A 144,179-nucleotide genomic window follows, 5' to 3' on the forward strand; every position below is an offset into this window, starting at 1 on the left:
ACAGCCTGGTAGTGTAGACTGGTTTTTAATCTGGAATGATAGCAATAAAAATCTGCACTGAGTCTCTAATTGTCTACTATCCGCTGATGTAAACCGACCCATGAGAGCAAGGTTGTTTTGTTTCACAGATGGTCTCAAAGTATGGCATCCTACCTACTAATCTGACTTGCTATTCTTCAATATGGGCAATTCCTGATTTTAAACTTACGTGCTATGCAACAATTCAAGGCAAGTTCCCTAGGCAAGACCCCATCCCCAGGTTATTTCCCTGGGTAAATTTCGTAAAAGTGTAATTATTGGATAGGGGTAGAAACTCTCAAGACTTCTGACAACTCTTAAATTCCAACCAAAAAAGCTGTATAGCTTATACTCACCTCAGCTTTAAATTAGCAATCAAACCCCATGCACTCCTGCCTGTGCTGTTACATAAATGCTTTTTGATAGGCAAAATGGCATCCTCCTACACCAGCATACAGCTAAGTGGTTATGAGCAGACCTATAGCCAGACCACAGAGGCTCAGGATTGCAGCTCACTTAGTTGATAAAGATCACACAGTGAGGTACTCTAGGCTTTAGTTTCCTCATCTATAAAATAGATATAACAAAGGTACCTTCTCCATAGACTCGATTAAATGAACAAATACATACAAAAGCACTGAGAATGTCCTTACACTTGGAAAGCTCTATTGTTCCCATTTGAATTTTCTAGTTACTATTAGATTCATTTTTTCATTGATCATCAGTTCTTCTTTGATGAACTGTTTTTATCATATCCTTTCCCTTCTGCTATAAGACAGTCACCTATATTCTCTTCATCTTTCTAATTCTTTACATTTACACTCTTTAACCCATTTGGAATTTATATTGGTATATGTTGGAGGGAATTCTGTCACCCTTCCCCAGATATATGGTGTCAGTTAAAACTGCTTATTAAATAGTCCATCTTATCTTTACTCTTCTGAAATGCGGTCTCTACCACATGGACACCTCAGTTACTAAGTTTACTAAATGCATGAGAAAAACACTTGTATTTCTCCTTTACTCTCATAAAATACTTCTGACACCAGACATGTGGATTTCCCACACCAAATAATTATAGGACACCAGCTGGGTACCCTAGAATTCAACTCTCACGCTAACTAGAGTTGGTGCAGACCCCAGAGGTGAAGGGCTCAGTCCTACAAGAAGGCCCACATTTCCCCAATGCCCCAGATCCCGACTTCAAGTCCAGGTTGTCACCTGTACCTCTCACTTACTAGCTATAAATGAGGGTTCCTGTGGGTTTGGCAATTTACTTGAATGGCTCACAGAATTCAGGGAAACACCAAATGTTTGCCAGTATTATAAAGGACATAATAAAGGATAAAGATAATAGCCAGATGTAGATACCTAGTCTGAGAGTAAGTTTCTGTCCCTGTGAAGGTGGGATGCACCACCCTCCTGGCAAGTGGATTTTTTTCACCAACCTGGAAGCTCTCCAGATCCCTTAGTATTGGAATTTTTATGGAGGCTTCATCAACATAGGCATGTTAAATCATTAACTCAGTCTCTAGTCCCTCTATTCTGAAGGATGTGGTTGGGTTGAAGTGCAAGCTTCTCATGACAGCTTGGTCTTTCTGGCGACCAGCCCTCATCCTGAAGCTATCCAGGAGCCCACCAAGAGCTGCTTCATTAAAAGACACCCCTGTCACCCAGGAAATTCCAAGAAATTCAGTAATTTTATATCAGGAACCAGGGTCAAAGACCAATTAAAACAAAAGATGTTCCTAGTGCGGTCTTAGGAGCTCCATGCCAAGAACAGGGGACAGAGACTTTTATATGTTTTCTATCATTTCTTTATCCTATTGTATTCTTGTTTTTTAGGCCAGTATGACACCAGTTTAACCTCTGTAAGATAAACTGTCGTATCTTTCCACTTTGGACCCACATGTGATATAAATTCTGTCCATCATAAATTAAGTTCTGCGTATCAGAGCAGTTATCAAAGATTAGCTCCTAGCAATAGGTGTTCTGAACACCAAGCACTGGGCACAGCCATCCTTGCTGGACTTATCTGGCATCTTTCCCCTCCTATTGCAGTGCCTCGACCTGCCTCTTCCTGGCCCTTTGAGCCTCCTTTAATATGTAATCACATGGAAGCAAAAAGCTTTTCAGTTCTTACCCTACTTCAGGACATAAATGACCAACGAAGTGCAGATTTCATTTTGTGCCTTTTAAGATGGCCACTAAGTTAGCTGGCAGCGCCAATGTGGTGTGCCAGATGCTTCCATGTAGTGTTCCTGAGAGGCCAAGGAAATCAAATCATTAAGTTCTGCACATTAGTGCAGTCTGGAGTCCAGGTGCATGGTGGGGAGTGGGGATTGTCTATTTCTCTATTGATACTTTCTTCCCTACAGTCCCAGCCAAGGGTCAAGGGCATGATAACCCGGAGCTTGTTTAATTGGGAATACAGGGCAGCTGCCAAGTGCCCAGGCTCAAGGGAGACAGGGAGGGTGCCTGACTGGAATGGTCAGACTGGGTTAGGGTTAGCATCCCGGGTGATTCTCACACAGCAATTTTTATTTCAAAACCAACCTTAAAATTATTTTTGGTAGCAGATAAAGGAAGAGCTATTTTAAATAAGAACTTACTAGAAAATGAAGCTTCTATAAAACTTTCCCTTTTCTCTCATAGCTGTCTACTATCCGTGTAACCTACTACTCTGCCTGAAGACAGTCATACCTGCTCCGTCCCCCAATACCACAGAAAGAATTTTACACTTTTGACAATGTGGGTAGTTTCATCCTGAATAAATACTACACCTGTATGCCACACATCAATAACAAACGGGACATTTACTAAGTGCTTACACCAAAATTAGAAATACTAGCTAGAGACTTAGAAAACATTCTTTTAAAGATTTTATTTATTTGACAGAGAAAGAGAGAGAGAGAGCACAAGCAGGAGGAGCGGCGAGGGAGAGGGAGAAGTAGGCTCCCCGCTGAGCAGGGAACCTGATGTGGAACTCGATCCCAGCACCCTGGGATCGTGATCTGAGCCGAAGCCGCCTAACCGACTGAGCCACCCTGGCGCCCCTAGAAAACATTTCTGATTGGTGACACACCAAAATGGAAGATGATACTGCAGCCTTTCCATTCAGAGCCTATTCAGACACCTGAATTCCAGGCCAGTCAGATTCATGGAAGGTAGCAAGTATGGCTGAACAAAGAACTAAGCTATTTGCAGTGGCCATTGATGGAAGCTGTGAAGCTATCTTTTCTGTAAGGTAAGAATAAGTTCATCTGGCTGAGTGCTGTCGCCTCTCCATTCACTCTGTGACCCAGCCACTGCCGAACACATGGCACCACACTCATTCTGAATGTAGAGATGTTTTTCTCTCCACTGAGTGTTAAATAAGCATTTGTATCAGTACTCTGAATTCTCAGAATTTGGAAACATGTTTGTTGATGACAATGAAGAAGGGAAGAGACTTAAAATTGTTTTAGTTCAAGGAGAAACTTACCCCATAAAGGCCTCTTTTCCAGGGGTCATGTTTTGTTTGTGGAGAAAAAATTCCTAATCTAACATAAGGCCTCTTCCTAAATATGGACTCTCATAGTCACTGGTTAAGAAAAGGATATCTTTAAGAAAATTTTGAATGATAATGTTAAGTAAACAGCAAAAAACTAATTTTGAAAATGATTTGCAATGAGTACAGCTGCCCTCTGCAGCTAATAATCTTACCTCCCTCTGTAGCCACTGCCAACTTGGTAGTTGGGTACTAAGATGGTGTGGGCATGTGCAGGTTTAGAACCTAATACAGTTAAACATACAACAGCTAATTTACCTCACTTGTTATACTGTGATTAAACCTAATATGATCATGTGTTTTGTATTTTTCCTTGCCCATCATGTCTGGGCATCAGAGCAGGAAGCAGGAAATGTGCTTCATGGAAGAAGACCATGCGGGAATGAAGTGTGGTTATCAGTCTCAATGCAGAGGGACGCAAGTCCCTTTTTGGTTCATACATCAGAATAAACAGCAGGTCATAAAAAGGACAATGGACCATGAAACCAAAGACCTGACTCCTTTATATATTAACTTATCGACCTGAGCAAGTTCCTTTCCCAGTTCCTGATTCCAATCTATAAAATGGGTAAAATGTGGATAACACCTATCCAACAAGCCCCAAAGTTGTTTCAACAATAGGATGAAAATCTAAAGCACCTTCACAAACATACAAAATAGTAATAATAATAATAATAATAGGGGCGCCTGGGTGGCTCAGTTGGTTAAGCGACTGCCTTCAGCTCAGGTCATGATCCTGGAGTCCCGGGATCGAGTCCCGCATGGGGCTTCCTGCTCAGCAGGGAGTCTGCTTCTCCCTCTGACCCTCCTCCCTCTCATATGCTCTCTCTCTCTCTCATTCTCACTCTCTCAAATAAATAAATAAAATCTTTAAAAAAAAAAAAAAAAAAAAAGAACTGTTTAAAAAAAAAATAATAATAATAATAATAAAGTAATTATAAAAGGAACAAGCCATAGACCTGAAACAGAAGATCCACTCAAACACAAGAGACCAATCAAAATCTGTGATAATGTTAAGGAAGTTAACTACGAAAGTACAGTTTCCCAGTTTATATGAAAATGGTTTAATAATAGTGAAACTCAGAAACTAGTAAAATTAACAAAGTATATTGGCTAAAGATATTTTTTTCCAACCATGGCAAATATAATGCAGACACTTATCAATGCAAAGTCTTTAATCCCTCCATCATGTACTCTGAATCCTACTTACTATTTAATATGAAACATGATATAGTCAGAGGTGTCTTTGGCAGAATAATCACATGCATCAATGTGCCAGACCAAGCATTTTCTCCCTTTATACTTACCTGACCGAAGACATCTGATCAAAGACAAAAATCAACAATTTTAATAAGTAGTTTATCAATAAGAATCTAGAAGGTAACAAAAGGTACAAAGATAAATCTTTTAGGAAATTAAGTTAAAACATAAAATTTACATTTTATTAAATCAGCAAATATAATCACGTGTGTATATTTTTACTAGCAAAAAATAATGATACTGATGATAAAGAAAAAAAAAAAAGGCACCTCAGACCAGAACACCATAACAAAAAGTTTTGTGGAAGCTGCATTTTATTTGAAAATCCACCCATTTTTGCTAACATACATTTTAATATTGTAAACAAAAATAGAATCTGCAGAGACAATGCAACAAGTATGCTTAAACTCATGTACAGAATTGCTTTCCTACAACGAACTGTCCTTCTTAAGGCCCCTCTCAACCAAAACGTTAAGATGTATTTACACAAAGCACCGATCAACAGTGCAGTTTAATTCTTCGTTAACTAAACTGTTGGCTAGACATTAACTTTAAAGATACTATTTCCCCTTATTTAAAAGGTACATGATCATAACAAGGCATGAGCCAAATAAAAGGTTTCAAGGATTTTGTCCCCTTCCCTCCCCCCATAACACCTCCTAGAGTTTTACTGAAAAGAAGGAAAGTCTTGAAGTGAAAGCAATTCCTCACATTCATTTTGGAAAGGCCCTAATGTCAAATGGAAAATAATGACATGCCAAGCACAAGCAGTAAAGTTCCTTCCCAATGCACTAATGCTGAATTTAAAATGTAGTGCTTTTCCTAGTCAGTGAACTGTTCCCTTGCAAAATCCTAGGCACAGAATTGACTATAAGGATTAATGCATTTATAATGCTTCCCTAAATCCCATAGAGACTGAGAATTCTTAAGCGATTCAGACCTATGGACTTGTCTTAAAATATTTAGTGCTCTGTATGTCAGCTGAAAAGCATTCTGAATCAGATTCACTTTTATGGATAAAAATCAAACATACTGTGTACATCCATACTCATTTTCATAAGGAGGTCTGATACAATATTAATGTTACGTAAATTGATAATCATAAATAAATACAAATACTTAAGGAATGTCTACTGCAAACTGAATATATAATTTTTTTTAAAAGAAAAGTTAATTTTAGTTACTATTTCTGTATCTGTGAGGACCGGAGAAAAGAAAGATACTGCATAATTAAGAATTATGATTTTGATCCCCCCAAAAGAGTCCTATTGCATTACAGTAAAGGACACAGCTCTTCTCTCCAGGCAGCTTTTCCAAATACAAATTTCACACTTTCCAAATAAGGGCTTTTCTTGGTAGGTTACTGATTATGGGTATTAATAAGAGTTGAAAGAACTGAAGGGTTAGTCACCAAAAAGACAGATCTTAGTCTGAAATCATGGCAATTCTTGGCTTTATAAACTGTATTGATACGTTCTCCTATAGACTAGTCCCAATTTCCTTCATGGGCCTTCACTGGGTTACTGTAGCATTCTAATGGAAGAAGAGAGTTTTAAGAGACAGCAGTTTGGATTTTGCTGGAAGTAAAAGTATTTGCTGCTTGAGCACTTGTCTTTTTGAAATAATTCCATTCTCTTCCATTTAGTTACATAAACTGTATCTGAAAAAAAAAAAAAAAAAGAGTGTAAGTTCATTCACTGCATTTTAAGATGTCTTCTCACAAATAAAAATGCTCCGTGGCTTTTACCATTCAATTGGCCCAGAAATGTTTACTGAATATTTATCACAACCCTGATTATAAAACCAAGTCAGTATCAGCTCATCATGTGCCAGAACTCAATATCTGAAGCCTAATTAGAGGGACTTCCAAATGTATCTTTCTAATTACTAAAAACCAAGAGACAGGGGAAGAAAGAAAATAAATGAACAATTTTTCAATCACAAGTTCAGAACATCTGTCCATGAACACAAATATTCCATGTGAAAATCTCATTCAGAGAAGCACAATCTGACTTATTATTTCCAAATGATATCATAAAATTAGATAATTAAGGGAAGAGTAATATTATGCTTACTAAATCATTTCTTTACTAATATAGATAAAAATCCGAAAGATCTACAAAGGAATAGTTTTCAATAGGGCCTCACTGTTTGCTCAAATATTTCACTCAGGATATCCCTTAAACTGTTCATCCAAAGACATTACTGAAGTAGATGTGCTAATAAACTTGTCAAATCAGAAGATTTTTCAACTTTCAAAGATCTAGAAGCTCTATCTACACTGGGGGCTAGAGCACCAAGAAGAACAAATTTCACCACCTTCCAGCAAAAAGAGGCAGTGTGGATCAAACACAGAATTCTATCAAAAAGGGCATAAAGTATTCGCTTGCCCTTAACTTTAAAAAAAAAAAGTCTGTTTTGGGGAAAATGCTACTATTTTTAAATGAAAAGGCACACATAAATATAACACTTTAAAGAAAGTGTTAAAATGAATTCTTCATAAATCATGTTCAGGGACATTATATTCAAACTAGAGATGCTCCTAGTCAAGCTCTAATCCAACATGTAGAATTGCATTGTTCTCCATACAACTTTTAAGACTGACGAAAACACCCAGTTTTTAAGGGTGGTATATTTGATCCCATCCATCTGCTGTGAGCAGTGGATGCTTGTATGTAAACATGAGAGATGGTTCTTTGATTTCACACCTTCTAATTATGTTAAAGGTATTTTCCAAAAGTTGTTTGTCCTTAGGTCCTATTTTGATCTATTTTTATTCTTCACCTAAAGAATAGAGGAGGAGGAGGAAGAGCAAGAACCTAGAGTTCTTTAAAGAAACAAAGGAGAAGAGTGAAATGTGTTTAATATTTGATAAACTTTTAAAGTATTTAAGTCCCCATCTCACCCAACAATCAGCAATACCTAAAGTGATTTATAAGAAATCCTCCAAAGAGAGCTCTGCAAAAGGGTCCTTTCCTGAAGCTCTGTGAGGACTGTGACTGGAGGGGCTGGATGCTGCCGACAGCTGGGGGAAAAGAAGACAGAGAGAGGGAAAGAAAAAAAGATCTCTGAATGACAGAACATGAAAGCAGAAAATGTAATGAAAGAAGAAGTGGTTTTTGTTTTGTCATCTTTAATATATATAAAGGCAGCCTTTGTAGAAAATGGAATTATTATAAAACAAAAGTTTCAATCACATGTCAAGTTAAAGGTATCCAATGGCATGTGTTTTTCAGAAAACAAATTCTTGTTTCTGAAATTCCAAAGGAATAAAGTCTTTTTACTCAAAAAGGTTGATAAAAGCTGACCCACAGTTAAGACTTCTATTGTGGGTGGGGTAAGAGGGGAAGAAAGTACATAATTGTGATTTTTTCTTTTTGAGGAAAGATGGCTTCCTGTGTCCAGGCTATTTGTCAAAAGCTATGCAAACTCTGACCTCAGGCCAGACCCAATACATCCATCTATAATATTCTTTCCTTCCTTCCTAAGAGGTGGAAAGTCTTGTCCTCAGTGCTCATACTGTTTTCACATGGAGTTGTCTCCTGCTCTTTCTCTGGATGTGCTATAGCTGATGCATATACTCTGGGAGGTAAAAGTGACTTTAGAGGTCACCTAGTCTAACTGCCCACATATGCCCCGAAAATAGGGAATACTTCAGATCACTGATTCTGTTTTCTACTTGATTACATTTGCTTGATTCTTGGAATTAGCTATCGTTTAATTTGAATATACGGTGAGGCAAATAGTTTGTTAAACTCAATAACGTATCATTAGTATTCCCTCAAAGCCAGCCAGCTCCTGAAGAATAACAATGTTCATTTTCATATGTGTAGCTCCTTCACCAAACCTAATTTGAATATTTCAAACCAAACACAAATCCTTTTAGTTTGGAACTTTTAATTTTTTTTTTCCTCCCCCCTGCATAAGACTGCAGAGGCATGCAAGCGTTATGAAATGAGCTGTCCTTTTAGGGATGTTCAAGTGAGTATTAAATCGAAGTTGACTAAGTGGGAATATTTTCAATTCATATTTCCAACATTCGAATCCTGTAACGGATTTCAATCCTCACCATCTGCTTTTGCTGGTTCAAAGTGATCTCATTTCTACCTTTTGATTTGTTTAAGAAAAGCACTACAGAGAATGAATAGCCAATGACTTTCAGCAAATATTACATCACAAGTATATGCAATTTGTTGTTGTGATGCCAAAAGCAATTTAAAGGTTTGTAAATCATCTTCAGTTATTTTAGTGGTTGAGCTATTGTCCTAATCCGTACCTTGTTCTCAAAAATAAATGTTCAAAGGCAATGGGAAGAGACAATGGAAAGGATGATGAACTTACACAGGCAGCTACAAATGGGAGGACGGAGCAGCAGTCTGGATTTGGGGATTCAAGTAACAGCCAGTAGAGACAAAGTAAGGTGCAACACAATTGGAAGGATGTCTCCTCCTCCCCACTTCAGACCAACCATGGATGACCATTCAGAAGCAGAATGATTTTAAGTAAAGTAATCACCAGTCACTGAGCTGGACAGAGTCTTAAGACTAACTGGGTTTCTCTACAAAACAGATTTTCTCTTTCACTTGAAGTTCAAACAAAAACACCAAAAATCCCTTATTGTGGATAGAGTGCATCCAAAATCTCAAGTCTCTTACGAGAGCCCCACAGTAAAATGTCTTAGTCATGTTTTCATGAGGATGGCAATCTAAAGACCCGACAGTCCCAGAGGAAAATGCACGAAGAATATGCTAAAAGGGAACACTTTTCTATTCTTCTCAATGTGTGAGCGCATACTGCTAGAGAGAAGTCCTACAGGCTTACAAATGTTAGAGGATCAATTTCCCTGGGGAGAAAAAAGTGCCAGTTTCTAACTAACGCTTCTATTCTCACTTAAATTGGAAAAATCCACACACCTATAACTTTCATTTATAAATATGTAGCCAAATTAAAACATGAAAAAAAAAGACCTAATACCCCTGTAATAAGCTCCATATCATCAAACTCATCTCAAGCACATGAAACAATGGCCCAGACTGGTTTGGCTGACCGCGGAGTGCTAAAGGCAGGGCCATGAAGCAGCCCTTGACCACCTGTGCCCACCTCTTCCTGGCACCTGCATCAAAGCACGGGCACACCATGCACTGGTGAGAAAGTAGCCAGCTCTGAGAGTAAATAAGGAAAAAGAAAAGGAAATATGCTGCAATAGCCCAATTACTGCTCAAGGAAAGCAGGAAGAACAGAAGAGCATGAAGGGGCCAACAGAATCCTGGTGGGTGAGAAGCAGCGGGACTGGAAAAGTCTGAAAAGTCACCTGTAAGTAAAAGAGCTGACCTTCCTTTACTTATCATTCTATGAGTAAATTAGAGACTATGTAGGGCTGCTAGTACTAGGCGTGTGTGCTCTCTTAAAAAAAAAAAAAATCCTACTACAAATATGCCATCACAAAAAACCCAAAACATGGGGTGGGGAGGGAACGCAGTCAGTTAAGTGTCCAACTCTTGATCTCCACTCAGGTCTTGGTCTCAGGGTGGTGAGTTCAAGCCCCATGTAAGGCTCCATGCTGGGCAAGGAGCCTATTTAAAAAAAAAAAAAATCCAGGGGCACCTGCGTGGCTCAGTTGGTTGAGTGTCAGACTCTTGATTTCGGCCCAGGTCATGATCTCAGGGTCATGGGATTGAGACCCATGCTCAGGGCAGAATCTGCTGAGGATTCTCTTGCTCTCCCTCCCCCCACTTGAGCTCTTCCCTGCCCATAAATATATAAATGAAATCTTTAAAAACTAAATAAAACATGGCCTTTTATTCATTTATTTCAAATATCCTCCACACCAATTCCCACAGAGCTAAAAAATTAGCACAGCTATTATTCAAATTAAACTGACCTATACCACAACTCAATATGCTTTTAAAGAGCAGTCACTCTTACTGTTAAGTCTAATACAGACATACTTAGTCTTCCTTTCTCATTTTATAGGAAAATAAAATATTGAGAAACAGTGAAAGAGGAGCAGCATATAAACAAGCTCTGTATAAAAATAAAAATGATCTCCAAAGTAGGACATTAGAAGAAAATACTAGAACTTCTCTCTTAATTTTTACCTGTTTAACACTTCTATTTTTGTTTTTAAGCGTACCTAATATATTGTTGTAGGAATATATAATTTATAATATATACATTAGCTATATGTACAAGGGTACATGCTTAAAAAATATTTTCCTGATAATGCTGTGCAAGCAAAACATTTAAGAGACAGAAATATTTGTTATAAACTGAACACAGAGTTAGAGAACATCAGAACAGGAAGTTGTTTTTGGATAATGTTTAGAACATGGCCAGGACACTAGTGGCACAATTGGATCCAGTTGCATAGAGATATAAATATACAGTGTAGCATTATTAAAGACAATGCTCTGGGGCGCCTGGGTAGCTCAGTGGGTTGGGCGTCTGTCTGCCTTTGGTTCAGGTCATGATCCCTGAGCCCCAGGATCAAGCCCCACATTGGGCTCCCTCCTTAGCAGGGCATCTGCTTATTCCTCGGACCCTCCCCCCTCTAGTGCACTCTCTCTTCCTCTCTCTTGCTCTCTAATAAACAAAATCTTTAAAAGATGATGCTATTCCTCAGCTGTCTCTGGGAAGTGTGGCTAAAAGAGAGGATTTCTCTACTGTATATAGAGGGCCTGCCCTGTATGTAGGTTTAAGTCTACTGCCTCTAACAGCTGCTTCTTGGGTTTGTGTTTAACGTAACCCCATGTTGGGCCTCTGTCCATCAGTAACATCACAAAGTTATGCCAACATTACTCCTGTCACCCTCAAAGCATTACTCATCTTAGGGGCATCAGACTACCGCTAGAGTCTATAATAATTTAAAAACTGTTAACACAGAAGCTGTAAGTTATTCTAAAATGACATCTAAAGTCATCTCATTAGAATTATGGCAACCTAAACTGACAGTTAAAGAAAACCAAACTGGGGAGAGGGAAATAGATCACAAGATTTCGTAAACTGATGGGAGAAAATATTAACTGACATAGCTAAAAATAAACATCTTCTGTATATAAGAAGTGCTTCCAAGGATAAGAGAAGTCCTTTTAGGGACGCCAGGGTAGCTCAGTTGTTAAGCATCTGCCTTCGGCTCAGGTCATGATCCCAGGGTCCTGGGATCAAGTCCCACATCCGCATCGGGCTCCCTGCTCTGTGGGAAGCCTGCTTCTCCCTCTCCCACTCCCCCTGCTTGTGTTCCCTCTCTCGCTGTGTCTCTGTCAAATAAATAAATAAAATCTTAATAAAAAAGAGAGATGTCCTTTTAAAGTCCCACTTAAACTGCTGATTCCTACTATATCAACTTCTTACTATAAGACAAAGTACTAATTAAATGTGCCTATAATACACCCCTTATTTGCCATTTATTGGAAATATGGCACTCCAGCTTGGTTAAAAAAAAAAATTTCCAAACTGTGTTCCATATGAACTTTATTTAGGCTACCCGCTTTTACCTGATTTATATATTGAATTTCCACTAAAAATGTCTAAGGAGAGAATTTTAGACTTAGACATTTCAAAAAAGGTTTACCCCTCCCCACAAAACAGATGAACTTATTTATTTGGTCCAAATAAATATTTTAATTATTATAAACTAAAGTTTTGTATTTCTCGGTAACACTACATTCCACAAAGGTTGAACCAATTAAAGTGCTGCTGATACATTCCTGAAGAATGATGTGGCTTGGTTCCTGTGAACAGTGTCCACAGTCTACTGTGCATATGGATGATTCACGCCCTAAAGCAGACCATGCTCAGCAGGGCCACCCTGTCACCACTGTGGCCTGTGTCCATGTATTTATCTGACATTGTCAGATAAGAGTTATAATTAAGGTTTCAAAATAATGAAGCATGAATTATTTACAATCAAGATTATCTGTAATGCATGGAAAGAAATATAAACTGTATTAGATTAGAACAAATTAAATTAGAATTTGGGAACAGAGATAAGCACTGAAAATAAGGCAACCTTATATAATTTTCTTCTAAAAACAAAAAAGTTCCTTATAATAATCAATAAAGAAAAACAAACCTCCACATTCCTAAGTCAATTTCAAATATTTCTTTTTGATCCTTATAGCAAACTTATAAAGTACACAAAGTAAAATTACCATTTTAAAGATTAGGGAACTGAGGTTTGGGCGCCTGGGTGGCTCAGTTGGTTAAGCGACTGCCTTCGGCTCAGGTCATGATCCCGGAGTCCTGGGATCGAGTCCCACATCGGGCTCCCGGCTCAGCGGGGAGCCTGCTTCTCCCTCTGACCCTCTCCCCTCTCATGCTGTTTCTCTCTCTCTCAAATAAATAAATAAAATCTTAAAAAAAAAAAAAGAGAGAAACTGAGGCTCATCCAAGTTACACAGTGAACTTGCCCTGAAACACTTGGTTAGTGAGGAGTTGACACTCTGTTGAATTGTGTCCTCTCACAAAAATCCCCAGGACCTATGAATGTGACCTTATTTGGAAACAGTGTCTATGAAGATGTAATCAAGTTAAGATGAAGTCATTAAAAGGGCTCTAATACAATGACTGGTGTCTTTATAAGAGAGAAATGCCACATGAAGACAGACACAGGAAGACGCTAGAAGTGCTAGAGCTGCAAACCAAAACATGACTGGGGCTACCTCCTTCCCTCTGTGGAAGAAGAAAGGTAGGATCTTCCTCCAGAGGATTTGGCAGGAGCATGGCCCTGGGGCCCTGTTTTCAGCCATCAAGTTTGTGGTATACATTGTTATGGGCAGCCCCATGACACGAACAGTAGACTCTAATGCAGATCTGCTGACTCCAAGGCAGGTGCTTTTGTTTCCTCTCTAAAATCTGCTATCCCAATTAATTTCAACTCAGCTAAAATTTATGGCTATATTTAACATACGGTAAAAGTTAAAGTGATAAGAGAGAAATAATTTTTTTAAAGGGACTTCAGTAAATATTAGACAGTCAATACACCCCTATATTTTCTATCCACACAGTGCTGTATATGGTCACTGATGTTCATCACGGAGGTAGAACTTTACAGTCATTCAAGATTTTAGGAATATGTTCTGGTTTTGTTTAAGACAAGAAATTAGATCTCTACCTTCTAGAAAGAATGTCCTTAGCAAAAACCCAGTAAAAAGGCCTTATTCTATAGGTTGTCTTATTAACATTAATTGTCAGCAGATGGGACTCCTCAAATTTTTGTTTTGACTGATTCAGGTATGCCCCAGGGACTACAAAACCACTCTCACCTATGGTATTAAATCCCCAATTCCCAAAGTAAACTCCCTCACGATCTCTTCTAGGAGGCAAGGATAAATGAGCATAATGCACTGCTGACAAGGCAAAGACCTTCCTCACAGAAATCCAGTGGGCAGATCAGCTGACAGCAGAGGCACCGCCAACACCCACAATTAACACACCAGGGAAGTTAAAAAAAAAAGAAAAGAAAGAAAAAGAGAAAAGACTAAGAAACTAAGCCTAATAGCAAAAAGAGCCACTAGTTCTGACACACAAGAAAGTCATTAAAAAGGCAATTTTTTGTAAGACTTGAATTATTCTTATATCTAACAGTGTCCCTATTTAGAAGGGTAAAAGGCACTCACAACAAGCCATTGTTTCCTTTCAGACACTTAACTGATGTCAGACTTACTTAAAATTAGCTGTTACAAACAAAACACAGCAGCCATTTTGCGTCTTTAGCCATATCCTCCATAAATAAAACTGGCAACCCTCCACTAAAACAAAACGAAACAAAAACCAATACCAATCAAAAAACCAACAAAACTTTTAATAGCTTATTTTAAAAATTAAATACCCTTACGTAACACTCTGGTTTTTATATTGCTTTTGGGAAAACAGATTGGTATGGGATCAGAGTAAGTTTCTCATATAAGGAAATGATAAGAATATAACTAACAGGGGCGCCTGGGTGGCTCAGCTGGTTAAGCAACTGCCTTCGGCTCAGGTCATGATCCTGGAGTCCCAGGACTGAGTCCCGCATCGGGCTCCCTGCTCAGCAGGGACTCTGCTTCTCCCTCTGACCCCCCCCCCCCCCCCCCCCCCCCTCCCGTGCTCTCTCTCTTTCATTCTCTCTCTCTCAAATAAATAAATAAAATCTTTAAAAAAAAAAAAAAGAATATAACTAACATAACACCCACTCCCCCCAAGATCTTCAACAACATCTAAATTGCCTAATAAACATCCACTAAAAGAATATTATTGCACATCATAGTGACTTCAAAAGAAAACTGAAACTAACTAGATTAACTGTCTTCATGCTTTTAACAGAAAAGCTGCATAATGCAATGCAGAATGAGTTTAATAAACTATTGGTCAGCAATGGACATTTCAATGTATATACCATTAAGTACCAGTAAGATTTATATAAAACACTATTAAGAGAAGGAGTAAGAGTCCCCATTCTCCTCAAGTTAATAAACAAACAGACTCATAAAAAGCCATCAAACAGTGAGCAAAACTGGGAGGAAGCATGAAAGAGGGAAAAAAAAAATCACTAACCACAGGGATCTAGTATTTTCCATGTAGTCAAACATCTAGGAAGATACACTAATGCAAAACATATTTTTTTTCTTAAAAGCTAAAATACTGGGCATGAAACAGAAGAACATAATCCCCATCTTTTTAAGCAACTAACAGTTACATAAAAATACCTAAAAATCACAGAATAAGCCAGCACAAAAAATGAGGGGAGAACAGTGTGAGTGTATAGGAAGGCATAATTTCAATACTACATTGTAGTCTATTAAATTAAAGACAATATCCTAAAGAACAGAGTAGTCTAGTCTGAGCTAAGAGCCATCTGGAATGTATTAGCTAACACTAATGCAGCACTTAGAGTAACCTAGATATAATGTAGGACACAGAACACAACTGTTTGGAATGCCTCACTAAATGGCAATAAGATAAACGTATCTGGTAGGGCTGAAATACTCTCAAAAATATTAATTTCAAGTAAGCAAGCAAGAGACCAGAAGATACAAGTTATGCCCTGGGTAAGTAATAGGTCCCAAAAAGCACTTCAAGGATCAGGGAAAGATTTTTGGCAATAGGCGTAGAACTGGGATTTGATTAAAAGATTTTATTTTGATGGGATTTCATTTTACATTTAAATTACTGTTTACCATGTTTTCTCTGTCCTCAAGGAATTTTGAATCCAAATGAAAAAAGGGAGGAAAATAATGAGAGAACTAAAAGGTAATTCACTAAGAAAAATTATTCTGGTTACAACTAGCATTTATTTTTTTAAGATTTTATTTATTTATTTGACAGAGAGAGACCCAGCGAGAGAGGGAACACAAGCAGGGGGAGTGAGAGAGGGAGAAGCAGGCTTCCCTGTCGAGCATGCGGGCTGATCCCAGGACCCTGAGATCATGACCTGAGCCAAGGCAGATGCTTAACGACTGACTGAGCCACCCAGGCGCCCCTACAACTAGCATTTGAATGGGCAAAATTAATCCAAGGGACTGGCTCAGAACCATTAAACACTAAAGCATGAAAAAAATCTCACCTAATTCAAAGATAAACAGCTTAGGGGCACCTGGGTGGCTCAGTCATTAAGCATCTGCCTTCAGCTCAGGTCATGAGCCCAGGGTCCTGGGATGGAGCCTGAATCAGGCTCCCTGCTCTGCGGGAAGCCTGCCTCTCCCTCTCCCACTCCCCCTGCTTGTGTTCCCTCTCTCCCCGTGTCTCTGTCAAATAAATAAATAAAATCTTAAAAAAAAAAAAATAAACAGCATAATTTTTAATTATTAAAAATATTCAATCATGAAATTAAAGGTGTATCTTCATTTCTTAGGTGACTGAAATCTGATATTTTAGCTTACAGTAACTATTAGCTAACAAATTAAACCAATTTTAAATATGGCTATAAATTATTACACAATGGTTATAAGTGAAAAGAGAGATCAATGAAGAACAAGTAAGTTACATAATAGAAAAGGTTAGTTTTCAACCAGATTCACTTGTTTGACAATATTCTTGTTTGACAATGTTCAAAACTATTACGAGTCAGGCACTGTTCTAGGAACCAGGGACACAGAAGTAAACAAACACATAGAAGCCTGCCTCTACGAGGCTTATAATCCACTCCAGGAGTCTCTTGCAAGACTGGATGGATGGATGGATGGATGGATAGATGGATAGACAGACAGGACAAAGAGATGTCAGGTAATACAGTAACTTCTATAAAGAAAAATAATGCAGGATAAGGAAAAGAACTTCAGATCTCAGAAGTACTGGAAAGGGATGAGAGAGGACTAAAGAATAAGTAAAGAATGAGCACTGGGTAAGGTATGTAAGTGTTGAATCATTATATTGTACACCTGAAACTAATATAACACTGTATGTTAACTAACTGGAATAAAAATAAAACCTTAAAAAAACTAAAAACATTATCAAAGGAAAAAAAAAGAATGAAGAATAAATCTACTTTATGACAGATGAAGACTTTCTGGCAAAGACAAGCAGCAAAACACTGGATACTTACTGAGAATTGTAAAGGCATGGGAATTGAAGAACCTGAATGGTCTGTTTACTCACTATTACTCTTACAAATATGGAGACTTTGTGAGGTAGCTGTTAAGAAAGAAGGAAAGCTAAGGGGATGGCTTATATGTTGTTATATTTAGATTCACTTCCTTAGATTTCTAAATATGGAGATAAGATGCTAAAAATACTGCCCATAGAAGATTATTCCAGTATCTACAGAATGGATTAAATTAGAAAGGCAAGAAACACAGGGAGACTGTTGTAAAATAAGCATGAGATAAAGGGTTCCAATCTGGGTGAAGGCTGTAGAAAGCAAGAAGGATGGATCTAATGATAGCAGAGAAACAATTAATGGGGCTTTGTGATGAACAGTTGGAGAACAAAGGGGAAAAGGAACGAAAAGTAACATTAAAAGATTTGAGATCCTGGGGAGCCTGGGTGGCTCAGCTGGTTAAGCATCCAACTCTTGATTTCGGCTTAGGTCATGATCTCAGGGTCATGAGAGTCTCAGCATGGAGTCCTTTTGAAATTCTCTGCCCCTCCCCCTGCTTGTGCTTTCTCTCCCTAAAATAAATAAATACAATCTTTAAAAAAAAAAAAAATCTGAGAGTCTGATTTTCAATTGATTGAAACTGACTGAAGCTTTTCTGAGCCAGTTCACTGCCACCTGATTTTCTCTTTTCCTAGTTATCCATTTGCTTCCTTCATGTGCTTTCTTCAATCTATATTTAGAGTTAAGTACTAATATCAAATTTTATTTCTTAACTTGAAACTTATTACTCTAATGTTCTCATTCTCTTCTCTTCTGGCATAATTTCATTAGGAAAAGGTATTTCTGTCACTGTCTCTCTTCATGCCCATGGAAACTCTTGTACTTTTTTGGTGTTTCAGTGAGTTATGTGGATTTTTAGAAGGCAACAGGATATAAAACCTAGAATAAGAGCAGATGCTAGGGGGACATTACTTTTTATAAAGGCAGATTTTTTACTACGATTTTTTAAACCATGTTTTTTTCTTTTTAAAGCAAAATTCATACAAAATGTTTGAATAAGGTTAAAAGCATTCCCAAAACTACAGAAGATGTTCTTGACATCTACAGAAGTTATATTCTGAAATGTGTAAATGTAGTTTATAATCCAGCAGGAAACCCAAAGATTTGCAGAGTGGTTCACTGCTGCCAAAAGGAAGACAGTGTTAGTGTAGTAGGCGTATGGGCCCAATCCCATTAGTAGAGAGGCAAAGTGTTACAAATGAGCATTGGACCAGAAACCAGGGATTCCTGGGGATAAGTTGCACTTCAGCATTTACTTAGTTGAAGAACCTTTCCAAGTCTCAGCTTTCTCTATCTATAAAATGGGATAGTGATAGTAGGCCCATCTACCTTAAAAATTATTTTGAGAAGAAGGTGAGATGATAAGTGCTTGGAAAAGTCAGGTTGAGGTATCCAAGCTTAAGGTTATAATGTATTCTGTTTATGAGACAGGAACCTGCAAGACAAGACCCAGACTGGGGATATAAGGTCAGCCGCACATCGGGGAAAAACTTACTGTAGTCAGCAGTTCCTGGTAAATTTATAGCATTGGATTAAGGCTTTTTCTCTTAAATACATTTAAGGTGGTAGTCACTTAGTCTATACAGGAAAAAAAAAATTTTTTTTTTTAAATAAATGATAGGGGTGCCTGGGTGGCTCAGTTGGTTAAGCATCCGACTCTTGATTTCAACCCAGGTCATGATCTCAGAGTCATAAAATAAAGCCCCGCGTCAGGCTTCACACTCAATGGGAAGTCCGCTTCTCTCCCTCTGCCCCTCCCCCCCACTCGCATGTGCTCTAAAATAAATAAATAAATCTTAAAAAAAATAAATGATATATATCTGACTTAAAAGTATAAACAACAAAGAAAAAAACAAAGAAAAAATAAAGGACATGAGGAAGACATAAATCTCAAGAAAACATCTACACCAATAGTTAGGGAAATCATCAACATTTTAAAAGATTATAAAATCTAGTATATTTCTTTAGCAAAGCCAGTATTTAGAACTACTAGTGGTAAAAGACAGAAGACAAAGTAAACTATATATACATCCATAATCCACTTTATAAAACCAAACATATACAAAATAACGGACTTATAAAAAAGTTATGGCTGCATCAATTACTCTCACTCCCATCTATCTTCATTGTAAATACTTTTGACTAAGGAACAGGAAGAAAAAGTTACTTTAACATGAACAAAAGGGGAAAAAAGTGGCATCTGGGCAAATGCATGAATTACAAAGAACATGGATTTTACCTTTTAATCAGAACTAAATTCACTATCCACTTCAAGTTACTGGTACTCCCTGAGATGCCAATTTATGAAATGAGTTAAATACTCAAAAAGACTAAAAAACGAAAGGATTGACTGCCAGTGGTTCATGAGTCTATGAAATACATAGAGACTAGATTCAAACTGGACCAATACAAACTAATATTGGTAGTTTAACACTGTAGGCATTGGCAAGTGTAAATACTACATGTATTCAAGTGGGAAAGGAATAACAAGCCCATTATCAAATGCTCACACCAATGTTTTCAACTAAGTATTAAACACATGAAAGTAACCAATCAGTTGGCATCAGAAGCAGTGTAAGAAAGGAGTACTTTAGCAATTGTGCATAATTATTTCTAAGTGTCACACAACAGGAGCAGGGCCACAGACAAAGAATGAGAAGCCATTCCATCACTTCCTGAGTGTCTCATCCACTAGTATGCCACAAGTAACAAAGAAGCTGCACATATCTTCTAACCATAGTGGGGAAAAGCTTTTTTTTTTTTTTTTAAATCCAGATTCCCCTAATGCTAACAATAATGGGATGAAGAAGTATGAATATTTGGGGTGAAATTTCAGGAACTGGGAGAGGGCCTTAGAAACATTTGAAGACGAAAGTCTCTCCTTTAAAGAAATTAGGTCAGCATGGCATTTCAAGGTTTTTTTGCCTTCCCACCCCCCCAACCCCGCCCCACTAATTTGTTTTTAAATACAATACTCAGTGGCAGGAAGTTATCTAATGAAAAAATAACATTCACAACTTTTTGTAGACTTGCCACATTTCACAAATATCTCAAGGGCAACACCTTTGTTGTAGCACCATTCAAGCCAAAACACTGGAGCTCTGAGTTCAAGGTTTCTAGGGTTCACAAAGGACAGCAAGCCAGAATCATGAACAGAAAATAGGTTCCTTAACCTCAGAAAAACAATCCTCTGCACTGACCAACTACAAGTTGTCAAGAATTTTCCATTCTAAATGTTTGTAATCTGCTTGTCCGTTCCTTCCAAATAATCAATATTCTTAAAAGCTCTTTTAGATGATAAAGATAGGAGGCAAATAACATCCAACGTCAAGGGGAAAAACATAATTTGTTTCTTAAGTTGTATAAAAGGAATTTTTAGTATTCTATCCTTCTCACATCAGGTACATTAAGAGTTACATGTGGCACATTAGTACCTGTGCTCCTGATACAGGACCAAAGGGGTTTGGTGGTCTCATGACAGGCTGGCTGTATATTAAGGTTGGTTGTGTCATTACAGGTACACTTCCCATTTGAGGAGGCTAAAAAATAGAAAAATATTAATTTAGTTAATGTCGACTAACATCTTCCTTAAGTAGTAAATAAGAAGGATGATAGGAATGGAATGTACTAGTACTTTTACTTTAACTCAAAGGAAGAATTCTTTTAAATACAAATGAGACTGACAGCTATAAATTCTTAAGAGTTTAAGTCTTAAATGTGTACACTTCTAAGGTTTGTAAAAAAAAAAAAGAAAAAGCTTAAATTTAAGCAAAATTTAAACCTTTCTACAATATGGCAGACAAAATAATTTTAACCAATCCAAAATTTTCAAATTTGCAATTTTGAAATTGCAAACATAGGAAAACTTGAAACTGTAAAATGGCTAAGATATTTCAAAGTAAACTATCTTTATCAGTTCTTATGTCATTATGCAAGTGATCTGAAGTGAATACAGTTGATTCTTTGAAGAGGTTTACGCTCTATGGTTTTTTCCTTTTGTTTCATCTATTGTTAGGGAGAACCAAGAAGAGGTGTAAATAACACACGAAGAGATTAGTTCATTCTTTAGTAATTGAAAATAGAATCACAACCATTTCTCTGTTTAAATACTACTATTCCATGGTATAAAATTAACACAAATAAGTAACCAAACAGAACATACACACCGCTACATTATTTTGGTTAAAATGCCATACTCTAAAATCTCACCTTCCTACAGGTTCCACCTTTCAGTTCAACTCCAAGCTACTTCCTAAGATGTAACTAAAGCAGCAGCACAGCAGCACAGTGGCAACCCCACGGGATGTGACGGGATGTGTCCTACCAGCAACAGTTCCTCCCACACATACACCGGGCTGAAGCCATTCCCTCCATTTCTTATCTAAGTGGGTCTATATATTAAGACAGCTGGGAGAGTAAGGGCAGTGTAGACTGTGGACTGTGGGCAGCTTAAAAGTAAAACAACTATTTCTGCATGGTAGCAATCACTGTCATAGGAAAGTTTCTCTGGCCTGTACTGGACTAAATTTACCCTTACACAATTTGAGAAATGTTAATTCCTCCCTTCCCCTACAGTATTAAGGTTATAAGACTTCAATGGTATTAATGTAAGGTCACACAAATAAAGGTTTGGAGTTAACACTGATGTTTAAATGAGTTTGTAATGAAGTATAAAATACTTAGCAAAGTTATGAGGGGAAAAATAAGCCAAGTAATACTGTGAACATTCATAAATGGTATCTGCTGTATAATGACTATTCTAGAGATATTTATGAAACCAATGCTATGATACAAGGTTCTATGTTAGGCACTAAAGGTATGTGTGTCACCAAGTCATATTAAATACGTCAAAAAGTCATGTTAAATATGAATCAATCTATTTTCAAAAAGTTATGTCTGGAAAAATACTTACGATTCCATATCCTATCATGCCTGTGGGTGTAGTAGCAGGATAGGCCATTACAGGGGGTGCCTGACATGGTGGAGAAAAAATAAACAAGGATGTGTAACTCATGTCGACTGAATTCAAGGAATCAATAGCTGTAGTTCCACTAAAAAGAATTGCTAAGACAGCTGTGATTAAATGTGACACTTGTGATCATTAATAACTGTGTCAATTAATGCTCAATGAAAGAGTGTCTCGAAATTAGCAGAAAAGCAGAATCATTAGAAAAAAAATACCATTTAAACTTAGATACAACAGTGATCTAAAATTACAATGTGCTTTTTACAGCTTTAAAGATCTTCAGATTTAAAAAAAAAAAATACTGAAAATTCTAAAATTTAAAGTCTATCACTCTCATAAAAAAGTGTTTACCCAGGGGCACCTGTGTTGCTCAGGCAGTTAAGCGTCTGCCTTTGGCTCAGGTCATGATCCCAGGGTTCTGGGATGGAGCACAGGTCCAGGCTCCCTGCTCAGTGGGGAGCCTGCTTCTCCCTCTCCTCCCTGCTCATGCTCTCTCTCGCTGTCTCCCTCTCAAATAAATAAATAAAATCTTAAAAAAAAAAAAAAATGTTTACCCAGAGGAAGTATTAGTGAATGTTTTCCTAGGTGATTCAGTATTTTGAGCAAGAAAAAAAAATTAAAGATCCCAAATCAATTAATAATCTGATCTTCCAAAAAATTATTCTAAGGACCTCAATTCACTTTTTTTCAAAGAACCCCAAAGATTTCAAAACACCACTGAGTATGACTATTTTTATGACGCACACAGTTCTTATACAGAGTACATATATTAGCATTCCTTCTAATTTACTCTGTAAATTATTTAAACTATCTTCTGCAAAGCACCAATTTGGAGGGGCAAGAAATTCTTAAATCTACTTATGCTTTAATTCTTAAAAGAGCCACCTAGCCCTAAGATGTTTCAAGTTCCCCTCCGCCTTCTACCCTACCTCATGCTCCGTAAATACACAATCTGAGCACAAAATCATTTTAGATATATTTGCTGTCTTAACATTCCCTGTGTGTGTGTTATCTTATAATGAAAACTGAAACTGAATACAGGAGAAAGACCAATAACACTGCTGAAACATAAAAAATAACTGAAATTATATGGCAATTTGAACATATGCATGGAGAAGTTAAATGAAGCATAACTAAAGTGAATAGTTAAATGTTTAGTATTTGAGTGAGCATGTAGGACTTATTGGTCTCTCCCTACTTAAAAACCGAGAGCTGCAAGAGCAGTAGACAAACTGCCAAGTACAGCAGAAGCCTGTAAGATTTCATGCAATTGTTATTTTCAACATTACCACAATCAACATTTCCCTTCATTCAGAAATCATCAAGTGCATAGTGGCAGCACAGATACACACACAGACACCCAGCCATCTGGCAGCAAATGGCAGAATATTAAGCAAGAAAAAAAAATCTGTCTTTCCCATGCCACCATCAGAATCAATTCTGCAACACATCCATGAAATCAGTAGATGCTAGAAAGAATATTTGGCACATTGAAAATCTGAATGTGAAAACAAGTAATAGCTGGAAGGTTATGAGATTCTGCTACAGCAGTGGTTAATAGCATGCCAATTTATTGCAAAAAGGCTAGTTTTTGGTCACTTACGTATTGTGGAAAATGCATGCCATTCTGTTTTTCCCAGGGAGAACAATTACATAATGCAATAACACTGGATTAGAACAAGTACTTACACAACAGAAAATACACAGAGAGCATTTTAGTTCACATGTACATTCACTAACTACCTAAAATCCCTTGTATTTCCGATATCTAATGGAAGAACACCTATACTAAAACACTATCAAGGTTGACAAGGGAAATTTAGTCTCTGGCATAATCCCCTTACATATCTAATAGTTTATTACAAGTATCATAAAACATAAAATCTATCAGTAATTCAACACTGCAAAATTCAGTGCATCCCATATAAACAGGGTTGCATCATATGTCTACCATTCAGGAAAAAAGCAAGCAGTAATTAAAAGAATTTGTAGCATAACATCATCATATATATTAATAAAATACCAATGAATTTTTTAACTTAAAAAAGTTCAAAAACCTTGACAGTGTTTATGGATTAATAAAAAGGTTAGAAATGTAAAGAAACGTCATAAGCAGCAGTTTATCTAAGTAGTGAATCACATCACCAGCCCTATATGTTAGTCATTAAAAAGAAACTCTATGAAATACATACATACAAATATTTTAACAAAATTCTTAAGAGATGACACACATTGACAGAGTACCATAAATATCATCAACTTACATACAAATTCTAAATGGTTAAACGCCTGTTATATTCTGGTAGTCAATCTTAAGTCAAGTGCTATCTACAAACTTCTAATATTTCATATAGGTTAATACCAATTTAATACAAAATAAGAAAATATTCACTGTATTTTCATATTAGCATTTGGATTTATAATAGTCTTCATGTATTATCAATGTATAATTCACACCTGAGGCATAAAATCCACTAACCTAACCTCTTGTCATCCCCTGGTCAGTGAGGTATGTGACAGTGCAGAGAAACACTGGATTCAGATCAGAGGGAATGGATTTCAACTAAAATCTGCTTTCTAGATGCTTTATACTTACAAAAGAAAAACTGCATAACTTTATTCTTGTAACTGGAATGCTATCATTCAAACTTCCCCAAGAATGCACTGTTAACAGACTCAAGATAGTAAGGGTATGTATAAAAAACTTAACAAGCTAATTAAATGCAAGGATTTATTATTAGTAATGGCAGTGAACTCTATCAATGAAGAGCTGTTGCCTTAAAAAGGTGGTTAAATTTACAAAAAAAAAAAAAAGTGGATAAATCTGCTTACTTGCTAAAATTTGTGACCCCCAAAATCAATGTTTGCGGTGCTTTCGAGGTCACTGACAGACATGCATAGAGTGGTGAAAAATTTGTTGCCTAACACCTTCGTTCTCAGCTGAGGTTGAACAAAGTGAGGTTCTGCCTTGTTTCAGCTCGGATATAACGATGACCACAGGGGACTGAGAAGGCAGGGAACAGTGCAGTGCACTGCAAGCTGCTCTGGCTGTGGAGCCAGCCTGATAGAGCAAGATTCTCAAGTCTAGCACCTGTTAGTGCGGCAGCTTCAGGTAAGTCAGTCACTTAACACTTACGAACTGGATTTTCTTTTTTGTTAAAAAAAAAAAAAAGGCATCTACTAGAACGAGAATTTTTTAGGATTTAAGATAATAATGAACGTAAGGGGTGTGTGTACACACACACACACACACACGTATAGTTGATTCTCCTTATTTGCTGCACTTACGTTGTTAAAGCAACCCAACGCTAAATCAGTGAACCATGAGCCATTACTAGAGGAAATATGTATGTATATATGTATGTATGTATGTATGTATGTATGTATGAACCTAGCAATGGTTCAGTGTTCAGGGGATTTTAAGAATATAACTACAGCAAGTAAGGAAAATCAACTCTATGAACTATTCAACAATATTAACAAAACCAAGCACGTATAGTTTCTTTACCAATGGTGAGATCAGAAAAACACTAAAGGTTTTATATTCTAGGTAAATAAATAATAAATTTGAGATCAGCAGTAGAGGGTAATGATTTAAGAGTTTATGCTCTGAGGTTAGGCTTCCTGGGTTCTAAAAAGCTACCCAATCACTTAAGAACTCTGGGATCCTAGGTGTATTATGTAGTAACTCTGTGCCTCCATTTCATCTGCACAATGGGGACAGTAATAGTTACTACCACATTAAGTTTATTTGAGGATTACAGAAAACAAAGTCACACATTATTTATTAGAATGATGGCTGGCACAAAGTAATCCTTAAATAAATATTAGCTACTAAAATATACCTGGCAAATATAGTCAATCAGCTTCCTTAAAAAAAAAAAAACAAATTACTTATATATCTAAAACTCAATAAACAATCTTCCTACTTACAGCTATCACTTTAAAAACATTTTCATGTTATTCTCCCAAATTAGTCATGTTACTGTGAGCTTTTTCAACTCACCATTGTTGCAGCATTCCAAGCAGTTGTTGGTGCAACCTTTGGTTGCCAGTTAGATCCTCCAGTTAGCTTCTTTTCACCTGGCTGACTCCAATTTACATCACTTTAAATAAACATAAGTGAGAACGTTAAATGTCTGTAATTATAAAGCTTCTTTACTATAGAGTGAACAAAAAGCCTTTAAGATGCGACAGCTCTACACATATTTTTGAGATGAAAGCCAAATCAACCTCTAAATGGTACATGGGGGAAATAATACATATAAAACACTCACTTCTTAGTAGTTCCATTTCCAATGCCAAGATCTAGGACAGGAAATAAAGCATTTAAAAACTAGACTCATTTTTATAATACAATTTATTGTAAAGAAGATTAAAAGAATCCAAAGACTACTTACTGCCCACAAGGTTGGCTAAGGACGAATCCAAGTCATCAGATACTAACTTGTTAGGTGGGAGTTTGGCAACAGGAAGACTCTGGTTCTGAGAGGCCACTGTTGGTTTCAGAAGTCCACCTAGTTCATCAAAGCCTTAAAGTTACAAACAGATGAAACAGGATTTGTGAGGGACTTTATGGTGCTACAGCTTTCTATAGGAGATCTCTGCCTTTTCTACTTGTTTGCTGGAAAAGTCCTCTACGACACTGGGCATTAATTAATGACTTTAAATGGAAAGGGGAGAAATTCACCGTTTCAGAGTGAACTGATTGAAAAGGCAAATTTGCTTTGGGAGAAATCATGTCTTATTTCATGACAAAAGTATATTAAGGTTAAAGGGGATGAAGAAAGAAGCATTCGAGGAAACAATCCTTATTCCAAAGTTGTGAAAGAGAAGGGAATGGAATGTAATTCTCCCCCTCACTGGCAAAATTTTCTGAAGATTCACTTATACCTGAAGAAATAGAGATAAAAAATACATCTCTGTTCCTTTGAAAAATGTTTCTTCTAAGAAATATTTTATAGACCTCTTTACATTCTTCAGAGTGGAGAATGTAAGGTATATGTAAACCACTACATTAGAAAGAAGTGAAAATGATCCATTTGATTATTACTTTTCTTCTAAAAACAGTTAACCTAAATTATACCTAAGAAATTGCTAACTTTATGCTCCAATTACATTAAACCATCTACTAAACTAGGACACTACTTAGAAATGAAAATAATAAAATCCCTTAAGGTTCTCTACCAAAGTGAGAAGGTAACGTGAATGCAATCAAACAAACCCACTAAAGGACTCAATAGCAAGATCTAGGAATAATAGAGAATTTGAAAAAGAAAGTCACTAAAAATGGTGGTTTACAAAATATGAACAGTTGATCTCTATTTACTTTATCCTTTTTCCAAGACAAACTCAAAAGGAAAAAGTCAAATGCATCAAAAAATGTAATTATAAACCTGCACAGAAAAAAAAAAATTCTTAGTCCACACATACTCTCTATAAGCTTGCTTACTTTTTGTATAATTATATAGTATAAAATCAAAAATGCCTCAATATGTTTCTTTAAATGACTTGAACTTATTTACTAACCAAAATCAAAGGTCATCCCATGGTAAGAATAGTAAATTTTATGGAAACTCTTAATCTTCACAAACTTCAAATTAACAAGATATTAAATGAAAACAAATGGAAACCTGGCTCTACAAATTTATATAAGTTCTTTTAAAACAAATGAACAAGCATACTACAGAAAGAATCATCCTTAAAATAACAAAAAGCCCCCACAGCTCTGATATTTAATACATTCTAGCTATTTAAGTACAGATTGTCTCAACAAGTCAGGTACCAAAGGTTTTATTTTCCTACTTTTCAAAAAAGCCAATTTCATTTCAGTAAAGGTAAAAATTGCAATGACTACAAAGCACGACATTCTACACAAAGTCATTAGCAATTTACCAATCTAATCTGAGCAAGATCTCACTAAACTCTGGGAGAAACAAAATCCTCCCAGAGTCAAAACTGCCACTAAGAAAAGGGTAACAGTTAATAATCCCTTCAAGTTCTCATCTAGTGGCTGGGAGAAGAGGAACAACTTCACTGGCTACCCCAATTTATTCTATTTACATATGTTCAAAAGAGTATTATTATCTGTCCTCGCACAGAATCTAAATGAGAACATTATAGTGATATTAATAAGACAATTTTTTCTTACCCCCAGAATCTACAATAACATTGGTAGATTTATTTCCAAACACAGATTCAAAGTCAACATTAAGGCCAGCTGAAGGATGTGGCTGTGCAACTGGAGATGGAGTGAATCCTAAGAAAAACCAAAATGGAAAAAGCTCAATTCTTTCATACTTCTACATTTACAGCTCTTAATAATGATGACAATAGAATGGAAAAAGCAATAAATTCCCTCAATGAGAAACAAGACCAATCCTTTAAGCAAAATGTTTCTTAATACTACTGTATCTTTTTGTGGTGATGACATTTTCCATGACAAAATCATCCTACTGACAAAGAAAACTAACAAAAGAGCAACTGAAGTTGAACTACTAAGTTTGTTTCATTACAAAAGTAAAATCTTTGCTTATCTTTTTACCTTAATTTTGTATACTAATGATTTTTAAAAAACTAAACACATCTAAAATTCCAGGACTTTGCATGAAGCCAAATATATACACAATGTAAATGATCACTTGGTAATCAAGTTAAGTATTCTATGGTACTTTAAAAAATATGAATCTACTTAGATTCTACTTAGATCCAGGAGTCTTCCCCCCGCCCCACCTTCCATTATTTCTCTCACCTTCCTTTCTCCCTTCAATGGTTAATTAAATGCAATATGGTTTAAGTTCATTTGAGAAGTAACAGGATTCTGAAAGTTACAATCCACTAATCCTTAGGTTCCCCCTTTAAAAGTAGCATTTTAGATCTAGCATGAGTATTCCATAGGGCACAAATTTTTAAAAATGTTCTTATTCCAGGGGCACCTGGGTGGCTCAGTCGACTAAGCTGCGGACTCTTGGGTTTCGGCTCAGGTCATGATCTCAGGGTCCTAGGATCAAGCCCAGAGTCCAGGCTCTGCCCTCAGCGGGGAATCTGCTTGGGATTCTCTCTCCCTCTGCTTCTGCCCCTCCTTCTGCTCGTGCACGCACGCGAATGCACTCTCTCAAATAAATAAATAAATCTTTTTAAAAGTTTTTATTCCATAATTAATTCTTAAACCACTCTTAAAAACAATGGTCAGGAGCACCTGGATGGATCAGTCAGTTAAGCATCTGCCTTCAGATCAGGTCATGATCTCAGGGGCGGGCAGTCCGTTTCTCCCTCTCCCTCTGCCCCTCCCCACTGCTCATGCTCTCTCTCTCCCTCTCTCTCCAGCTCTCTGTCTCTTTCTCAAATAAATAAAATCTTAAAAAAAAAAAAAAACACAATGGTCATACAATGAGAACACAAACACTATCAAAGTACAAAATAATTTAGTATATAAATCTGACCATTCATCAAGAGGTTCCCAGATTTCTAGACTTACCAATTTAACAACATTTTAAAGTGTACAAGCTGTTTGAGAATTACACCACGGGCTCATTGATTCTTCTCATTACTCCTTACAAAAAGAACTGATGTATCTACTCAAGGAAGACAAAAATCTACCGTGCTTAATTATGTGCCCATGCTACCATCACAGTGTAAGAAGTACACATATTGTTCTTTAAATGATTCTGGATACAGTACCTTGGCTGGTCTCCAAAGTTTAGAAAATATACAGAACAATAATTTATAACTAGGATAGCATATCAAATTCCTGTTTTCTCCTGCTATTTTATCCTAGCTTTCTAGAATTTGGTTATTATCAGAGATAAGCCTATCTTTTATAGTAATCCATTTATTACTTTCTGTAAAGAGAGGAGCCATTTCCTGAGGTCCCTAGGGGCATCAATCTGTGCAATTACAAGACTATTACCTAAAAGTATAATAGGTTTGAGAGGATACAAAGTAATCCAGAGCTAGCACCTCAAATTTAAAACACCTCTGGGTATGCAAAAGGTAAAAAGAAATTTTTAAAAAATTGTAATAGCTGACTGACTCCCAGGGAAGCAAGCAATGTAGTTCAAAGTAACAATCCTTCAAGTAGTAACACATCTTCAAGGTAAGAATTCTGCATTTTCATTTCAATGAACATTATCAACTTAAGGGCCGTTTATCCCAAGTCATTTTTTTGGATACTGTTAGGATTTAATTTTTTAAAAGTTACTTAAAACAAAGATAAAAAGCTACTATCACCATTTCAAAAAGAAAATTTATGGACAAAAAAAAAAAAGATGAACAGGCTCTCTGAGTTAAGGTTAACTGTTTAAAATAATCATGACATTGAACTGACTACTCTTTCATTTCACCAAGGCCCAGTGAAAACTCTGCCATTGAGCATCACTAACTGATAGATTAACATTTAGAAACCACTGCCTGGCAGAGCAAATCTCAGGAGGACAATAATAAATTAACTGAAAGGCACAAGATGAACAAGCTTTGGGGACAGAAAGGCATTCCAAACACCTTCCAGAAAAATGTACTGTTTTGTTAAGGGATTTTGGTGGTAGTTCCATAATAAATTAGATCTCATACTTTTTGTGAAGGTAACTTCTACTATTAAATCCTATTAAACACAATGTAAGAGCTTTATAAACAGTGTATTATTTAAACCTCACAATAACCCTATTGTGATAGTCATTATTATCCTCATTTTACAGATGAGGAAACAAAGAGATTAAACAATGTTACTCAAGGTCAAAGATTTATTAAGTGGCAAAACCAAGACTTAAACCCCAAATTGTGTGATTCCAGAATCTTTTAGGGGTTTTCAGTTTATCTTAAGTATTTATCCTAAGTATTATATACACTAGTAGGTAGAAAAAGAAAATTCTATTATAATAATTAATTATATTTATTCAGCTATTAAAGTTACATGAAATTCTTGAGCTTCTCACAGCAAATGCTGGGCGGCCAAAAAAGTGAACCACCATGGCAATTTTAAAGTCTAAAAGCAATGAAAAAAGTGTTCAAGGCTGTATCTGATGATTATATAGTAATTTAGGTAAAAAGTTTACATTCCAAATATAAAATGATTTGCATACACAAGATGGTTTTCAATGGTAGTTTTAATGATAATTTTACGTGCCAGGCATAGTGCTAGATTTTATACAGTCATATATGTAAACTTCATGACAATCCCAGAAGTTACTATCATCCCAATTTCCATAGGCTTAGAAAGGTTCAATACTTGTTTCAAGTCACACAGGTAAGGAAGTAGAATTGGAATTCAAACAGGAATTCAAATGCAAATTCACTGGATTCTAAACACACACTTTCTATCAAATGTCCTCATAAATTCCATTTTTAAATACTTTTAATCATGCCCAAGTCTGCTAGTCAAGAACCTCAATTCTTCAGTTGTGTCAGACCTACTTTTTCATGCCAACTGAACTAAGGTAATCAATTCCTATGCACCAAAAAAGAAAAAAAACACATCAGCTGAATTTTGGGGTTTCATTACTACTGCAATGGCCTAGAACATGTTTGGAAAGATAGGAATGAGTATCAAAATGGCCATGCCTCTCTGGAAACTGTGCCCTATTTCTTCTGCCTTTGCAGTGCTGAAAAAGTACCCTTGTTTCTAGGAGAATGCCACAACTGCTCAAGTCAAAATTATTTAGTGTTCTATCACTAACATCTATACAAAGAGCTTGAAATTCCATAAGCTTGTAATGTTATAAGCTCATCTGAAAACGTGAACCTTTTGAGTATAGATTAAAGTAGGGAGATGACAAGCATCCATTCACAAAACAATCCTGTGTTTAATCAAGACAAACAAAATTAGGAAAAAAATGATCTGTTCTTCAAAGGCAAGTATTTTTTTCTTACCGAATTAAAAAAAAAAACTCATTTTAAAGAAAACAAAGAACTCCCTCCTGCATAAATAAATTGATAAACTTTAGAGATACCATTACCTACCTCCGAATAAACCAGCTACGGTAGAAGGCTCATGGCACATAAGGGTAGTATTAGGATAAGCTTGAGTGCCACAAAAAGAATCTGACAAGGCATACATTGGGGGGGGAGGGGGAGGAGGAAGGACAGAAAAAAAGGAAAAGAGAAAAATGAGGAGGAACAGTTAAGAGTGGAATGGAGTAATTAAAAAAACAAACCAACAAACAAAACAAAAACAAAAACAGGAGAGTCCAAGCTCTTAGTGTTCTTCAAATTACAACTTACTTAAAAAAGTAAGTAAGTCTCCATTATGAATACTCTATTTAAAATATATTCACAACAAAATTTTAAAAATAACCAACATGTATTTCCTTAGAGAAATAAGCAGCAGTTGGCTTTTTAGTCAATATTAACACATCTTCTGATGTCTTCTTTTACCGATGAGTAAGCAGGCCTGAACAAGGTCACAGACATGGCATAGCTGGGACCACAACCCCACTCTTCTTGACTTATAATTGCTTTAATGAGGACAAGCTATTTCGTACACTGAGGTTCACATCATCAGATCAATGTCCTCCTCTGGAAGGGTTAGAGGGTGTCTATGTAGCTGTTCTCTGATTTTTCTGGGTCGTTCTTAATCCTTTAGAGCAGAGGTTGGCAAATTACAGCCAGAGGCCTATTTTTATATGGCTAAAAATGGTTTTTACATTTTCAAAGGGTTGTTTTAAAAAAAATGAAAGAAAATAAAAGAATATACAACAGAGATCTTATGTATCCTGCAAAGTCTGAAATATTTACTATCTGGCTCTTTACACAAGAAGTTTGCTGACCACTGTTATAGAGAAGCACTATCCAAAAAACTTTCTAGTATTATAAATCTGCTCTGTGCAATATGGTAGCCACTAGTCACATTGAGCAATAGAAATGTGGCTAGTACAACTAAGGAACTAAAAATTTATTTGTAATTAATTAGAGTTTAAATGACAATAGCTAGTGGCTAATTAGACAACACAGCTCTAGGAATGACATACCTTGGGTCGTTCTTTCCTGCTCTTAATACTCTGAGTAAGAAACTATTGCAATTTTTATTATACAACCCTACTTCTCAGAACTTTTAATGTGAATTAAAAGGCTTCTTATTATAAAGCCTCTTCTTAGGATAGACAGCAAACTACAGCTGCATGTCTTCGTAAATAAAGTTTTATTGGAACACAGCCAAACGCATATTTATGTATTGCCTATGGCTATCTTCATGCTATAATCCCAAAGCTGGTAGCTGCAATGGAGACTATGTGGCTCATGAGCCAAAAATATTTACCATCTGACCCTTTAAGAAAAGGTTTACTGATCCTTGTTCCAGACTAATGCCTAGGTTGACAACAGTGATTTATATTTTCCCTTTCTGTACTCACTTTTACAAAAACGTTTAAGTACTGAACAGTAAGTTTTTGCTAATGACAAAACTTGGCAGATGTGATTTTTTAAAAAAAAGTATACTTTGTACTTTCATTTGTACTATTTACAGTCAAAGAATAACAGAGTTTAGATAAAGATTATTTAAATCTTAGTTTAAATAAATACTAAACAGAGTTTAAATAAAGTTTACACTTCCATAAGGAAAGGGCACTGTAAAGCAAAGCTGCCGGATTCCTGCTTCAAGCTTTTGCTCCTATTAGCTGGGCTGTCTCAGTACATTAACTTTTTTCGGACTCACGTGATCCATCCATAAAAATGGTAGTAATTCTGTTATCAATATGAGAGTTGAGAACTTGACCAAATATTCTCCGGAGGTCCTCACAAGCCTAAAATCACCAATTCTAGGATTTTAATCTTCAAATACACCTACTCACCTTGATGGCCATCAACTTTACTATCTTTCTTTCTTTTTTGGTCTTCCTCTTGCCCCAAACCACAGGCCTTAAACTTAAAAAACATTAGGAAAATGACACTTCTAGTATATTCCTTTTGCTACAGGCTTTCCTTGAAAAGCTTAAAGCTTTTTAAAAGCTCTCTCACAATGGTTTTTTATATTTTTACTCTGCTGCTGTTTCAATGTGAAATAGCTAAGGCCTTTAGCATTTAAGGTTACCACCCTCCATTCTGTCCCTCTGGGGTGAATAGAAGACTGACATACTGAAGCACATGCACTGCTCTGACCTAAAAGATGGGAATTATAAGCCCCCAAGTAAAGACATATCGTCTCATACCCCAAATTAAAGCAACTGACTTAAAAAGACACAAGAAGCCATACTCACTGAATATACTCTAGTTCATATTCAATAAATACAAAGAAAATATAAACTTATTAGAAAACCACATTCCAAGGATAACTCGAGTAACCCTTTATTACCAAGCAAATAAGGTACAGCATTTCACAAATTTTCTGAAGGGTAGCAAAATATGAAATTTAGTTTCAACCACTTTTTATTTAATTTGTAATGTGTTACAATGACATGAAGGAATGCCTGCAATTAATTATTACAATTTGGAGCTATGAGACGAGTTATATATAACGACAGCACCTGCCTTGGATCTTTCTCAAATCTCCAACTACTCTTTTCTAGTCACCTCTCTTCCACCCCCTCAGATGTATCAAACAGAAATGTTCAGAATGTGGCTACATGATCTATTTAGGGTACACAGATGACTTTCTGCATGCTGCTTTAAACAAAGATTTAAATTTGCATCACCTTATTCTCTGAACTGAATAAAAGCAGTTTCACCATCTTTTAAGGGGTGTTCAGCATCTTTTCAGCAGGGTTCAAAAACATTAATTTCAGGTTAGTATATACTCAAAAACTTACATTTCCTTGTATAGCTCTGGAGTAAAACTTTACCTTTTTATGGATTTTTATACCACAACCAAAGGCGATTTAGATGAGTTGTTTTTCATTTTCTACTTGTCTTTTATCTCCAGGCTAACAATGAAGTGAAATCCTTAAGAATGGGACAAAGGGTATGTATGGATTTGAGACAATCTAAAATTGTACTATTCACAGTTTAAAAAAAAAAAAAAATGAAGATAGCTACTGAGAGTGACAAACACCCTCTCTCCCAAACACAGAGGGAAAGATATAAGCACATACATATCAGTAAGTTTAAGAGATGTTACCCTATAACCAACTCTCTGAATTAATAAACAAAATGTGGGGGAAAAAAATGTGGCAAATGATGTTAGACAACTTGTGTATCACACTATAATACGATAGAGAACAAAACACTAAAAGAAAAAAACACAACTTCAAAGGAAATTTTCTTTCCTAAAAACTTGGATTAAATAAAATTAGGGATACTAATTTAAAAATGTCACTACATTATTGCTCTTATTTTAAAATTTGATATTAAAATCCAAAATACTTATTGCAGTGCCTTAAAAATAATTAATGAATACGTAAAAAATACTTAGGCAGTATAAACATTAATTGGAAAGAAAGGTTAAATGGTACTTTACCAACAAACATTTCATGAGTAGGTGTCCTAGTAGTAAAAGTGGATACATCTGAAGAAATGGGAAGGTGAACATCACCACTACTTTTTGTGAGGAAAGGATTTAAGCTTGGAATGGCATCATCAACAGCATCTACAGTAGCAGAGAAAGGATCTGTGCAGTCCAAGTGCATTACAGCAAAATGAAGAAAGGAAGTAAATTAATTAGTATTGTAATTAGTCAAAAGATGCAAAGTGAAAAGTAGCAGCTATATTATTGTTTATTAATCTTAAGTGCAAAATACCTAATCATCATCAAGATGGAAGAACTACATTTAACATCTTTTAAAATGAATCCTCAGAAGAAAACATTTATGTGTCTAATTAACATCTGTAGCATACTAAGGATAGATCTGCTCTCCAACATCAGGAAGCCAATAGTCAGGTAAAAAAGAGAATAACCAAAATGCATCTATAAAAGAGCCACCCACCCTGGACCATGTTCCCCACCCTACGTGGGAATGTATTGGCTTTCATGGCATAGCTATGTTTATTCAAGTAACAGATATAAACAACCAATATGTGTGTGGCACAAGTGAAATTTCAAAAAAACAAAGAGAATTAGTGGTAAAGGGCTATTTATAACATGTGGGGTAAGTATTATAAAGGGTTCAGAGGTAGGAAATAAAAAAAATAAAGATGAAGGAAAGGTCTAATGATTTAGAAACAGGAATTTTAGAAAAATTAAGAATAGAGACAAAAGACTGGTGGCCATTTAGCAGACTGGGAACCACTCTGAAGGTCCAGTTAAGAGTTCTAAAGCCAAATCATTAAGGCTTTAATAATGCTAAAGGAATGATAAAAGTACTGTTCCGTATTAGGATGGTACCAAATGTGTATTATTATCAAATCCTACCTCTAAAGTTATTTTAGAATCAGATATTTACTGTACCTATACCTCATTCAAGATAATCATCATTCTAATGATTGAAAACCATTCATCATTAGCAGCAAAAACACTCTTAACCTCCTCATTCTGTACTTTAAACCAGCAGCCTGTTCTTGTCTACTCTAGTCTAGTTTGTGATGCTCACTTAACAATATAGTATTAAGCATTGTATCTTACTCTAAGACTGTACGATAAAACAATAAGAACACAAAAATAGCCTAAGGACCAGCTCATTTACTACACACACTTTCCCCTAAAGTCAATAAATTCAAAGCAGGGGTTCCACAAACCCTACAACTATTTAAAAAAGGAAAATATCAAGAAAATATTGAGGTCACTGGCTTATACAGAATCTTTTTAAAAAACTTTAATTTTTCTTTTTTTTTTCTTTTTTTATTTTTTTATTTTTTTATTTTTTTAAAGATTTTATTTATTTATTTGAGAGAGAGAGAATGAGAGAGACAGCACATGAGAGGGGGGAGGGTCAGAGGGAGAAGCAGACTCCCTGCCGAGCAGGGAGCCCGATGCGGGACTCGATCCCGGGACTCCAGGATCATGACCTGAGCCGAAGGCAGTCGCTTAACCAACTGAGCCACCCAGGCGCCCAAAACTTTAATTTTTCTATCACACAGGACCTTTTCAAGGAATTAAGCATTCCTATGGAACATCAACTCACACCCAAAAATAAAGTCTTACAAATGATCAAAATTCACTGATATAGTATTCAAACTAAAATGATCATGTTTAACACCTTTCCCATCTCTCCACTCCTCAATAAATGGAACAGGGAAAAAGAATCCAAAAAAGTTAATTGAGAAATAAGAAGCAGAAAATAGATACAAGAAAAAGGTTTTCTGTCCTAAAATAAAACTGTAATGATGACCACTCTAACTCCTTTCTGCGTAAAGGAGATGCATTGTTTAGAGCTGATCAATTTGTTCAAAGTACTATTTTAAAATATTGAATAGTGGCATGACGTTTTTAAAGTATGTTATACATGGTTGGACCCAAAACATCTCTAGTTTTTCCATGCAAAAGAAGCCATGAAAGAAGTCATTCGAAAAAACACATTTTTCTATTACAGATCTATTAGTTTATGAGAAAAGACATGTTTGGGAAAAGTCATTAGTGATCTGCTGCTCTGATGAATGATTAAGTTTTACCTAAGTACTTATTATCAATCATTCTCTATTATATGAAACATCCTAGAAAAGATTATGCAGAAACATGCAAGTGCATCTGTATTTAGGTCCATTAGACAGTAAGAAAAAAGTTCGTAATCTACTTGACAAAATATTAAATAATCTAGATGATGTTAATCTATTAGTGGATACTATACTATCAATAATAAAAACAAATTCATTAAGATAAAAAAGAAATAATGTTCCAGCTATCCCAACTTAAACTTTATTCATCAGACTGGCAACTACTCTAACTTCCTTAAACTTTAAAAAAATCATTTTTTTCCATTATTTTTAACATTATTCACTTGAAAGTTTAATTTTATGTTACAATAGCGAAGAAAAATAATCCAAAAAAGGTGAGGATTAAAACAGCAGTCATATTGTAATGTTGAGGTCCTAGATACTAGATACCTACACTGACACAAGTAAGTTTTTCATAAAGCATTGTGTGTTTCATGCCAGCTGAGAGTAAAGCAAATTAAACTTCAGAATGGATAATTCTTTTTCGCCTGAATTAAATTTTGAAATCTAGCTTAAGATACACATCAGTGTACTGAGCTGATAATATTGCTCATTTTTAGATTTGTTACACAATACAAAGTTTTTAAAATTAAAGGTGATATAAACTTAAATCTTCTCACATATTAGTATTCAACACCAAGTGCTTATTCAGATTCCAGACCATTTCTTGAAAGATCAAAGGCTCATTAATAATGCAATGAGGGGAACAGAAGAGCTTGTGTTCTCTCTTTCATGTTCATTTTTAGGTGGAATCTTAAATGCCTTTTATATAAACATTCAAACCTTAGTTCCCTTTAACTCAACATCCTAACTTATCTGTATTTGGGAATACACAACATCTCTGTGGTGCTTTATAAGAACTACCAAATCTGTTTTAAAAAATACCAACTCTGCTATTAAAAAACCATTTTAGCATATGAAAGCAAGACAAACCTAGAATAAGATTTTAGGATTATCAAAAAAAAATCATACCTTTGGTTTGCCACATGCTATAAAAGCAGCATGATGTAAAACGTTACATATTTCAAATGTTTAGGTAAACTGTTAATTTCAAAAAACTTTTAACAATGTTATGATCAAAACTTTTTATTTATATGACTTATTGATTTATCTCAGTCTAACTTTAATTTCAAAAATAAAGTAAAAAATCTTAACCCAAATGTCCTGGATATAAAAAATACACTGACTGATTTAGAAAGTATTCAAAGTTCTTGACTTAAAACACTCTTCAGCTATCCAATTACACAGAAGTCAAAACTCTGAAATTATCACCAGCTCAGAAATCAAGTATCTTTTTTCGAAAGCCAAGACAAGATTTAATTCTTAAGTTGAGAGGTTCACAGTAAATATCACTGTCCTTTCCTCATATATAATGATAAGCTTTTGGAAAAATAATGGTCAATTGCTATAGCCTCTGCTCCCACTGTACTTGATTTGTATTTTTAATATTTTTAATGGTCTCACTTTTACATAGAAAGCCTAATGTTAAAATATGAAGGAAATTTTGATGGAAATAGTACCAAGAGCAAAATAACCTAAAACAGAAAAATAAAACATGATTAAGTATATTCCAACATACAGTATTCACCCATAGACTGCTCTGAAATGATTTCTTCTAACAGGACATTAAACAACTCTTACAGGCTGAAATTACTTGAAATTATTCTCCCACAATAACAGTCTATCTGCCTTCATATGAGTTCAATAATTCCAAGCCAAAACTTTAACTTGTTATTATTAGAACTAATTATACATGGCGTCCAAACAAAACAACTTCACAGTTCAGTTTCTTTGAAATGTATTCGTTCTAAGACTTGTGTAAAATTTCTCATCCATTTAGAAAAACAACTTTCAGGGGTGCCTGGGTAGCTCAGTCGTTAAGCGTCTGCCTTTGGCTCAGGTCATGATCCCAGGGTCCTGGGATTGAGCCCCACATCGGGCTCCTTGCTCCGTGGGAAGGCTGCTTCTCCCTCTCCCACTCCCCCTGCTTGTGTTCCCTCCCTCGCTGTGTGTCTCTGTCATATAAATAAATAAAATCTTTTAAAAAAAAGAAAACTTTCAGCCTTAACTTTAGAAATCTAAACAGTGTGTCTGTGTTTTTTTTTTAAAGGGGGTAAGCAAGCTAAAACTGCTTACATGGTCATGTCAATTCCACTAAACTTCTAAAACAATTCACAATAAGCAGAAAATAAGCATGTAAATTTTGCCAGATTAAAAATCCTAAAATTAGGACATATCATTAGGTTCTTTAAAAATTACTTTCTTGGGGCGCCTGGGTGGCTCAGTCGTTAAGCGTCTGCCTTCGGCTCAGGTCATGATCCCAGGGTCCTGGGATCGAGCCCCGCATCAGGCTCTCTGCTCGGCGGGAGGCCTACATCTCCCTCTCCCACTCCCCCTGCTTGTGTTCCTGCTCTCTCTCTCTGTCAAATAAATAAATAAAATCTTATAAAAAAAAAAATTACTTTCTTAACCTTAATTTGCTGTCTACATTTCATTCAGATAATTCTAAAATATTTACTGACTTTAAACTAGCTTATCAGTTTTAGAAATCAATTCTGAGATCTTAAGATTTAGCTAAATTAATCTTCTAAGTCGGTTTTTTAATCAAGTCATGGCTCACAAGGTTAGTCTAGAAATCTAGTATTTTAGTGTTTCACTATTCCTGTTCCCTGCCATATCTTGAACCAGAAATAACCTGTCCAGAAAAAAAGAAAACATCCACTCATTCAACAAACTTATTATTACTAATTTAGAACCTCAAGAAGTAACTATAAAAAATAATGAATAAAGTTCTTAAAACTCGAATCATTAAAATAGAGATGAAACAAGTCTAATTCATATTAACATAAAAATTCTCTAGAACAATTAATTTATCTTGCTATGAAAGGTAAGCTGATCAATTCAGATTTTACATGTGAGCCAATAAAACTTTTAAGGTAGCTGGCCATTCTCTATATTTCTGTAGACAATATCCTTGCTCAGAATATCTCCCCTTTTACTCCCAAATAATTGAGTGTTCGTAAAATAATATATACAAACAAACACCACAACCAACCAAATTAAGTAATTTGAAAACATATCATATGCCTAAACAAAACTGCTTAAAAACTGACATGAACTAGTAGGTTCAATCCTTCGAAGATGCCAGGTCAATGATCATGATATAGTCACCCTAAGGTCAGTAACTACTCCAGGGCAGCAAACATTCCTGTTGCTATTAGTGGAAAATTCTTTGAATACCAAAATCTTATAGGTCTGAACTAAATACAAGTTTTAAATACAAGTAGCATAAAGATTGTCATGACATTCCCAGTCAGAACATAGTTCACTGCTTGGTAACACTATATGAGTTTTATTAGAACCTTATCATATATTTACATGACATGAGTTTTTTTCTCCCTAAAGTCACTTTTTTTTCTATACCCAAAACAAAATAACCCTTAGGCATTTTCTGATTATGGAACAGATATTCAACATTGAAAGAATGATTTCATACTTCAACATACACTGGGTCCTCCCTCTTCACCTTCATTAAAACTTCATTTCATAATTTAATTGAAACAGAAATTCCAAAATTACATTTACAACTACATGAAAACGTCTTCAAGGAACAAAATGACTTCTTTGCCATTGTAATATTTTTCAAGTTCTCACGTATCAAGTGTAACTAAAAACTACACAAATAAGTGAAATACTACAGAATGGGAAGGGAGTGGCCTATACAACATATAAAGCAGAATTCCTTAATGCTTACCTCCCCATGTACTTGCTACCTGAGACGCAGTAGACATAGGAAGTACAGATGGGTGAAAAGTTGGCTGTTGCAAATCAAGCAGATCATTTGGTAGCTTTGATGTGCTAGGAAAATATTTTGAAAAGATGATTTATTTATTTATTAGGTAAATATTGCTATATCAGCCACTCCCTTTTTCCTGCCCAGTAAATAAAAACATTAAAAGTGAAAAAAGTCCCCAATAATGTAAACCCCAAAAGGAGGAACAGTTTCAGCAAGATAACAGTTGCATATCCTTTATATATGTAAGAGCATATATTTTTATTTATAACAGTGTATTTCTAAGGAGGTTTGGAAAAAATTCAAGTACCGTATTTTGTTTATATAGGATTCAAATAATTACAGCCCTTCTGGAAAGATCAGTGACTGCCCCAGGAAAATGCTGATTTCCTTACTGAAATGAACCTAAACAACATGATTCTGAAATACAAAACATTCTGGCAATTTTAATTTTTGTAAGGAAATTTGTTTTCTTACTTTTAATCTTCAAAGAACTTCAATTACATTTGTAATACTAATACCCCTAGCAAAGTAAAATACCTGTTAACCTCAATTCTATTGCTTCAATATCCAAACATACCAACAATACAGGAAAAAATTATACATGCATATATCATATAAACTTAAAACAGAGCCACCCTATTACACACTCCAGGGGGCACTACTTACAGGATATTCTAAGACTTTTATGTGATTAAGGAATAACAACTCAAAAAAAGATCCTAGAGTTTCCATGAATTAAAGCATTGTGTGTACTACAGCACAGATTATTTTTAACTTACTCAAAAACAAAATGTCTTTTAGACATAAAAAAGTTTTGACAGATAAGTAAAAATACAAATGCATTTAGTGCCTTGAGGAAAAAAAAACAGAATAGGCAATAAGCATTCTAAAATAGGCTGTAAGATTTGCCCTCAATTACAATTAAAAAGGTAAAAACTTTGAGTGTATTAAGTGAAATAGAACATAGTCAAATTACTTCTTTATCTAATAATTTAATTCTCAAACATTCAACATCTTTTCCATTTATCTCTCCTAAGACAGACTCTGTCTTTATAAAGGGAAGAGGTAACAACTAAGTAAAAGTTACACTGAGCTATGAGAGGACTCAGTAGGTGGGAGGCAAGACCTTTTAAGAATGAGTTAATAAAATAAACAGCAACAAGAACAAAATCAAAGAAAACCCTCTCTGTGGAGCATTTACCTTGAGCTAATTAAGCATTGTGCTAATAAATCCTATACTAGCCACCAGGGAGTCTGTGGCAAATGAAAAATCTTGGGCCTCACAAAATACCTACTGAATCAGAAACTCTGAGGGTCAGACTCAAAAATCTGTGGCTTCAGAAACTCTCCAGGTGATTCTGATGCTTACTAAAGATTGAGTACCACTGACTTGTACCATACCATATATCTTATTTGGAAACCAGTTTAAAAAAAAAAAAAAAAAAAAGATGGAAGAAAGAGAAGAAAAGAAATAACAGCCAAGATTCCAACCAGAATCTGACTTCCAAACTGAGACTTTAAACCACTCTGAGGTAAAAGAAAGGACAAATTTAGAAAAAGTCAATTATCCTAATTTGCCTGGAAATATTAATTTCCATTGTTAAGTAGCTTTACGCAACAAGAGTACTGAAGTTGGTCTGGTAGGCTTCAATGCCACAGAAAGCTGGCAACTAAACTCTTACTATGTTCCAGATCACTGAGTTTAACACCTGGGAACAGACATGAAAGACATTTAATTTAATATCCAATGAAAGAATACTGTGAAATAGATTACATATCCACGTACATAAATGAAACATCTGCCCAGAGATAACCCACTACATTCCAATTAGTATAAATTTGTAATTCAGCCATCTTCCATGTCCTAAAAATGCAAAATATAAACTCTTAATTATACCATTATCACCATCTATTACCACCTCCTTTGTGTGAATTTATGAATACAAAATCATAAACTAAATCTGAAAAGTTCTGTAACATCTCTATGAGAAGTCTGTCTTTAGATCTAAGTTTTCAAAGGTAATCTTTATCTCTTCCACCTACCTGTTAGAAGAACTAGGGGTAGAAAAGATGTCAATGGCTGGTGCAGTCATTATACCCCCTGCTGAGGTGGACACAGGAGAGGCTGCGGTTGTTAAAGAGGTATGAGGTTTCTTTGCAAGTTCTTTTAGGCGCTGTTCCTATGGAGAAAAGATACTAGCATAAGGAATCCATAAAGCAGAATTGTGTTAAGGCTTCAGAAAAAAAGCATTACCTAATTTTGTTCTGATGACAGAAAGGTATTCCCTGTTTCATCAGCCATTCAATGTCAGTATGAAAAATCAGACTACTGAGTCTCACCCCATTTGAAATACTGTTATTTAGAGGTCCCAATTACTTGATGAACACCTGTACTTGTTTTTCCCAATACAGAGAATGCAACACCTACCTTTAAAGCTTTTAAACGAGCCTGTTCTTCCTCTAATGCTGCCTGCTTTTCCCTTTCATCCACTTTGGTTAGAGACAGGCCGGTGCTTGCCAGGGAAGAGACTGCATTGGAAAGTGTTGTCGCCCTAGAGTAATTGGACAAAGGTAATTTGGCTTTTTGCAAACTAGTTATGAAACGGTCTGGCAACACAGCCATGGATAACCACTACAATTATGAACTTACCTTATGGACTAAAAATCAGTACTTTAGATGATATATTCTACCCACAGGATTATTAGTAATGAGCTAATTTATACAAACATTCACTGCTTTTTAAATTGTTAGGCTTTGGAAAGGGTTCACAATAACATTAAGGGACACTGCTTCTTCCAAGTCCCAAGGGAGGGAACCAATGCAATTAGGAAAGAGCTCATGTGCTCCCAGGAAAAGCTTGAGTTTCTCACAGGAAATTACTCTGCTAATTTACAGCCCAGGTTTTGGCAGTACTAATACAGGAACACTAAAATATGAGTACTAGTAATAAGTAATGTGTGTCTAGATGTTTCCCTTATAATAACACCCAAAAATGTTGCTCCCAGAGGACCACAGGCTCCTTCAAAGGAAGATCAACTTTATTTCAGTCATTAGTCCACCTGGCACCTCCTTTCTATCTGCTAGTCTTTTGCCAAGCTAGAATTTCCTTTTCAAACATGTCACACGTGCACAATGCATCATCTCTCTCTGGCAGATACACAGCAAGTCACCTCCTTTCCCTTATATCAAAACTTTATCCATACCATAAACCCAAACAACATTAAATTCCCAAATGTTAATTCTAAGCAACATAAACACATGCAGTAAAGAATTCTAACCTGAAGAACTACTCCTCAGTGACCTTTACTCATTTTCCTTTTATCACACGCCAAACATCATTAATTTCTACTCTAAGCATACAAGTGGCAAAACTATTCAAATTTTATGTAAAATCAACTTTATAAAGATACAACTTAGAAGACAAGGGAAGAGTAATATAGTTGTGATAGAAACGCAAGAAACTCAGCAAATTTTATGATAAAGTATGAGGTTAAGTCAATATACCTGAACTACTTGACTTTATTTTTCATTACTTTCTCAAATAAGTGAGCCGTATAATTTGGCTTATGCTTCTAAAAACCTACTAGAAAATTCAAAGAACAAATCTGAATTATAAAGTACTAAAATCCAGTAATAACACTTTCCTTTAAAAATTACTTAAATTTTATTGCCACAAAAAAAAGTTCTGAAACAATCAAAAAGTCTACAGAGAAGGAAGGTTCTCATTATAAATATTTTACACAAAATTTTTTTCATGCTATTAAGAGAAAATTGTCATAAAAAAAATGAGAATTACTCCAGTCACTACCCAACACAAAACTCATGTTACACAGTCAATATGAGATGATCTGTGCTATATTCAATTTGGTAGGTTAACTCGTTTTAGTCTTGGAAATCAGCTCAAAGCCCAATAGACTGATTAAAATATGTCAATAATCAACCACATGAATTGGCATTAGAGAAAAATGATGGAATTTTATGTCAGACATCATAGGTTTGAGTCCCAGAATTACTACTGCATACATTTCACTGGCCTATAGTGGGGGTTAATCAAATTTGTAAAAGGGCATCTTATAATTATAAGACACCATATGAATCAATGTATTATCACTTTTTTTAAAAAAGTTTCATTTATTTTTTAAATTTATTATCATTTTTCTTAAGTTTTATATATTTTCAGTAATCTCTACACCCCACGTGGGGCTCAAACTCATAACCCCAAGATCAAGAGTCGCATGCTCTTCTGATTGAGCCAGCCAGGTGCCCCAACGCACTATCACCTTTGAGAGAAATACTGACACTATGAATATAATTGCAAACCATGCAGTCAGTGTTATCATCTTAAGAGATGCTGACATCTACTGAAGATCAGGAACTATTCCAAGAATTTACATGTATTAACCCATTTAATCCTTGGCAGCAACATTATGAGGTAGATGCTATTAATTATAAATGATTAATCAAGATAAGGGGGAGTCAAATAACTTGGAACTTAAGCTGGATTCATCAACTCTCTCAGAAACATCACTCCTGCTCTTTGCCCTACAAAGAATAATGTACCTGCTTGCAGCCGTAGAATCTTTAATTTTCTTTCCTTCCAAGGAAGCTAAATGTTGTTCCAAAGCATCAAGAAGACTGCTCGGGGCCTAAAATTGTACAAATATTAAGATTTTCATGATAATTAGGCCACTGGTCAAAAAAAATTAAGTATCATCTAACATATGAGAGTAACAAAAATAGGTATATTCCTCATGAACTAATTAACAGCGGAGTTTTAGCTACCAAAGAATAACATTATTTTTATTACATAAGCATGACCTAATAAGGGGTATTAATAAACATAACCAAAAATATAAAAACTGAGACTATGGAAACATGAAACATTAAGAGGTTCCTGCAAGTAATTAATTTTTTTAATATTTAACTTATTTGAATTTTACATAAAAACATACTCCTAAAAGCTAGACATATTGTTGGGCAATGTTCCCTGTAATTGATAAATACTTGCTGAGTAACTGAAAGTGCACAAACATTATCAATGTGATACAATTTTTTACCCACTAGAATGGCTAAAGTTAAAGACAAGACTAGCAACATCGAACACTGGTGAAGATATGGAACAAATGGAACTCTTACACAATGTTGGCTGAAATTCATCCACCTTGAAAAAGGATCTGAATTTTTTTTTTTATGAAATTAAATATACACCTAGCTTAACTACCCAATTCCATTCCTAATTATCTACCCAAAAGACATAAAAACCTATCTCCACAAGAAAAGACTTGTTCAAGAATGTTTTAAGTGGCTTTATTTACAACAGTAAAAAACTACAAATCCCAAAGTCCATCATTTGGAAAACGGATAAACAAAATTGTGAAGTCACACAATGAAATACTATTCAGCTACATAAAGAGGAATGAATTAATGGTACACACTCACTACATGGACAGAGCTCAAAACACTGTGATGAGCAAAAGAAGTCAGATACAAGAAAAACACTTGGATGATTCCATTTATATTACATTTAAGATCTAATAAAATTATGCTATTAGAAGTCAAAACAGTGATTTATGGAGAGGACTAGGGAGTGGCCAGAAGGGGACCTGAGAGCTGGGGTGATGGAACTGATCTATATATTGGATGGTGTGCTGATAACACAAATGTCTACAGTTAATCAAATTCCAATGAAATAGATATTTAGCTCAATTTTGTTTTAAAAAACAAAGACTGGCCTTTAAAGGCTATGTATCAAATCTTAATATGAAGAGCTAATTACTTTCAAGAGGAAACAAAGTGAGCTGAAAAGGAATTGCTCACTATCTTTCAGTGAAACAAATCCATCAGTGGCATTTACTTGCCCCAAATATTCTTTAGGATTTGAGATAAAGAGTTACTGGATTACAGGTATCTAAATCTACCAATTATGACTTGAACAATCTCCTTCATTCTGCATTTTCTCTCTATATATAAGACCTTACCTTAGTACAAGAAAGATACAGTAGAAAACCAATTAAAGCCAAAAATATTAGATTATAACATTAACGTCTATGTTGAACTGAGAATACATGTGCACCACTCCCTAATCTCAACAAAATGTCTAAGACTCCCAAGAGCTCTTGTCAGAGATGATGATGAGAATGTTGTTGACAGTGATTAACATTTAAAAAGCTATTACAGCGGGCGCCTGGGTGGCTCAGTTGGTTAAGCGACTGCCTTTGGCTCAGGTCATGGTCCTGGAGTCCCAGGATCGAGTCCCGCATCGGGCTCCCTGCTCGGCGGGGAGTCTGCTTCTCCCTCTGACCCTCCTCCCTCTCATGCTCTCTGTCTCTCATTCTCTCTCTCTCAAATAAATAAATAAAATCTTTAAAAAAATAAAAATTAAAAAAAAAAAAAGCTATTACAGCACAACAGGCAACATGCTAGCTACCTTGTATGTAATTACTGAGTCTATGAGGAAGGTACTAGTAGTATACCCATTTTACAAATGAACAACCTGAGACAGTGAAATGTAAATATCTTGCCTAAGATCACATATCTGATATAGAGCAGGAGCCAACACAGAGTCTAAAGTATATCTAAGCTGAAAGTTTAGATAAACTACTATGTTACAGAATCCTAAATTAAAACTGGGCTTTGCACTGGAGAGATTAAAGGAAATAAACTAAAGGAATAGTATAGTAGTGGCTAGTAGTGGCTCCACCAACGTAAGAGATGAAGAGATCATAATGCTAAAACAACAGTCAGCAATGTATCATGTTAAAATCTGTCAAGAAAAATTACACTGATCTCCTTGACAGTAGGAGCTGCATATTATTCATCTTTGTACTGTTCACACCTAGCAATACAGGGAAAGCTAGCAGACAGTGAATTGATATTATGCAATATACTTACCTGTGAAAGGTCTGGTATATCACCTCTGTCAATTCCGACTTGCTGTAAGAAGCAGAAGCATTGTATTTAATGATAAAGAAGTAATAAAAATAAAATTTAGAAAATGAAATTTACGGCAAGTATTGTGAACAATATTCTAGATAGACATCTTTAAAATCAGAAGAATATTTAATCTCCAGAGGTATCATTCAGTATTTCCAAGGGCTTAGATGTTCTTTAATGGCTCTGAAAGTTATAAAAGGAGGAGATCTAGAGGTGGTAAATTCAATAAGACTACTAAGTTACCATCTCCACATCTTCTGAGCACCTAGGTAAGCTAAGCTGTCACAATCTGCAAGCCCAAAGACAGTGTCATGAAAGAATATTTTATTTCTCACATCATATGGAGCAGATGGTCTATTTCATCTCAGACCAAAAGAACTGGAGGTAAATAAAGGCTTAAAATTTAAGTCAATAACTACAACTATCAAATGCAAAGAACGTAAGAGGGTAAAGGAAAAAGTCGACAAATTAAAACAGTTAAAGAATTTACTGGAAACATAGTATAAACACTACCTTCTTGTTTTAGTATATGACTGACCCAAAAGAAATGGAAAAAAAAAATTGATTTCTCCTTGAGAGATACTTTAAATCCAATATAATCTTCAGTAGACTTCATAAAATAGCTAACGTAAAGCTATTTTCTTCAAATGTCTCATCGTCCTATTCTATCCTACTCCATCTGCTATAGGTTGAAATACCGCTATGGTAACAGAGCTAGAATCACCAACTTGCTAGTTCCAGATTAACTGCTTTGATATAATTGATCAATTATAGCCTAGTCATCTTCCAAAATTATCCTAGCAAGACATCTCTACTGGTGATGGGCAGAGGGCAGAGAAAGTGAAAACAAAAACTCTTTGAGAGCTGCCTCTGGGCAAGCAAGATAATGCCTGCAAGCATTACCACAACATAAATGCCTTCTGTGACACTGCCAGAAAATTATTTTTTTTAAAGCAGGGTTTTATTAGCTTTTTATTATTTTTATTATGGTTTCCGGCAAAAGATAAATTCTTCAATAAGATGTTTCGAACAGTTTGAACATCTTAAAAGTAAAATATTTTTGTCTCAACTAATTAAATCCTTCAATTATTTTATTGGCCAGAATGAATGAACTATGCTTTTCAAACATCATTTAGCTACCTGTTAAAATCCTTTGTACACATCAAAACAGAAAAGAAAATCACCTAGAGGAACAGTTCTCAAAATAGGACATCTGTTGGATTCTGAATTGAAGGTTACAGATTACTTTCTTTTCATTAGAAAATATAAATGTATAATACAATATTCCTATAAAATATATATTAGATTAATTATCCTTAAAAGACCAAGATTGACATTCATTTGCATTCCAATATGTGCTTTCTCAAGGTGGCGGAGAATAAAAATAATAGCAAATGTCTTCAGGACACAAACTAGAAGTCAGATACTGTTCTAAGCAATTTTACAACAACCCAGTGAGGTAAGCACTATCGCAAGTACTTTTACAGAGGAGGAAACCATGGGATGCCAAGATTAAGGACCTGTACCAAGCTGTTATAGCTGAAATCAGGGTTCAAACTCAGGACATAAGCACCCAAGTTTCTAACACCCCACTGCAGAATCAAAACCACACTAGAGAACACATGTTTTCTGGGTGTCATGGGGAGAAAATGAGGAGAGGTTATCAGTGGATGGCTAAGAACAATTCCTATAGATTGATATAGAAATGTTATTATGAATCATCTTAAAGTTTATCATTCTAATGAGCTCACTAAAAAATTAAAATGTTGGCTCAGACTAACATTGTTTTAAAATATTCCGTGCTTTCTTATAGGAAAAAAATATCTTTTGAGGAAAATTTTCTAATTAAATTATATTCACCATTATTACAGTAGACTGAATAATGAAAAAAAGAACAATTTAAGTAAAGTAGTATAATGCTATTCTAGAAATCCAGAAAATTGTATTTTAAACAGATCTATAAAATTATCCTAGAACCTACATTCATGGTTTTCAGAATCAATGACGAACAATAAACACACTAAATTCACTTCTGTAGGGGAACAAAACACTATGAACCATGTGACTCTAGCTGCAAATCTCACTGGAGGAAAAAGACTTGCACTCACACTGAATATTCTCTACTACATAACAGGATAAATATGCTAAAATACATGGCTAATGCCAAACATAAAAATCTCTGCCACCATTATGTGCCACCTACCTGATTTTGTAGAGAAATAAACAATTTAAAAATAGATTACCTTTCAATATTCAATACTGAATTAAATATACGGTATATATCTTATTCAATACCACATCATATTCATACCATAACAAAGAATTCAATACAGCATATGGATATGACTGAATATATACTTCATTATATTTAAGATGTTTCTTTCATTTGGATAATGCCTTATTTCTTTAAAATCTACACTTAATGACAAAAAAAGCAAGTTAAGAGATAGTCAACTTAGACAGTTTACCTCTGCAACTTTGAGAAACTCTGAGATTCTTGTCATCCTAGTCAGGAACTTCTTATAGATGTCGAGACCTTCTTTGCACTGGTTCTTTTTCATATCAAAATATTTTTCTGCCAAAAGTAAATGTAAAAATGCATTTATTCACATCAAAACAGAACACTCAAAAAGGAAAAGTATTAAGTAATAGCTCCAAAGAGGTCATACAGGTGTCTCAGAGAACACATTCACCCAAAGGAAAAATATCAGTGTTAGTTTAGACATTTAAAGCAAATTAAAACAGAGATGCTATTATATTAAAATAGAAAAATCATTTGACTTCCCCCATATTACTAGTTTGTTCTATAATATTTCTTCCCTCAGAATTCCCTAAATATAATTTGCATTTTTTGTTAACGTATGTTATACTTTTCTCCATTTAAAACAGCACCAACTTACTAATAACATATTAACAAAGATGGCAACTTTATCATGTCCAAATGTCACCTGGAAAGCTCATTTAAACTTGTTATATGAACAGCAATAAAGAGCTTCATTTATACCAATACACCAACGGTGTTAAGACTGACTTCAAGAGGCACCTGGGTGGCTCAGTCATTAAGCGTCTGCCTTCGGCTCAGGTCATGATCTCAGGGTCCTGGGATGGAGCCCCGCACTGGGCTCCCTGCTCCGCGGGGAAGCCTGCTTCTCCCTCTCCCACTCCCCCTGCTTGTGTTCCCTCTCTCGCTGTGTCTGTCAAATAAAATCTTAAAAAAAAAAAAAAAAGACTGACTTCCAAAACTATGTAGAATAAACCTTCTATCTTTTTACTTGTAAAAAATAGGCCCAATTTCCCTGTCTTCATAAATTAAGACATTCCTAAATAAGTTTGTGAATAAGCCTATAAAAAGCAAATTTAAATAAATTTTTTAAATGGGGAGGGGAGGGAGAACAAGCACAATGGAGTGAACACATTTGGTATCTGACACTTGATACTTAAGTACTCTTTAGACTGTTAACTTATCTACTCCATCCAAGTCCCATGGAAAAAAATGATCATTTCTAGGCAAAATTAACTGCATTCTATATACACTGAACATACACATTCTTAAAATGCCTCAAAAGTAAAAGGCATCCTAAAAAATAAATGTTTAATGCATTTAAAATAATTATCAATTTTAAAATTAGGCTTAGAACAATTATCTATTTTATAATTAAAATTCTTTATGGAGTAAATTGTGAGGAAGTAAGATTCTTCTGGCAGAGAAAAAAATCCAACTTAATTTTAAGGGGATTTTTATATTTCTAAAAATAATAAAACTGACAGGAAAAAATCACAGATATATCTAAAAATCAAAGTTCATCTAGGGGTACCTAGGCGGCTCAGTTGGTTGAGCAGCTGGCTCTTGGTTTTGGCCCAGGTCATGATCACAGGGTCCTGGGATTGAGTCCAGCATAGGGCTCCCTACTCAGTGGGAAATCTGCTTGGGGATTCTTTGTCTCTCTCCCTCTTCCCCTCCCCGCCGCTTGCATGCATCTCTCTCTCTCTCTAAAATAAATAAGTAAATCTTAAAAATAAATAAATAAAACGAAGTTCATCCAGCTGAACATTCTAGTTGTAAAAATAAGTATTTAATTACTTAACATACATAATCAGGTATAAAAATCTTTTCTCCAAATAAATTGTTATAATCAATGAATATCCCAGTGAGTGGTTAGGCAGCCCTAAATAACAACTCAGACAATATTATTTATCAATAGAACACAAAATAAAAAAATAAAATGTTATTAAACTACAGCAGTATTGTGGGGCGTGGGTGGCTCAGTTGTCAAGTGTCTGCCTTCGGCTCAGGTCATAATCCTGGGGTCCTGGGATCGAGCCCTGCATTGGGCCCCCTGCTCAGCAGGGAGTCTGCTTCTCCCTCTCCCTGTGTTCCTACTCCTGGCTGTGCTTTCTCAATCTCTCTCTCTCTCTCAAATAAGTAAATAAAATCTTAAAAAACAGCAACAACAATTAACAAACCACAGCAATATTTACCCAACAAGTTAATAATTCCTTCGTTGTATGCTGCAAACAGTCTAATGGCATCTTTGAACAGGAGCATGAAGGCAGCATTTATTACCCCATTTGTAAGTTCATTACTATTAACCTGGGGAAAAATTAGAAAAAAAGATAAGCTAATCTTATGTATTAAATGACAAAAACTTCCTTCAAATTAAAATACTGTAAATTCAAATATTAAGTGTATTACAGAAAACGACATTTATTTCTTGCAATCAGTTACATCCAAATAGTGCAAAAATCTGTCAGAGTTCAGATTAATGTAAAAGGCACAAGCAAGCAAAAACTCTATAACATTCAATTTAATTCAGAAATAAGTCACAAAGAACAAAAATATCCTTTAACTTCTGAAATTCTTAGGCAATCACCAAGATACAAAGCTAAGCTAGGCAGAAGAAACGTATTTTTTTTAAATACACCTTTTTCCAATATTATAAACAAATACCTTCAAAATGGCTATGATAATATTTCTATTTCATATGATTACTGGGAGAATTAATATACTGACTATAAATAGCACAGTCCCTCACACATAAAGAATGTTACTATTACTGAATTATGATGTAACAAAAAAAAAGCACCTATTTGTCTATCAAGAATACTAGAAATACCTTTAGTTTTATCTCAAGAAATGAATCAAAAGGATGAACCAATTAACTTGTTTTTAGGCATATAAAAACATAAGCACAAAGTTGAACAGTAAGCAACAAACTGGTAAATACTTGTAAAATCTCTAACAAGGTTGATTTCCATCGTAGAGAATCCTAATAATAAAGCAAATGACAGACAATTCACATAACATGTTGAAAAGACTTCCCATATCAGGTAAATTAAAATATAATAATCAAATTAGACTAAAACTATCCTTTCTCAAAACCAAGCTATATTACTCAGTGCCAACAAGGATAAAGAAAAACAGGCACCTATTTACAAGTGACTGGGCTTAATCCTTTTGTAATGTAAGTTGTCAATATTCATTAAAAATTTAAATGTTTATGTCCTTTGCTCTACCAAATTCTTTTTCTAGGCATTAACCCTATAAAATTTATAAATGTGCAGCTAACACACACTAACACACAATTAGTATTTAGTATGTCCCCTCCTCTGGTTTTTTCCCATTCATTTTCTGAATTTAAAAAAATCAGAGGGCGCCTGGGTGGCTCAGTTGGTTAAGCGACTGCCTTCGGCTCAGGTCATGACCCTGGAGTCCCTGGATCGAGTCCCGCATCAGGCTCCCTGCTCGGCAGGGAGTCTGCTTCTCCCTCTGACCCTCCCCCCTCTCATGTGCTCTCTCTCATTCTCTCTCTCTCAAATAAATAAATAAAATCTTAAAAATAAATAAATAAAAAAAATTAAAAAATCAGAAAAACTCTAAATCTCTGCCAATAGGAAGATCAGGTAAATTGTTACATGCAATGAAGGACAATACAGACACTGAAAAGAACACAGTTTTATAAAAATATTCATAATATATCAGGTGAAAAAAGTTTCATGGTTGGACCCTCTAATAAAAAACAAAATAAAGCTCCATAGTTACACCAATCCCGTCTTCCACACTAGAGATCAGCAACCGTCTTTTGCAAAAAATCTAAATGTGAGTATTTTAGATTCTGCGAATCGTATGGTATCTGTCAGAACTACTCAACTCTTGTTATTACATCAAAAAAGCATCCACAGACAATATGTAAACCAGTGAGCCCGGTTGTACTGTAAAAATACTATTACAGAAACTGAATTGAAATTTCATATAATTTTCACCTGTCAAAAATATTCCTTTTTTTAAAATTATTTTCAACCATTTAAAATATATAAAAATCATTCTTAGCTCACAAGCCATATAAAAACAGGCAGTAAGCCATAGTTTAATAACCTGTTCTAGTCTATGAAGCATCTATAGAACTCATTTACCGAATGTTTACTGAACATGCACTCTATCTGCCACACACTCCTGACAATGGAGACACAGCAGAGAAAAAGCAGACCTGGTCCCTGCCCTCAAGAAACTTAAAGACTACCAATTAATAGCACAAGTTAAAGGAAAAATCTATTTGAGTATGAAATTGTCACAGTTTCATTCACTAACTTGCACTTATAAGCTCTAAAATAAAATATCTAAAGAGAACAGACTCGAAAATGCTAACACCTAACATATTATAAACAAGTGACAAAGCTGGCAACTTGGTTTAAATAATGGTCACTGAAACAAAACTTTCAGGGAACACAATGCTCTTCAGCAACAGCTATTTATATAACAAGCTGTTACAAGTGTACTTGAACTTCCCTGTATTTGTTAATAACTGACATGCATTCAGTTCTATAATGCAGACAAAAGTGAAATATTAAATTGACTATTCATAAAGGAAATCTTTATATATTTTTAAAATCTAAAAACCATTATCAAAAGAAAGCAGATTTTCAGATCAATCCCTTCACCTCTCCATCACTTTCTTTAGCTAGTATACCCTATAATTCTAGAGCTAGAGAAACACCACCAAAGAAATCAGAGCAAATCTAAAAAAATAAAAATAAAAAGTAATCTGATTTGGGACCACATTTACAGAAAATCTTTAGCCAAATAGGATATTAAAGTGAAAAACTTAGTTTATGAAAACTTAAGAATAAAGACTCTGACCAATAATATATTTAAATCTTAAATTTTTATAAAAGCATTTGTGCAATCAACTTACATTAAAATCAAGAAGGGCATCCATTTGATTTTGAATAATTGGTACAGTTTTTAGGAGTTTTTCTGTGTTCATTGTTCTCATAACACCATCAGCCCTGTTTTTATTAAAAAAAAAAGAAATAATTGTTGTTAAATCTACATTTTAAGCTCTCATCTGGTTCTCTATTTAAAGAGAGAACAAGTTGCTATGAAACATCACATATTTTTAAATCATTAATGAACCTGACACTTCAAGCAAAAGTTATACAGAAAAAAACAAAAACAAGAAATGCTGTATGTCCAACATCAAAGAGCTAAAAAAAAAAAAGTGTCAAAACATGAGACATAAAAATAAAAGTTTATATTATACAGCCAGATTTAAAGCGTATTCTTCACATGAGGAAATCATCTGATCCTCACACCATTCATATGTGTAAAGGGCAGTTCTACAGATTTTGTTTTTAATAAGAAAAAATCATTGGCCTCAAATCACTGAACAGTTAGGACATGATGGAGCCAGCAGTTGAATTCAAGTCATAGTAAGCAACTGCTTTATTTAAGGTATTTTATTTATGACTCAAACAGCAATGACTTGTAAGCCATTAAAATATATGATACTTAAGAGGAATTGTTTTTCAATATTTTGTTAAAATTTCCAAAAAGATTTATTAAATATTGCTTTAGATATTTCTAAAGATACAAGAAATATTAGCAGTATCAGAAAAAACTACAATTTTACAAAAGTAGTACCAAAAACACTAGATAAGAGGTACCTGGGGCTAAGGTACACAACGAACATCAGGCTCCATTTTAAGGGTTTGGTGTATGTTTTTCAAATCCTCTATAGATAGACTTTTCCCATTTTGTTGATGATGAAGTTCTAGGTTCACTGAGATTATATGACTCTCTCTAAGGTCAAAGAACTAACAGGTGGTAGGGTCATTATGTAAACCTAGCCTCGAAAACAGTGCTGTTCATAACCTTTTGTCAGAAAAAAACAATCACTTCCAGAAAGTGTGTAGACTTTCTCTAATTTACAAATGACCTACACTTACTTATAAATAGCCACTCTACCCTGGGCTACCCCTTCAATCACAACTCCAGGTGCCAGAAAAACAATTAAGCTCTGAAAATCAACAATAGCGCTTTGCAAGACAAAAATGAGTTTAAAGAACACACACTGGACTGCCTTAGGTAGGCAACTATTACCAGCCTTAGTCCAACAACTCTTTCCAGTAAGAAGTATTAACCCGTGGATGCCCGCTTCCCCTCAAGTACTGTAGTCCACTGGTTGCTACTAGCTGCTGCAGTTTGGCATGAGGACACCACTTCCTCTCTACAACCATTTTTTTATTCTCATACACCTCACTCTCATTTTATCAGTCATCATTAGTCTCCTTTTAGTTCTCCCTCCTCTCCTTGCTGAAGTCATTTCTGACCTGCTGCTTATTTCCTCTTTATCAAAGACCTGAATCCTGGCTTCTTGGTTAATTTCAACCAATCTACATGGGCAACCAATCCAACATCTTGATCTCAAATCCCCTGATCAAAGTCCCTATTCCTATAGTCAGATCATGACCTTACTCCCCACAGAAACCATATTATTCCCACCCTCCACCCCGACCACCAGTATGAAAAAGTAGATAAAATTTAGATATCTTATCCTATGGCAATAACCCTTCAACCTCCCAGCTGCTTTGGCCAAGTACCCCCATGGCAAAAACTATTTGACTTCATCATAAACTTCAATGTATCAACTCCCACCACTACCCTTCTCATTGACCCTTCTCATTTTTAACTTCCTTTATCTAGCTTAGAATTCCACAGATCATTATTGTAATCACTACCTTGCAAATACTCTCAACTCTCTTGCAGTAACTTGGCAAATTCACAATCCTGGCTAAGCAGCTGAATGCTGGTGAAGAAAACCACTTAACAGAGCAAACTAGTCAAACTAAATTTCATTATCAACCCCAAATGGGGACTCATCATTGTCAGCAATCTTCTTAGCCTTCTCCAGTGAATTCCTCTAAGTACTTTCAAACCTGATTCTCTCACTCGTCCTTCCCTGCCTCCCTACGCCCAACACACAAACTCTCAGCTCGTAACTCCTAAATATTTCATACAGAAATAGAAAATGACAAGAAGAGGTTGTCTAGTCATCTCGCTAACAAAACTACATCTATCTGGTCTGGTCCTATTCAGTGGAGGAATCTCTCTTTCTATGAAATACAAAGACAAATATCCAAAAACACAGGTCCTCTGGATCCCACTTTGTCACAATCCTTTGGTTGTCCTTTTTTTCCTCTAATATAGAACTAACAGAACTATGTGCAATGGTGGAAATGTTCAGTATCTGTACCATTCAATATGGTAGCCACTAGCCACATGGGGCTACTGAGTATCCAAAATATGGCTGATGCAACTGAAGAAATGTATTTTGTATTTTATTTCACTTTAACTCATTTAAATTTCACTAGCCGCATGTGGCAAATAGCTACCATATTGGACAGTGCAGCTCATTAATCCCTTCTTTTATACTACACCATTCCCATGAACATGCTGGCAAAGTCTCTATGATCACCATTCTTTAAACACATACACTCCACTAAAATCATATTCCCATTCAGCTACCATTTGTCTTGCAAAGCCAAGCATACTTCTCAAAAAGAGCTCTACACTCACTTTTCATTCATTATTCAATTCATCCCAATATAGGCCCCTCTCCTATCAACTCCAGTTAAATTGTTCTAGTTTAGGTCATATAGTAGAAATTCCATGTTGCTTCTCCAATGGGTACTTGTCTAACACAGTGTTTTCTGCAGTATCACTTTTTCAGTCTCTCGTTGGCTCCTCATCCTCTACACATCCTCTAAATTACATGTTTTGTATCTTAAGGTGTTCCTGGGCCCTATCCTCTCATTCTGTACTTAAACCCCCAGGTGATCTGTCATTCCCAAGACAGAAATCACCAAAGATGCCAATGACGGACTTATACTCCTAGATCAGAACTCTCAAGTTCCAAGTTAGTATGTCCAATTGTCCACTTGATATCTCACCTTATACGAATCACAGGCATGTCAAAACTAATATTTCCAAAACTAAATCCTTAATTTTGTACCACTATGCCCAACCCTACTCCACTCCAAAATCTTCCCAGTAAAAGGTGCCCATCTCCCCAGGGACTTACACCAGAAAGCCTGGGGACAATTTTGATTCCCCCCCCAACTAGCCCCCACATCATTTCTTTCCAAAGAACTTCAAATTTCTCAATTAAGAAAAATCTTAACAGCTACCAAATGCTTATATTTAGATTTTAAAAGACTCAATTCACTAACCCAAGTGCTTGAATATGATTCAGACCAAATACATGACAATTCATACTCCATGCAGAACACCAAGTTTTACAACTTCTTAAATACATTATAATTAAATTCAGATACTTGTTTCTCAAATAAAAAAGCAATGGATTAAAGGCTGGTCATCCATGTCCTTATTTACAGAAAATACCTGGATTATTCTGTCTTTTGCTTATTATGTAATAGTGTCTTGATACTTCGAATCAAACCAATTTAGAATTCAAGATAATTCAATATTAAGTTAATACGATCAAAAAGTAGAATGTTAAACAAAAAGAAAACGTAGGGAGTGATGTTTAATACCCAACTGAAAAGATAAATCTACAGGCAATTTATTGGATTCATTTTCCACAGAACCATTTAATACACTGTTTACAAAGTGATCTAGTCATCTTTTCAAAAACTGCTAAACACCTACTATGTTTAGACACCGTGGAAGTCCTGAAGATATGACTAAGGTTATATTGCCCTCATGTAGGTGACATGTTACATAAAATCTAACAATAGAAATAAGATTTCCTCAAACAAATGTTGTTTGAGTGAATTCTTGAAGAATGACTAAGTATCTACCAAAATAACAAAAAAGAGGCTTTATTTAAAAGAAAGTAGTACTTATAAGCAAAAAGTCATTTAACCATTATTGGGCAATAAATCTTAATTTTTTAATATCCTATATTCTATTAAAAATTCTAGCTGATCTCCACCTCACTTTTCTTATACCAAGATATATTACAAATGAATCAAAGACTTAAACTTAAAATACTGAATCCATAAATACATACAATGAAAACATGAATAGGTAATTGATCATTTTGGGGGTAGAAAAGCTCATTTTGAGTGTCCTTAAAAAGAAAAAAGCCATAAAAATAAAGACTACAATTTTGATCACGTAAGATTTTAAGACTTTAGTAACACTTAAAAAAGAAAGAAAAATATTTGTAACTCATGACAATTTATTTTCCTAATATACAAAAAGTTTATTTGAGTGTTTGCCATGTGCTAATAAGCATTACACACAATATTTAATTCTCACTATGATTCTAACAGACAAGTGCTAATAACATCACTGTTTTACATTTTATAGATGAAATAATTCAGAGCTTAAATCAAAGCTTCCCCATTGCGCAGAACAAACAGTACAAATTGGTTATATATGTACCAAGACATTAATCCTTAACCCTTCAGCCTCAAGAAGTGTTCTTAATTTAACCCACTGTCCAGTGGTATCAGTTTATGTGCCACGATGTAGAAAAAATTAGCAAGCTGATGGATATGTAATAAAAGATCCTTGTTCTTAGAAAGAAGCACTGAAATATTATGGGATATAGAAGGCAAGAGGTATGCAATCCACTTTCAAATGGCTCAGAAAAAAAGTATATACACACAGAGAATAATTAAGTAAATGTGAGAAAATAATAAAATCTGATGAATCTGAGTAAAGTGTATAGGAGTTACCTATATTATTCTTGCAGCATTTCTGGAAGTGAAATTATTTCAAAATAAAGTTATTTTTCAAAAGTCAGCAAGCTGGCTGAAGTATGTTATTAAAATTCCTCACCTAACTGAAGTGAAGCTAGAATTCAAACCTAGATTAATCTGACTAAATAGCCTGTGAGGGACGCCTGGGTGGCTCAGTCAGTTACATGTCGGCCTTAGGCATAGGTCATGAGAGTCTGGGGACTGAGTCCCACATGAGGCTCCTTGCTCAGCAGGGGAGCCTGCTTCTCCCTCCGCCCTGACACTCCCCCTTGCTTATGCACACGCGTTCTCTGACAAATGAATAAATAAAATCTTAAAAAAAAACCAAACAGCCTGTGAGCTCTTAACATTAAACATAATAGGAAAGAAAATACCCAATAGGGAAGGGGGCAAAAGATACTGAAAGGCAATGAACAAAGCATGAATGGCATTTTAAGAGAGAAAGAGGTTCAGTAACACCATTTATTGAATTTTCAATGACTCAATGTAAAATGAACACCTAATGAGATACCTTTTGATGAGGATGGAAGAATATAGTGAAAGAGGTATCTATAACTATATTTAAGTCAATAATGCAGTACAACTTTTATAAAGGGCAATTTGGTGTTTTCTATTAAAATGTTAAATGTATATATATATCCTTTGACTTATCGGTTCCAAGAATTTATTCTACAGGAAACTTCACTTAAGAATGTAACAACATCTGGGGGGATAGGGTGGCTGGGTGATAGACATTGGGGAGAGTATGTGTTGTGGTGAGCACTGTGTATTGTGTAAGACTGATGAATCACAGACCTGTACCCCTGAAACAAATACATTATATGTTAATAATTAAAAAAAGAAAAGAATATAACAACATGTAAAAGGATGGTCAATGCATTGCTTTTATGAGACAAAAAAATGACAGTAAATCAAATGTACATCTAGAACATAATCCTATAGCCATTCAGAAGAATGAAATAGATCCAGAAGTACTGATTGAAAATATTTAAAATACACAACAGAGAAGGAAAGCAGTCTTCAAATAACATAATCCAATTTGTTATATGATTTTCTCTGTGCCTTCATATATATACTTATTTCTAATTATAGGTTACATATACCAGTTTACATATACCAAACATACAAAATTATTACCCTAATAAATAAAACTTTACTATTTACCACACAAATCCTCTCCAACATTAAAACAGTTCACTGAGCTTTAGCCATGATAAATTTTTTTTTATTATATAATAAATTTTAAGTGCTGTCACATTCTCAACTCACACCCTAATGTCCTATACTTTTTCTTTCTTATATATATATATATATATATATATAATCTGATACATATATACTATGTGTATGTATCTATGTGTGCTTGTCAAATTTTGTGCTTCTTGGTTTACTCAATTATGGCTCCTTGATTTACTTTCCTTTCCCTTTAAGAGTAATTTCCTTTAAGTCAATACTAAATATATTGTGCATAATCAAGGGCTGTTCTCAGCCAAATAATAAAAGTTTGTTCTATTAAACACAGCGTGCAGCAACTCTCCTCAATCTCAAAACTAGCCCTTCAGATTAGAAAAAAAGTTACTATTTTAAAAATCTATTAATCTGAAATCTACAAATATCTTGAAGATTAGTTTTACTGAACACACTTTATAGTGAAATATTAATATAAGTCCAAATGGAAAATGGTTCATGGGACAGAACACTGGAATTAAGAACCAGATTTGTAAGATGAACCCCTCCACTATCATCTCACAAATGACAAAGTACTTAAATATAGGAAACAAAATCTGTGGATATTAAGTTTCAGTAAATTCAAACTAATCACCTCCTGATTAATTTTGAATAGTGACAAAGAACATCTAGATTGTTCTAAAAATGCTTAGAGGTGCCTGGGTGGCTCAGTCGGTTAAGTGTCTGACTCTTGGTTTCAGCTCAGGTCATGATCTCTGGCTCGTGGGATCAAGCTGAGTCAGGCTCCATGCTCAGCCCAGACTCTGCTTGGTAATCTCTCCCTCTGCCTCCCCCCACCCCTGCCCGCTCCCCCCCACCCCACTGTGTGTGCAGGCACTCTCTCTCTCAAATAAATACATAAAATCTTAAAAAAAAAAAAAAAAAAAAATTTAAAAAATAAAAATGCTGAGGCACCTGGGTGGCTCAGTCGGTTGGGCATCCGACTCTTGGTTTGGGCTCAGGTCATGGTCTCACAGTTGTGGGATGGAGCCCCACTTCAGGATCTGCATTCAGCAGAGTCCGCTGGAGATTATCTCCCTTTCCCTCTGCTCCTGCCCCTGTTCGAGCACACACTCACTCGGCTCTCTCAAATAAATAAATAAAATCTTAAAAAAATCATGCTTAAATAACTAAGGGGTTATTTCTACATTTGTATTAAATTTTCCATTGCAGTCTGGTAATTTAATATTTCAAGAGAACAATTTAAAGAAAACATTAATTGCTTCGGTATTTGAGCAGCAAGGAAATTCAGAAAGGCATTCACCAAAATATTTCTGCAGAAGCCAGATTCCCGTCAGGGCAGTCCTTTAGAGCTACAAGGGTCACCAATGCCCCTTAAGAATGTCTTTAGTGGCTTTTTCCTGAGATCTCATATATCCTAAGAAAAATCTGTATACCAGGCTGTATCAGGTAGCAATCCACACTACAACAAGGATGCTACAACTTGAATACATTTTGATAGGTGAGAAAAGCCAGACTCAAAAGGCCATACAATGTATGATTTCATTTACATAAAATATCTAGAATAGGCAAATCCATAGAGACAGAAAGTAGATTTGTAGCTGCCACAGTCTGGAGGAAGAAGGAACTGAGAAGGACTGCTAATGGGTATGAGGTTTCTCACAGGAATGATGAAATCTTTTGAGATTAGACAGTGATGTGGCACAACTTTGTAAATATACTAAAACCCACTTAATTATATACTTTAAAAAAGTGAATTTTAGGTTGTGTGAATTGTATCTCAATAAAGCTGTTATAAAATTAAAAAGAACTTTAAAAAATCCTAGCACAAAAAGCATATGATGTACTTCAAAGAAAAATAAAATTCATCTTTTAAAACTGGCCTAACATTTCACAATTCATAATCTAGTAATTTCTATGGTTTACATTTTAAATAGTCAAATACATCAGATATCAAAAAAAGGGAAAGCTTAACTCACCCTCTTTTCACTTTTGTGAAATCAAATGCAACTTGTCTGTATGAAACTGCTTTTTCATTAAGATATCTACTATACCGCCTAATAAATGTAGACATGTCATATCCTGTAAGAAACAGAAAATGTTTTCACAAATTATTAAAATCCCATGTTCTCTTAAACACTATTTGATAACCTCATAACTCAAATTTAACATCCTATGGAACCGTAAGCCCCTCTACTGAAATCATTAAGCAATTTTATAATTTTCATACTTAAACTTTCTCTAAGATATTCTTTCATCATATTCATGAGATTTGAAAACTTCAGCAACATAAGATCTAATCAATGTTATTTAAAAAGCAACTTATATTTTAATTATTGCCTTGCTCAAGGAAGTCTATAAATTTTTGCTACTCATTAAAAAGCAGGTCCATCTTATTTTAGCTCGTCTTCATCTAACAAATTTCACTTTTTTGATGATCTCTACAACTTTAAAAATACCAAAACCATAACAAAAATGTAAAGTGACTGGATTTAACATCATTACCAATTCATTTATTCAGCAAATATTTCTTGAGTGCCTACTAAGTGCTGCTGGAGAAAAAACAATGAACAAAATAGAAAAAAAAAATGACTGCCCTCATGTATTCTCGTAACTTCTACTGCATTTTATAAGGTGTTACATACTCACATTTCCTAGCTCTTTTAGTTTATATTGTTCCCTCTAATCAACTCTACTCCATCCTCCTGCTGGGAGAAATAACTACCATCCTTCAATCTCTGAAACTTTGCCTGAACTCTGTGTGTTCCCACATTATTCTTATTCTATGTTCAGTTCCTAGCTATTTGACGTACATAGTGTCTAACTCACTAGACTAGAGGCTTATTTATATTTATATACACCCAGTATAACATCCAGTGTGTATATATGAGATTCCACCCAACAAAATACATGTGCAATCAAAATTACTTGTCAAAACCATTGAATTACATGCTTTTAATTATTTTCTGAGTTTTCTCTACAGAATAGGAGCTTCAAATAAAAGGCCTAAAAAATGTTCTCTACATAAAAGGAATAACAGTTCTAAAACCTTATTACTAGAAGTGCTTAATTTCCATCTTAAGAAAGTAGAAAATCAGTAGCTAATAAGATACCAAAAAAACCCCATTTGAACAAATGCATTATACTCTGCTTCTGAGTAGTGCTTTGCAAATTGTTTTCCACAGCCTCTTAACTTCAAATGAAGTGAATGAGGGGAAGCAGAAATAAAAATACGAACAAGTAGAGTTTCTTCCACATCCCCAAAGAAAGACCAACTCCAGTTTTATCTGTTACATATTTCTGGTTTCTATTTAAGGTTTTATTTGAAAAAGGTATTCCACTGCTTAATTTATTTTTAACTACTCAGAGCACTGCTCCTCTTATTAAAATCAATCTTGTAACACTTAGCCCTATGTACAGATTACTGGCCTTCCAAAATCTCTGGAAGATAGGGTATTGGATTCATTCTAATTAATACTTCCATCTGCCAAAAGTGAACAAGTATTGAACTGGGCAGTCCCTGACCCAAACACTGCTAGTCACTAAATTCCACTGATGTTACCTCCAACAAGAGATATAATTCAGGTCCTCATTACCTTTCTACTAGATGACCAGAACAATGACCAAAAGAGTCTTTTTTTTTTTTTTTTTTTTTGACCAAAACAGTCTTAATGTCTTTAAGACTTTATCACTCTAACCCAACCTTTACTGAGCTATGGCACTTTCTTTATAAGACACACCCCCTCTCCCCTTCTTCCTCAAATCAAAAAACTCTGATGGTTTCTCACTGCATTATAAAATCCCACACTATAAAAATCTTCCATGTCTGATTTTGGCCCCAAACAGCTTCTTGAAGGTTATTTGCCACTACATGCTCTGCAATACATCACCCGTAAATTCTGTTCATATTCATTTGCTCTATAAATCTTAAATATTCCATACTCTTTCACATCTTTGTACATCTATGTGCCTTTGCTTAAGTTAACCCATGTCCTTGTCCATCTTTCAAAGCCCAGCACAAAATCTCCCCTTCTCCAAAGACATTTCCCAGATTGAGCCCTACCGTTGAATATTCCCAAGTCATTTGGTATGTCCCTTATTCCTACAGCTGGCCCTCTATAATATTAACAGCCTAGTTCTGGAACTAAGTACAACAGATCCCAGTAAGACAGAATGTGCATGGAGCACTACAACATAGTATAGCAATCTCAAGTTACGGAATTAGAAGTAAAATAAATGAAATAACAGGTGTGAGCATCAGTGAGCAATTCATCTGAATAACATACCATACTTACCTTTGCTACTAAAATATATAATACTTCCAGCTACATTTCTCAGAATAAAGCATAAAATAATAACAGTAACAATGAAAGCTCATACTTACACAGTGTTCCCTGTGTGCCAGGCATTGTTGTAAGCACTTTACATTTATCAATTAAGTTAAGCCTCATAACAACCCTATAGGGTAGGTGCTATCGTTATTCCTGACGTTATAGATGCAGAGAGGTGAAGTGACTTGCTCAAGTTCATGCAGCTCGTAAGTGGTAGAGATGGGACTCATGGTAAGTGGTGAGATGGGACTGAAACCCAGGCAATTCAATTCCAGAATCCATGCTCTGAAACCACTATCTTAATCTATTTCTTAGACTTCTAGGTGTCAAGTACTAAAGTCAATTGTAATCTTCACATTAAAAGACAGTTTTTTCTTCCCCACACCTTTTACTAAATATGTAGTATTTAGTAAATACTTTAGTAAATTCCACAGCTAAAAGACAGAGTTTAACTCTGCAGTAATCATCATACAAGGCTGATTTTCCATAATGAATAAGTTGTCTTTACCTTGCAATCCACTTTTATCCAAAAAATTGCTTAAGTTAAACAACGTGTTTCTTGAAGCCAAATACTGAATAAAACGCTGGAAAACAAACAAACAAATAATTATGTCAAATTAAGGTAATGCCATCTAACAAACTCTAATTTGAGAATGGGGAGGGGGGTGTATTTAACACATTCCGTTAAGCTTATCTAGCTTAAACTTCTCATCCTCAGTCCTACTAATTACTTACCAAACCTAAAAACATAATCCATATATTTCACTAGCACAAAGGAATTTATTAAAGCCTAATGCCCATGGCTTTGGTATAAGCATCAAAATAAAAGGAAAGAGGCACTTTTACCCTGGAACCAGCAATTCTGGCTTTACTACAGCATATTATGGCTATAGTTAATCACACTAAAGTGGCATCTTTAAACAGCTACCTGGTGACCCAAATTTTTATGACATTTTTAAAAATGAAATACTTGTAATCATACAAGAGAATAATATACATATCCCCTTACCCCCTGTCCAGATTAAACACACTGCCATATTTACTTTAATCTTCTTACAGAAACAAAACATTAAAGAGTCTATTGAAACACACCTTCCATCTCATTTCCTTCCCTCTTCAAAATCAATCACTTTTCTGAAGTAGGTATCATTCCCACACATATTTTTACTATTTTCCCATATATTTAACCTATAAACTGTACAAATTTTGTTTTCTATTTTCAATTTACAGAAAAATCATACTGTACTTCTTTTCCAATATGCTTTTTAACAACTTTTCCCCAAGAATTATCCCTTTAATATATGTAAATCCAGTTCATTCATTTAAAATGATGTTCTAATATTTCAATGACCTACTATATCATTATGTATCCATTTCTTCATGGATGTTTAAGTTCTTTCCAATTTCACTATCATTAACAATGTTTCATAGGCATCTTTGTACTCGGTATCCAGGTGCAAACATACAGGAGTTTATCATGATATAAACAGGGTAGAATTGCTGGATCAGCATGTATGTAAAGGTCATCTCAAAATACCGTCAAAATTCTCTCCAAAGTGCTTACCATAGAACACTACCTTCATTTCCCTTTATATACGCCCTCTAAAATAGAGAGCTAATTCCTTTCAATTTCACTTCTCCTTAGGATTTCCTTTTTTTTTTTTTTTTAACGTATGCAGAGGGTTACTATCAATTAGGGTGTACACCATCACTCCCTTAACTCAATCTTGTTCATCTGCATTCACCCCAAACTAACAAGCCAGGATTTTGAAAAACAATTTGTAAACTGAAGACTCACATTTCATCACTTATCCTAAAATGACTTGTTTCAAAAAGGTATTAAAATATCCTAAGACAAGAGGTGCCTAGGTGGCCAGTTAGTTAAGCGTCTGCCTTTGGCTCAGGTCATGATCCCAGGGGCCTGGGATCGAGCCCCAAACAGGGCCCCCTGCTCAGCTGGGAGTCTGCTTCTCCCTCTGCCCCTCCCCCCCTTCAAGTAAATAAAATCTTTAAAAAAAATCCTAAGACAGTATTAGACTCCATGATTTTCATAAGCTGTTGTAATTCTTTATTGTGGGAAGCCTGTCCTATGCATTATTATATGTTCAGAAGCATCCCTGGCCTCTACCTAGGGGTGCCAAGAGCATCTCCATCATTTTTGACAAATGTCTCCTGGCAGGGGCAGGATAGGGGTTCACTTTCCTCCCTGCCCTATGGTATTCTCATCACCACAGCATAGTAAAATCATATGCATACTTTCTTACAGACTAATAAACCTGCCAATGAGAAGAACATCACATTTGTCTTAGCTTAAGGGAAATGAACATGGGTTTATCTAAAAACCACACAGAAATGCTATCATCTTTCTCCTCCTGTCAGTAAGGAATGATAGTCAACTTTGTTTCTTTGCCTTTGTCAAAGTTTTGCTTCTAGTATTATCATCTTATTTACAGTCTCTAAAAGCCACCACTAATAGTTTTCCTCTTTAGCTGGCATTCTAATTGGTTATATTTGTGGTTTTTTCTTTTTAAAGAATAAACTAGGGGAGCCTGGGTGGCTCAGTTGGTTAAGCGACTGCCTTCAGCTCAGGTCATGATCCTGGAGTCCCGGGATGGAGTCCCCACATCAGGCTCCCTGCTCAGCAGGGAGTCTGCTTCTTCCTCTGATCCCCCCACCGCCATGCTCTCTCTCTGTCTCTCTCTCTCAAATAAGTAAATAAAAATCTTTAAAAAAAAAGAATAAACTATATATGTATTTTTTAAAAAGGTGAAAAATACCATAAACCCGAAATTCTTCAGAATGATCATGATCTTAAGTAAACATAGTCCCAATAAAAGCATAAACTATTACCCTAGTTAAGATCAAAATGCTTTAAGTTATAGTAAAGCTAATATCCAAATATTTCTATTAACTCTGTACACTGGTTACAATAAATTAGAAAGCAACTGAAAAACATTTGTCCTAAAAATGATCAAGTCTGTTAACTAAGCAATCATATTTCAGGTAACACTTCTGGAAATAACTTTTAAAACTTAAATACTACTGGGGCACCTGGGTGGCTCAGTCGTTAAGCGTCTGCCTTCGGCTCAGGTCATGATCCCAGGGTCCTGGGATCAAGCCCCGCATCGGGCTCCCTGCTTGGCGGGAAGCCTGCTTCTCCCTCTCCCGCTCCCCCTGCTTGTGTTCCCCTCTCTCACTGTGTCTCTGTCAAATAAATAAATAAAAATCTTTAAAAAAAAAAAAAAACAACTTAAATACCACCAATAAAATCATCCAATGTGGTGCTGCTCTAACAATGAATAATCAGAAAGCTAAATTTCTAGGAAAGGGAAAGTTAAAAATATTTTTTTAATATTTTATTTATTTATTTCAGAGAGAGAGTGAGAGAGAGCACAAGATGGGGGAAGGTCAGAGGGAGAAGCAGACTCCCCGCTGAGCAGGGAGCCCGATGCGGGACTTGATCCCAGGACTCCAGGATCATGACCTGAACCGAAGGCAGTCACTTAACCAACTGAGCCACCCAGGCGCCCCAGGAAAGGGAAAGTTAAGAATATTATGGATTATACAACCCAATAGGTTGTCATTAAAAATGATAAATATAAAAAATATAGAATATGGAAAGCTTATGGTGTGATGGTATATAAAAAAGCTAAATATAATATTTTATCTAAATTATGATTGTAGCTATAAAAAAATCACTCCTAGACAAGGACCAGAAGGGAACACCAAAATGTACATACAATAAGATCTGCTGCAATGAAAGAGTTATAGGTAAATTCTTGCTTTAATTCTGAATTTCAATGATGCTCTCTATTGGTATAGCAGAAAAGCCCAAACTGAGTAGTGATGGATGTCAGAAAGTCATTATGCTCAGAAGTCTAATACCATTAATTAAAGTCCCTTCCCATTTCTCCAGAAGCCATCTCTCAGCAACCAGTGGGCTGCATTTTTCTAAGGTGCATACTAAATGTAGATTTATCTAGTTGCATTCAAATATTCTTTTAACACAATTTTAAATGTTCCTTCTAACTCAACTTTGCAAGTAAGTATACTGGGCTGAGAAAATCATTTAAGGTAAGAACTAAAAATCAGCTGGCTAGGCTATCATGGAAAACAAGAAGATTCTCTCCAAACATTAAAATGCAAAAGCTTAAAGCTTTTGCAAAAAGCATCTTTTTGTTAACCTTCTGGGCAATGAAGATTTCAAAGACTTCAGACACACCTCCGCTTAAGAAGGCACTCTTTAATCAGTCCCTCTCAGCAAATGCCATCTTAGTCCTCAATATAACAGCTTTCAACTAAGCAAAGTGGTTCCAGAGACAACTATATGAAATCAGATAGAAATCTGAGCCATAATAAAGCAAAAGACAAACATACGGTCTATACACAAGGTCTACAAAGACCAGTGCTGCTTACAGAACCTACCTCTAAGCATTAATCTCTGCTTCTTGATCCATTATAAGTCTTCTGTGCTTTGACCGACTTTCTGCTTTCCAACTTACAGACCATCTCCTCACATTGTAGAATCTACAATTTTATTTCTACCTAGTCACTTTGCCCTTTTAACCTATATTATTTGGTTGTTGAAGCCATTCCTGAAATTTCAGTAGGAGAATCAAGCTGAATCATCAGTCATCACAGCAATATGCTTGTTAATTAAAAATTTGGCTTACCTCATTTCCATACACCATCAAATGATGAGTTGTAATGAGAGATTTGAAGACCACCACCCAACTACTGTTAGTAGTTCTTTCAAATAAACTGTCTGCCAACTGTGGGATGTTCACATTCATCTCATTTGTGCACTGAATTAAGTCTGCAATTAAAAAAAAAACAGATTTACTCTCTGGCTTTATTATTAATTTCAGATGTGCACACTGACAAGTGAAAAATCTAACAGTGGAGCAACAATAGATAATTTGGAGAAGTTATTAAAAATCTCTTAGGAGAACAACTGAGACCACTATAATCCACCTGAGAAGTTAATAGGATATTGATTAGGATCACATAAAGGATCAATAACAGAAAGTAAACTTCCTCTGAGAGTAATTCACCCTCAAGTATTTTATCTCAAAAGGAACTATTTCAAAGCCTTGAAGAACTTTCAATTCTCTTATTACTCATAAACCTTCAGAACAACAGTGCTAGGATTATACATCCCTACCATTCCAAAAAAAAAAAAACTTAAAAAAAATCATACATATAGAAGCATGAACAAGCTGAAAGTCAAACTACCTTTATTAATATTCTCCCTAGAATGCTGTGTTTGCACTATTAAGAAAACAGAGCAAACATGTGGTCTGAGAGTGGGTAGGATCTGTTTGTTTATATAAATTTTCATTCTTCTCTCCTTCAGTTTTACTGAGTTCAGTTATCAGTTGGTATCAACTAGCTAAAACTAACAAACAAAACAGGAAACAAACTGAAGTTTCTTGTTGCATAAATTTTCAAGTAAGAAATGATCCAGGAACTCTGAAAACAGTTAAAACAATGTAAGTTCCAATTTTATATTTTAAGCGGGAGAGCATTACTATAAAATGGTCTAACATATAATTGTTTCAGCACCAAAACTGGGGGGGGGTAGGGGGGAGCAGCTCTTAACAGACCTCAGAGTTTTACCTCCTATCTACTTAAGAGATGTCAAATTCAATGAAGAAAATACAAGATACAATCCAATTTAGAGAACAGAGAGGAAGACCAAGAAATGAGTTGTTTTACTTTTAATGTATAAAAATGTATAAATATCTCAGCTATAACTACCATAAGGGAAAGAAATTAAAGTTATTCATGACTCATAAGCAGTTTGCCTACTTTTAATCTTCAGCGCATAATGATTAAGTAAAAATTCAAGTGACCTAACTTGGCCTTGATCACAAGAAACACCAATGCAACCATGACCATTTATCTGCTTACAATCTTTCAAAAATGTTTGTTCTAATAGGCTCAATTATTATACAAAGTAACATTGAATAAACAAATGAATTTTAGATAAGCAGTTACCCTAGCCAACAATGCTTAAAGAACAAAGCACAACACGGTCAGAGTACCCTTGGAACAGGAGAATGATACAAGGCTTTCACAATTCATACTTGCAACAAAAATTAAATAGTACTTTCAATTTGGTGTGTATGGTTCAGTTTCTGATAATAAAAAGAACTTGATCTCTGCCTTCTCTGATTCTTCTTAAATAGTACTTCATATCTGTCCTACAGCACTAAATATATTATGTACACCTTATTCCCAAAGCTAAGCTTTCTCTCTGCCCCTCAAAAAGTAGTCTGAGGGCAAGGCTTATCTGTCTTGCTCCTTTTGAATCCTTTATTTTATTTTTTTTTTTTTAAAGATTTTATTTATTTATTTGACAGAGAGAGACACAGAGAGAGAGGGAACACAAGCAGGGGGAGTGGGAGAGGGAGAAGCAGGCCTCCCGCGGAGCAGGGAGCCCGATGCAGGGCTCGATCCCAGGACCCTGGGATCATGACCTGAGCTGAAGGCAGACGCCTAACGACTGAGCCACCCAGGAGCCCCCTTTTGAATCCTTTAAAACTTCAAACACACTGGTCAAGTTCTGAACTCAATTATAACTTATATTCTTAGTTTTTTTTCTATTTATCTTGATATATCTACATTTTTCTATATCCTTCCAGAAATTGTTTTGATAAGCTATTCAATTCTTAAAGTTACTTCCTCTTGATGGTATCAAGTCCACACTCCTCAGAATCGTATTTTTTTTAGTTTTCAAAACTGAACCTGTCATAAAATTTCTTGTCACAGTATTACCCCAAAGGTGCTCCTACCTCTCTGTATTCATATACGCTCCCTAGAGCCCATTGGTAACCAAGTCTCCTAAATCTCCAGCAATTCTACCTGTTCCTCTCCATCCCACTATCATTGCCAAAGCCAGAGTTTAAATTCTATTTCTTTTTTTTAAATTTTTTTATAAGATTTTATTTATTTGAGAGAGAGAGCATAAGCAGGTGGAGGGAGAGGGAGAAGCAGGCTTCCCGCTGGGCAGAGAGCAGGACATGGGATCAATCCCAGGACCCTGATATCCGGACCTGAGTTGAAGGCAGCCGCTCACCTGACTGAGACACTCGGGTGCTCCTAAATTCTATTTATTTCTTAACTAGGGGGTGCCACCTCTCCTGGAAGTATTCAGAAATTGGGGAGGGAGATTAACACAGAGATTTTACTGGCATTTAATACCAAGGATGAGGAAGATAAATTGTCCTGCAAAGTGCACAATCGGCACTTCACATTTTAAAACTGTTCCACCTACTGGGGCACCTGGCTGGCTCAGTTGAATGAGCATGTGACTCTTGATCTCAGGGTCGTGAGTTCAAGCCCCACATTGGGCATAGAGCCTACTTTAATAAATGAATAAAAACAACAAACCTGCTCCACCCAAAATTGTCCCCACAAAGAAATGATGGACTGACTGCTTCTTACCTGATGATACCTGATTTGGGGTCTCACCCACCTCACACCCCCCTTCTCTAAACTGACCACAGAATTATCTACAACACAACACTTTCACTGCTTAACCTCAATGACATCCCTACTCCTTACAGGATGGCATACACTTCATCCTTGTCAATATTCTCCCTTCTCAAATCTTAGCTTCCAATACAAAACCACTTTCCAGTTTTCTGTGATGTACCTTGCTGTTTCACCCCTGCATCTTTACATTCTTGCTCATTCTTCAAAATGAATCAAGTCTTCCCTTCACATACCAAGGTACCCCCCAGTCACTAAAGCTAGCACATAATTCTACATAATAGAATTATCCTACACTGTAATTATTTCCAAATCATTACCTTCTAACTAGTTTGAGAGACCTTAAAAGGAGACTGCAAACATTTTTGTTAGCAATTTCCATACTCTTCATCACAAAGTTAGTAATAAACTGCTCGATTAGTCAGAAATCTGACTTAAGATTTAAGTCAGATCTTAAATGAAGCAAAAGGTATAGATTGTAGTTTCAACTACAGGATTTTATATATAATATTAGAATATATATATTCTAATGCTATAAACCAATGCTATAAACCCTTTGTGATCAGCTCTCTCTGCATCACTTTGCTTCAGTTACACGGATGTCTCCTTTGCAATGCCTCCCACAGACCAAGAACTCTTACCTCAGGTGCTTAGCACTTGCTGTTCCTTCTGCCCAGAATACTCTTCTCCTAGATATCTACACTTTTTGCTCCCACACTTTATTATTACAGATCTTTGCTCAAATGTCACCTTATCAGATGAACTCTTCCAAATAATTATACAAAATAACAAAGCCTCAGGGCACTTCTCTACCTCCAAACCCTCAATATCCATCCTTACTCACTTTATTTGTCTGCAGAGCATTTACCACCTAACTCATCTTAATCCATTTAATATTTTTCTCTCTCAATTAAAATGTAAGTTCCATGTGGGTAAGGCTATGTTTTGTTCTCTACTGTATCCCCAAAGGCCCAGAATAGTGCCTTGTGTACAGTGGTCACTCATACTTCTTTAATAAATATTCATTTAAATAAGCATATGGACGGTCCTAGCATGACTTTTTAAATAAGCATCCAAAATGGTATTTTTACATAGACTAAAACCAACAATCTATGACTATTTGCACAATCTGCTATTGCCAAAGGAATAAAAAACAAACCTGAGCCCATTACATGTGAAAATTTTCAAATTTCAGGTTGGAGAGGATCTAACAAATAAAGGTTTTTATTATAATGCTTATGAAAACTACAGTATACTTTAGAAACAATCACATAAAAACTGAAGGTAACTCCAGAAACTAAAATACAGCACTTCACATTAAACAGGAAGAAGAAATAAGAATTCACGCCGAGGGGCGCCTGGGTGGCTCAGTCGTTAAGCGTCTGCCTTCGGCTCAGGTCATGATCCCAGGGTCCTGGGATGGAGCCCTGCATTGGGCTCCCTGCTCAGCGGGAAGCCTGCTTCTCCCTCTCCCACTCCCCCTGCTTGTGTTCCCTCTCTCGCCATGTCTCTATCAAATAAGTAAAATCTTTAAAAAAAAAAAAATTCATGTTGAGATTATGAATCCACAGTAGACCAAATACAAAACCAAAGTTATACAAATATTCCTGGGAGAAGAAACACTGAATAGTTACACCGACTCTACAGAATATACTTCCCCTATAGTATTTTAACTCAAGCAGTTCTCTAGGCAGTAATTTTTCCTCTGCACAATGTCTCTACTACAATAGCTTGAAAATGCTTCCAAGTCTGAGTTCCAACAACTGAGGAAGGAAAATGTTATCCCACCTCCAATCATTCCAAACAAGAATCACACATATCATGGGAATCTTGATAGCTACTGCTTTTCCCATTCTCGATTCAGAAGACTTCAGTTCTTAAAAACCACAAACTTGATATTAAATTTCCCTTAGCAATCAAAAGGGTTCTAAATGGAAACACATCTTATATTTTCTTTTAGTTATTTACCTTAAGAATATAAAAACTGAAATACCTTCTTGATATTACATTATTAATAATTCCTAAACCCCACACTAAAAAAAATTACTACATGGGATATAGGCTCCTTGCGTTAAGGTATACATGAGAATTTATGAGGATTCTAGTACTGAAAGGGAGGAAGAAAATAGGCCTACAACAGAAACCTAAGAGCATCTTTCCAGAGACAGTGGAAGGAACCAATCCCTACTATACAAACAAAATACTCTCACTTTTATTACCTAATATGCCCCTCCAACAATGTCTGAGGTAGATAAAGTAGACATTACCTGTAGTAACACAAATTAGACTTTCCAAAAGGTCAGGTCACAGAAACTCACTACTATAGTAGTGACAGATTCATGAACAGAATTAAATTTTTTTAAAGGTAAGGGTGCTTGGAAACATATATACCAAGTGAATACCCAATTAGCCAATTTAGTGCAAGTCCTAAATCTCTAATCAATTTAAAACAAAAATGCAAAATAGAATTTTTTCCAGGGGAAAATGTCCAGCAAAATATCAAAAACTTAGTAGTAACCAATTACCAGATGGATTCATTTCCCAAGGCAGAGTTCACCAACTTTAGAAACTTAAGCCACTTAGGGTTCACTTCCACAGCAAGTCAGGCATGCACCATTAGCAGAATGCTGAGGGTGTCAAGTTCCCAACTATACAGGCATTCACTGGACTATATATATCAAAACTATGCTGATACCCAAGTAGATTTTCTAATAAATAAACTTGACTAAAAACAGTATTAGTAAAAACAAAAACAAAACAAAACCCCCACAACGTATCATAATCATTTAGCCAAATGGCTATACTATCTTTTTTTTTTTTTAATTTTATTTATTTATTTATTTATTTGACAGAGAGAGAGCATAAGCAGGCGGAGTAGCAGGTAGAGAGAGAGGGAGAAGCAGGCTCCCTGCTGAGCAAGGAGCCAGATGCGGGACTCAACCCCAGGACGCCCGGATCATGATGAGCCGAAGGCAGTCGCTTAACCAACTGAGCCACCTAGGCACCCCTACGCTATCTCTTTCAAAAGGATCATGATGAAATATACTTCTTTTGGTGTGTGTGTGTCTACATCATAAGACTGTTTTGAGGATTAGCTAATGCTGTTGGAACTATATATTAAGAAAGTCTCAACAAATACTAATTAAATACTATTCTTTTTCAGTGCTTTTATTACATATAATACACCTATGTCATATATATTAATATATAAACATAAATATTTTAAATGATTCCAAATTTGTTTTATATCAATTGCATTTTTTACCAATAAATCCCTTCACCCATTCTCCCACCCTCATTCCCCAACCACCAATCTGTCCCCTGTATCTATCAGCTTTTCTTAATATCCTCATGTAAGAGGTAACATGGTATTTGTCTTTCTCTGACTTATTTCACTTAGCATTAATGCCTTGGAGATCCATCCATGTTGTTGCAAATGGCAAGATTTCATTCTTTTTTGTGGCTGAATAATATTCCACTGTGCAAACATACCACAATTTCTTTATGCATTCATCCATCAGTGGACACTTAGGATGCTTCCATATCTTGGCAATTGCACAGACTACGACAGTGAACACGAGGGTGTATATATCTTTTCAAGTTACCCAGAAGCAGAACTGCTGGATCAGACAGTAAATAGTTCTACTTTCAATCTGATGAACCTCCATACTGTTTTCCAAGTAGGTATACCAATTTACATTCCCATCAACAGTGCACAAGCATTCCCTCTTCTCCATTTGGTTATCTGTCTGTTTGATAATGGCCACTTCAACAGGCGTGAGGTGATATCTCACTGTGGTTTTGATTTGCATTTCCCTGATGATTAACAATGTTGAACATCTTTTTACATTCCTGTTGGCTATCTATATGTTTTCTTAAAAAAAAAAAAAAGTCTATTCAGATCGTCATTTTTTAACTGAACTGTTTGTTTTTTGCTATTGAGTTGTATGTGTTCTTTATATACTTTAAGTATTAACCTCTTATCAGATGTATGATCTGCAAATATTTTCTCCCATTCGGTAGGGTGCCTTTTCATTTTGTTGATGGTTTCATTTGCTGTGCAGAAGCCTTTTAGTATGATGCAATCCCACTTAGTTTTGCTTTGTTGCTTCAAAATGATTTCAAAAAAATCATCAGTGCTCGCTTCACCAGCACATATGCAAAAAATCATCACCAAAACCTATGTCAGGGAGTTTACCACCTATGTTTTCTTCTAGGAGTTTTATGGTTTCAGGTCTTACATTCAAGTCTTTAATCCATTTGGAGTTCATTTTTTATATGGTGTAAGACAGTGGCTGAGTTTCATTATTTTGCATGTGGCTGCCCAGTTGTCCCAGAACCATTTGTTAAAGAGACTATCCTTTCCCGGGTGTATATTTTTGGCTCCTTTGTCATAAATTAATTGACCATATATGCACAGGTTTATTCATGGGTTCTCTATTCTGTTCCATTGATCTGTATGCCTACTTTTATGATAATACCATACTGTTTTAATTACAGTAGCTTTGTAATATAGTTTAAATTGAAGAAGGGTGTGTAATGCCTCTAGTTTTGTTCTTTCTCAAGACTGTTTTGGCTATTTGTGTGTGTGTCTGGTTGTTTTTGTAAATTTTAGAATTATTTGTTCTATTTCTTTGAAAAAATCCCATTGGAATTTTGGTAGAAATTGCACTGAATCTGTAGATTGCTTTGGATAGTATGGATATTTTAACGACGCTAATTCTTCCAATCCATGAGCACAGGGTACCTTTATATTTGTGTCTTCTTCAATTTCTTTTATTAAGTGCTGTGGATTTCAATATACAGGTATTTCACCTCCTTTGTTAAGTTTATTCCTAGGAATTTTCTTCTTTTTGATGCAACTATAAACGGGATTGTTTTATTTTCCTGATAATTATCAGTACACAGAAATGCAACAGATTTTTGTGTGTTGATTTTTTTATCTTACAACTTTACTGACTTCGTTTTTCAGTTAACAGTTTTTTGATGAAGTCTTTAGGGTCTTCTATATATTATGTCATCCACAAACAGTGACAGTTTTACTTCTTTCCAATGTGGATGCCTTTTATTTCTTTTTCTTGCCTAGTTGCTCTGGGTAAGATTTGCAGTACCATGTTGAATAGAAGTGGCACAGAAGTTGCATCCTTGTCTTGTTCCTGGTCTTAGAAGAAAGGATTTGCGCTTTATACTCTTGTATGATGTCTACTGTGAGCTTATGAAAGACACAATTTCACTGAAAGGACTCATTTCTTCAATCATCTAGAAAATTAGAGATACACTAAATTTGGAAGGCAAATTAAGTGGATCATCAAATGTTGCTTCACTGATCAGATCTTTGAAATCTTTCCTGGGTAGGAGTACAAATGGTAAGAACAACTATTCCAAGAAACAGCAACAAAAACAGTAGTCAAGAAACACTAGAGGACAAGAGGTTTCTGAATTTTTGCTTTTTTAAAAGTATCAGCAATATTTTTCTCATTTGGCATAAATTTGAAAGTATTTATAAAACACACAAGTTGAAATCAGACTTATGGCAAAAGAATTTTATAAAAAGAGGCACATTTGCCCTTATCGTTAAGTGTCAAATGTCTGGGAAATGGAATGAACAGTCTTAAATATTACTTCTCCACTCATTTTTTTGTGTAAGGGGTCACAAAGTATAATCTGAATTAAGAGGTAAATGTTACCATTTTAACTTTATAGTTTGCAGGGTCCCCCATGTGAAACACAACGTTAATACTTTTACATAATTCCCATTAGAATTAATTCAGAAATATGGTCTTCATAGACCGGCTTATACCTTAAGAAATAAATCTAACCAACTTATTAATTGGATGTGAAAGTAAAAACTGGGAAAAGACTTACACACTACAGAATGTTCAGTACAAGTAATAAGAATTGAATTAATTTGAAAAGAGAAGGGTGCATTTCAAAGTATTAAAAAGAAATAAATATATCCAAATGGCTTTGATAAAAGTACAATGAAACTAAAGGAGCTAAGTGACAACGTGAGAGGACATGTTCAATAATGGTAAAGACAGCAGTCTTACAATGAAATACTACGAGGCCAACAAACAGGGCAAAAAAGGCTGACGGGAAAATGCTCAGGGTACATTAAATCAAAGCCATGTTAAAGAACATTACAGAGTAAGATTCCATTTTTAAAAACTGTAGATGTGTAATATTTTCTGATATATACTGATGTCCTCAATAGGCTGATGCAAAAAGAACTGAACGCTTTCAAAATTATTCAGCAGGTGTGAATAGGTAGCCAAAATCAATATGTAAAAGACCTATACCACTATTATTTCCATAATTTTACAAATCTCAATAAGCACATTTCATGTCACACAGCAAATACCAATCCTATACTAACTTATTAATTGGGTGTGAAGGTAAAAACTGGGGAAAGACTCACATACCATAGAATGCTTGGTACAAGTAACAAGGATTGGGGAAAAGAATTACAAAGATGAATTAATTTGAAAAGAGAGAAGGGTGCATTTCAAAGTATTAAAAAGAAATAAGGATATCCAAATGGCTTTGATAAAAATACTAAGAAGCTAAAGGAGCTAAGTCACAATATACAAGGACATTCCAGATCCTTTGGGGAATACCATGATCAGTGGCAGAAAGGACAGCCATGATGTGTTCTTTTATTTCTTCAAGCATGTGAGGAAGAGGTGGTACACGCACGAGAGCTGCATGGTGTAACAGCTGAAAATCTGGTACCCACTGTTCTAGAGGTAGGCCAATATTGTGAATATAAGTTCAATCTCTCACCATGGTAGATGAACCTTAAGTTACCTCCAAAAACCACAAAGAAAGTAAGGCAGGGCGCCTGGGTGGCTCACGTGGTTAAGCAACTGCCTTCGGCTCAGGTCATGATCCCGGGGTCCTGGGATCAAGTCCCACATCGGGCTCCCCCCTGCTCTGCGGGGAGCCTGCTTCTCCCTCTCCCTCTGCCTGCCACTCCCCCTGCTTGTGCTCTCTCTCTCTCTGTCAAATAAATAAAATCTTTAAAAAAAAAAAAAGGCAAAGGCCCATCTTACTAAAAAAATAAGTTGCAGCTGCAGGAAAAACCAATCTGTTAACACAAGTAGATACGCTATTTCTGTCGCTGGGTTCTCTGCAAAATGAACGAACAAAAGATTCATACATGTGAAAACTAAGAAATGTAAAGATAACACTTTGGTAATAGTACATACTATATTTAACCTGTTTATACCATAGTAAGTTTTTCTTTCCTTTTTCTTTTTTTTTAAGTTAGATTTATTCAAGTAATCTCTACACCCATGGTGGGGCTCAAACTCATGACACCTAGATCAAAAGATCAAGAGTCACATGCTACTATGGACTCTGAGAAACAAACTGAGGGTTTCAGAGGGGAGGGGGGTGGGGGGACGGGTTACCCGGTGATGGGTATTAAGGAGGGCAAGTACTGAATGGGGCACTGGGTGTTATATGCAATCAATGAATCATGGAACACTACATCAAAAACTAATGATGTCATGAATGGTGGCTAACATAACATAATAAAATTAAATTTAAAAAAAGAGAGTCACATGCTTTTTTGACTGAGCCAGCCAGGTGCCCCAGTTTTTCTTTCCTTTCGACTGATTTTTTTAATCGCCATGTAAAACAAGAGGTTTTCTTCCCTTAAAAACTATTCAACAGAAAAGTTCCTATAAGCAAGCCATTAAAAATTCTCTCATTATCTGGCTATCCCTATTTATTTTAAACAAAGTTTTTTATGAAGACACATTAACCCAAAAAGACCTCCCCTCAGTGCTAATTTCATTTGCTTATGGAGACTACCCAAAGAAATCAGTTTTTAAAAAGAGGAATAAAAAATTTAACATAGGGTGCCTGGGTGGCTCAGTCAGTTAAGCAGTTGCCTTCAGCTCAGGTCATTATCCCAGGGTCCCAGGATCGAGTCCTGCACTGGGCTCCTTGCTCAGCGGGAGTCTGCTTCTCCCTCTCCCTGCTGCTTCCCGCTTGTACCCGTTCTCTCTCTGTCAAAAAAAAAAAAAAAAAAAACAAGAAAAACAGAAACCAAAAAAACTTTAACATAGATTTAGGAAGTATTCCTAAGTCTGCAGTATATGTAGGATAGATCACATAAGTGTCAAGTGTTGGGTGCTTTCAGAACACTTTAGAAAGTAACAAAAAAAGAAAGGATTGACCTCCTCTATATCTGTAGGAGAGGAAAGAAGTGGAACTAAAGAGGGACTACCTAAGAAAACAATTCAGATGGAGCTAGGTAAACAAAGCCAACCCTAAGCTACTCTGTTAATATATAGCTGAAATTTAGCCTCTTAGGTCATAGCTGAACACAAGCCAAGTTTGCTGAATTGTCTGTACTTTAATTTTAAAAATGCAAAATAAATCATTTTAGTTAATGGAATCGTTACGTAGTTGCTCTAAAATTTTAATCAATATACAAGTATCTTTTTTAAATCAGTCCAATCTACTGCCTCTTAAAATCATCTATCATTATTTATGCATTTGCCTCTTCAACAAATCTGTTACATATACATAAATCTTACAAGAGCAGAATAAAGTTTAAGTCATAAAAATGCTCTACAAAAAAAACACATACTCTTTGAATACTCTCAGAATTCACTACTACTGATTTATATTTTCAAGTGAAACAGTCATTCTTTTTTTTCCCTCATTATCAGAATGTTTTAGCTTGCTATGTAAGTTTTCTTAATAATAAAAAAGTGAAAACTTACAGCTTCTCCTTGGTGTTCTGGTGTATTCTGCATTCCTACTACTAGATGGCAGACTGTACAGCAAAACAATAGGACTGTAGCAAGAATAGAGGGATTCAAGTTTGTCTCCTCAATTTTGAGACTGTTTAGGATTCCATTCTAGTATTCCAAAGTGATGATTTCCAAACCTTGACACTCCAGTCCCATCCCAGATTCCAAATAAGGATCTCAGAGGTAAGGTAAATCATATTTTAGTAAGTACTACCCCAAAGGTAACTATTACTTCTATTAATTTTTAATTTACCAGAAAATATAATTACTTAACAGAATAAAAAAACATCACTTGATATAAGAATAAAAAAAGATTTATTTATAGGAAAACAAAATGAAAGCATTACAGTGATCCAACATAAAAAAACAATACATCCATGATATAAACACAAGGTGTTTTCATTCCCTTCTTTGAAGATCTGAAGTTTCAGAATTACCATCCCACCTGTAGGAAAGGAAACATGTAAGTATCAAGTAATTTAAGAATGCCAAAATCACAAATTCACTCTTTTTGTATTACATTCTAAGAACTTACTAATACTTCATCAGCCCAGTTAAGGAGATAAAACCAGAATTCTTAAAAATAATCTAATACTGGACCAAAAATGCCCAAAACAATTTTCTAAGCAAAATTAAAAGTCAACAAACAACTCATCGTAAGTACTGTACTTACCTCCACCAAACAGTCCGGGGGAGCAGAAAAAATGAAAAGAATTCCTTCATTCCAAAAAGACCAAGAAACAGGAATCAAAGCTTAAGAAGCTCCTCAAATGCAGTTCAGAGTACTATATAGGAAAAAAATTTATCTGGGGTCCAAGAACTGGGACTAAGTCTGGAGAAAATATGTTATTAATAGGAGGTGATCAAGTGTCCTGGTTTTCCTGAAACAGTTCTGGTTTACACCTGTTGTCCCAGTGTCCCATTCAGATAGCACACCTTTTCACTCTCAAAAGTGACCCAGTTTGGAATATAAATTCTGTGTCACCCTAGTTATAAGAGACCTAATAAAAGTCTACATGTAACTAAGGAATTAATATACTACCACCACGTACTCCTGGCATATTTGCATTTTTCTTTCTGGGGTGCTATATTCTAGTTCTTCCTCAGCCTTCCTAAAACACAAACAAGCTTCCATTCTATTCATTTTGTCCTCTCATCCCCCAACCCGTGGGCATTTTCCTAACATTAATAATCTCTGATTCTGTTTTTTTTCACCCTGAGAAAATAATCTTTTAACTTGAACAAAAACCTCTAGGCAAATGATTCTCAAATTTCTTCTTTGAAAATCAGCCTAAGGTCTTCTGGGAAGTTCGAGATACTAGAAATTTTCACCTCTATATCCAAAAATATCAGGAATATAATCTCAACTGTACCCTGAGTGTCCCTTTTCTGTTTTAAGCAATCAAGACTCATTCTTCATTCTGTTAAAATAAATTCAGTTATCTTTTGTTTTCTTCTATCTTCCACAATGTGTGACATGATGCTATACATATAGATTTATAGGTGAAACAAAAGCCCATCTCTCCACTCAAAAGATAGGTGGGGGTAGAGGGAAAATAATAGGCAAAAAGTCCTCCTCATAGCTAAGTGATACTGTCAGCCTATGTCTAAAACATAAGTAAGTAAGTAGGAACCCAAAAGATTTTCATGGCTTTTCTTAACAGTTTAAATTCTGCCTACTCAGAGTGAATAATGAATTGCAGTTAGACTTTCTGCCATAGTCTACCTCATCCAGAAAACACAAGTTCATGTCCCAGATGCAATTAGAGCAATAGAATCTTTATGATCCATCTTCCTACAGCCTTGCAAACCTTAGTATGAACAAGTAGAAATTCTGTATGTTCTACAATATTCATCATATACTACAATATGCCAAATAGGCTTAGGACTTAGAAAAAGGCAACAGATGACAAAGCTGCTGCCATCAGGAAGCTTACATACTGGTGGGGAGAAACAATCAGTAAACAAATGAACAAATATATGGCAGATGGTGATAAGTGCTAAGGATTTCTTAGCACTTAAGAAGGATGGGACATATTTTTGGAGAGGTTGCTAATTATACATGATAATCAGGAGTCTTTGGATAAAGAGACTTTTGAAAATTACAGTAACAATGGTAGTGTGTCACCCGTGGCCTGGAGGCCTATAGAATTAACTACCATGATCAACTACCATTTTCCAGAGAATGGGGAAGTATGGAGGTATCCTATTAATTCCACATCACACGTCTGCTTCACCCTTGCCAAACCAAAGTCTTACTGAACAGAATCTTCTCTTGTTGATTCTACAAAGCCTCCAATTTCATGTAGATAATAAGTAGGGACTGGGAATCTCATTTATTTATTCACACACTTCACAACTGAACAAAAGCGACCTTGGTGTAACAAAATTACACCAGCCATTTGCTACAGTTCATTAAGTCCCACACTTGTGGCAAGTAGGTGTCAAAAGACCCCTCTAAACCATTAACATATGAAGGCCATTTCTAAAAACTTTTTTTCAAACTGCTGTAAACAGTAATGACAAATATAGTCAGAAATAGATAAGCACCAAATAATAAGCTATCTATACAGCTTTAAGTTTTTAAATAATGCTCTGTAAGTGGAAAATATGAGTAATTATTAATAAATCACCATAAGATAAAGTAGAAGTATTTTTCCCAAAAAGTTTTAAACTTAAGCCTTTAAGTTTCTACAAGAAGGAATAATCACTAGGAGTGTTTCAACAAAAAATATGTCCACCCTCACAAATTTCATAACTATACAACTGTTCTTATAAAATGCCATTATAACCCATGTTTGCTTATTTCTCAGCATTAAAAAAAAACCCTGATAATTTCATTTTCTGACAAATGCCTTTTTATAAGGCTATCTTCCGAGATAAAAATCTGCTTTATAGGGGCGCCTGGGTGGCTCAGTCGTTAAGCGTCTGCCTTCGGCTCAGGTCATGATCCCAGGGTCCTGGGATTGAGCCCCATATCAGCCTCCCTGCTCAGCAGGAAGCCTGCTTCTCCCTCTCCCACTCCCCCTGCTGTGTTCCCTCCCTCGCTGTCTGTCAAATAAATAAAAATCTTAAAAAAAAAAAATCTGCTTTATAAGCTGCCAGAATTAAGACTGAAGATGTTATTTTTTTTAACTTAAAAATTCCATGTAAATTATGCCTCAATAATGTTAAAGGAAAAAAAACTCCCACTAGTTTCAATCTTTAATCTTTTTGCCATAAACTGTTTGCTGATCTAAAAAAACTTTTTCAGAACTATGTATGACTATAGGAAGTTTGATATGTTTTATTTTAATTCCAAAATAAAGTTATTATTTGATTAAATCTATTTAAAGTCATCAACCTAAGTATATTACAGCAAAAATTTAAGACAAAATATTTTGAGGATTATCTCTTCTATTAAAAGTTGACATGATCACAACGTATTCTGCACAATGCATAGTTAATTATGGATTTATTCTCCCCTAAATATACGCTTTAAATATTTCTCAATACAAGGTATTCTGATAAACAGACCTCTGCTGCTAGGGAATATAGAAACAATGAATTTAACACTTAGTATTGTACAGAATGCTTACAATGGGTTTTTATTTAGTTCTTCTGCTTCTAAGTATCAATGATAACAATAATAATAATAAAAGACTAAGAAAAGCCTTAGTTGATGCTTTCATGCAAGTAGCTATCTATTTTTAGGTAAAAGATAATATCACATATATTTTTTAAATCTATGTATTCTAACTGTAGATGGATATATAAAAAGTCCCTTAAATTTCTGAGATACTATATCTTTCTCTTGGTTTGTTATGAGAAGGCAATATAAATCTTAAATGGCCTAGTCAAATAGCAAAGAAAAATTCAACCACCTTTCTCCCTTTTCTGGAATATCAACCTTTCACCATTTTCCTTTTGCTATGATGACAAAGGCTCCCCAAACAGGCCTTCTACCCAACTAAGAGGCTACTACTTTGAAACTACTATTTTCCAAGTATGATCTCTCCCAAAACTTGACAAATACTGGAGACCATTACCTACACTTTTTTGTTGCACTGGATACCTTCCAGAATGAACGAGATTGGCAGATGGGGAAAAGTGTGTCTGTTTTTAGTTTTTTCTATTTTTTTGAAAGTCCTTTTCTCCCTGTTAGAGCTCTTTTCTGACTTCCACTCATTGGATAGTCTATCCTAAGTACTATATTTCCAATCTCTGCTTCAAACAGTTATGATGAAGACACTAATCTCACTATCACTAAAGTTCGGCTCTAGGTTCTCCCATTTCTTTGAATGGTGCCATCCATGTCTATTTTCATATGCTAAGACTACACAATAACAGGATGAAGTGACATCAGAATGAGGAAAGTATCTAGAATCAAATTCCAGATTGACTACCTATCATTATAACTTCAAGGCATGTGAGTTAGCCACTCAGTTTCAGTATCTCCATTTTAAAAATAGGAATAATTATCAAAATAGTACAGGAACATACTTAGAATATTTTATAAACTTTAAGACAGTATTACAAATATTTGATCTTGTTAGTTTTACTTATTTTATTGATGAGTTTTCCCTCATCACTTTTCCAATATAGTATTATGAAACCACCTCAAACTCAATGACTTCTGTACTACCATCTTTAGAAAGTTTGTAAAACTCAATTTCTTCAACTGGGAAGTGTAACTATGGTTACATGAATATGTGGCAAAATCTTTATACATGCAGATCTCTTTATACTTTACAAAGTTCTTTCATATCCTTAGTCTTCTGATTATTACAATAGCCTTGTGACAGACAAGGCAAGGGATGCTCTGTTATCTCCCTTGTAAAGATTTAAATACTTGCCTATCTAACGTAACACAATACAATGGCTGTGCTGAAACGAGATTCTTTAAAACACTCACCTTTCCACCAGAGGGATAAAGATACACAAATTCTCTCTCTTCATTCCAAGTAGTCTGAGTCTTGTCATCGCCCTCTCTATTCTAAAATTCATGCATCTCTCTTCTTATCTCTCACAAATCTAATTCCTAGTACAGGGGATAACCACTTCTTGTTTGGCGTAATATTTTCTGCTCCTTGGCATCATCTCCACTCTGGCTACAATCAGCTGAAGTTGACAAGGCATAAGGAAGGCATTTCATTCAAAACAAGTTCACAAGGAACATGTTTCAAAAGTTTTGGACATCTCCATCTTCAAGTGCCTCAGAAATTGTAAGCTTTAATTTACACACAAGCTTTAAAAAGCCAATAAAATGTTACAGAACAAAGTCAATACACCAGATTTCAGGTGAGGAAGGCTTTTATGATTTACCATTAAAGGAACACATAAAGCAGTTTTTCAGTCATCTGACCCAGAGACGTAATCATTTCCAATTCTTTAAAAAAAAAAAAAAAAAAGGCCTCAAAAGCTATAGGTTGGGGGGCGCCTGGGTGGCTCAGTCGTTAAGCATCTGCCTTCGGCTCAGGTCATGATCCCAGGGTCCTGGGATAGAGCCCCGCAGGGGGTTCCCTGCTCCGCAGGAAGCCTGCTTCTCCCTCTCCCACTCCCCCTGCTTGTGTTCCCTCTCTCACTGTGTCTCTGTCAAATAAATAAATAAAATCTTTAAAAAAAAAAAAAAAAGCTACAGGTTGGTCAACAAGTTAGAAAAACACAACTCTGATGAAGAAACTAAAAAAGCACTCCTAGGTTAAGTCTACAAGCCCAAAGTTAGGAAGCAGCTTAAAAGTTTTCCATCTTGTGATAAGAAACGGTTTTCACCCTGCACAGCACCTTCCACAGTTAGTCAGGGAATGTCTCAGCCTCCTGAGTGGCTCTATAAATACCTCTTAACTTAGCTGTCAGTTGCAACTCTATAACTAATTCTTAATTCAGTACCTGTGAGTGTGTTCTTTACTGCCACTCAGGTGTGTTGTGGGATGTTTCCGGGATGTGTGAAAAATCTGCAAATAATGCCTTGGTGCACTCTAAGTCACCAATTCAAAACATATTTTGCAAAAATATGAAGAGCAAAAATAAATGAATGTTTATACTGTACCAAGTCTAAAATTTTATACTGAATTAATACCTAACACAAATTCTAAACCTAATAACTAATACAAAATAGTCTGTCAAAAAAAGTTACAAAAGCTAATGCTAAGAAAATAAAAATAAAGGAGCAAATACTGCCAGCTAAATGTTAATTTCTCAGTCATTAAACAACTAGTTTTACTTCCAAAGTATAAATGGGTACAAGGATAATGTGGTTACATCTTCCAGATCTGAAAAAGTGATCATATAAAGAACAAACCAGATCTCTCCTCCTGTTTCATACCAAAAGATCAAATGCAACTATCCTAAAACCCTCTTGAATATGCAGTTTTTAAAAACAACTTAATTGCAGAGCAACAGACTCAATTTTGTATTTACCAACAAATATTCACACTGGCCTTATAAAATCAAAACTAGACCAATTCCCCCCATGACAGATCACATGAAATAAAGCTAATAACCAAAATTAGTGAAATCGGTTTTGTTTGCTACTCACCTAAGATAAATGCTACACCTTTCCAAAATTGCACCCCTCTTTCCAAAGATGCTATCTGCAGACAAACTTAGCAGTTAGAAAAGGTACAAGCAACTATTAAAACAAGTTTCCTACATATAATTATGAATTGAATACAACTAAAGATTATTCTAAACTACACCAATAAGTTTCTTATTTAATTTCAAGACACAAAAGGTAAAAAGCCAAAGAGAAAGACAGCTCACACTGTATTTGACAAGTATTTGAAAGTCAACTCAAAACTAGCTACATGTACAAGTACTGTGAGTAAAAAGGTTGAGACCAAACATGAGTAAGCAGCTAATCAGAAGAACTGATGCAAACTTGGTCTATTCTAGAGTTCTAGTTTTAATAAGTAGATCTATTCAACCCCCATTTACAATATATATACAGTATACATACACTTCAGAAACAAAGTCCTTCCAACAAACATATAAATTAAGAATCTTTGAAACAATAATGCTTAGATTTCTATGGTTCTCTGAAGTTAAGGGATAAAAATAAGGTTTGAGAAATAATTCACAAATTCATCACATAACCAAATAACTTTAAGATGATGTTACTATACATATGTGCATACGGTGAGAGATTAGTGATGCTCCATTATATACCCACAACTGATCTCCCATTATGACCAACAGCCATCAAGACTAATTAGCCATGGGACGCCTGGGTTAAGCGTCTGCCTTCAGCTCAGGTCATGATCCCAGGTTTCTGGGAAAGAGTCCCACATCGGGCTCCCTGCTTAGCGGGAAGCCTGCTTCTCCCTCTGCCTGCTGCTCCCCCTGTTTGTGCTCTCTCTCTCCCTATGACAAATAAATAAATATTAAAAAAAAAAAAAAAGACAGCCAAGAACAGATGAATGGATAAAAAAGATGTGGTATAGGGGCGCCTGGGTGGCTCAGTTGGTTAAGCAACTGCCTTCGGGTCAGGTCATGATTCTGGAGTCCCAGGATCGAGTCCCACATCAGGCTCCCCGCTCAGCGGGGAGTCTGCTTCTCCCTCTGACCCTCCCCCCTCTCATGCTCTCTCTCAGATAAATAAATAAAATCTTAAAAAAAAAAAAGAAGAAGAAGATGTGGTATATATATACAATGGAATATTATGCAGCCATAAAAAAAAAAAAAAAAAAAAACGAAATCTTGCCATTTGCAATGACGTGGATGGAACTAGAGGGTATTATGCTAAGCGAAATAAGTCAATCAGAGAAAGACATGTATCATATGATCTCACTGATATGAGAAATTCTTAATCTGAGGAAACTGAGGGTTGCTGGAGTGGTAGGGGTGGGAGGGATGGGGTGGCTGGGTGATAGACATTGGGGAGGGTATGTGCTATGGTGAGTGCTGTGAATTGTGTAAGACTAATGAATCACAGACCTGTACCTCTGAAACAAATAATACATTACATGTTAAAAAAAAGATAGTAGGAAGGGAAAAATGAAAGGCGGGAAATCAGAGGGGGAGATGAACCATGAGAGACTATGGACTCTGAGAAACTGAGGGTTCTAGAGGGGAGGGGGGTGGGGGGGATGGATTAGCCTGGTGATGGGTATTAAAGAGGGCACGTATTGAATGGAGCACTGGGTGTCATACGCAAACAATGAATCATGGAACACTACATTAAAAACTAATGATGTAATGTATGGTGATTAGCATAACATAATAAAATAATATTAAAAAAAAAAAAAGACATTAGCCAGTGTAGATCATTCAGTCTATGGCATTAGTTAAGTGACTACCATCCTCACCCTTTTTCAGGTATCAATTTATAATCCTGGCACATTTTTTTGGCAATTTCCTTCTAAAACAAAGCCACATAAAACAATGCAGCCCCTCATTCCTAATGACAGTAAGATATGCAAGTTCAAATTGTTTTTCAAGTAATGATAATACAGTGGTAGGTGGGACACTCCAATGGAAAATGAAGCAAAAGCTCATATAGAAACTCTCCATAATCTTAGTTTCCAAAGTACTAAGCCAAGAACCCAAAAGCTAGAGGGACACAAATATATAACATCACAGAACAGCAGAGCAGGGAGGCAATTTAGAAAATAAGCAATTTAAGTGAGTAAGGGATGTTCCTAAGGTCAAATGTAGCTGGGGCAGCCTCCCATATATCAGTTCAGGGATTATTCCCCTTGAAGCATATTAATAATGTGCTCTAAGAAGTACAGGAAGTTGCTGTTTCCAACTGTAATTTTACATATTTATGAAATTATACTTCTGAAAGAAAGACTTTCTCCCAACAATATCCCGTTCCCTACAAAACTGCCTGACTTCTACTTCAGGTTCTTCATTGCATTTTAATGGTAAAATTTAGTCTCTATATCCTTTTACTAGCAATCTCAATTTATGTATTTATACAATACAGCTTAAATAAGTTATATATTCAATAGGTTTTAGAAGGATTATGTTATAGTTCAAGACAGAAAGGGTTCTTTAAATCTTATTAGCTCTTATCCCTATAATGCAGGTTATGTCCTAATTAAACTGATCTGATCAGATTTTGTAGAACACCGAAGCCTGAAAAGTCTCCTTAAACTTTCATAAAATCTCTATGTCCAAATCAAAATTAGGTATATATCATTTCTGTTTAGAAGACTTTTTCAATAATTCCTGCATAATCTATGGACTCAGAAATTCCAAGAACCTCAGATATTGCCACTATTAATGCAGTCTATAATAATAAAGCTAATATAAAAAGCATGAAGCAGCAAAATCTCATTTTCACCTTCAAGATCAGCAAAACTCCTTGTCTTCCATATTTTAACACTAGAGACAGAAAATAAAGATATAGTATAATTTTGAAAATCAGTGCTATGGTCCAACTTTACCCACAGGAGTCAAAAGCTACATGGAGGTGAGATATATCTAAAGTTTATGATTAAAATCCATACCCCATCCACAATCTAGCTTCAGCTGCTCCCACTGTACTTCTCCTTACTCCCAAACCTATCCCTCTTGAAGCCCCAAAGGACCCCATTCACCCTCTACAATTAATTAGACTCCTTTGTTCCCAAACACACTTCTAGCCCTCCTACCTGCAAATGTGGAGCTGTTTCCTCCACTTCAAATGCCTACTGCTCCTGACTATGTATCATTTAAGGTCCAGTTCTCCCCCGCATCAAAAGCAGTATCTTTCTCTCCTGTGATTTTCAATGTCATTTGATATGAACTTTATCTCACATTGCCTGATAATACAACTATCTGTATATGTCATCTTCTCTACTAGACTGAGGACATGATCAGAAATGTCATTTTTGGATTTCTCAATAATCTCAACACAGTAACTCAGATACACAGTAGACAATACGCAATTGCTAATGAGTACATTAATTTCCACAAGACTAATAAACTCTTATTTGGTAGAAATCCAGCTTTAAAAATCAATGAATGACTGGGCCGCCTGGGTGGCTCAGTTGGTTAAGCATCTGCCTTCTGCTCAGGTCATGATCTCAGGGTCCTGGGATGGCGCCCCTCATCAGGCTCCCCGGCTCAGCGGGGAGGTTCTGCTTCTCTCTCTCCCTCTCCCTGTGTGCGCTCACTCTCTCTCTCTCTAATAAATAAATCTTAAAAAAAAAAAACTTATGAATGACTAATAATTAATGTATCATTTGCAGATAAACAGGTATCAGTAGTTAAATCACATAAATCAAACATTTTTTTTTTTTTTTTACATGAATGGTTATGGTTTTATTCTTTGAAGAATGGTTCTGAAACATTACACTAAGTCAGGCTGAAAGGTCAAGTTTAAAATAGTTTTATAAGGGTATAACATATGACTGCTCCACAAAATTTTTGACCTTAGAGCTTATGATACACCTAGTTGGCAATAACACCCAGGTTTTTCCAAATAGTCATCATTTTTCTCTCGTCTGCATAGACTTCTTCTCATTAGCTGCCTTCTGCTTTTGTTGCATTATCTCAGAGTCCCTCTGCTTTCTCTGAGATCCCCAAGAATCTTACTAACTTTAACTGGTTTATCAAATCTTTTGTATTCCTAATGACCATCATCGCATTTTCTGTTTAAGCTCATTCATAAATTTGGAACTCAAAAAAACTCAATTTCCAGACAAACCCACAAAAGCCATGAGATAAGTGTAGCTGATTTTATTTAGCAACCCAAACACCATGTATAACAATATTCAGAAGTCCAATTTCACATGCCAAGCTCATTTAAACCCTTGCACAAGTGGTCAACAGGACTGTGCATTTCTTTCTTCCTATCCCTTTCAATAACCCTACCACAAATTACCTAGGAAAAGGAAAGAACACTTCCCCAGTTCCACAGCACTGATATCTAAAGCTAGGGAAAGCAGCTAATAAGCAGGAGGAAAGGGGACTCTAAAATGAGGATTTGGGGAGGAGGGCTAAAGATCTATCAAGATAACTTCTGCCCCTATAAGACCTTTAATGTCTCCCTCTCCAGCCTCATTTCCCTCTTTTATTAACACTTTGCATTCCACAATACAGAACTACTGAAAGTTTCCCCCAAACATATCATAATGCTCTTTCTTGCCTCTATGTCACTGCATGTGCTAACCTATTGAAAAGAAACTCCTTTGTCCCATCTGGCAAATAACTATTCATCCTTAAAATACCTGTTAGCTCCTCTATGAAGCTGTGACTAACCTTCAAAATTACTTAATCCAGCCCCTACTTTGAAATGTTATGTAAAAAGTATTATACATTTATCTTGATGTATTACAATTATTTGTTTACACATTTTCACTATTAGATCTCATGTTCCTTTTAAGGTAAGAATCAAGTGTCATTCATCTTTACATTCTTTTCTCGATCTTGATCACTTTCTCTCAGCACCCCACTAACTGCTTCTGACTAGAATTTTTGTTGGTACTGCTCAACGTTAAACAGAACTCCATCTTTTGCCCGAAACAAAACTTTTGCCCCATATTCTTACTCATAGAGCAAGCAAAAGATTTTCATAGCTCCTCGAGAATTTTAATAAAGTAACACAAAATTTAAAAAATACATATTTGCTCTTACAATTCTCCTTTCTCTACTCAGACCTTCTCCAAGAAAAAAAAGTCACACAAAATAATTAACTCTTAGGTCATTAGGTTCACAAATGAATTAAGATTTACCTACATTTCACTTTCAAAAGAAAATTAATTTGGATTTTCACAGACAGTTCACCACAGAGTCCTAAAACCAGGAAAGAAAGGGCATAGTTGAAGGGGGGAGTAGGAAAAAATCAATTAAGATCATTGCTTGGCTCATTCAGCATAGCTTATTAAAGTCATATACTTCATTTCTGGGTATCTTTATTTGCACTTTAAATGTTTTGCTAATGTTTTATAAAACAAAGCACACAACGCTTAGCAAACAAGGCCTTATGGCATTCTGCTATCAGACGTGGACTATCACATATAACACAAAGTTTAAAATCAAGGACTGCCTTGGAATTCACTTTTAACAATCACACATAAGCAAATAATAATAATAGTAACGGAAAGAAAGAAAAGGAAAGAAGAAAACCCAAGATTTGATTAATTTGAACTTATCTATTTGAAGTTAAATATACCAATTATAGGTAGGTCCTGCAATGAGTAATATTTTACTGTGTTAAACTGCTCTAATTTTACATAATCTAACTCTGGAAGTTTATTTCCCAACTTCCGTAATTCCTCACATCTTCAACCAATAAAGAATTTACTTGATCATGGAAAGATAAGAAGTTTAAATAACCACTACTCATAGCAAAGACTATTACTTCTACAGCAATCATCCTCTTCCTTTATTTAAAAAACCCCAAAACATTGTTTGAAAACACATTAGAAACCTCCCCCCCATGAAAATTTCATTCCCCCTTTATTCATTCAGCATCTTTTTACTGCATACTTGCTATATGCTGTTTGTAGCACAGTAAAGAAGACACGGACACGCAAGGGTTGTTTATGAAAAAAATTATAACTATAGAAGCTATAAATTAAAACAACATAGTGTTTACAGGGAAGTACAAGATACTATGGAAACACACACACTATTTTGTGTAGACAAAAGTAACTGCTTATTGATACTCACACAACTAAGTATTATCTCTCCACATACTTAAAACACTATATTGAGAACCTTAAAAAAAAAAAAAATGTGTGCTGGATTAGATTAAGTGGTCCATCCAGCTGAAAGAATGTTTGACTCAAATATTTCCATTTATCAATGAACTATATAACTCAGTACCAACAAGGAAATCTTTTTTTCCTCCCTCACTGATCTCTATATCCACATTACACAGGGGCATAGTAGAGTTGCACCCTGTGACAACTTCAAAAGAAGGGAAAAAAATATCCTTAATTTTTCTTAATACCATACCCTGCCTCCTCACACCATATACAAAAATTAACTCAAAATTGATCAAACCTAAACATAAGAGCTAAAAACTATAAAACTCTGTAAGAGTAGTTTAGGTATAAATCTGAATAATTTTAGATTAGCCAAAGGTTTCTTAGCTATTACACCAAAAGCACAATCAAAGAAAAAAACAAAAATTGCAAGTTCAAATTTAAAAATGTGCATCAAAGGGCAATATCAAAAACAGTGGAAAGACAAACCACAGGACGGGAAAAAAGGATTTGCAAATCATATGAAGATCAAGCATCCGGAAAATGTAAAGAACTGTTCTAGTATTCAAATATATAAAGAACCAAATTTAAAAATGAGCAAAGGATCTGAAGAGACATTTTTTCAAAGACATACAAAGGTCAAGAAGCACATAAAAAGATGCTCAACATCATTAGTCCTTAGAGAAATGCAAACCAAAATCACATGATTATCACTTAATACCCATTTACAGAATGGGTACATTATAAATTTTTTTTTAATTTTTAAAAACCTGAAAATAACAAGGGCTGGCAAAATGTAAAAAAACTGAAACTTTTATACATTGCTGTTGGGAATGTAAAATGGTGCAGTGGCTGTGGAAAAAGGTCTGGTCATTTGTCAAAAAGTTTAATATAATTAACTGTATGACCCAGCAATTCTCAAGAGAACTAAAAACACATGTTCACACAAACACTTATACAGGAAATGTTCATAGCAGTATTAAGTGGTAACCAACCCAAAGGTCCATCAATGGATGAATGGATAAATAGAATGTGGCATATCTACACAAGGGAATATTATTAGGTTATGAAAAAGAATGAAGTACTGTTATATGCTACAACATAAATAAACCTTGAAAACATTAAGCTAAGGGAAAGATGTCAGACATAAAAGGCCACATATGCATGATTCCATTAACATGAAATGTCCAGAAGAGGAAAATCCATAGACAGAAAATAGATTTATGGTTGCCAGAGAATGAGGGTAGGGGAAAAAAATGGAAGTTATTGCTAACAGATAATGTGATTTCTTTTGAGGGCAATGGAAAATGTTCTGGAATTAGATAGTGGTGATGGTTGCACACAACACTGTGAATATACTAAAAACCACTGATTTGTATACTTTAAAATGAATTTTATGTTGTATGAATTACCTCTCAATGTAAAAATTGCAAAAAAAAAATCACTTTGCCTAACCCCCTTTCTCACATTAGATTTGGATTAAACAATATTTCAAATTATTCAGTATCCTACATGAATCAGATTTCTGCAAACTGTTTCCAGGACATCAAAAAGGTCTGCTGGGGCACCTGGGTGGCTCAGTGGATTAGGCATTTGACTCTTCAGTTTCAGCTCAGGTCATGATCTCAGGGTTGTGGGATGCCTGGAGTCTGTGTGAGATTCTTTCTCCTCCCTCTCCCTCCCCTTCCGCTCCTCTCCCTGTCCATGTGCACACCCAGTTGTGCCTGCTCTCTAATAAATCAATAAATAAAATCTTTTTCTTAAAAAAGAGGGGTTTGCCAACCCTGCGTGAATGATGTGAATACCATCCTGCAACTAAATTTTTGGCATATACTTGAATTACAGTAAGATTTTCACACATTAGATGTATTTAAAATATAGTGCATCCGTATTTATGCATCCACAAGATAACTGACTCTATTACAACACATAAAATTTTTAACATCACATACACATACCACAACCCTTGTTCAGAGCATATAGTCAAATGAAGAGATCTATAACCAGTAGAAACATGTACATTAAGTAGAAATATGAAGTCACTTGTACAGTGGTATGCCTATAATCTTTAGTGAGAGAAGAAATTTGGAAAGCAGTGCTAGCTGCTTCAACCACGACTTGGAAGAAGTGTCCCTTGAGTAAGATTAGAGCCCCTAGGATGCTTTCAAGTAGTAAGTTTATGACTACAAATATCAGCACCATTTTGGAAATTACTGCTAGAATTCTAAGTGTTCAGAGAAAACTTTCAGCAATCCCCACTTGCCCCTACAATCAACTTATGGCCAAGATTTAGCGGTCCTACTATCACAACCATCACTACTCCTCTCCAACGGTTGCCTCATATCTCATAAAGATTCATTCTAAAACAATCATTTCTTTCCTTTTGCATTTTGACATTATTAGGTATACTTTATCCTTCCTTACATCTAAAATGAGTCTGCCATACAGTTAGTACTCTGGAGGCCCCCTGCACATACACTACAATGTGATCACCACCTTCTGGAGTTGTATGAGAAAGCAACTCTGATAAACATTTCAAATCTATTTCTGGTCCCCTGTTTAATTCTTTAAATTAACTTCTACTTTCAAGAACATATCCTCAAAAACATGCCTCAATACAGTTTTCAAACTGAACAAATGCAACCTCCATTTTTTTTTTTCTGGGACAATATTTTGAAAATATCACCTACTGTTTCAAGAAAACTAACCCTCTTAGTACCTGCTGGGTTCCATGAAACACATAGCAATTTTTTACATTTTTTATCAATGCTACCGATTAACTTTTACATTTAATTTTTTTTTTTAAAGATTTTATTTATTTGACAGAGAGAGGGACAGCGAGAGAGGGAACACAAGCAGGGGGAGGAGAGGGAGAAGCAGGCTTCCTGCCAAGCAGGGAGCCCCATGCGGGACTCCATCCCAGGACCCTGGGTTCATGACCTGAGCCGAAGGCAGATGCTTAACAACTGAGCCACCCAGGCGCCCCTACATTTAATTTTGAAACCAAGTAATTACCACTCACTGCAACTAAGAAAATCACCATAAAAATATTATTCAATGTTTACTGGAAGAGATCTCTATACTGTGTCCCAAAATTGTTCATGGAATAGCCTGAGCTGTGAAGGGAGATGTGTAATCATCCAATATTTACTGAGCACCCACAGGGTCACTGATTAGGTACTTCGAGAAGAGATATACAACAGTACAGAAAAGTACAGTTCCTATTCTACAGAGAAAACACGGGTGAACCCAAAACATATAAAAGCATGATACTAACTATAGTTTAAATAAAATTATAAACTGTAAATGGTGATAATAAGGTTGGAATGACAGGATCAGGGGGAGTTATTCAGTAATGTCTTTAGGAAAAGAGGTTACTTTAACTGTGAGTGTTAAGGAAAGCAAGTTAGTTTTTACAACATTTAAAAGAAGGGAGGTATCTGTTTTGACAGAGAAGAAGCTATTTTGTGTCCAAAGAATGGTATGTGCAACTGGTAATAGTCTGGGGGTCAAGAACTTATTTTGGCACAACTGGTAACTAAAGTGCTTGGCTGAAAAGGAATAGCTAAGATGTTTAAAAAAAAAAAAAAAAGGTGAGGAAAAATGGGCCAGGAGTCCCAATTAATAACGAACTTTATTAAGGCCTTTTAGGAAAAGAATTAGGTATTACTGTTAAAAGTCTTTTTGCTCCCACCGGTCTCCTTTCCAAGTCACACTGCACTTCCTTCCAATCTACTTAACAGTGTAACATAAAGGATTATGCCACATCTTTTGCTCAAAGTCCTCCAAAGATTGGGTCACTATTACCTACCAAATTACTCAGTTTAAAGGACCTCTTAAATCTACTTCCTGAGTATCCTTTTCTCCTCTCTAATATACACTCCCTCCTTAGGGTTACATTTTCTAGTCTCAGAACCTTTCCAATCTTAAAAATTGAGGACCCCGATAAGGTTTTGCTTATGTGGGTTTTCTCAATCGGTATTTACTGTGTTAGGAATTAAAACTGAGAATTTAAAAATCATCTATTAATTCTTTTTAAAATAATAAATCTCATTCCATCCTAACATTTTTCATGAAAAGTAACTATATTTTCCAAAAGTAAAATTTAGAACAGTGGTATTGTTTTACCTTTTTGCAAAACTTTTTACTATCTGGTTTAATAGAAAACTGTTGGCTTATCATATCTGGTATTACATTCAATCTTGTTGCAGTATCATACATCATCACATAGCTCCTGAAAAACTCTACTGAACACTCATGAAAGAACAAAAATGAAAAAGGCAAATAATGTCTTAGTTATACGAATATAGTTTTGACCTCACAAATAAGCTGAAGGCGTCTTAGGAACGAACTCCCAGAAGTGCCAAGACGACACACGTTTAAGAACCACTGCCATGAATAAATATATATGGTTTATTCATTCCCTGGAACAGAAAAGCATTACATAAAACGTCACAATGAGATGAAAACACAAACCTGATGCTAGACTACCTGAGTTCAAATCCCAGTTCTCCTCTTTCTGGTTATGACCTTGAGCAAGTTACTGAACTTCTCAGTGCCTTAGCTTGTTCTTCAGTAAAATAGTGAGAATAATAAAACCCTGCTCACAAAGTTGTTGAAAGGAATAAAGTTAATAGAAGTAAAGTGTTTAGTACAGTGGGTGCCCAGCACAAAGTAAACACAAATAAATATTAGTTAAATAAACATAAAATCAATGCATAAATACAAAGAACATGCGTTGCTGTACTGCCACCACATTCTAGTATAACTTGAAAAATCCTTAATACTGTATTCCGATAACCTGGCAAATTATAACTCTGACCATATTAATACAAAAGTTTAGGTTCATCAGAATTCTCTTCTAAAGGAACATCATTAGTAAAATCTGACTACCCGGAAATGTTTCTCCATTAAAAGAACCATATACACAAGAATTTCAATTCTCTAGAGAAATGTATAAAGCAGTTTAACAGGGAACATACTGAGACAGAACACAAAGTAACGGAAATGCCACTTCAGCCACCAAAAGAACAGGAAGAGCAAATACGAAGGCTGTACTTTGAAAATCTAACCCTATTTCTTCTTGGTAGGGCTCTAACCTCTTGCCAAGAAGCCTTTAAGTTTATTTTTCTTACATCTTTGATTTTAAAGGGGAAATCATGAAACTAAGCATTTTGGAAATAAAAAAAATGGAAGAGAAGCACTCTTCTATCCATCATGGTAAACTTTTACATCAAATATTCTAAATGATAATCAGGGTCAAAATAAACAATTTTATTTAAAATAATGCAATTCTGGTAATTAATTAAAATAGATTACTTTTTAACTATTAATGTACTTTTAAAACATCTAATTAAATATTTCATACAAGTGTTTCACAGATCAAATGAGGAAAACAAAAGCCTAGTCACCTCTTATGAAGTGTTACTTCTCATCTGCCACTCTAAATTCGAAAACACCTTTAAAAATTATCCAGATATATAAAATATACAGTAAACATAAATAAAAAGCCTTGCTATAAGGATAAAAAATAGATGCCTAGAGTCTAATATTAAGAGTTTTTAAAAATAACAAGTCCACTAGTGAAGCCTAAGTACTTTTTAAAGGTATTTTAGAATTAATTTGCTAATTATGAATAAGACAGCTACCAAAATGGTTATATATCAAATTCTCTTCTGAGTTTCTCTTTTAAAATACATACAATTCAGAAACATAACTATATATATCAAGGAGGAAAAAAATTACACTTGTGTAGTTCTACTACATACCTCAGGCATTTGACATATTTGACTCCATTACCACTTTCTGTATTTCAGAACTATTAAAGACTAAATAGTAAGGGACAGAATAGGTGAAATAATGAAAAGGGAAAATATAAATCATATGATTAATACTTAGAAGAATAGTAAGTCCATACATTAACCACAAAACAACTGCCTCTTTAAAACAAGATCCATTTGGAAAGCCTCAGTTACTTTATTTCGACAAGACACATCTTGGGGCAGATTTCCCGCTTAGCATCTTCCTCACAGGCATCTTCTTGCAAATCAGATCCCAGTTACCAGATACCTTCTCAACAATATGCGAACTAAGCACCCAATGGAAGTCACAAACCAATACATTTGATTAAAAAGGTAATTATTTCAGGCACTTTTTGATATTTTACATACATTTTCAATGGTTATACAAAGCACTAATCCAAATACAAATTCCACCTTCTACATACTCAATACATTCACAAATTCTTACTTTTAAAAAAACTGTTTCCACAATTTTAGGCAGGGTATAGATCCAGCACACAACATACAAATCCCACACTGTATCTACAACAGAGATACACTTATAATGGGTGCTTAGTAAGAACAAGATCTTTATTTGTTGTCAAGATCTAAGGCAGTAGATGGAATAAGTATCCCTGGAAATTACGTGAGAAAAAATACGGATAAAAAAGTGAAGCCATTATTACCATTAACATAAATATTGTATTTCAGTGCAACATGCTACAATGTAAATGCCCAAGGACAGTAAATTAAACAAACATAGAAAAAAGAAAATTAAGTATTCATATCAAAAAACAAAATAAGACGAAAGGTTAGGAAGTCAGATAAGAATGGTTTTTAAATTAAGAATTTATAAATTTAAAGAACTGTGTTTTGGGGCACCTGGTGACTCAGTCAGTTAAGCGCCCAGACTCCTGATTTCTGCTCAGGTCACGGTATCAGGGTCGTGGGATCAAGCCCCTTGTTGGGCTCTTCGCTGGCCGTGGAGCTTGCTTAAGATTCTCTCTTCCTCACCCTCTGCCCCTCTTCCACCCCTCTCTTAAAAAATAAATAAAAAATAAAAATTGTGTTTTGTTTATACTTTAATAATTACGGATGTTTGAAGCATTCTATATCCTCTTTAAATGGAATTAGAAACTACTTCCTAAGCATATGGCTTGCCTCTCCCATAGCCATGAGAGGAGTAAATCAGATAATGGTTAATAAGTGCCTGGCAAATTCAAGTCCTTCCAATTTAAGGGTTGCTATTCTCCTACCTTGATTATGACCATTAGAGGCCTGAAACTAAATGCAAATCATGTTTATTTTCACGTTTCAAGTTGGACAACTGTTCACACTAGGGACCCTAGTTAACACTATTATCTAAGGACACCTAGAAGTAAAGCAAAAGATCTTTCTTAAAGTATATAATGTAGTATGAATTAAGCCATAATTCATAGATTATAATAATCACTTCCTAATATGGAAACACCTTGGTGAAGTACACAGAAACAACCTCCACAGTGCCATAGGAAAAAAAACAGTCCTAGGCATATTTTTGTTATAGACTAACATTTAAAAAATGAAATTGCTTTCACTAAGTTCAACTAATTAGGCAACAGTCATTCAAGATATTAAAAGGTGCAACAGAACCAAGCCCTCACGAGAAAGAAAAATTCCTAAAAGAGGAAAAATCATCTCTACACTAAAGCCTGAAGTTCATGATGTCAAGACACAGAACTGTCTGTGAAAGCCTTTTTAATTTTCTGGAAGCATGTTAAAGTGTGTGGGGGAGGAAGGTGTTTAGAAAAACCACTGATTGGCCAGACTTTACTTAATTTACGTCATTACTGAAAACTTGTTACAAGGGCATTTAAAACAATATAAGGAAAAGAGTATTTTAAAACCTCACTGAAAAGAACTAGAGTAGTGGCAACTTAAAAAAAAATCACACATTACCAGGAATATTCAAGTTCTAAAGTGGGAGCTTATAAACACAGCAGCAGTGGTAGAGATGAGTTTACCCTCCAAACCTAATCCCATTTGGCATCTGCAGTAGCTGTTACTACAAGAGAAAAAGGCTAGCACTAACAAAACCACAAGCAAAGACCACCCTCCTAGCCATATCTAGCCTATTTTCTACCCTTCTTGGCAATGTGTTAAAAGAACTGCTACATTTGAAATAATGCAAAAACCTTTATAAAGACTTTAAAAAGCTATACATATTTTTGTTCTAATTTATCATTTTGATAAATTTGAGGAAGAGGAAAATAGTTCTTACAGTAACAAGTAGTTTTTTCACCTACCCCCCCATCATCCAAAAGAAAAATAAAAAACAAGAATTAACAGTGTTAGGTCAAACCATAAGATTGGCTACAGCAAGCCAAGTACTCACTTGAAGGGCAGTAAACAGTAAAACTGTCTACTCCAAATATTAGATAATAAAAAAACCACGTATGGCTTCACAATTCAATTTAAAGAATTTTCCATGTATAAAAGTGTCACCATTTAAATATATTCTGCATTTTCTAAACAGACAAGGACTGATAGTTAAAAGCAGCCTGCATGACCAGTGCATAAGAGAACCAAGCAGTAATGATTTTTTTTTTTTTTTTAACTTTTCCACAGTGAATGAACAAGTCACAATGAATAATACGTTTGTCTGTAGCAATAACTTGTTCTAACAGCACTTCATGAGCAAAGTATCCTGGAAGAATTCACATTTTGTACATTTTTTTTTTTTTAAGTGCAGACCTTACAGCCGAAGTCCAAATGAGAAAGGAAAACAGGACTCCTGTCAGTGAATTCCCTTTCAGGACATGCTCACTCTTGCTTCAAACAGTAAAGCAAAGTGACTTTCATGAGAATAAAAGTCAGTCAGGCTAATGTGTCCAGTTACCATTTTAAAAAGGAAATTATTGTGCCTATTTCCCTGTTTTTTTTTTTTTTCCTGAAAAGTTTTAGGTCACTCCACTGAGTCAAAGCTTGAGTAATCCACTGAGCTTTGTACCTCCAGGTAAAGAAAAATGAGGATATTACAAGTGGCTTCCAGGTTTGGAAAAAGTTGGGAGGAGTTAGCTATAGTAATTGTATGTAAGTTAGTGAATGGAGTAATATAATGCCGGATAAGAGAAGCTGGTCCCCCGAGATAACCAGCATAAATTAAAAAGGAGTCCAAACTCAAGTATCATCAATCACCTTTTTAGCATTTTTAAAAAGATGTATGTTATTTGTAGGTTTGATATTAATCCATTTTTTATTCCAATAATCTACACTTCATACTCAACCTTCTAAATTCAAACTACCAGGGTTAACAGTTCCAGGAAATGATACCACTCTCAGCCAATCCTTTTCCAGATCCCCATTAGAAAAAGAAACACCGGGGGGGGGGGGGGCTGACATTCACAACTTCTCTAAAAAGCATGAAAACATAATGATTAAATTCCACCAAAAGCAATTAAAAATCCCAACTTCCCACAAAGCGTTCCCTACACCAAACGGAATACCTTTACTTTCACTCCCACAAAGAAAGTAATCTGGGATAAGAGTCGGATATTGAGTGTGATGTATATGACACAAAATGAGACGAAGGAACCTAACTGAAGCTACAGAGGCCAAGAAATATAACCCAAATGGAAGAGGAGAGCTGGAAGAGAAACCCGAAAAGGGAATGGACAGAAGAGGCTAGTGGAGCAAAGGAACTGGAAATCACTTCAAGGGAGGCAGCCTTCAGGACTGCGGAGCAATAGGGATCTAGGTCCACGGAACCGGGCGTTTACGGAACCCGAAGGCTAATGGGGAAACAATGGGGCGGTGAGACCGGGAGCAAGCGGAGAAACGCTCAGGAGAGGGCGACTAGGCAGCACGGGATGGGTGGGATGAAAGAGCAGAAGGCTGCAGCAGACAGAGGCGGCAGGGAGGTGAGAAGCTAGGTGGAGAGGCAAGTTGGTCCGGTGTGATGGGGTTTCGTGGCGCACCGGGCAGGAAAGCGAGGGTCCCCTAGGTACCCGGGGGGGGGGGGGGGGGGGGGGAGTGGCTTAAGAGGGATTTTTAGACAGGTAACGGAAGCCGTGAAGGCAGGTATGATGGAAGCAAAAAGCACACACCTCGGAGCAGCACAGGACCCGCCGTGCCAGACAAGACGCAGGGAAGGAAGAGGCAGCTGAAGGGGTAAGAAAAGAGAAGGGGAGAAGAACGCGGGTCGCGGGGACGGGCCGCGGTCGGCTTCACTCACAGTCCAGGTGCTTTTTCTTGGGCCCCATGATCTCGTGGGTCGTGGCCTTGCATACTGTCTTGGATACGGCGGAGCCGGTGACACTGTGCTGGGCGGCGGTGATTCGGTCCGTCAAGCTCTGTCCGGACATCTCTGCGACTCCTCCGCCACCCCTCCCGCTCGGCAGCCAGCGGGGACTGGGACCCCCAAGCGCCGGAGGACCCCCACCCCCCCCCCACCGCACCCCCTACCCCCACCGGCTCCTTGTCCGCCTGCCGGCCTGGGGCGGGGCTCAGGGCCGCGCGCTGCCACCCAGCCCGGAAAGAACAGGCTCGTGTCACCCGCGGGGTCAGGCACGGTATCGGGCACTCCCCTGCCCCCGCCTCAGCTCAGCCCACCCCTTCCCTGGTCAGCTGGAGCCGGGCAGGGCAAGAGGGACAGGCAGCTGCAGGAAAATGGCGGCGCCAGGCTCCTCCTCGGAGCTTTCCGGGCTGTCCCGGGTCACGTGACTCAGGCGCCGCCCCTCCGTCTCCTTCTCCCGCCCCTTTTCCCTTCCCTTTCCTCTTCGACGCCCGCCCTCCCTCGCTCTGCGAGGGAAGAGCGGGGCGGCGCCCGCGCGTTACGTGATGGAACCCGCCCGGCGGGCGCAACAGGAGGCCCGCCCCGGGGCAGTGCGCGGCCGGCCGCGTCACGTGACGCTCCCTGCCAACAGGTCGCCCGAGGCGGGACGCAGGGGTCACAGAGGGGAGGTGGGGCGGGGGAAGGGCGGCGAGTCCGGCGCGCCGGGGGCGGGCTAGGGAGTGGCGTCTGGCTCTCCCCTTTCCCAGCCGAAGGGTCTCCTCGTGCCTGTGGTAGAAACCAACGACTTGACAAAGAGGAGGTGCGGCCGCCTTTACAGCTTGGCGTGAGGAAGGGGCTGTCAGGGCTCCGGCTCCCCGGACTTTAGTGGCTGAGTCAAGATTGTGTTGAGGGCCCCCCCGCCAAGCCGTCCTCCTAGCTTTGAGGAAAAGGAAAACGCTTAAGTCGGCCCATTTTCTGAGCCTGGCCAGCAGGCCTCTCCCTACTGTGGAACTGTTGAAGCTATCCCTGCTTACTTACCCCAGAAGGGTTGGGTTCTGTTTTGTTTTTTTTTTCCCCATTTTCTTGAAAGGCTTGGAAATGTCACCTGTTTTCGTTTATCTCTCCTCTGAAAACTCAGACACGTTGCTGCTGGACTAAATTTAGGTATTAACCGGCCCCTATTCTTTCCCTAGGGTGTCAAATAGGACAGGAAACACATAACTTCACTGGAATTTGAAAAGGGAAGTAGTAGGATGATGTCAACAGAGATTAGCTTGACCCTACAAGGCTGACTGCCGAGGTGATTAAAGGTCCAGACCATAGAAGGAAGTGAGAAGGCTGGTAAATGGAGAAGTCCCATTCAAAGAATTGAGACATCACTACCTGCCATCTTCCCGGGTTTAGTTTTTCTTCCCTTTGGCCCTTTTTCTCTTGGCTAACCAGATTTTCAGGGAAAGGAGACACTGACACTGACTTGTACACATTTTAGAGGAATTACTATATCCTGTGAATCTGTTCAATGAGATCCATATCTTTAACAGAGCCTTTGTAAATGTAATTAGGGCCTCACATTTAACTCAGGTTTAGGGATAAATTTTAAAATCTCTGTGAATGTTGGGGCGTCTGGGTGGCTCCGTCGTTAAGCATCTGCCTTCAGCTCAGGTCATGATCCCAGGGTCCTGGGATGGGCCCCACATGGGGCTCCCTGCTCGTCGGGAAGCCTGCTTCTCCCTCTCCCACTCCCCCTGCTTGTGTTCCTGCTCTTGCTATCTCTCTCTCTGTCAAATTAATTAAAAATCTTAAAAAAAAAAACTGTGAATGTTAAATTACCGTGATAGTCCTACGTAATCTTGCTAGTTTCAAATGAAATGCTAACATACTCCAAAAGTCTGTGTACACCATCTGCCAGCCAAATCCAAAATTCGTGCTTCAATCTGGTGACTCTCAGAAGATGCAATGCTAATAGTTAACATTTTATGTATCGTATCACAGATTTTGTGGTCTCCTCCCATTCCCTTCCCCACCTTGTTTCACTATGGCTGGTGAAATTCTGCAGCACCATGGTTTGCCAAGAACATACAGTCTTAAACCAGCAGGCTTCATCTTTGTCAAGCCAGTCCCAAATTTCACAAAATGTTAATGACTTCCTTCAGTGCATCTGCAGTCCACCTGCAGTTTGGTGCCCAGTTTGCTGCCCCATGTCCATTGTGCAGTACAGTTACCCAATCGTCAAGACATGTATGCCATCCTTGCTACCCTTTTATGGGTTCCACTGTGTGAATTACCAACTGGCCTGAGTGTCTGCACTAATAATCCTCCTGCTGAAGTAAGTCAACATGAGCATGGCATTTAGCTGCCAATAGCTAAATATTTCAACCTTAGGAAAAATGTATAAGTTATTCCTAAGTACACAGCAGGAAACTTGTATTTTCTGCACTACTATGAATGACATTATAGGATAATATCACTGTACTTTTTTCAAGGATGCATTTTACAAGTTTCTAAATAAGTAATCAGTGATCATTATAGAGGTTTATGTACATTGGTGAACTGAAAGATATGAAGAAATTTAGAAGATGATGGGGACGTATTCTAAGGATAGGAATTACTGACCGGCCTGCCCTGTCCTATATACTTAAGTTTTCTGTGTGTTCTACTTTCCTTGGTCTGTTCAAGAAATATCTTTACTTGTCCCACAGATGCTTCAGGTTCACTATGGCCAAAAATGACTTCTCTTGTCCTGGCCCATTCCGTATCCCTAATCCATGTGGATCTTCTTCTTTGTTCCTTATTCCAGGAATGGCCTTAACCACCTGCCCAGAAGTCCAAGTCAGAAAACCGTAACTCATTCTTAGCCCTCCTTCTCTCTTATTTCTCTTACCTCACCTAATCTAGTTATATCCCTCAAACCCATTTTCTTTCTAACACCACATCTATTGCCTTAGTTCTAGCCTTTATGATTTATGATCTCTTCCCCATGTAGACTGTTCTAATAACTTCTTAGCTGATTTCTCTGTCTCCCGTACCTCAACTCTCCAATCCAGATCTTTCTGAACCTAAAATGTGTTTATCTTTTCTTTGCATTAAAACCCTTCAGTAGCACCCCATGCACTACTATAGAGGATAAAATTTAGGACTCTTAGTTTGGCATATAAAGCCTTTCATGATCTAGCCCCTACCTAAGTATAGTTTGTTGAGCCTTATCTCTCTCCAGTCCTCTACATGCACTCCTGCCAGTGTCACACTACTGGGTATGCCATGCTGTTTCACACCCTCGTAAGTAGTCAGTGGTTTATTTCTGTTACTCATGTAGTATCTTATACATCCTCCTACTAATTATTTTTGTAATTATTTTATTGTGCTAGCATGAGGCACAGAGATATCTTCTTGTTAATATTGTGGCTGATCCATAGTAGGCACACAGTATAATGCTAGTTGAATGAATGAATGAATGAAAACACTTAAAAGTCACCCATTTGGAAACACTACTCCAAACCTCTCATTGGATGAAACCTGCCCACTTTTTCATACTTACAGCATGTACATTCCGTAATTATCCATTTGGAGGATCATCCTTATTTCAGTGTTTTATTAATTCATTCACAAAAATATATGTATTGAATACCCGCTGTGTGTCAAGCACTGTTCTAGGTGCTGAATACTGTTATAACAATGAACTCATTAGTCCTTTGGGAACTAATAAGCTCTTTACTGTGATCACCAACTTAAAAGCCTATGTGTTTTAGTTACAAATGAATAGAAACAAAAACAGAAGGAAAATTTTGAATAGCACTTGATATTTCCTAGGCTCTCAAATTACAAAATATGCTGTAGAGAGGTTGGTGTCCAGGGGGAAAAAAACCATTTTTTAGTGCCTTTCATGTGTTTGGAACACTTATAAATTTTTCATTTAATTCTCATTACTGTAAAAAAGTATTGTACCATTTAATATAAGGGAAAAAACAAGTTTTAGGAGTTAAGTGCTTATATAATTTTTCTCTATTGTTTAAAAAAAAAAAAAAGTTAAAGTCTTAGAAGCCCAGAATCCCACAGATACTATAGTGGCATAAGCAAGATTTAAAAACTTGTCTTTCCATTACTTTACCTAGACCCTTTCCGCAAGACTTGAAGCAACTACCAATACAAATGACATTTATTCAACAAATTCTTCTTGCCTGCATACTCTATGCTAGGTATTGCTAAATGCAAAGATACAATAGTGTGTAAGACAAACATGGTCTCTATTCTCAGAGCTTGCAATATTTTAAATGGCAACAGAGGAGAAATAAGTGGGGTGAAGAAAACTTACTGCACATGAAGAATCTTGAGGATGTCTAAACTTTAAGATAGTAAGAGAGAAAAATAATTTGGAAGACAGAACTAACCATAATTTTTACCCCTTACTACTTCACTTAAACTCATTCCCAAAGCCAAATAATCTACCAGTTTACCCTATTCCCACTCTTCTTGGAAATTAGGGTTATTTAAATTATAATATTCTGACATTCTGTTAGCTAAGCTGATATGAACACCTTGGCATCCCCTTCCTCCCTTACCTTTCTGTTTATATCTTTTCTGATGCTGCCAAATGAATTAAAGATCATAACCTTTAAAAGGTCCGGATTTTTCTTTGAATGTATCTGAGTTCTCTTAGTAGAACCTCCAAGCAAATACTCTACTTCCAACTGTGAGACCCTTATTCACAGTCCCAGCATACATACTTGTGATAAGAATAGAAACATATAACTTTGTTGGTGACATACCCCGTGCTAAGCACATTACATGCATTATCTCAGTTAAACCCTAAAACAACCTCATGACCTTAAGTGGCAGAGACAACTTTGTGTTCACCAAAGTCTGTTTTCTTTACTCCACACCTAACACCTTGTATTTTCCAGCCTCCTTTGTAATTACTCGGGGTCATGTGACTGATTTCTGTCCAGTGGAATGTGAATAGAAATGATGAAAGCCATTTAAGGTTTGGCCCACAAAACCTCTAGAACATCCTACACATGCTCCATATTCTCTTTCTTTCCACACTTATCAGCTGAATGAAAACTTCAGAGAATTTAGAGGAGGTCAAAACCACCAAACTCAAGAAGGCTGGGGCCCCAAATTAATCCTTGCAGAAATGTCATCCCAAGCATGGTGAGGAACACCTGTGTTGGATTTTACTTGTTTTATTAAATTATGCCTCTGAAATTATGATGCCGTATTTTACAATAATTAGCTACCCTGCCTAATACACTTATCTTCATTTTGCTGGTGAAGAGATTGAGGCTTAGGAAAAGTTAAGTAACTTGCTTAAATTTGCTCAGCTATTAGGTGGGGGAACTAGGAATAGATCTCAGGTCTGTCTGACGTTAGTTTGAGCTCTCACCACTTAAGTTTCTCATGATACTATTTTATGTACTTTTAAAAATTTCATAAAAGTTTCATATGGCGGGCGCCTGGGTGGCTCAGTCGGTTAAGCGTCTGCCTTCGGCTCAGCTCATGATCCCTGGGTCCTGAGATCGAGCCCCGCATCGGGCTCCCTGCTCGGCAGGGAGTCTGCTTCTCCCTCTCCCTCTGCCTGCCCCTCTGCCTACTTGTGATCTTTCTCTCTATCAAATAAATAAATAAATAATTTAAAAAAAAAAAAAAAAGGGCGCCTGGGTGGCTCAGATGGTTAAGCATCTGCCTTCAGCTCAGGTCATGATCCAGGGTCCTGGGATCGAGTCCCGCATTGGGCTCCCTGCTAGGCGGGGAGCCTCCTTCTCCCTCTGCCTCTGCCTCTCTCTCTCTGACTTTCATGAATAAATAAATAAAACATTAAAAAAAAAAGAAGACCTTGTGGTGCTTCTTATAAAAAAAAAAAGTTTCAGGGCGCCTGGGTGGCTCAGTTGGTTAAGCGACTGCCTTCAGCTCAGGTCATGATCCTGGAGTCCTGGGATCGAGTCCCACATCGGGCTCCCTGCTCAGCGGGAGGTCTGCTTCTCCCTCTGACCCTCTTCCCGCTCGTGCTCTCTGTCTCTCATTCTCTCTCTCTCAAATAAATAAATAAAATCTTTAAAAAAATAAAAATAAAAAAAAAAGTTTCATATGGCCTTTAATATCCACTGCTTCTCTTAGCATGCTGAAAAATGAAATAATCAGGGTGACCTCCAGGTTCTCTCATATATAAGATGCTCTCTTACTTTCTTTAACTTATTCCTGCCACATTTTCTTTTCTTTTGGGTATATTAATTTTATAATTTCAATATGACTTACAATGTATTTGGACCTTATATACCTGTTGAAAAATGATGTGTAGTTTTTAAGTTTCATCCTTCCCTTAAAAAGGAAGATTAACCAAACCTTGACCCTGAATCGTCATCAAAAACCGTTAATTATGGAGCAGAATAAAAATACGATACCTGAGCTATTAAGATATCTGGGGTCCATTCTTTGTAATCTAAAGAGGCTGAATCAAGTACAAACATATTAGAACATGCAACACTGAACTAAAATAAGAACAAATGAACTAAAATAACGTTAATGTTAATGTTAAAATTAGGATATTGAGTTTTGGTTGATATATCAATAACATGAAGGAGATTTAGTAATTCATTTAAGGCAATGGGGGAAGAACTGGATTTGGAGTTAGACACACTTAGGTTCAAAACTCTGGACAAATTATTCAGTTTCCTCATATATAAAACAGGGATAATAGTACCTATTTTAAAGATTTCTTATCAGGATTAAAATAATGTACATAAAAAACTAATACAATGTTTGACATACAATAAATGTTGTCACTCAATAAATAAAATCATTCAACATTTATTCAGAATTCACTATGGGCAAAGCACTCTGCTAGATTCCCAGGATACAGAGGTCACTTAGACAAAATATTAACAGAATGTATTAAGTAATGTGATAGAGATATACATAGAGTACTATAAGAACGGGAAAAAAGGACATCTAGTTCTTCCTGGAGGGATCAATGAAGGTTTCTCAGGGGCAGTGACACATAAAAGTCTTAAAGGATGATTAGGAATTGTGAGGGAATCCGTTGTGAGGAATTGTGTGAGAAGTTATTCTAGGCAGAGGAAAAATCGCATATGCAACAAAAAAGGAGTCATTTGAGGACTGCAAATAGTTTGTTGCTGTTGTTGTTTTTAAGTAGGCTCCACACCCAGCAGGGAGCCCAATGCAGGGCTTGAACTCACAACCCAGAGATCAAGACCTGCGCTGAGATCAAGAGTTGGACTGGACGCGGGCGCCTGGGTGGCTCAGTTGGTTAAGCGACTGCCTTCGGCTCAGGTCATGATCCTGGAGTCCCGGGATCGAGTCCCACATCGGGCTCCCTGCTCGGCAGGGAGTCTGCTTCTCCCTCTGACCCTCTCATGCTCTCTCTGTTTCATTCTCTCTCTCAAATAAATAAATAAAATCTTTAAAAAAAAAAAAGAGTTGGACTGGACGCTTAACCGACTGAGCCACCCAGACACCCCGACTGCAAATACAATACGACTGCAACTAGTTTTATGGTACGTGTGAGGTTATTTATTCATTCGATCAGCAAGTAATTATCGAGCACTTTTTATGCCAGATAGTGTACTAGGTCCTGAAAACACATCAGTGAACAAAACAGAAAAGTCTTCTGCCTTCTGGAATGGTACGTACATTCAAGAGGGCATATAATAAACAGATAAATATGAAACAAATACAGGGAGTGAAGAGTGCTATGAAAAAAATTTAAGCAGGGTAAAAGAATCAAGAATGACAGAGGACTTTAAATTGGATGACAAGGGAAAGTTTTTCTAAGGAGATGACATGTGACTTGAGTGGATTGTGGGAGTCAGCAAGGCAAATATTGGGGAGAATATCATTTGGCAGAAAAGGAACAATAAGTACAATGGCTCTCAGGCAGGAACAAGATTAACTTGTTTGCAGAACAGCAAGGCCAGTGTAGCCAGAGAAAGAGTGAAGAAGGGAAAGAGAACTAGGAGATGAGCTTAGAGATGTGGCCAGATCATGAGGGGCATGTTAAAGACTCTGGAAAATATCTAGAGGTAGATGTACCATGAGAATGGACAGCTAGCCCTAGATCTTTGGAGCAAGCTGATGACTGCATGAAGTAGGCTGTTTCCCACCAACACCACTGGAACAAGAATCCACTGATTACCATGTTCTTCTACATATGCATATCTCCTTGGCTTTCATCTTTATCCTCTTGGCTATTTTCTTTCCCCTCTTCTGGATCAAGGTCCTAGATTATTGATGGACACAGTTTTCCTTTACTAAATACATAATATTCCCAAGACCTGTATCCTTGAAAATTACTGGACATAGGACTAATTCTTCATTCACTGGTAAGGTTGAGCAAACCCTACCCAAATTAAAGGAAAAAAAAAACTTGATTATATAAGGACGATTATGTTACATGTCCAGCTGTTTTTATTTCCAGTATAGTTAATGTACAGTGTTATATTAGTTTCAGATGTAACAATATAGTGATACAACAATTCTGTATCCGTTGTCCAGTTTTTAAAATCTAGGAATGTAGTTTTGAAATGCCTTGCAAACTCCCATGATTTTTGTCTTAGTGTCTGTCTGCATTGCAGTTACCAGGTATATGATCTTTCGAGTCTTAAATGCTGCTGCACAGCCACTGCTGCACTAGATGATTTACAAATGATTATCCAACAAAAAAGAACAAGAAGGCCTGATACTTATAGAGGTTAATAAGACTACCATGAAAATGTCAATACATAACTGCGACTTATTCAATAGCCATGCAGATCTGAATTGATTATGTTCCCAGAAAAATAATATTCTTTCTTCCAGCATAGGCTAAAGAATGACCAAAAGACTGGGGGGGGGGGGGGATACTGAGAAATGAAGCAAAAAGTAAAATGATCAACTGTACTATTGATACGCAACACAAACAATTCAAACTCTTATTGTTTTAACAGGAGCTTTAGACTCATATGTTACAAGACCACAAACTATTTAACTATAACTCTGCGCAGACTCCTATATTCTAGTAATTCACTTAGTTTACAAATTCTTATGAAATCCTTGCCCATGCTAATAACATCCAATATAAAGGCACCCTATGATTAATACCAGTCCCCTCCCAAATCCTATAAGTATCTTTTCCTAACTACCCCATTTTGAGACATTACTGAGACTGTGTTACTGGGATGCTTCCCCTTATCAGCAACTTCAACAAATCCAGATTTTTATGATTAATAGGTTTTCAGTAGTGCTTTGTTTCAGTCTGTCTTTGGGTGAGCTTGTGCCCATGGATTGTGAAATTTACCAGTGCTTTTCAGTTGTTGTTGTTGTTGTATTTTATTGAAGTGTAGTTAGCACATAATGTTACATTAGTTACTATGTACTATATGTACAACATAGTGCTTCTACAACTCTATTTTAATGCTATGCCCGCCACAAGTTGTAGCTACCATCCTACCATCTGTCACCATACCATGCTATTACATTACCTTTCACTATATTCCCTATGCTGTACCTTTCATCCCTGTGACTTATACATCCCATAACTGGAAATCCTGTACCTCCCATTCCCCTTCACCCATCTTGCCCATCCCCCCACCTCCTGCCCTCTGGCAGCCACCAGTTTGTTCTCTGTATTTAGAGAGGGTCTTTTTCTTTTGTTTGTTTATTTGTTTTGTTTTTTAGATTCCACATGTAAGTGAAATCATATGGTATTTGTCTTTCTCCGTCTGACTTATTCCACTTGGCGTAATGCCCTCTAGGTCCAGCCATGTCATCACAAATGGCATGATTTCATTCTTTTTTATGGCTGACTAATATTTTATTGTGTATATATACCATGTCTTCTTTATTCATCTGTCGATGGACACTTTGGTTGTTTCAATATCTTGGCTATTATAAATGATGCTGCAGTAAACTTAGGAGTGCATATATTTTTTCGAATTAGTATATTCACTTTTTACCCAGTATTGAAATTATTGGATTGTGTGGTATTTCTATTTTTAATTTTTTGAGGAACCTCCATTCTGTCTCCCACAGTGGCTGCACCAGTTTGCATTCCCACCAACAGTGCACAAGGGTTCCCTTTTCTCTACATCCTTACTAACACTTGTTATTCTTGTCTTTTTTATACTAGCCATTCTGACTAGCCATTCACTGCAAATGATATCTTGTGGTTTTGATTTGTATTTCCCTGATGATTAGTAATATCGAGCATCTTTTCATGTGTCTAGCCATCTGTATGTATGTCTTCTTTGGAAAAATGACTTTTCAGGTCCTCTGCCCATTTTTTAATCAGATTATTTGGTTTTTTTTGGTGTTAAATTGCATAAATTCTTTATATATTAGATTTTAATCCCTTATCAGATATATCATTTGCAAATATCTTTTTCCATTCAGTAGGTTGCTTCTTAGTTTTGTTTTTTTGGGGGAGGGGTTGTTGTTGTTTTTCTTGCTTAGGTGGGACAGGGTAGACAGAGGGGGCTGAGTTGTCTTTTTTTTTCTCCCAGGTAGTTTAGCCTCTGATAAAATTGCAGCAGATTAGACTCTGGTAAAGTAGTTTCTCCTGAGGGTAGTCCTTGTTAAGAAGAACAGAATGCTCTGGCATATACTGAAAGGGTTCCTTTCCCCTCCTCTTGCTAGAAACACCAAGGGAATTTTCTCTGGTATTCACTAAGATGTCATGGTAGTGCTCCCATAGATAGAACTAACAAAAGTGTGGGAACCTCCCCATACCTTGTCCACATTGAGCCTCCAGCAATTTGTCAATTACAGTTTAGGTTTCCACACCCTGGGACTGGTTCCTGTGATGGTTTCTGCTTGTGGGTTGTGCCCTTGTAAGTTGTGATTCTCTGTGTTCACCTGTCTGTCTCGCCAGTTTGTGGGGGGGGAGCAATGATTTGTCCTGTAACCTCACTTTTCAGACAGATCTAAAAAGAGTTGATTTTTCAGTTTGCCCAGGTTTCTACTTGTTGTTACATTGGAGTGGTGCTATGGGACAAGAAACCAGAAGACTGGACATACTGCTTTGGGGTGCTAAGGAGACACCCAAATGGAGCTATCCAGTATACCAAAGGATATTAATATGGCTTTCGATAAGCTAGAGGTACAGATCCAAATAATATGAGTGTTTAAGTAGTTGACAAATCATGGAGTATATGAAGTTAACCTGGGAGTAAGCTCCCAAGACTGAGACAGAATCCTGGGGAATTCTAACATTAAAGAGGCAGCATACAATTTTGAAAGAGCACTGAAGATATAGTCACCCTCTGATAAAATTAAGTTTTCACAGATACCTTGTTATTGCTCATATAAATTTATCAAAGTTCATTACCTTTTATTCTTTTACACCCACACCTCCCACACCCCAATTAACTAAAGCAATTATATTACATAATCTGCTCATCCTGGGGCAATAGTTAACATGGAGACTTTTCAAAAGTAGAATAAAATATTTCAAACTACCTTTTAAATAAGGTTTTATAGAGTGTTCTATATCTTCTGTTTAAAAATCTCACTTTAAAGCAAAGATATTTTATTCCAATTGGCAGTCCAGAGAAAGTTTTGAGTACCAAATTCTAAACCTCCAAAAGTAGGATTAAAATCTTAGATACTGAAAGACTCCAAGAACCAGTTGCATTTCTGCATGTTACAGTAAAATGAAGGCAGGAGGGACACATCTGCCAAACTTTATATTATAATTAAATCACTTTGTACTGACATAGCTTTATTTTAGAGGAGAATGTTTGTGGGGATTTTTAATCAGATAAAAATAGGGCTGCTGTTTTCTCTATACCAATTAACATAGTTGACATTTAGCCAGACCTGCCCTGGACACAGCAGGGGATGTACAGTTTGTCCTGATTCTGTGGGAAATGAAAAATGCAGTACTTGGCACAAGAAAAAATATGTGAACCCAAAAAATGTTGTCAAATATAGCAAGTCAAATTAAGAAAATTGATTTACTGAAGGGCAGTCTATGCTTTCTAGAAAACAAAGGAGAGAGGAAGACTCTCTGGATGACTCAAAAACATGATGGACCTTGAGTTTAACATAAATACTATATGCTAATGACTAAGCATATTTGGTTAAAGACATTTTTCTACAACTCAATTAAATATGCAGTATTTCTTACCATGAGTTGAAGAAAGAAACTGCTAGTGGCTCATACACAGCATATAAAGACATGTTAAAAAATTTTGCACAGTAAGTCTGCTTAGATGACATCTAATCAAATTCTTTCATTTATGGATGAGGAAAATTGGTCCCAGGGATGTTAAATTACTTTCATAAAATAACACTGATACATTGCCCTCACAGATCCTTTGGTTCTCAAAAACTTTATGGGAACATCACAGCTATCGTAACATTTCAAATAACCAGAGTGCTTGAAGAATAGTTTATTCTAGTTCATTGAAACTTATGATTAACTAATGATGTGAAAGAAAAGTGGTTTTTATTTATAATTTCTTAAAAATTGATCTAAGGTATTTTACCTCATAGTTCCAGCTTTATAAGTAGTAGGTTGAAACCAGAAAATGGCTGATACTGGATAATTACTTACTCACAAAAACAGCAAATTTCATATGGCTCAGCCTAAAATATGAAAGTAAACTGAACTGAATATTTTAATAACTTGTAATAACTCAAGTTCATCACTGTGAAGAGCATTTTATATAGTTAAGTGTTATGGCTTCAAATATACATGGTTCAGGTAACTGTGTAGAAAATATTCTGGCTCCCTATATACCTTGAAAAATTTGTGACCTGTGATAGCCAGCTTCCAAGATGGACTTCAGTGATCCTCACCTCCTGGTTTTTGTGCCCTTGTATAATCCCCTTTCACAATGAATAAGAATGACCTGTATAACCAATAGACTATTGGGGAAATGATGGTGTGTGACTTCTCAGGCTAAATCATAAAAATATTGAAGCTTCCACTTTACTCTCTCTTGGCTCTCTCACACTGGCAGAAGTCAGCCACCATGTTATGAAAACACTCAAATTCCAATAGAGAGGTCCACGTGGCAAAGAACTTAGGCCTTTTGCCACCAGCCTGCATTAACTTGCCAGCCTTGTGAGTGGGCCATCTTGGAAGCAGATCCTCTGTCTGGCACCACAGCCAAGCCTTCAGAAGCCCTGACCAACATCTTGATTGCAACCTCAGGAGAGACCCTGAGCCAGAACTACCCAGCTAATCTGTTCCCGAATTCCTGACGCACAGAAACTGCGTGAGTTGTTGTTTTAAAGTCTCTACATCGGGGCGCCTGGGTGGCTCAGTAAGTAGAGCGTCTGCCTTCAGCTCGGGTCCTGGAATTGAGTTCCATGTTGGGCTCCCTGCTCAGCGGGGAGCCTGCTTCTCCCTCTGCCTGCCACTCTCCCTGCTTGTGCTCTCTCTCTCTTTTTTTTTTAAAGATTTTATTTATTTATTTGACAGAGAGAGACACAGCGAGAGAGGGAACACAAGCAGGGGGAGTGGGAGAGCTTGGTGGGAAGCTGCTTCTCCCTCTCCCACTCCCCCTGCTTGTGTTCCTGCTCTCGCTATCTCTCTCTCTGTCAAATAAATAAATAAAATCTTAAAAAAAAAAAAAGTTACATATCAAGCTCTCAAACTTTTGGTGAAAAAGCACATCCTATCCTTCTACCTTGACAGATATTTTTTTCTTTTCTGAATTTCACTTTCATATTTTCTATTTCTGCCTTGGCCTTAACTTGTACTCATTCTTAATGCTCTAAAAGATTAAAAAACAAATGTAATTACATTCAAAGTATTCAAATTGTGAATATATTTTCCACCAAAAAATGAAAGAAAATATAAGCAACTAAAAAATTACAATTATTTTTGGGTGAAGGTGGTCAGAAGTACAAACTTCTAGTTGTAAGATACGTAAGTTCTGGGGATATCATATACAGCATGGTGACTATAGTTAATAATACTGTATTGTATATTTTGAAAGTTACTAAGAGAATAGATCTTAAAAGTTTTTATCACAAGAAAAATAAATTTGTAACTATGTGAGGTAATGGATGCTAACTAAATTCATTGTGGTAATCATTTCACAGTATGTACATATATCAAACCATTATGTTGTATACCTTAAACATAGGCAATGTTATATACCAATTATATCTCAATAAAACTGGAATAAAATTATTTTATATGTTTAAAAATGACTTCTCGGGGCGCCTGGGTGGCTCAGTCAGTTAAGCGGCTGCCTTCGGCTCAGGTCATGATCCCAGGGTCCTGGGATTGAGCCCCGCGCTGGGCTCCCTGCTCAGTGGAGAGTCTGCTTCTCCCTCTCCCTCTGCCTGCCTCTCTGCCTACTTGTGCTCTCTCTCTCTCTCTCTCTGTCAAATAAATAAATAAAATCTTAAAAAAAAAAGAGAGACTTCTCTAAAGAGTTCAAAATTGAATTCTTAAATTCAATTCTTAAAATTGAAAAGGAAAAAATAAATTATAATTATTGAATATCAAAATTTTAACTCAAAATTATAGAAAAAATTTAAAATTTACTTTCATCTATTTAAATTTTCTTAAATATTTTATTTATTTATTTTAGAGAGAATGTAAACAGAGGGGAAGGGGCAGAGGGAGAGGAGGAGAGAGAGAATCTCAAGCCGACTCCACGCTGAGCACAGAACTTGACGCAGGGCTCAGTCTCACAACCCTGAGATCATTACCTGAGCTGAAATCAAGAATCGGATGCTTAACTGACTGAGCCACCCAGGCACTCCTCTATTTAAATATTTTAATAAAATTAAAACTATTCTTGATTCTGGGGCGCCTGGGTGGCTCAGTTGGTTAAGCAACTGCCTTCGGCTCAGGTCATGATCCTGGAGTCCCGGGATCGAGTCCCGCATCGGACTCCCTGCTCAGCGGGGAGTCTGCTTCTCCCTCTGATCCTACCCCTCTCATGCTCTCTGTCTCCCATTCTCTCTCTCAGATAAATAAATAAAAAATCTTTAAAAAGAAAAAAAAAAAAACAAACTATTCTTGATTCTTGCATTGACTGTCTAGTGGCCAATGGGAAGAATTGATATCATGCTTCATGTATATTATGTCTAGCCTACATATGCACACATTCAAGAGCAATATGAAATATTTTATATTGCAGAATGTCCCTAAGCAATCACGTTTAATTACTGCAAATAATGTACTAACTCATGAGTACTTCTGGAAACACAAAATATGAAGAAAAGCAAGAAAATGGATGCTGGATGCAATGAAAAATGATACTGCACTATGTAAAAATCTCTTGCACTCATGCTCTCTAAAAGGAAGGAAATGAAAAATTATTCTTTTCTCCTCTCTAGCTGCTTCTGCTATTCAAATCCACCCAAATAGCTGGTGTTCATCTCCAAATTTGGTGGCAGTACAATCCATAAGACTTCACAGCATTTAGACACAGTTGCTTTTTCACTCAAGGACATAGGACAAGAGATGTAAAGAAGCATTTCCCTGAGGCCTGAATGCGGTTAAGCATGAAACTGGATGTTTAAGGACACATGTGCCAGTGCTAAGCACCAGATCTCAAGTGCCAGAGGTGCCCATATGCTATGTGTTTCTGATTTGTGGGGCCTTCTAAAACACGGGGCTTAAGGCAGGGCCATCTTGCCTGGGTGGCAGGGTTGGTTGTACTACTGTGCCAAAAGTCAATCACTAAATGTCAGAAAGTTCTTTCTAGTCCCATATAGGATTCATGGGTTAAAGAATTAAGTTATTTTTAGTGACACAGTATACAGACTCTGGAGACAGTGATTAGATTCACATCCCAACTTTGCTACTTAGTTGTAAGTCACCTTGGGCAAGTTATGTAACCTTTCTATGCCTTGGTTTAAAAAACACCCATCTCACTGAGTAAAGTGAGTGAATATACAGGTGAGAGAATATATAGTGAATATATTTTCCATCAAAAAAATGTAAAGTAGGGGCACCTGGGTGGCTCAGTCGGTTAAGCATCTCTCTTGGGCTCAGGTCATGATCTCAGGGTCCTAGGATCGAACCCCGCATCAGGCTCCCCACTCAGCAGGGAGTCTGCATGTCCCTCTCCCTCTGCCCCTCTCCCCACTTGTGCTCTATTTCTCACGCACTCTCTCTCTCAAATAAATAAATAAGCTCTTTTTTTAAAAATGTAAAGTAAATATAAAAGATATTTTGCAATGTAAAACAACTCATATTACTCTTAAATGTGTGCATATGTTGGCTAGACAAAGATATATATATCTTTATATATAAAATTATGTGCATCCTTCAAAGCATTTTGTAGAACCAATTCACTCTTGGAAACAGTGTAATAATTAATAATAATTATAATAATTACAACCAGCTTTGAGTGCCTTTTATGGCCAAGCACAGCATTTACATTATATCATTTAATCTTCAGAACAATCCTGAGACATCCTCCATTTTCAAAGGAAGAAACTGAAATTAAGAAAGATTAAGTGATCTGCTCAAGGGCACAGGTAATAAGTGACGGGACTGAACTTCAAATGGATGTTTTCTGAGTGCTAAACCTAAGCTCTTTTCATTTTGTTCTTGGTGAACCAACCATGTCTCTTAATCCCAAATTCTTAATTCTAAGATCATAGAGTACAATGGTACTGTTATTGGTAAGGATGAAAATTACAAATAACTTGCCACCACCAAACTTTGAGCTCTTTAAGGACACAGGTTGTTTTATTGAGCTCAGCATAATGCCTGGAACATTGTAAACATTCAATAAATGTTTGTCAAACCAATAATGACTAATCTGGGGCCAAAAACAGGCTAGGGAAGTTAATATAATATCTTGTTAATTAACTGTAAAATAGATTCACTGAGACAACTACAGTACTCCCTCTACTTCATGTAACAAAATTTTATATGATTAACTAATATTTTTGAAAGTTTAGTCATCTCAATACCCTTATATCTTATTTTGACATTTTTAACCATGGCATCTGGTTGACTCTTCCATGAATCTTTTTGAAATGAAGACTCAGTTTATTCAAATTTATCTGGCTTCCATTATTATTCCCATGGTCCTTGCCAGAAAACAAATTACAGAATGTTTGAAGATGTTTTCCTTGTTTAGATTTTAACTGCATGGGGCTTTTTTTCTCAGAAAATTCTCATGGGACACACAGGTTCATACCAGCCTGGAATATGGTTATTTGGCCCATCTACCATTTTCAATAACATTTAAATTTAGGTTGTATATTTAGGGATATGATGGTGATGCTATAGAGTTTTATCCTGAGTTTCAGTTCTTTTGGGGTTCCACAAGGAGCAACCTGCATCTAGTACTGAACCACATTTTAAGATGCATTTCCCAGCAAATTGTAGGGAGAAAATATGAACTCCATCAAGTTCACCTCTCTTGTACCAGACGAGAAGCATCAGCTATTTATTTACACTTTAGTCCAGATTGGGAAGATAAGGCGATTTTAGGCAAACTCATATAACCTAAGCCCAAGTGGTTGGCAGTCGTGGTAGAGAAAGAAGACTTGTATCAGACACAATCCCAAATATCCATTCCCTCATCCTTGCTTGGTGAAGGAACCTTGATATTAGCTCAGTTTATAGCCACCCTGAAAACAAAAAACCTTCCCTTGCGGTTGCTTATGTCCATGTGATTAAATTCTGTCTGGTGAGATGTTAGCAGGATTGTCCTTTGAGATCTCCTTAAGGGGAGATCTTGCAGCCTTCTTCATCTCTATCTACTTCATTTGGGCTGAAAATCAAATGTGATGGCTGAAGCTCCAGCAGTAATTCTGGGCCACTAGGTAGAAGCCACATACTGAGGGTAGGAGAGTAACAAGGTAAAGAGTCTGTGTCCTTGATGATTATAAATCTGCCTTACCAACCCTGGACTGTTTACTTCCAGATTTCACTTATGAAAGACAGAAATGAATTTATATCTCATTTAAGCCACTGTTAATTGTAGCTTTCTGTCTTTCTCACTTCTACCTCATCCCAACAGAGGGGATCTATTAAAGTCCTCATAGGTTGTTCTCTCTTGGGCAAAGTAAAGAGAAGGATCTGACCTTATCTCCATGCTCATCTTCTTTTTCTACTCCCAACACCAAATATGATCCTATTTCCATCTGACCTGTCAAAGCCAAAGGCACCTAAACAACTTCTATAAGAAAAGGGAACTTGTTAATTAACCCTAGCATGTGAATACAGTAGCAGTTTCTCAGATAATATGCCTATATTCTCCAAGATGGCCTAATTAAATACACTGGGTTTTGTTCTGTGAAATTGGTTTAAATGATTTTCCTGCACTTTATACAGTTCATTAATTATATACCTTTAAGGGCCCTAAAACCTTTTCCTAGAGTACCAAGAAAGGTAAAGTAGCCAAATGTGACTTTTAACCTCAAACTTCAAACTGCTTTATCTATTACACTGAAAAGTACTGCATAGCTGTTTTCCCAGAAAGCCTAGGTTTTTTTTTAATCTTCCCTCATTTTTATAGTCTAATCTCTAACATATTTCAATCTATTGTTATATATTGAGTCCTATGTTATAAGGTTTAAATTCATTTCCTTTTAAGTTTTCCTTTTACCCTTGAAAAGATACTTTACATTTTCAATAGTGAATAATTATTAGTGAGGTAAGAGTAGAGGATGGGAGGAGAAAAGAAAATGAAAGAAAAAATCAGACTTTAACACAGAAGAAAATTTATCTAGGTGCACATTAAACTTTTGGCTAGGTCAGTTCTTATGGAATACCAAAAGATTTTTAACCAGCAGGAACAAAGGCTTGACAAAACCAAAAGGCAGGTTTCCTTATGATCTAATAAGATAATTTTGTCTTCATAATTAGCAAATTGATGTTACTAAAATAACACATGGAAAAGTATGCTCAGATGATCCCCCAATGGGAACAATGTGCATGATTCAGACTGTGAGCAATGACAGCATAGGACGACTTTGGGGAAATGCACACAATTGCCAAATCATATCCTCAGGCACCAGACTGCGTGAGTCCTCTACCCACTACCGATTCCTGTCTCTAAGATATGTTGACACATTTATTTGTCATGTGTCTTTCTTCAGCCTGTATGGTGGTGTAATTCTTTAGTCTGCATGGTGGTGTAATACTGAGGTGGTATAAGTACTGAGTTCAAGGTCAGAAGACTTGAGCTGTAGGCCAGGCTCTCACACTTATGGGCTTGTGCATGCCACTTGACCTTCCCCAGTGTCGATTTCCTCATCTGTAAATTAGGGTTCATAATACCTGTACTACTTGCCTCCAAGTCTGTTGTGAAAATCAAATGACATATATGTATTAGTGTTTTGTAAACTATAAAAATTAAGCATTCTCCTACTGCATGTTTTTCTACCTATGCCTTCTACTTATGATATTTCTTCTACTGAAAATTTTTTTTTTAAATTAAGAGCCAATCTAGATCTTCTAGTGGCCTCTCTCAAGAGCAAATCCCTTGTCCTCTTGAGACTCTTTATCTGTAAATGAGAGGTTGGACTAGATTGATAGGTCAAAATGTTATTTAGCAGGAGAATATTTTTTTAAATAAACTTATTCAGAAGATCAGCATGTAAAATGAACAAAAGCAAGGTTGCTCTTAGTTGAGATGGTTGAAGCTGGAATGAGAATTCAGAGTCCTGCCTAATTAGACATCCACCAAAACACACACACTCTATCCCATTCAGGCAGCCCCTGAGGTCCCTTACAACAAGCCTTAGATCCTCCCATTCTAGCCTTCTGTAATATTGATGTTATGATCCCAGACCTATGTTTTATGATTCTTCAAGCAAAAGTCACTCTACCGTAAAGGAGTAGAGCAAAGCTGGAGGATGGTATGGATGGACAGATGCCCAGACATCTGAACTCTTGTTAGCTGACCAACAAATTTGTTGAAATGCAGCCAAGTCAGTCTAATCATGTGAGTACCAAACTCCTTGAGTTGGAAGATGTCTTTAAGAAGCTACGTGAAATATCTCAACAGTGCTCATGGAGCAGAGAACTCTGCCGAAACTATAAAAGTAAATACTGAATGGGCAATTCTCCAATTTGTTCACCGCTAAATATACAGCAACGCTGCAGTCTCTTTGACACTGTTTTCAGTAAGAATGACTCAGAGATGAAGAAGCCACTTGTAACAAAGCAACTAATGCAATGCCGTTTCTCAATGCCCCCAAACAAGTGAGATATGGAGGTTGGCTTCAGTATACACAGATCATATAATCACAGAATGTCCGACCTGGAAATAATGTTAGAGAATAACCAGTCTATTTTACAAATGACAGATGTGAAATCCAGAAAGACTGTGAGCTGCCCAAGTTTAGGAATTCATTCAAGCTTCATTAAGTAAACATTAGCTGAGTACTGAGTACTGAGTATTAACTGAGTATTAACTGAGGAAAAGTCCTGCAAACTAAGCATACGTAGCATGGTATTTACTCCAACTTTTGAAGAAGTTGCCATGAAGGTCAAAGTCATGAAAAATTCCATTAGCTGCTAGCATACTTTTCAACCTACTTAAGCAAGAAAAGGAGATTTTAGTTAGCTGTCTTCATGCGCTTATTATTTTTCTTTAGCATATAAAATACTGAAGAAATATATAAGATTTCAAAGATCTATGCCATCATCCAGAAAGAACAACAAAAACAGAAATAAACAAAAAACTATGGCCATACCTTACAAAATCTCATTTCTTCATTCTTAGTAAGATTCTAACATGAAATTTTTTGCATTCCCGCTCATTGTCTTTTCTAAACTGCTTTGTGGTTTTCAACTACAGCAAAGTAAAATCAGCACATATACTGAAAGAGAAAACTTTAGGGAACAACATCAATCAACCTACATTTATTTGAGAAAAGTCTAACGCTAGTAGACTTGAGGTCAGGCATCTTTACAAAGAATCCATCATCTATCCATCCATTTATCCATTCATTCATCTAAGACGCATTTACTGAGTACCTTCTACATGAATACCACGATATGAGGAACTATGTAGAATACTAAAAAAATAGAACGGTGTTTCTCAACATGTAGTTTGAGGACCTGCCTGCAACAGAATCATCTGGAGAAATTGCTAAAAATGTAAGTTGCTAGAACCCGCTAATATAGATTTTCTTTATTGGTTTAGTTCCCCGTAGCAGGCAACAAAAACCAGCTGGTGCTCCCTTCGACAAAGAAGGAACTGCCTGGAAGGATGTCAGGGATTCACATAATTGACCAGAAATTGGAACTGAGGGAGCTTCAGAGGAACCACAACAAAAATCATAACACAGGAACAATGTGGTCCTCACACTGACTCTGTTACGATTTCCAGTTCTAACTTTGTTGTTGTCTTACTGCTCTCGACTGAAATTTCTGAAATAGAGTCTCCAAATGATCGTGCCTCGGGCCCAGGCCCAGGTCACACTCCCTAAAACTGTACACAAAGGGAGATTCTTCTAAAGGGAAATTAGGATGAAAATGGGAAGTGGGGTTAAAACTAACAAATGCCTGGTTACCTATTAAATCAGAATTTCTAAGGGTGAGACTGGGGGCAGAGGGTTACATTTTTTAAACAAGCTCTCAGATAATTATGAAGTATTCTGAAGTCTGACAAACTCCGATGTAAAGATAGAGTCTGTACCCCAAAACAGATTTAAATCAAAGTGAAAAGCAAAGACATCTTATTTATGAAACTGAAGAATAATTCCAAGTTCCTGATCAAATGTCATCTCCCTGTGGATGTTGCCGCCATCTCTATCCCTTGCCCTCAACAGTCATCCATTCAATCAACAATGAGCATCTTTATAAAAAGGGATAGTGTGTTTATTACAATAGAAAGTAAGTATACACATATTTTTATGGAAAAAAAGGTGTGTAAACAGCAAGTTTGGAAGACTACATATCAAAACGTAAACAGTGGAAAAGAAAGAATAATTCCAAAGAAAATATAAACAGATTCATGACAGTTATATAGAATAGATGTACTTGATATAAAAGACAGAAAATAAAGATAAATGTTACTGAAATCCTTTATTTCAAACTCTTATGTATACGTTCTATGTTTTCCTAATCCAACTCATTGGGACTATAATTGATCATTGTTAGTGACCATGTTCAGACTTTCAGATGGCTGGTAGTTTCAGACTTTTGAGAAACACTGCATGTCACATTTTCTTAAATTATAGAAATTTTCATCATTTTCACTTACTGTATGTCAAATGAAGAGAAATGGTCACCAATCAGCTCCTGTAATGCAGCTAATGAAGTAATATGTTTATATTTACTCATTCCAAACAACATTTGAGGATCTTCCACATGTACAGTTTTATCCTAGGAACTATGTTGTAGGAAAAAAAAATGTAGAAGGGTACTAGCTAAAGAAAAAAGATAATTTTAATAGGAAACGACTAAAGAATCATGTGAAAGCAACTTATAAACAAATACATGATGGTATAATCTAGATTCTAGATAGTCTCTAATGTCTGGTTTAACCTCCCTAAAGCATGTTCATCTCAAACTAACCAGTGGATGAGAACAAAATAAACCATCAGCACTTTTTGTGTTATATTCATATGTGGTAGGCATAGACATAAAATAGAAGACTTGCAGGCAGTTCTGAAATAGAGTGTCAACCACTGTGTGGTAGCTGTGGCCCAGGGCAACCAAGAAGAGCCCGGCTCCTTTTAACAGGAAAGTGTCTACCAGTCACCACCAACTGCCATGGCCCTAGATGGTCACAGGGCTCAGAGACAAAACTGAGAACAGTGAACCAACAGAGCAGTTAGTGGCTCTGTTCAGGACTCGGTAAATGTTCCTTGTAGAATCGTTCTTCATTTGGAAAGAGCTGCTGCTCTTCTTACTTCTCCAACCCTCCCCTCACCATTTCCTCCGCATCTTCTCCCTCCTCTGGGCCCCTGCCGCACACAACCAGAACACCAGAAGAGGATAGGCACCATGCACAATGTCGTCTTTGAATGAAGTATTAAATGTATATCTGGATGCCAAAGACTTAAAAATACATTGCAAAACATAACCTAAAATGTGCATTTAGCTAGAGGCCCATCCAAAAAAAAAGAAAGAATAAAAAGTAATCTGGGTTCAAGCAAGCAGGGATGTTTGTGCTGTTTTTATGCATAATATTTCAAGCTTTGCCTCTATGAAGCTTCGATGTACTAAAAGCATATTAAAATGCAGGTAGCTGGTTAACTCACAAGTCAAGTCTTGTAAGTGTAGACCATTATGATTACAACATTTAATAATATCGTAGTAAACATTTATGTAGTGCTGTACATTACTAAAGTGCTTAAAATTAAGGCGCCTGGGTGGCTCAGTTGGTTAAGCGACTGCCTTCGGCTCAGGTCATGATCCTGGAGTCCCGGGATCGAGTCACGCATCGGGCTCCCTGCTCAGCGGGGAGTCTGCTTCTCCCTCTGACCCTCCCCCCTCTCATGCTCTCTCTATCTCATTCTCTCTCTCAAATAAATAAATAAAATCTTTAAAAAAAAAAAAAGTGCTTAAAATTAGTCAAAGTCAAAAGCAGTATCATTTTTATTCACTAATGAAAATGAAGTTTGACTGTTTTGTGGAACCTACAGAGAAAAAGACAGATGGACTAGAAGTTTAAATATTTGATGTAAATTTCACTTAAAATACTCAGCTGTGTAATTTAACTGGAGCATAGTGAAGCTCTACACATTAAAAAAATCAAATTATTAAAATAATGTTATTTTATTTCAAATGTTGCTTATCATTACAGAACGTAACAGACACTGATAGTCTATATCAGTGTTTCTATAACTTTTCAGATAATATGAATCACAAGGAATGTTTGTAAAAAGTACAATTCCTTAGCTCTCAAGGCTTGGAGTTTCTGATTCATCAAGTCTGGAATGAGACCAGGGAAATTGTATTTTTAACCAGTACCATAAGAAATTCTTATTATCAGGGAAAATCAGGAAACAGTAGTTTCTGTGAACTGGTATCCAACTCCAGGACCCCATAGAAACTTGGAACATACAAACTTTATAATCATTCAAACTTTACTTGTATAATTAATCCATCAGGCACTGGGCTTAAGACATTCCACTCTCTTTTGATCCTCATAGCATTCCATAAGATACCCATTTCCAGGATCAAACTCTGAAAAGCTGAATAACTAGATCAAAAGAAAAACGGAAAATTAGACCAAAATCACAAAGCCGGGTCTACCTGGCTCCCTAGCCTATGCCTAATCAACATGTATTTTCTTCTGCACATTGCCAAATCCTGCATCTCAGAGAAGACAAAAAGGGAGAAGGGGAAAGAAGGAAACAGAATTCTAGTAAGTGCACTTAAGCTTTTCAAGAGATTATTGAATATACATAGTGTATTATTAAAAAGTTAAATCCACCTTAAATTCTCCAGTTGAAATGTAAAATTATTAAAAATTATTAAAATTTATTTTAAAATTGTTCTAAATTATGTAAAATTGTTAAAAATTACATTCTCCAGTTGAAATGTAAAATTGTTAAAAAGAATCATGTCCCAGGGGAAGACCAAAGGGAGTAGATGGTCATAAAATAAATCAAAGATTATAGTTGATTTCTATATTATTGTTAAGGTAGATATTTTGTTAGGAAGCGTAGAGCCCCTTCTGGTTGAGGAAGTAGAAGAAAGAGTAAGTAGGTCATGATACATAGGGGGATCTGGTGTATTATTTCTCTGAAGTTGGCAATTTAAACGATAAGGAGAACATTCTTTTCTGGTGGGTGCAACTCTTAATCTTGACTGAAGGAATTAAGGCAAAAGTAACGTAACAGTCTGTACCTCCAACCTTTGTTTTGCAATAGTGATGCTGAGAAGGGAGATTCTCCAAAGTCTCTCGGTAAACAAGCCTAGTTATGAGAATCAGGTTATCTTGTACAAGTGCAAGAAATAATTGACCTGAGTTGAGCTAACTTTCAGAGAACACAAGCTGAGTTGAGCTAGTTTTTGTACAGAACACAGCTCTAATGTTACCTTGAAAGGCCCAGCAAACAAAACCTTCAGGCCTTTGATGTAGAAATGGGACAGATAGCTCATGACAAGAAACGGTAGACTCTGTCAGCAAATTGTTATTGAAATTAATGCCCCTCCCATTTTTAGTTTGTGGTATTGGTCTGAATGTAGACAATGGTGATTATTTTTCAGTTTTGTTATAGGATGGGACTACTTCCTTGGCTTTCAAAAATTCTACTTCCTTGGTTCCTTTGTTTCAATGTATCACAGTTATTTCTGCTTTAAGGTTAGGAGAGGTGACCTTGGGAATAGATGTGGGGGTGGAGGGTATTTATAGCTTAAGGGAGAACACAGTATAGATGAACTTAGCTCAGGGGAGCTTCGAAAAAGGTAACAGACCCATCAACCAGTAAGAGGACAGTTATAGGCATGAGTCTATATAATGAGGTGGCCATTATAAAAGAATCTGATAAGCTGAAAGGGCCTGGCATAAAGCAACATCAAAAACCATTTTAATTCTAGTCTTTCTTATATAGATGGGATAGGCCAGAAATTAACAGCTTTGTGTTAGAAAAGCAAAATGATAGGGGTGCCTGGGTGGCTCAGTCAGTTAGGCATCTAACTCTTGATTTCTGCTCAGGCCATGATCTCAGGGTCATGAGATCGAGTCCTGCATTGGGCTCCGGGCGCAGCATGTAGTCTGCTTGGGATTCTCTCTCTCCTTCTCCCTCTGTCCCTCCCCGCACTCGCATATGCACGTGCACTCCCTCTCTCTGTCTCTCAAATAAATAAATAAATAAAATCTTTAAAAATAAAGAAAAGCAAAATGATATCCCAGGGGAGATATTTAAACACTAGGGCAGGGAGATTAACCTAACCTAGGGCAGGTTTTTACCCCCAAAGCACACTTTGCATATGAGGAAGCATCCTAGTGATTATAAATTATTTTAATGTTTTATCTCTATTGAATTTATTTTATTTACACTTAATTTTTTAGCTGAAAATAAGTTTTGAAGACCTGAATGTATAAAGTAAGAAGGTTGAAGAAAAGGCCTAATTGTCAAAGGCAGAAAGCTCTTTTACAAAAATAGAATAATGATTAATAAATCATTACTGAATTTAGTAGTGTTAATAACAGAGTGAATAATAATGATTCTTCTAGGAATTGACTGCCTTAATACTTTATGTGTCTGAGATCGGGGGCTAAATCCCCTGTTCTTAAAGATCCTCACAATTCTAAGAACTATAAATTTATGAACCAGAATCTGAAGAAGAAAAATAAACCCTTTTCTCCTTAGTATGTCTATGCCTAAGAAACATTTTCAAACCAGATTGTATTATTTCTTCATACCATGCCATATTCTGTCTACATGCCAAGTGGAAAATGTAGTTGGAAATGTTTTTTGGCCAAATATAACTCTGTTCTGGGAAACTACTTCCTTTACCAACCACAGCTATTCAGACACATCTTAGAATGTAGTATAGGTATCCAAGGAATACCCACCATGGTCCCTTAAGCCCCTGAATTAACTTCTTAGAAAAAATTGCAAATTGATGACTGAGGCATCTGGGACTGGCATTGGTGTCTGGCTTTTTTCGTGCATACCTCTAACCTAGCCAACAATTTGATTATGCATTGTGAGAGAGGACAAGCAAGTCGTCCTTTTAGACATTTCCACATGACTGTTTCATAGGTCTATCATACTTAACTTTCCAAAATCAAAGCCAATTGCCCCAAAAATGTTCTACCTGCAGTCTTTCCTGTCTCAGTAAATGGCACCACCATACACCCAAAAGTTCTTATCCTGCTTTACCTCACTCCCCAAATCCAATTTATGAACAAATTCTGGAAATTCTGAACAAATTATTCTGAAAGAAATCCTCCATTTCACCATCATTACGATTATCCTGCTCCAAGCCACGATCATCACGCATCTGGACTACTGTAAAAGCCTCCTGTTTTCACTGTTCTTTTTCTATACTCCACCTTCTAGCCAGAAGACAGAATCAGCTTTTTATTTTTTTATTTTGATTTTTTTAATTTTATTATGTTATGTTAGTCACCATACATCATTAGTTTTTGATGTGGTGATCCACGATCCATTATTTTCGTATAACACCCAGAGCTCCATGCAGTACGTGCCCTCCTTAATACCCATCACTGGGCTAACCCAGCCCCCCCAACCTCCCCTCTAAAACCCTGTTTGTTTCTCAGAGTCCATAGTCTCTCATGGTTCATCTCTCCCTCTAATCCCTGCCCCCTCATTTTTCCCTTCCTTCTCCTAATGTCCTCCATGCTATTCCTTATGTTCCACAAATAAGTGAAACCATATGATAATTGACTTTCTCTGCTTGACTTATTTCACTTAGCATAATCTCCTCCAGTCCCATCCATGTTGATGTAAAAGTTGGGTGTTCATCCTTTCTGATGGCTGAGTAATATTCCATTGTATATATGGACCACATCTTCTTTATCCATTCATCTGTCGAAGGGCATCTCGGCTCTTTCCACAGTTTGGCTATTGCGGACATTGCTGCTATGAACACTGGGGTGCATATGGCCCTTCTTTTCACTGCATCTGTGTCTTTGGGGTAAATACCCAGGAGTGCAATTGCTGGGTCATAGGGTAGCTCTATTTTTAAATTTTTGAGGCACCTCCACACTGTTTTCCAAAGTGGCTGTACCAACTTGCATTCCCACCAACAGTGTAAGAGGGTTCCCCTTTCTCCACAACCTCTCCAACATTTGTTGTTTCTTTCCCTGTCCATTTTTGCCATTCTAACTGGTGTAAGGTGGTATCTCAATGTGGTTTTGATTTGAATTTCCCTGATGGCTAATGATGATGAACATTTTTTCATGTGTCTGTTAGCCATTTGTATGTCTTCTTCAGAGAAGTGTCTTTTCATATCTTCTGCCCACTTTTTGACTTGATTATTTGTTTCTTGGGTGTTGAGTTTGAGAAGTTCTTTATAGATCTTGGATACCAGCCCTTTATCTGTAGTGTCATTTGCAAATATCTTCTCCCATTCTGTGGGTTGCCTCTTTGTTTTGTTGACTGTTTCCTTTGCTGTGCAGAAGCTTTTTATCTTGATGAAGTCCCAAAAGTTCATTTTTGCTTTTGTTTCACTAGCTTTTGGAGATGTATCTTGAAAGAAGTTGCTGTGGGCGATGTCAAAGAGGTTACTGCCTATGTTCTCCTCTAGGATTTTGATGGATTCCTGTCTCACATTGAGGTCTTTCATCCATTTTGAGTTTATCTTTGTGTATGGTGTTAGAGAATGGTCGAGTTTCATTCTTCTGCATGTGGTTGTCCAATTTTCCCAGCACCATTTATTGAAGAGACTGTCTTTTTTCCATTACATGTTTTTTCCTGCTTTGTCAAAGATTATTTGACCATAGAGTTGAGGGTCCATATATGGGTTCTCTATTCTGTTCCATTGGTCTATATGTCTGTTTTTGTGCCAGTACCATGCTGTCTTGGTGATCACGGCTTTGTAATATAGCTTGAAATCGGGCAACGTGATGCCCCCAGCTTTGTTTTTCTTTTTCAACATTTCCTTGGCGATTTGGGGTCTTTTCTGATTCCATGCAAATTTTAGGATTGTTTGTTCCAGCACTTTGAAAAATGTCATTGGAATTTTTTTTTTTTTTTTAAAGATTTTATTTATTTATTTGAGAGAGAGAGAGAATGAGAGACAGAGAGCATAAGAGGGGGGAGGGTCAGAGGGAGAAGCAGACTCCCTGCCAAGCAGGGAGCCCGATGCGGGACTCGATCCCAGGACTCCAGGATCATGACCTGAGCCGAAGGCAGTCGCTTAACCAACTGAGCCACCCAGGCGCCCTGTCATTGGAATTTTAATCTGGATGGCATTGAAGGTATAGATTGCTCTGGGTAGCATAGACATTTTAACAATGTTTATTCTTCCAATCCATGAGCATGGAATATTTCAGAATCAGCTTTTTAAAAACATAAATCTCTTCCTGGCTTAATCCAACCCTGTCCATGCCTCCCACTGTAACTGGAACATAGCCAGTAGTCTTGCCATACCCTGCAAGAGCCTATATGGTCTGGCCTCTGCTTACGTCTACAATCTCACCTCCTACCTCTCAACCCTTTGTTCAATTTACCCTAACTAAATTGTCATTTCCTCTCTCCGATGGACCTGTACACCATGCTACTTTTCACTCAATGCCCTTGGATTGCTGTTTCCTTTTGCTGATATGCTTTTCCCCAGGCCTTCTTATAGATGTCTCCTCCCAATTTAGGTCTCAGCTCAGTTATTAGCTCCTCAGAAAAGCCTTCCCACCTTTTCTCTCCCTATTCATTAGATTTGGGGGAGAGTTCTGATTTTTTTTTTTTTAATCAATGTGCATCTATTAGTTTGATTTGTAAATTAAGGTAAAAATAAATGTATAAATAAACAAAAACGCTTCTCTAATCACTGTATATCACTTTGTTTTGCTTTCTTCATTGCAATCATCATTATCTCAAATTAATTTTCTTTATTTATGTGTTTTCTTGTTTATTGTGTGTTTCCCACTGTAATTTAAGCTCCATGAGAGAGGAGATCTGTTTCAATGAGGCATGTCTGCCATGTCAGCCAGTGTATCCCAGTGCCTACAAGGCCTTTTTGTACATTGTAGACTCTCAATAAATATTTGTTAAATGAGTAGATTTCAGTTGCCCAAAAGAGGTTGTTTCCTTTGGCTGAGAATGGTCTTGTGCATTCATTTGAAAAGAGTGTTTAGTGAAATATTTTGCCCAAGTTGGGTTCCGTTTGCATATTAAGATACTACTGCCAATACCCGTGCACATGGAATGGTTCCTTGACACAAATGAGAAGGTTCAACATACATGCAAAGCTTGTAGCAAAGATGGCAAATAGATTGATATCTATATCTATTTCAGCATGTCAATGGAAAGGTTCACATCAAAGTGAAAATTGAAAAGCAAATTTAATGTTGATTTGGATCTGATAGCTAATATCTGAGTTCTGCTTTCTAGGCAATTGTGAACCTTGTGGAGTTGCTGATGCTGGAGGTGAAACCAGAATATGAGCCTACTCTAAACTGATTTGCAGCACAGTAAGAATGGAAGAATAAGAGGTAAGGATAGCTGCCTAGACACACCAAATAGGATACAAAGTTATGAGGACATGGTTATAACAAGTTATTTAGAATCAGGGCTTTGAAAAATAAGAGTTCTCATTGATTGAATGCCTACTGTATGCCCGGTCATTGTCTAGAATCTTTACAGAAACAGCGTAGGTAGGTACTGTTTCCCTATAGCTATGTAAAAACAAGAGCAATAACTTAAACTAGATTTTTCAAATCCCAAAGCTGACATACTGTCCACTGCCCCACACGGTCTTCTTCTGATGATGCACTCCATTTATTTCTGTGACTCCTGGCACAAGTTTAGAGCCTGGCACAGCATCCTCATGGAATCATGCATAGCTGGACAGTAAATGCCTCTGCTGCCTGCAGAGGGGGCACCTAAATGTCCAAGCTGAGCTGGGTCCAAGGTTTGCTGACTAAGCAGGTTTCAAGTCTTGTGCTCACTCCTCTTCCTCCTCCCTTTCTTTCCCAGCAACCCCTGTAGCTCACCTCTGCTTCTGTCCACTGGGGAAAGCATCTTCCAGGTACTAATAAGAAAAATACTCTGGCCATAGTGTGAGGGGAAGAGGCAGCTCAGCAAAATCACTGCTGAGAACCTGGGCAGACTTAGGCAGTGTGATCTGAAGAGCTGAAGTGTGCAGCCTACAGAGAGAAAAAATGGGGTAGAATGCAAAATTGAAGAGGATGCGCTTAAGAGGAAAATCTTCCTGACAGAGATGAATTAGTTATGGGACTAACTCCCCAAGGTAAGGGATGTGGCTCCATTCCCTAACTCATGAGCAGAAGACATGCTAGAGAGGACAAGCAGGAGATGGGGGGGGGGGGGAGACATCAATGACTAATAGGTGCTTTCCACCTTTGAGTTTTATGAAGATGAATGGAGCACTTTTGAACGGAGGAATAAAAATAATAATAATAAAAATGAAGAGATAGAGCTGACTAAGGCACTGCAAAGACAAAGAGGAATAGAGACTTTGGGCCCTCATGATGAGTGAGAAAAATCATTTCTTCCAACTGGGAGATAGAGAGGCAAGTGGTTCCAAGTTTTGAATTCAGAGTTCAGGTTCTGCCACTTGCCCATGATATGAACCTGAGCAAATTACTTAGCCTTTCTAAGTTACAAAATAGGAATAATACCCCATTTTATTGGTTATCTGTCACAATAAAATAAGGATAACATCATTGCAGAGGATTCTTATAAGATTGAGATAATTCATGTAAAATTCAGTGTCTAGCATGTAGTAAGCACTCATTGAATGACAACAAGTATTAATGGGTCATAGCTTTATGCAGAGGGGGAATATAGCCAGGTCCTGTTATCAAGGTCAGATTATGGGAACAATTTTTCCCTTTAAACTTAACGATGGTGCCTCCTTGGTTTAATTATTTGCTGTGTCGATAGCTCGCACCTTCTCTACTGACTTAGCTTTCAGCTTTCAGAGAAGATGAAGCTGAAGTATGATAGATACCACCCCTACTCGTAGGCAAGCTTGCCAAAGAACAGCTCAACCCATGTTGACTCTGCATCATTCTGAAGATAAAACCATCTCCCCATGGAAGGGTGTTGTGCACAGAAGATAATACTAACGACATTATACATTTATGCAATCTTTTACAGTTTACAAAGCACTCTTACTTGGGAAAGGTTACTATTTCTATTTTGTTTTTCAAGATTATTTATTTGAGAGAGACAGGGTGTGGGGCAGACGGAGAGGGAGAGAGAGTCTTAAGCAGACTCTGTGCTGAGCGCGGAGCCTGATGTGGGCTCAGTCTCACGACCCTGAGATCACAACCTGAGTGGAAACCAAGAGTCGGATGCTTAACCGACTTCGCCACTCAGGCGCCCCTACTATTTCTATTTTATAGATGAGGAGACAGAAATTTAGAGAGGTGAAGCTACTTGATTAAAGTGACATAGATAATTGGTGGGTGGAGCACAGGTCCACACCCAGCTCCTCCAGACTTCCAGTCTGGAGCTCTTTTATACCACAAGATGCCATAGGGGATGGGAGCAGGTAGCAGATTAGAAAGCTAGTTGCTTCCAATCATAAAAACATTGAATTTTAGAACAGAAAGTAACTTTCAGATTACATAATACCATGGTTTTTAGACTGTATCCAAGGAATCCTGTAGGAGGTGGGGAAAACCAAGGAGGAGGTAGTATTGTATGCATCTCAGTTTTTATCAATTAATTTTATAACATTACAATGTATTTTCAATGAATGTCTATGTCATTAAGAGTTTCCTTTAAAAAGAATGAAGTTCGAAAACTCCTGATCTAGTTCAACTGCTTCATCTCTCCAGGAATGATACTGAGGCCCAGTCTGGTTAAGTAAGTTGTCCAAATCTCATAACTAGTTAGAAGCAGAATGAGGAATAACGCTGAATCCTCATTACCTGCATATTTTATGCTGTAAATGTCCTCATTCTCCAAATATTTTCCTCTGATTAACTCAAGCAAGTCATTTAAATCATCAAGAAGAAATAAGCCCTGAGGTTAGTCTCTCCTAATGACTCACTCTGGGACCTTGATCAGTCCACTGATCTCTGAACCTTTGGCTTTTCCGTAAGTAATATGGGATGATCATTCCTGTCTGGGCAGCTCTCAGTGGGGGTGTTGTGATGACTGTAAAAAAGAACATGTGGACTTTCACAGGGTTTTTCCAGGGAAGGAGACTCAGCAAGTTCAATATGTTATTTACAAATGCCCACCAAGGATGTTATTGCTTCCAAGGTGATCTCTACAATTTATCATCCCTATGTATTTGTTGTCCTTCATTTGAGAAGGCAATGTAGTTCATCTTTGTAACCATGTCAAGGTTTATGAAATAGCCTCAAAAACTTCTTAGCACATTGGCTTTCTGAGAGGACTATGACTTCTTACTACTTGCAGGTGGTAAATCTTTTAAGGTTAAACTCCTTTCATTGTAGACATGTTATAAAGGAAACTATCACAACTGAGTTCTAGCAAACATGGGGGACCTAGAGCTAGATGAGATCAAAGGACTTACGTGCAAGTTACAGAGTTTAGAACCCTCCCACCTAACTGGCAGTTTTTCCTTCTTCAACAAGGAATACTAAGAAAATACTATCACTGACCTTCAGGCTGACCTTGAAAGCAGCCTAATGTACTTACGATCTTGGCTAAGCTCTTTATTTCTTTGAGCTTGTTTTCTCACTTACAAAAGGCAGATATGGCCTTCCCTTTCCACCTCATAGGGCCATCAAGGATCAAAAGAGAGAAAAGAGGGTGGCGAGTTTTTAAAACTGTGGAGTGTATGCTAACTAAAAGGATTGTCATTTTTAAAAATGTGTAAAATATGACAATTACTTGTAATGTGCATTTCAACTAAATCCTCTCAGTTTGTTAGAAATACCTACTTTGGAATATCAACTACTCACAATGAAGAAAGATGTTTCAAAGTATGCTGATGTCTATATAGAACGTAAAGGAGCCATACTGAGCAAGGCAAAGTTAGAGCTAAGGAATTACCTCCTTAACTGGCATTATCACAAAACCAGAAATATTTTTCTATTTTCAATTAAGAATATTTTAAATTTAAAAAAAATAAGAAATTAAACAGATCTTTACCAAAATTCTACTCTGGATGCCTCAAATTTCTAACTATATCTCTTGGAGAACAGCATTTCTATGATTATTCATGTTGATACTTTAAAAAATCTGGACCTAGTTTCCATTATGCAGACAAACCACAGAAGCCAACCAATATTTTAAGACTGCAATGTTTACTAATGGATGTCTGGCTAGAAACAGTGTTGGCAGAATTCTGGCAGAGGCATTTACTCTCACTAATGATGTGGAACAGGGCTGCATAATCATGTCCACCTGGATTAAGTCTACCCAAGGCTGTCATATTTTGAAATGGAACCAGAAAAAAGCACCCCCAAAAGTCCTGGGATTTTCCTGGAAGAAGCATTACATCAGAACTGGTTTAGACCTTCCCAAAGTCATTGCCCCAGCCATTCATTTCATTTGGGACGTCCTTTACAAAAATGACTTCACAAAGTAGAGTGGATATCAGACTCTTTTGCAAAATATTTAGAGACATAAAGACAGTATATCCTATATACAGGCCATCCCAGGCCAGGAAAAATCTTTCAAACATTTCTTTAGAAAACACATCAACTACTTTTCTTGCAGATATGCTAACAGATCCTTAAGGTAAAAGGACCCCCCACACCCCCACCCTTCAACTCCATGCCCCAGGAAAGAAAGCTATTCCCAGTTATGCATTATCAATTTCTTTCCTAGCTATACCTGAGACTAGAAGCATCAGTAGTTATTCATCAATAAGGAAGAAGGACAATGACATTCATTTTGACTGTCTGGACATTGTTACTGTATCACTCTTCTGGGGGGAAGTAATTTCTGTCTATTAAAAGAGACAGATTCCAAACTAAGATATGTGGGAAATCATTTGGTATTTAGTAGAATTCAAGTCATGCACATAGCCCTAAAAACTATAATTAAAAAGGAGCTAGGCAGGGAAAATTAATAACAGCAAGCCTTTAAAATGGAAATCCTTAGAATAAAGGAATAGCTGTTGTTATCATATTAGTATCACTCTGTATTAAAGATGTCAAGATACTGTCATTGGATTTCTTTCCCTTCTATCTAGTTTCTAGACATCCAAGGAATCTTCATTCTATTTTCTGAAATTAGATGCTGCTTCAAAGATTTTAGAAGTAAACCATGAAATGAGTACACTAAAGAAGCATTAATTTTTGCAGATTATTATTAAATAACATTTTTATCCCACATTAATAATTTAGTCACAACATTTGTTAAATATCCCAAAGATAGTGTTATCTGAAACCAAATCTGGTTGTTTCAAATGTATAGGAACTTGGCTGTGGAGTAGGAAAAGTCCTGTATCTCTCCCCTCATTGCTCCCTCCTCCCTTCTTCCCTTCCTCCCTTCCTTCCTCCCTCCCTTCCCACCTCCCTTCCTTCCTTCCTTTTTTCCTTCTTTCCTTCCTTCCTTCCTTCCTTCCATTCATTCTTCCTTTTTGCACTCATATGGCCTTATGATGCACTGTGTCTATACCAGGGCAACATTTCAGTGGAAGGGGTACCTCGGGAAACTGTGCCAAATGCTTGTGTGGTAGCATTCAGACAAGGAGGCGTATTTGCAATGCGTGATGCTGTAGTCACTGCTGCTCCCATATGTCCTCTCTCAAGATGTTTGTGCCTCCATGTTTGATGTAGATGTCACCAAAGACTATCCCTTTAATTTCTTTAATTTTTAACATTGTCAAAGTTAATATATGCCCTTTGCTTTTCAACATCATCAATGTTAAACCTTTTAATTTTTAACATTTTAAAGTTAATATAAACTCCATTAAATGCTTCTCAGCTGATCAAACACAGGAATGATCACTATGAACTAGTCATATTAATAGTTTTTTCAGTAGGGAGCCAGTAAATTTTTCTGGTGATGATATTGTCAACAGTTAAATGATATCTACCTTTATTTATAATATTATTTTGTATGCAAAGTACTATCATCCTCAACACCTCATTGGAAACTCTGCTCACAGCTCACTGCTCCAGACTTCTTCCCTGTTTGCGCCATCTCATCACCTCTCCTCCCCTTGTCACCTCCCCTCCCACCTCTCCACCTGCCCCCTACCCCTGGAGCTTTAATCTCTGTATGTGCATCAGCTCCTGTTTTCATCCTTCCAAGCGTTGTTAACACAAAGTATTATGTGTAGTAGATTTTACTAAGCCTGTTGGTTTCCTGGGGCTGCCATAGCAAAGGACCACAAATTGAGTGGCTTAAACAGCAAAAGTTTGTTGTCTCAAAGTCTGGAAGCTAGAAATCTGAAATCAAGATGTTGGCAGAGTTGTTCCTTCTGAGAGCTGTGAGGGAAGGATCTGTTCTAGGCCTTTCTCCTTGACTTGTAGATGGCTGTGTTCTTCCTGTGTCTCTTAACATTGTCTTCCCTTTATGCATGTCTCTGTGTCCAAATTGCCCCCTTTATAAGGATACCAATCATGTTAGATTTGGGACCAGCCTAACAATCTCATTTTAACTTGATTATCTCTATAATGATCCTATCTCCAAATAAGGTGACATTCTGAGGTACCAGATGTTAGGACTCCAACACATCTGTTTTAGGACACAACTCAACCCATAACACTAATGCTTAAAGATAACACATAGGAAATACAAAACAGAAAAAAACAAACAAACAAACAAAACTTAAGCTAAATCTCAAGTGTCATTGTCAGAGAATCTATTGGCTATGCCTGGCATAGAGTCTGATTCTCTCTATCCTTCTGTCCAAACTATCATATTTCCAGGGCCAGCTCACCATCCTGGATGGAAATCTGATGGTATACATGCCTCTCTCCCTGTGATGGTTAATTTTATGTGTCAGGTTGACTGGGCCACAGGGTACTTGGATATTTGGTTAAACATTCTGAGTATTTCTGTGAGGGTGTTTTTGGATGAGACAAACATTTAAATCAGTATGCTAAGTAAAGTGTATTGCTGTCCATAATGTGAGTGGGCCTTGCCCAATCAGTTGAAGGCCTGACTTGAATGCAAGGCTAACCCTTCCCTGAATAAGAAAGAATTCTCCTACTTGACAACCTGCAAACTGGGACATCAGCTCTTCCTAGTTCTACAGCAGCTTCCAGATTAAGACTCAACTGGGACACTGGCTCTATAGAATGTGCATGTCCCTACCTCCCACCCCCCACACACAGGTACACTATTGGTTCTGTTTCTCTGGAGAACCCTGACTAATATGCTCCCTAAGACCACATCCTACCTAATAAAGAACAACCACAAATAACATTAAGTATCCCTTCAGGATTGCAATCTATCTGATACAGGGCCAGCCCTTTATCTTACTAAATACTGTACCCAAATCCTCCAATCTTAGGCCTTTATATCTGGGTTATTCCCCTAAGTTTCACTCATTCTTATGACCAAAAATGCTCCCCCATTGGTCTCTCCAAGAGCCTGCCCCAAAGACAAAATCCAGCTCTCAATTTTAGTACAATCATGGATTAAGAAATAGTGAGGCCCAGGGGCACCTGGGTGGCTCAGTCGTTAAGCGACTGCCTTCGGCTCAGGTCATGATCCTGGAGTCCTGGGATCGAGTTCCGCATCTGGCTCCCTGCTCGGCGGGGAGTCTGCTTCTCCCTCTCCCGCTCCCCACTCTTGTGCTCTCTCTCTCTCTCTCTCATTCTCTCTCTCAAATAAATAAATAAAATCTTTAAAAAAAAAAAAAAAAGAAATACTGAGGCCCAAACTCAGAGCACTCTGCTATATGCCCAGAACTTCTTACATACTCTTTGCATACATGTCAAATCATAGAGTACCTCTCAAGTTCTCCTCATCTCATTCCATCTAAGGCTTTTTGTGCAACTAGATAATTCCTTCTATAGCTTAATATTTCATGCGTGTGACTTTGTAAAGAATTAGCCTTGTCTAATTAGGACTCAGCACAAAACCCTCCAAAGTTTAAACAGATCAGAGCTGAACCAAATCAGACTCTTGAAATCAAGAGTGTTTCTAGGTTGGAAGGGAAGGACAACTCCCCCTGACTCTGTGCTTGACTTTCATCTTCACTTTGGGTTTCTGTTTTCCAGATTCTCTATGTCACTACATCACCTGGTCATATGTCATCTAAAGCTGTGTGGTTCCCCTTTAAATTTTTCAATGTGGACAAAAATGTTTTTCCTTGGTGCAACTAAGACAGGCTGGTATTTTCAAGAACAGCTTTACTAAACATGAGGGAAAACAGAAAACAAATAATTACAGAAAACATACATGATATAAAAATAGCCAAGTTTCCAACTGCAGGTTTCTGTTTCTAAAAATTCCATTAAAAGTAGGAAAGTTTTACTGGGCCTCAATTTCATTTACCCTTAGTCAACCACATCCCTTAATTTTGCTATATCCTGTCTGGACTCCTTCTCTCCCACCTCCAACACCTCATCTATCCCTGAGCCCTATAATCTTGAGCTGCTAGCTTAGTTTTTTGAATCCATATCCCAAGGAAAAAATACCCAATAACTTACTTTTAAAACTATCGTTCTCCTAATAAAAATACCCTGGACTCCCAAAGACCTGCCAGAATGCCTGCTTACAAGAGGTTTTCAAGTTCTGATGTTGAAGAGCCACTGGGTCTCCAACATTAACTCTTCTCAATTCTGATATTAAATCAGCATAGAACAAACTGCATTCCAGGAAATGGTCCCTGGGATAGTGAATATTCTTTACAATGGCAGATAGGGTTCTGAGCTCAAATAAATTTGAAGAATGTAGGGTTAAACTAAGTTTCACAGTTTTCTCCAATACATAATTTTTCAAATCATTTCATACAGTTGGCAAATACTTATTGAGAGCCCATTATGTGCCAGGCACTGCTCCAGGCCCTGAACAAATCCTGATGAAGAATGAGGAGAACAGATAAGACCCCTACCCTGTCTTCATAGAATTCACTTTCTAGGTGGTTCCCCAAAAAAGGTGAATGACCAAACAAACAAGTAAGATCTCAAATAATGGTAGGGACTGTGAAGACATTAAGGGGTGATGTTACAGGGAAGAACTGGAGTTGGGGAAATGCAGACGGCAGAGGGAACAATGAGTCCACAGACCTGGCAGGACAAAGCTTGGCATGTTGGAAGAAGAAAGAGAGCCTCTGTGCTGGAGCTGAGAAACTGACCAAACAGGAAAGTGCATGTCAGGAGATGGTCTTAGAGGACGTGGTAAGAAGGAAGATTTGACCGTTAGTGCAGTGGAAAGCAATATGAAGGGCTTTAAGCCTTAGCACAATCTAATACTACAATTTGAAAAAAAGAAATTTCCTTGGCTGTTGTGTAGAGAATGGAATTTAAAGGCCATGATTACAGGTGGAGACCAGTTAGGAGTCTCTTACAGTAGCTCACCTGAGAGATGATTTTGGGGTTGTCAGAACAGGTAGAGAGATGTGGATGGTGCCAGCATGTTTTTCAGGAGTGAAGAAAACAGGGCTTCCTGATGGGTTAATGTGGGAAATAGGGACCAGAGAGAAGACAGTGATGACTTGTAGCTCTTGGGCTTGAGCTTGAGCAGTTAATTAAA

At 36.5% G+C, this 144,179-nt stretch overlaps 1 protein-coding gene across 18 annotated transcripts; it reads right to left on the minus strand.

Moving 5' to 3' along the window:
* Positions 1-4,579: 4,579 nt before the first annotated feature.
* Positions 4,580-105,495, minus strand: PICALM (phosphatidylinositol binding clathrin assembly protein). Of its 18 annotated transcripts, none has more exons than XM_032393588.1 (23): positions 105,012-105,495; positions 70,807-70,949; positions 66,642-66,717; positions 63,782-63,884; positions 55,799-55,892; positions 53,088-53,199; positions 51,077-51,183; positions 48,567-48,608; positions 46,236-46,321; positions 44,103-44,226; positions 43,718-43,854; positions 41,633-41,736; positions 35,750-35,878; positions 32,323-32,403; positions 28,520-28,627; positions 26,769-26,900; positions 26,646-26,676; positions 26,375-26,474; positions 23,972-23,995; positions 22,315-22,374; positions 20,837-20,941; positions 7,751-7,853; positions 6,404-6,488 (listed from the first exon to the last, which is right to left on the minus strand). In XM_032393588.1, the coding sequence occupies exons 1-22, from the start codon at positions 105,139-105,141 to the stop codon at positions 7,761-7,763; spliced, it is 2,121 nt and encodes a 706-aa protein (XP_032249479.1). In that variant the 5' UTR covers positions 105,142-105,495; the 3' UTR covers positions 6,404-6,488; positions 7,751-7,760. The 18 variants fall into 18 exon arrangements, with proteins under 18 accessions (XP_032249481.1, XP_032249485.1, XP_032249494.1 ...); XM_032393587.1 differs by having other exon boundaries at positions 26,769-26,885; positions 35,750-35,899; XM_032393586.1 differs by having other exon boundaries at positions 35,750-35,899.
* Between the last annotated feature and the right edge of the window lie 38,684 nt (positions 105,496-144,179).

Source organism: Phoca vitulina, unplaced genomic scaffold (genome assembly GCF_004348235.1).
Source record: "Phoca vitulina isolate PV1807 unplaced genomic scaffold, GSC_HSeal_1.0 scaffold74, whole genome shotgun sequence".
In the NCBI taxonomy this organism is placed as follows: domain Eukaryota; kingdom Metazoa; phylum Chordata; class Mammalia; order Carnivora; family Phocidae; genus Phoca; species Phoca vitulina.

Excerpts from the sequence above, each read along its gene's own strand:
- PICALM (XM_032393586.1), bottom strand. The coding sequence starts at position 105,141 with ATGTCCGGACAGAGCTTGACGGACCGAATCACCGCCGCCCAGCACAGT. Across the intron at positions 53,200-55,798 it reads ATGCCCTTCTTGATTTTAAT|GTTAATAGTAATGAACTTAC; the intron begins GTAAGTTGATTG and ends ATTTTTCCCCAG. Across the intron at positions 28,628-32,322 it reads CGTAGCTGGTTTATTCGGAG|GATTCACTCCATCTCCAGTT; the intron begins GTAGGTAATGGT and ends GGTTTTTCTTAG.